We start from the raw sequence: 144,179 nt of genomic DNA, 5'->3' as shown, positions 1-144,179 counted from the left end.
AGCTGAGGAGGATTAGCTGCTATGTATCTGCACGTGTTAGTCTTCCATCACTCCAAAGGGAGAGTTGCATGCCAGCAGTTAACTGAATTCTTCTGCCGGGCAGTTGTGACAGTGTTAAAAGTAGGTCATTTGAATGCATTGCTGATAACAGTAATGGATTCACACATCAGCCGGCTGCTCCATACACATGTAACCCCTGCCCAATGTCACCTCCACAGTGGTTCACTCCCAGGCACTGCAATGTGCCATTTTGCTAATGCACATACGCAGAGTTTGCATTACAAACTAAGGAAAGCTGAGAGCTTAGAAAATGCCAACAATAACTGTTCTCCGAAAAAAGTGTTTCCGGTCTGGGCTCTACATGCTGGGTTATATGAAGTGGCAGCAGGATGAAAACTTGCTTTAAAAATTTCAAGTTGCTGGGAGGATATTTTATTGAAAAACAAACAAAATAACCCTCTAGCCCTCTAACCCCTTTCTGGAGTGCACCAGAGGATGCACGTTCAGTAATGTCTGTGAGCTGCTCGGTCTGTGCAGCGCCTTTCTGCCTCCCCGCTGCTGCAGCGTGCGCTGCTGAGCCGGGCAGGGCGGCTCACACGGCGCCAGCCCCGCGCTCCGTGCCCAGCGGCTGCGGGCTCTGGAATCAACAGCTCTGCATCGCTTTGCATGAAGAGTTGCTTCTTCCTACTTTCAGGATAGCTTGAAACCAAATTCTGAAGATTGAAATCTTAAATACTATACGTACTTCATTTTGCTGTCCCCCAAACAGCTTAAAGCGATGGCAACAAGCAAAAGCAGGCAGGAGCTGTGGGTTACATTTGCATGTCTTGCTGTAGCTCTTGGTAAGCCCCTGGAAGCTGCAGTGGAGCCTCTGCTGTCCCCAGACCAGCTCCTCAACAAGGCAGCACCGAGCCAGGGAGCAGCTGCAGTCAGGCTTACAGATCAGAAAGGCAGTGGCAGGGTCTGGGCAAGAGAATAAGCATCACCGTTTGAACAGAGCAAGAGCTGTGAGCAGAGAGAACTAGAGACGTTTCTAGCCACTGTAACCAGCCTCTGGTGAAGCAGTTTTAGTTCCCATGGAGAAGGTAGCTCACTTGTGAAGCAAAATCCATAACCTCTACTTGATGCCACCTAAGACAGCCGCAAGAATTTTGTACTTGCTGTCCAAAATGACATTAACTGTGGAGACATTGAGGAAATAGTTTGCTTTTAAACTGGAAGATGCAAAAGCAAGTCTAATCTCAGAACCCACTCTTTCATATAAACCAGGGCTGGGGTATGTGTACATACAAGTGCAATTTAGGAAAATTAAAGAGATAAACTAAAAACCTACCAAAGTATAACAGAGGCACAAGTTAACTATTTGATAATTGACTGTGCCAAGAAAGGAAGAGAGGATTACTCAGACTGTAGGGTATCTCTTTCAGTAGTAGTACTGGACAGTACAAAATCTTACTTGATAGGTAAAAGTAGCTTGGTTAAGATCACACACAGCCTTTCCCTCCTCCGCTAGATCTGCTATGATCAAGAATCATATGTGTCTTTTTGCTACTTAAAAATCCTGTATTGTGGGATTTGCTTTTCCTGTCTAAAGATCCAGGAATTGCTGATGAGACCAAAACCTGCAGCTTTAGAGAGAATGTATCTGAAGAGTCAGCAGTGATGTGCTACCGCAGGCTGTTTCTGTGCATGCCTGTGGTAGGAGGTTCGCTTTTCCAGCGCAGCATAATGCAGCAAGTTGATGGAAAGCTGAGTGTGATGCAGGCTTGGCTAATTGGAGCACTCCTGGGAGGATGTGAATTGCAGTTTCCATAATGAGTAGACAGAAAAGATAGTTTACATCCCCTAATGTAACAGCATCAGGACAAGATTAATAGCAGAACCAGAGCAGCGGTGTCTATCAGACACTTCATTATTAAAGGAACTGGGTTTCACTAATGGTATTGTGCTGGTGATGGCTGCTGTGAGTCAGTGGGCAAAATCCCTTCCCTGTGTCTCCCTTAACTTTCTTATCACCAAAGCCTAAGATTATAATGGACACAGGAACACAGAGATTTTGTGTTAGGCGATGCAATTAAATTGTGGTTCACCTTCCAAACTACACAGGAAATGGAGTAATCTGAATGCACAATTGTCCATGGATCTTTTAATTCTGCTGCTGCTTTATAAAAGGTCATATCAGGAATGTTAATGAAGAGTCATTAATTTGAGGTTGAGGAGGTGGACTAGATTTATGTAAACATGCAATTTTTCTTTCATATTTTAAGCACACTATATACTGGCAAGGTTCTTGGTGATATTAAACTGCACCTCAGCCTAGAAACTTGGGCAGCACAAATTTGGAAAACAGTCCCCTTTGCTGGTAATTATTGACCTGGAATGGGATGGAAGAGAGTGTTACATGTACACACCAGACTTGATTGGGAGGGGGAGGCTTTTGCTCTGAGAGGCACTATAGGGTTAGAAACCAAAAGAGGTCACTTTGCTGTCATTTCAGATATTTATTAGAATACAAGCTATGGTGTTGTTTACAACCAGAGAGGGAAAAGACCTTTAAGTCCCCACTGCTCTAGGTGAAATATATGCCTTTTGCTGCTGGTTTTGAGGAAAATCAAAATCAGCAACTTTTTATGATCTGTGCTGGCAAAAAGGCTGTGCATTTTTCAGATGCCCTGTTTGGGGGAGGTGCCTTTTTCAGACAAATACTGTTTGGGTTAACACTAGATAAATCTCTAACCCCAGAGCATGTTTGATAAAACCTAATCCCAGACTGGTGAAGTGAAGGTTTTAGTGCAACATCAGATCAGTTTTGTATGTTAATCTGAATCTCCTTCCCCTTCATATGTTAATCCTTTCCCTTTGCTGGACAGATTTGTGTGTCTGTTAGCACAGCTCCCTCAGCTCTCACAGGACATGTTGCTGACTGCCCAGACTCAAGACCCTCAATGATGCCAGAAAAAAGTCTACCAATTCCAGTGTTTGGTATGGTGATACCTCTGACAAACTTGGAGGCCCCAGTTTGCTCTCTCCTATCCTGGTGTAGAGGCTTGGCATGCTCCAGCCTTGGCTTGGAATGATGCAGAAGGTGAATTTGAAGTGCAGTTATTATTTCAGAACAAATCCCTGTAGTCAATATCCTGTGTTTACCCAGAGAATGCAATGGCAGTTCCATGTTCTGTCTGGTAACTGAGAGGGGAAACTTTTAATGTCAAAATTACAAAAAGCCCTGAGTCTGCCATAAACAGATGTAAGTGCAGTCATCTGAAGAACTTTTCTCTGCAGTTACCATGATTTCACACCTGAGGAGCAAAGAAGCTGAGAGTCTGGGGGTACTCCAGGCATGCACACCTCCTTTGTTGTGACATGTGTGCATCCAAAGGTGGTCACTTAACCACTTGCTTGGCCAGCTCTTCTGAACTCATTTGCTTCTTACTGTGATTGCCCCGGTCATCCTGGAGTGCTTGTAAACAGAGCGTGTTTCCCTCTCTCTCTCTCACTCTCTCTCTCTTTTTTTTTTTTTTTTTTTTTTTAATGGAGTTAACCACAGCTCAATATTTGTATCATTCAAGCTCAATTAAAAGCACACACAAAAAGTTCATGAATAGTCTGCTTCTAATGGAGAGGCTTACTTTCATACCAGCCGCTTTTCAAAGATACTTTTAACAACGAGACAGAAGGATTTACGATGTAAGTGTTTTAGTCATTAGAAAATTGGAATTGTTTCTTTGGAGAAAACAAACAGACTCTGGGCTCTTCCTAAGAGCAGAACGAGCTCAGTGGCTGGCAGCGAGTTAGCCCCCCTGCAGAATGAATTAATGATAAAACTGCTTTCGTTCAGAAGGGAATTTTATTGGGCAGGATGCCGGGTACCAACACAATGAGGTCTCCAGGCACCCCTCCCTCTAGGGGTCTTCAATTACACTTCGTAATGAGCACTGTTTCATTAGTGAGGAAAGCAAAAGTCTGCACTAATTAAAATTAAATTAGGACACACTCAAGTTGTGTCACACAGTGTGCTGAGATATTAATAAAAAGGAAGCTGCCTTGAACAAGCATGGACCAAAGGGTCAAGTGATAACAATTAAAATATTGGATATGATGTCAATGCTGAATTTTAGCACTCTAGTTTTGGCTTTGTGTATGGAAAGATGATGTCTGGATTGGTTTCTGTAAACTGGAAGATGCATTGCATCTACATCTGTCAACATAATGTCTGACAGAACATTTTCCTACAGCTTGCATACTTGCCAGAGTATTTCACAAGAACACATGCATACGCACATGTGCCTGCAATCTGGTGTTCATGCATGCTGTTGAGCTGACGTGTGAAAATAAGATGTACATTCCACGTGAAAAGCTGCATAGGCTCCTGCTGACATGCAAAAGGTGTCTGCCTGAGCACTCGTGTAGCAAAGCAGAGCATCTGCACTGTTACATATGTATGCCATGAGATGAGCATACATTTTCTAGGTATCTATCTCACATGAAGGTGGTTTCTTCTAAGTGGAACAACTGAGCTCCAGTCCCAGTCCTTGGCTCCCTTCCTGGAAGCTCTGATAGTTCATTTACCTTCATGTGTGATGCTCTTGACAGGGATCCTCAGAGATTTTGTAGATGAGCTTCCCTTAGGTTTAAAGCATAGCTGAGCTTCCTTGCTTGTACACTTTTTAAAATCTGCAGTTTTTACTTCTTGTGCTGTGCCCTGCCTTGGTGCCTTGTGCTGCTGTCCTTGTCCCCAGTGTGTGGTGTGCTGCCAGGAGTGCAGTGCAGGCACCCACACGGATCTCGCTCAGAGCCAGCGCAGGTCTGGCACAGCACAGCCAGCCCAGATCCACATCTCCAGCTGCATCCATCTCAGCCTGCAGCTAATTGTTCAGACTAGTTGTTGTAAGCATTTTTGAGGAAAACTTACTGCCCAATTTAACTGTGCTTAATTAAGTTGGTTCCAAAGGCATTTGCCAAAATATTAAAATATATTTGACCTTCAAAATTGATTAAATAGGCATGATGTTCAGCAAGGCAAATTACAGTGAATATCTGTACATTCTGTGTTTAAATCTACACACGTGGAGCTTGCTGAGCTGATGAATGGATATGGATTATTCAGCACATACAGATTCTAATCTAGAAAAGAATCATTCTTCTTAGTGAATATATTCTTGTACATGAGTAAAATTGTGGCCAAAGCACCTCACACAGTGTGAATCTATTTGCTTTGTCATAATTATTTATGCTTGCAATGGTACAGCAATAGATTTGCATGAGGCTTCTTGAGTTGAAAACTGAAGCAATAGCATCCTGGTGTTACCTAAGGTAATACCTATCCTTGGAGATTCAGGCACCTGAGCACCAGCCCACCCAAATGTCCATGTCTGTATAGCTGTATATCAGTGGAGTAGGCCTCATCACTGGAACATCTCTCTTTTTGTGCTTTAAGTCCTCTTTCCTAAGTGTTAAGAGAGTTGGTTCCTTGAAACTTGCTGCTTGCCTATATACTTGCTGGGTGTTTTCCTTTCTGAGTGTTTCCCATTGTGACAGCTACAAAGAAAGCTCTCCATCCTCTGAGACTGTCTCTGTGCATTCAAGGTAAAACTCACAAAATATTCAAGCCCAGCTCTGAAAGCTCACTATGTACATCTCCTTAATATGAATTTACAAGAGAGATCGTGAAGCCTGTAAATATGTGTTAGAATAAAAACACCCCTAATGTGTTACTGAATGCTCTGCCATAACAATTCCACATGGGCTGTTAGTCACTGAGAGGGCAGCAACCTGTGTTGTAATAATTTCTTAATGTCTGCCTTAATAAGGGCCCTGACTTCTCTAGGTCATTTATTTATAATTCTATAGATGCTCTACCTTTTTAGTACAGTCAAAACATGCACTGGTTTATGTTATTGGGGTTTTGTCTCTTTTCTTGTTGTATTTGATTATAATGACACACATTTATACTGCATTTTCCGTCCAGGAGACAGAGATACGGCTCAGATAAAAATGTACATGACTTCACCATCAACACAGAAGTGGAGCATCTGATGAATACTGCACACATACCTGTTCAAAGAATTTTAAGAGATGTTTTAATCCCATGCCCTGCACAGAAAATCTGAGCAAACAATCAAGGGCTGTTGAAAGCTGTGAAATATTAAGTCCACTAAGCAGAGGCTTGGTCATCTAGGGAAAGATGCAAAGAGGAAAAGAAATCAAATCACCAAAACCCATCCCTTAGCACTTCCAGCTTTCCTAGATGCCTTCCACCCTATGAGACATCATTCTGCTTAGCTTTGAGGCAGGACAGCCTGTGCCTAGTGGATTTGCTCAGTACTTCAAAGTATTAAAATCTGTACATGCTCAGACTCAGGTACCAGCTTCAGTGCTTCTCTGCTGAGTCCTGGGATGCAGACAACATCCTGGGGGGAGAGTGCACTCTTCTGGAACACATTTCCAGTCAGTGCAATTCCTTGTCCTTCCAATCTGCTCAGAAAGGTACAAGAGGCAGCTGGGGATGAGTGAGCGGGCAGCACACCAACGTGCACACACAGCACTATTATGCTGCCATGCCTTGTGCAGGCATTTTCTTGCTAGTTCCTCTTGCTTTTCACTTCAGTTGCTGGAGATTGCAAAGGAACACGCTTCTGTGTTTGCTTATATTGAATCACTGGATGATACAGATCTTTGTTACCTAAGCCTGCCTGGTCCCATTCAGGAGCAGAGATGTTTCTTTTTGTTGCACAGAGGTACTTGCTTTTGCCTGCTGCAGTCCTTTCTTAATGGTGAATGGAGAGCGAGTGAGTGTGGGTGTGCATGTGTGTGAGCAAGCTTTACAAATCCCCTCATAGACACCCCTTTGGCAACCTCTTTTATGAAATTTTTATTAGTATGTTCAGCAATGTGCATGTCCTCAGGAATAACAAACAGCACAAAGAGAATATATAGCCGCTCAGATGGTCCAGGGGCTTCAGAAGGGAGGTGAACAATGCTACTTTAAATATTGCAGGATGGTTTACAACCCTGAGGGAGGAGGTGTGGGGGAGGAGGGGGAAGAGCAGATGGGCACAGTGTCCATTTAAGGTGGTCTGGCACAGTTGGTCAGCAACAATGATTTATATTTGGAGGCTCATTCCAGCCCCTGTTTTTGAGTTTGCATATGTGTCTGTCTCTGAAAACATTACCATGGATTTCAGGGGGTTCAGCAGCTAAGCTGTGCCAGTCAGTATGTTTAAAAGATTGACAGAACGTTTCAGTGACCATTTCTGGAGACCAGATGGGTGCCTGACATGGCTGATGTGCCCTGTGTTAGGGGCTGACACGGCAGATACTGCTGCCTGCCTCAGCTGCAGTAAGCCAGTCTCAAGTCACAAGAAGATGTCATGAGGATCTGCTGAGCTCAAAACCTCTGTCAGGACCTGAAAAACATTAAAAAACATTACTGGCCATTATCCCAGACACCAGACTGGCTCCAGGCTGTGCAACATGGGGAATGAAAAAACTGTGTTATTTTGGGCTTTTGGCTCCAGTAACTTTGAAACTGCACGAGATCCTTGAATTGACAGAAGGTCCTGGTGTCAGAGTAATCCTTAACATACCCATACTCATATGCCTTGTACTGCAGGGCTCTTAGTATGTGCAGTTTTCCCTCTGGGCAGTGGGAGCTGAGGGTGCTCTTTCATCAGGATTTAAGCTGGGAAGGTTATGTGGATTCTGGCAGACTTGGCTATAAAAGAAATCACCAGACTGTGCTGCTTTTATATTCCCAAATATAATATTTGTGTGTTTCTTGCTCCTTTTTGAGTGCAGGAGCTCTGAGGCTTGTGAGCCCTGAGCTGTTTCCTTGGGAGAAAAGGCACCTGGCATCTGCAGCAGTGTAGCTGTCTGTCTGCAATTAGGGCCTAGTTCATCTGCTAAATTTCTTTGAATTGGATTGTTTTTATGTTTGCCAATTCTCTTCCCCAAGTGACCCATTAAATCATGTTCATCCCTCCACTCCAGTCTGTTCTTCTACTAAAATCCATGTCTTCTTGTAACTTACTTCTCATAATCAGCCCATACACCTGTGAGGTGGAAAACATTTAGGCTGGTGGTCAGTAAATGGAGTTTATAGACTAGAAACAGGTAGGTGTTCATGCCTTCCTTTTCACTCACTATGTGATGCCCTGAGAGACATATGGCTTTTGTCTCAGTTTCCCATCTGAGTAATTGTTTATTGCATTGCAAGGTTTAATGCAGTAAGGCCATCAAGACAGCTGATATAGAAAGGCTAAGGAAGAGCATTTATACTCACATGAACTTTGATAGTGCCAACAAAATTAGCCTTACTCCCTTGGTTTGCTACCAACAGTAGTATCAGACTCCATCATAAACTAAAGCTGTCTGCAAGAGTTCTGGTTTATCTGTTTGCACTGGGATTATTCTGTTAATCATCATGCCAGCATGGTGCAATATCATCTAAGAGCATTACAGGTGAAATGGGTTTTTCTCTTTGAGGTTTCAGGCATGTGTTTTGTGTATGGAGAGAGAGGCAGTGATCTTTTAGTGGCATATGGAAGGAACAGGATTTGTGTTTCCTTGAGTGAAAGATGATAATACATGATCGTGTATTCAGCTTGTCGTGATGCCACAGGAACAATATGAAAGAAACAGGGCATCATGCTGAACAGAGATTGAAGTCTTTGGGGCAGGAACCATCACTCTTTAAATGCAGACACTGTCTCCAGCATGGTAAGTGATGTGTCCCTGAGATTATTAAGCCATCCATTAGAAATATGTAATTATCATCACCAAGGCCTTGTGATGAGATTTGCAAAGAAAAGTCTGATTTTTTAGGATTATACATGCAAAATATCCAACAGTTGGCTGTCTGCTGCTTGGAAACCCATTTTGGTCCTTATGCATTGACTTGCTTCAGTTTTTCAGGGTCCTGAGGCCCATGATAATAAGGGCTTCATGAAAACTTTACTTGTTTTTCTGATGTGTGGAGCACACAGACACAATGAATCCAATGGAGTTCAGGGATGCAGCCAGGCATGTACAGTATCCATCCACTAGAGTAGTCAAAATGGGTGTGACCCAGCAGGAGGCTGGAAAACCGCCTGACACACTTGGCAAGTGATGTAATTCTCCATTCTCAGGAGGAAATTCTTTATTGAACCCCTCTAGCAATGAACTTTTGGCCTGAAGCTGGAGTTAAGATTGCACAAGCTCAATAAATGTGTAATTATAAATACCAGAGACACATCAAGCCCCACACCACCCCCCTACAAGTAGGACCTGTTTTAGAAGTTGGGAAGGAGCAAACCAGTCAGTAAACCCATAGCAGGAGCCAGCTGCTGGGATGGAGAGCAGCCTCTGCTCAGGGTGTGGGCCCTGCAGGAGATGGCTCCTGCCCAAGAAAGTGTCATCGGTCATCTTGGGCATTGTGGCAGCCAATCAAGCCAGCAAATCCATCAAACATTCAGCCTCCTCCTCAGGTCTTGCTGCTTTGAATTGGCTGCTTGACAAGCGTGTGGTAATTCTGCTTTTACCTGAAGTCATTGCCTAATTTAGAGTTTGTTTGCAGCTTTGCCATTTAGGAGCCAGAGATGGATGGGAAGCCCACGGCTATTGGGCTTCCTCTGATGTGGGAGATGGTATCATGCAGAAGGGGAGAATCTCAGCTTTCATAAAACTTCAGTCTCCAATCATGGTTTTTTTCTTCCTCTCTTCTTAATTTAGAATGACTGCAATGTAATGCAGAGATAGAGGATCCACTTTGATGGTAGAAATATACCTGCAGCAGCTTGAAGCTCAGCACTGGTAGACCCTAGCTTGCTCCTCTCACTCCAAAGGAAGGATGCAGAGCCCATGGTCCACCTGTAATGCAGTGCTTTGAGTGGAAAGCAATGGCAAGGTCACTTACAAGGTGATTTCAGGGCAAACTGTGCTTATGATATTCCAGGCTAAGTGTGTATTGTGCCCACCAGGTCGAGAATGAACATCCCAATTTCAGTCCTATGGCTCCATTGAACCATTGGTGTTTCTCATACATCTGTGCTGAATGGGGTGAGGCTGGGATGGATGAAAATTGTTCATGTCTTCATTTCAGCTATGACAGTGTGGAGTGGTACAGGAAGAGTCATTGCTCTTGGTTTTGTGGGGTTACCCCAAACCATGTTAACTGTAGCTCTGCCTGCATATAAGGTTTTTTTTGAAAACCTCTGCTGGTTTGCATGATGGCTTACTAAGCTTTTTATGTATAGGGTGGATCCAGCACTGAAATAAGCAAATGAAAAGGCTGCTGAAGGAAGGGTTAGGAGTGGAACTCAGAGATGGCATATTTAGTTCTTTCTGAAGTCCAGGAAGACCTGTCCAGCCTGCTCACTGCAATTATTGGATAACTAGAAGAACTCAGCACCATTTTAAAAAGTCTGATTTACATCTAACTGCAAATATTAGAATTGACTGTCATTGAACAAAATCAGGTAGGAGCAAAATATTGTTAATCTTAAACTGGAGAGTGGAAAAACCAATCCTTGTCCTAAAGCATTCAGAGTAGTTACCCCTAAGCTGTGATGCACTGTGCAGCAAGTTTGTGTTTGGAAAGCATTATGATAAAGGGGGAAGGGGGTGTATGAGTGTGTTTGTACACACACGTGTGCTTTAGGGTGAGCAAATGGAAATGTTTTCATTTCTACCCGAATACAAATTTATCCTCCTGCTTTAACACACCTACCACCTGTTTAAAAACTACACAACTCGTGAGGGTTATGAAGCACTGCTAGCAATGACTGTTAACCAGAGCACCTGAGTGATGATCCAGGTGTGAACAGCTTTGTCATGGTTCTGTCAGTTTTCTCACTGTTCCTAAAAGCTCCAAAGGGCATTAGAGGAGGTGTAGAATAGCCAGAATGTTTCTCTGCAGGACACAGCAGATCACAGCATGGCTCCAATAGTTCTTGCTCTTACAGCAGGGACAGCAGTGAGGTTCCCTCTCAGAGGTTTATTTAGTTAGAGTGTTCTTCAGGTGTGTGTATTAAACAAGAGTGACCAAAGACCTTGTCACTGCACATGTGCAGTTTGCTGATCCTATACAGGAAAGGCAATTCAAACATTCTTGTGACCATTTCAACCACATTGTTTTATAACACTTGTAACATTATTTTCCTTCAGATTCTGCTAGGTCATTCCCTTTGCTCATCTTTTTTTTTTTTTTTTTTCCTCTTTCAAGACTGCTGGTTGCATAACCTGCTGGTTCCTTTTGTTTTGCCTATGGATTTCAAATTGGTTTGGCACCTTCTGCGATTGTGAAACCTGAAATTAGGCTAAGATTTTTATATGTGTTAAATTAGTTACATTAGCTCAGCAAAATATTTTATTTAGCTGTAATCATAGTAGAGTATTCTAATATAAAGGTAGGTTATCATTTATTATGGTGCATTATTGCAGTTAGTAAACAACACTGTCTGGTGTAATTACTACATCAATACAGCCGTTTCAAGGATCTACCATGTTTGTACTAGAAAACTGGATTTCAAGGGTTTATAATTCATCCATTATATATTTCCTGAAGGTGGAATATGTACCAGTATTGGGGAAATCCCTGTTCCCTTTGTACTATCCACTGGATTGAGGCTTATCATGCTTGGAGAAAGATCTAACCTCCTAGAACTACAGCTGTGGAGCCTTATCTTTATGGGCAGGAATCCATGCCAATCCCCACAACTGAAGGTAGATAGCTACTCTCTCCAGCTTCTAATGAATGTTTCATCTTTTTCTTTCTTGATTTGCTATGCAATTGACTCATTTTACACTTTCAGAGGAAGGGAGTGATAGAGAAAGCAAGCAAGAAATGCTTTAGAGAGAAATTTGTTTCTTTGTCAGCAAAGAGATGAGAGAAGAAACATCCTGGAGATGAAGTCTCAGTCCCAGGCTGCTAGCTGCTCCCTGACAGTCAGTGTTTATTCTTTATTTTCCAGAGGTAGGGAGGTGTGATGGACTGGAATTAGTCATACTTCAACTTCTCTAATCTATGGGGGTGTTCTAGGCTGCCTTCTCTCTCCATAACCCAAGGAATCCTAAATGGGATGTCTGGAGGGGAATTTTGAGATTTCTTTATAAATACTGCCCCCCAGGATCTATGTAGGGGCTCTTTCTCCTCCTTCTTGCCTGTTCCCGTTTCAGTTCAGGATGACACATTGTCTATATCAACATCAATCTTCAGCTCTTCATAAGGGCCTCCAAACCCACTGTTCTTTCCTTAATCCTTGTTGGCATGATAGTATCAGATACAGGTTTGGGTATTTGCCTATGGATGCAGATATAGATTTATTTATTCCTGATGAAATGCTTGCAAAGAACCAGATGTGAATGCAAGAAGAGATGGTGAGTCACAAAGGACAGGAGTGAGCAATGAGATGCAAGGTGCTGATGCTGGACCAAAGGCAGAGTGCTGCACACACCGAGGAGCTCCTGCTGGAAGGTCCTGCTGCTCCAGGGAGGTGCTAAAGGGAGCGACTGTCCATTTGTGCAGAGGCACCAGAGCTGAGGGCTGGGATCCACTGGATCCATGAGTCAGCAGTGGTGTGTCCTGCAAACCTGCTAAGATAGTTGTGGTAATAATAATAAAGATGATGGTGATACCTGGCAGAGTTCAAAGTGGGAGAATTTCAGGGAGATGAGCTATGAATCTCTTACTCTTGCTATATGTTGTGTCTGTGTGTTGACATGAAGGTGTGGATTAGCCTAGAGAGCAAATCCAGGCACAAACAATAGAGTCATACTTTCCCCCCCCTCCAAAGTGGAACACAACAAGGATGAGGTTCCAGAATGGAAGCAAAATGAAGGAGCTTTCTGGCCTGCAAGTGGACCGTGATCGACTTCAACTCTTTGATGCAGGAGTAGTGATGGGCAGAGTGAGCAGGGTGAGCTGGAACCAGCTCTTCCCAGGTTGATTCAAAGGAATCTTCTCGCGACTCTCCTTTCACGCATCCTCCCCTCCCACAGATTCCACGTTCTCCGCAATCAGCCCGTGTCCCGTCAGTGGCAATCGGCAATCCCAGGAACGCTCTGCAATAACGGGAACGGGTGGCAGGGGGCGCGGGAGAGCCGCTGGTAGCGCTCCCATCCCCAGCCCGGAGCTACCTGGAACGGTCCTGCAGTTCATACAATGTACAACCAAATGCACTTTAAACTGACATTAATATGTTTTACAGCTTCCTGGGTGATTGACCATATCTCCTGGAATCCCACCTAATGAGCTGCACTTACCTTCAATTATTTGAGGCAACGTTCTTGTGCAGCGCTGCTCTCTCTGTAGGAAGCCACGCAGTGTAATGGGTTAACTCAGTTATTCACTCCCTAGACTAATTCAGCTGCCTCGGGGATGAAATACAAAAGTTAGTTAACCACTAAGGTACTTCACAGCAGAGTTTGAGAGGGACAAAAAATGCTGAGATTTTATATCGGTTGTTCTAGTGAAATCTGAAATAATTCTGTCAGCTGTCAATGGAATGGTTTATACCCCTGTACAAAATCTGTTCTCTAAAATGTCTCTAGCAGAAACTACATCAAAATATTAGCAACAGTTTGGCCAGAAAATGGAAACTAAGGCGATTTCTGCTGGGAATGCAGGTCACAGATGTATTTAAACCAGCTGCATACTGGCTTAAATGCATCACATATCACATATACATCTCCGTGTTGCACTCACAGGATAGAGGATAGTATGCATGTAAGCTATATTACTACACTGGAAAGCATTATGGAACACAAAACCAGAAGGACAAAGCCTTCCTATCTCATCCCAACATCATGTGAGACTGGCATGTACTCACCCAAGAGGCATTTGCCTTTGCTGGTCTGTCTGGTTTTACCACAAAAGGTTATGGTACCAGCAATTTGATTATGGTGCAAGTGGGGGATTATTAAGGGTTTATGTTTCCTGTGGTAAAATTCTATGACTCCAATTGCGTTATTATTCTGCTATTACTAGAACCATCTACAGAAAATACACTGAAATATTAAAAATTTGGCAACACTTATTTTTTCCTCTTCTGTAGGAGAAGTTCATCAATTTGTTGCCTAGGGGCTTGCTGAAGAGCAGTACTCAATGTCTCAATTTCTTTGGAAGTTAATTCTTCATTCTGCCAAGTGCCTTCTCTTTCAAACAACGGTAGCTGAGACAGTACCATCCACCTTATTCTTCTCTTGCCTTCAGTGTGCTAATATCTACCCCTTGCTTCAACAATTACCATGTTGATAGCACTTTGTAGATTTGTCTTCATGTGGATATTTATTCTGTTGCAAAGCACTCTGCACAGCAATAGAGGATTCATTGCTTTCATGAAGCTGTAAGGTACCTCTTCAGCAATGTGCTAAAAGGACAATGCTGATCTGAAAACAAAGCTGCCTCATTCAAATATTGAAGCTGGACAAATACAGACCAATGTATGGCAAAAGCGAATGTAAAACCCATTGCATTAATCTGCCCTCAATAAAACTTTAATCTGGTGCAGTGAAGGCTGAGAGAAATTCTATAAATACACAGAAAAGGAGAAAAAGGAGAGGTAAATGCCAGGGAGGAGGACAACTGCTTAGACTAAAGGCAATATTGGCACATGACCAGATGGGCATCATCAAGCCAGTAGTAACTTTAGCTGGTAATTAGAAGGTTCCTAACCTCAGAAGGGAGAGATTTGGAGCAAATTTGCTATTGGGGCTTTTTTCCCCTACTTCTTGCTGTGAGGTAGAAGTCAGTAAGCTGGCATGAGGGGTTATATTTTCTGATGTACTGGCTCTGCTTGCATATGTTCTTCCTCCTGTACCCCTACAGCTCTCAGTGAGCAGAAGAGGCAAGGGAGAGAACAGCCTGGAAGTAAACATCAGCATCTAAATAGTAGGAATTAATCTGGAATATTTTCATCCTTCCCATCCTTGGACTGTGGGAGAAGAAATTGCCAAGAGCTCTCTTTTTTGTCACTGTGACACAACCAGTCAGTCTCAGAACAGGGATTCCTGTTGTAAAGGCCTGAAGATCTGAGGTGGCAGCAAAATTCACCCTGGAGAGTCTGTGCCTCTACAAAGGATTGTGGAGAGGTCCTCCCTCATGCTGGATGAGAGAGGCATGGGCCAGAAAGTCAGACTGAAACAGCTCCAGGTCCTCTGAACCTGTATGAGCCTATCTCCAGTGACATCTCATTCAATCTGAATCATTTCTCTAGCTGCTAATGTATAACAGGCAGATGTGTATTCTCACACCTACTGCTCACCTGTGATTCTGTTTTTCTCTTCAGTAATTGTGCAAGTCACCTGATAATTCAGCTAAAAGCCCTTACGAGACATTACATAATGTCCTTGGAGAAACACTGTCTGCTGTAACATTGGAGAGATTATTATGTAAAACTTTCTCTTTTTTTCTCACTTGTTTGGTTTTGGGTGGGGAGTCAGGCTGGATTTCCACTTGGCTGAATCTAAAAGATTTCAGGTTTACACTGGGTTGTTCCCCTGTTTTATTCATCTCTGGAGACTGTGCTGGAGCTGGCCTGAGCATCACAAGTGAAATGAGATTGGCAGGGCTCTCTGGATCCAGGGAGCACACCTGGCTGTGATCTGAGCTCCAATTCAGCTCAAGTGCTAACACTTACTCAAGAAAGCCCCCAGCTCTAATGTGATGATTTAATTAGCATCACTGGACCAGATCCATTGGATAAAACCTTCCCCCAGTACTCCTTCTGGACTGCAGAGCTTTCTGTTTGCACAAGTATTGCTGAAGGGATCAGGCATTGCTTGCACACGTGGCCAGGAGAGCTGTGGGCAGGCCTCTCTTGAGGAGGATGAGCACAAAGAGATCCCAGCTCCCACTGAAGCCTCTCCCCTGTGTGGCTGTTGAAGGCTTAAGCAGAACGAATGGCTCATTCACTCTCTCCTTTTTGCTGAAGCCCCTGTGGCCCTGCCTGCTCTAATGAACGGTCTGTGGGTGACACTGAGCTCCCACAAAGGTCTGAAGAAAGGTTAGAAGTGAACACCCAGAGCACTGTGATTCACCCAGATGTCCCTCAGCATCTTGGAAAGTCTCCATCCCCAGCTGGAGGGTGGAGGGGAGCAAGCAGAGCTCTGCTGGCAGTGTCCCCCAGCTGAAGGGTAACCAGCCATTCCCAGCAGCAGCCTCCCATCCTGTCTGTGTCCTGCCTGGCATCCAGCACAGCTCATCATCTGCCCAAGCACAGAGCCCAGGAGCTCCTCAGGGCTGTGCTTTAGGCAGCACTTTGTAAAAGGAGTGGGTGGGAGAGCAGGATGAGAGCCTTGAGGTGATGTCCTGGGCAGAGGACCTGTGCAGGGGCTCTGTTCCCTGAGCACCCCCTGCCCCAGAAGCAGAAGGGGAAACTGCACCAAAGCTCAGGTCTGTTGATCTTATCAAGAACTGTTTTCCTTCCTGTCCAGAGTTGATCTTATCAAGAACTATTTTCCTTCCTGTCCAGAAGTTCTGAATGGAAATGCATTTTCTGAAATACTGCTTTTGGCTGCATATTTCAAAGCAGCATCAAAAATTTCATTTCAGCTAAAAGTGTTCTCTTCAAATTGAGGTTTTGAGAGAAGTTTTTCTTCTTGAAAACTGAGATTAAAGAAAGTCATCGGCTGCAGAATTTCAGTTAGGAAATCTATCCAAAAGTGCAAAATACTAGGTTTTTTTAAACTGCCCTATTGAGGGAGAGAAAAAACCCAATGATTTGTAACAGCTATGTTTTTCAAAAGGAATTTTTTTCAATTCAGAAAAATATCAAACAGCTCCATCAAAATTGCATTTCCTTCTGTTTGTTCACATCCCCCTTTCTTTTTTTGATTTTATTTTTCCCTCTAACTTGGGACACCAACAACTGAGAATCCAGAAAGCCTTTTTTTCCCCATTGGTTTGCAAACCTTCTTGATGAACAAGCTTCAGGCTTGTCATGAAACCTGAACCCAAGGAAGGTTTCCTGGCTTCAGCTTTCAGTCTGGTCTTGCACATGGCCCTGGCTCAGAGGATTGCTTTAGTATTGCAGCAGGGATGGGAAATCCACTTGTGCAGAGGAAAAGAAGATGGAAAGTGGATGGGCTGCAATGTGGAAAATCCAGCTGCAGGGCAGGCTCTCTGCCCCTGCTCCTAAAGCCCAGGCTGGTGCTGTGCTGCAGTTCTCACCAGCTTTGGCAACTGAACTGGATTGCTGTGGACCACCTTAAATGTTTTCCATGCCAGCTGAGCACAGAAAGCTGCTGAAATGGGTCTCTGCTGTGTAGTGCGCACTCTCTCTTAGCAATGCCCTCATGGTGACTCAGTCCCATTCCCTGCTTCTTTTAACCCACAGCAGGTCAAGAGTTTAACAAAGTGACTGGGGCTGGGAGCCAAGTCCCCAGAGTTGCAATCTGCAGCCAGCATGCCAGCATCTGGAAAGCGTTTGTGACCAATAAAAAATGAATGTGCAGACTCCGCCAAAGCAGCAATCATTTGGCATCTCAAGCCCAGATCTTTACAAGATGATTCTTCTGAGGCTTGGAAAGGCTTTCCTTAGTGTTTTCTAATAAAAACAGTTCTGGGCTGGGCCAATGGTCGGGTGAATAGTGCTGTGCGTCGCCACATGGGAGACAGCCAGCCGGGAACGGGAAGGCATTGCTGGAGTGAACCTCTGAGGCTGGGCCTGGCTGCCTCATGGCAGTGATGCTGGCACTGAGGCTGGGGCCAGGGCACTGCCAGTGCTCCAGCAGCTGCACTGAGAGCACACCCTGACCCGGGCTGTTGAACCTGCTGTGGGTACAGAATACCCTGCTGTTGGGGCACAAAGCTCCTGGTCAGTTTGGCAAGAGCTGCCTTAGACCAACCCCGTGGATAAAGCACTTTCCAGTATTCAGCAGTCACTTTTCCAGCTGGTGTAGGTTAAACGTGCCAGCCTGTCTCTGCAGGGTACATTTGCCACGTCTTTGTCAGTTCCTGACTGCAGAGATCAGGGGCTGTCAGCAGCTGCTCCCAGGCCTTCCCAAATACAGGTAACAGCACAGGTCCATGGCCAGCCTTGAGGAGGCTGAAGAGAAGAGGTTCAGTGTACATGGGGTCTTGGTATTTTGGAGTGGTACAAGCCTGATAGGGGGCATTCAAAATGGGAAAAAGCAGCATCATGTGAACGCTGCCATCGACAGCCCTTGCCAGCAGCCAGCTCATACTGCTGTTGTTGACTGCATCCAAGAGACCTTCTCATTGCTTCCAAGCTCTGTCCCTCAGGATGTGTTGAACTCAGCATGCTGCTCCTCCTTGCAATCCTCAGTGGGATGGGTTTGTCTGCATGCATGTTCCTTCCCTCAGCTGGATTCCTTCCTTTCTGTTGCCTTCTCCCTCCTCTCTGGAGTGACCATGACTGGCAGTCCCTCCCATACAAGCCTCTAGGGCTGTTTGGACTCCAACCACCACATACCCTGAATTCCACTGTGAGGAAAAAACCAAAAATGAGTGGAAGTTTAGTAATTATCTTGCAAGTTGCCAGAATACTTTTGCTGGAGCTAGATGGATGTTGTTCCTCTGGTGTCATCCTTTCTACCATAGAATCAGGACAGTGCTATGGCTAAAGCAGTGCAGCTGGCATGCAAGAAACCCCACAGCTAATCCCCTCTCTTAATTCTGAAGATGGTGAAAACAAACACGCATTTGGTTGTTCCCTGATTCTGAGCATGATTTGCAGAGGCACTGGCACCACAGAAGAGGAAGCTGACATCTAAACTGCAGGATTCAAGCACAGATACATTACAGATGCTCCATCATCTTGAATTTGATCTTGTCCTTGAGGGCATCAAATCTGATGATCCTGAGGAAGCCAGGAGGACGAGGAATCCTGTCAGTGAAGGAATTTTCTTTTATTCATTTACACTTCAAACTGCAGATATTTGAAGTGGGTCCTCTGGGACTATCAAGGCTGTGCATAATTCTACCATTTTACAAAGTCTGGGTTTGACTCAGCACTGTTTGATCTCACCTTAGTCCTGCTTACAGTAGAAAAATGAGCCAGAGTTAGCCAGTGTCAGCTGCTGTATGTGCTTTTCCATATATTCACAATGGATGGGTTAGGGTGGCTGACCCAGGGTAGGTAACAACAGAATAACTTGAAGAGATGTTCCTGGTCTGGGTCAACCCAAAGTTTTGCTACAATCCCCCTTTGTTTTGCCAGTCTTGTTGGGATTAACAAAACAAAACCCACCCTCCCCCCACACAACACCTTTTGCTTTGAATTTGTGTCATGCATGCAAAATTCCTCCAAAGCATCTACTTTATTTCCCTTGGTTTAGAAACTTTAAATTGGTCAAAGGTTGCTTTAAAAGCTGAGTGACTCTTGATTTAAATTTTAGAACAAAGAGAAATCCAGAAACATATTTAGTTTTGCTTTGGGACATTTCTTGGAATCCTAAAGTTATTGTCACTTACTCCTGTAGTCAGTTTAAAATTACTACTTGTAAGATGGCTGATTCATATTAGCCATGTTCTTTAGAAGTGCCAGTTCTTTTTCCTTTTGTTACTTTTAATGATTTTTTTGGTTGTTGTTGGTTTTTGTTTGTTTGTTTGTTTGTGGGTTTGTTTTGTTTTGTTTTGTTTTTGTGAGAGATGCCCTATTAGCCCTAGTAAGAGATTATTTAAAGATTGAAAAATACTATGTAGCAGTTTTTGTGCATCCCGGAATGCTGCTCCTGTTTCCTCTGGATGGAGATGGCCTGGTCTGTTTGCTGTTCCCGTCCTACAGATGCTTAGATATGCTGGACAGGGGTTGTGTTAACCCCAGCAGTGCTGCTCCATCGATGGGGCCTGTTGAGCCTCTCAGGGATAAAAAGCTGCTTTGTTACTGCCCTGGGCACCCCTGGGAGGTAGTGGGGTGCCAGGCAGGCAGATCCATAATAAAGGGTAAGGAGTTATAGGGCCATGGCATGTCCTGGGCAGTGCAGCTGGCACAGGCTTGGCTGCTGCACCTGTGGGGTGGCAGCTGAAGGCTGGAGCAGATGACAGTGCAGCCAGCAGTGGGATACAGGAGAGCTGCTTGGGAATGCTGAACATGCATCCAGGAGGTGGGTACTGGGAATGCTGGTGAGCAACAAGCAGGAACTGTGCACATCACAAGGTGACAATGACATGTGAATGAGGTGGCTCTTCTTGTGATGATTCTGCAGCTAGAACTGTTTCACCATTTTGATTTCTGTTGGCTTGTGATCATTAACCCTTTTGCACACAGCTGTCCAAGTGATCACAAAATACTTCATTAAACATGTTCCAGTAAAGGCTGCTGCATTGTATCTAAGCATTCTCCATGGTTATTGCACTGTTTTTCTGTTTTTCTCTGTCCTCTCTCTCTGACAGGGAAGGGTTAAATCCCCCTTCTTTCCACGTGCCTGCTGATGAACTCTAAATATGCAGCCAGGACCTGTTTTCACGCATATGTCCCTTTCCATAATCCAATCTTCTCCACTGGAGGCTCTTCTGCAGGCAGCTCTGCTGCCATGGGATAAGAAGCAGTAGGTTGATTTACATAATCACATATGCAAATAAGCTAAATCATGGTCCTTTCATTCAGCTTTGGTTTTAAGGGGACTCTTTCCATGGGTTGAGAGCAAAAAGGTTTGAAATGATGGTTTTCTTCTCTGGAGCTCCTGTGATACAGAGCAACCCCTCAGAACAGTTGTGCTGTTGCCAGCCCTGTGCAGCCCAATGGGTGCAAGTGATTAATTGTGCAAACCCACCTGATAGCCCACCCCATGCAAATGCACCCCTGCCCTCCAGGCTACATCATCTGTTCCCTCTACTGGAGGTGTGCACTGCATCCTTATGCAGGAAATGAAAGAAACTCCATCTCCAAGGAACAAAGGGAATTCATCTTTTCATCTGGTGGAACACTTAAAAGATGTTAAGAGCAGCAACAGCCTCACACCTGTGGCATACCAGATGAGACACGTGGGGAGGTCATTTCAATGTGTGCCCTTAGAAAGGCTCCAGAGAATAAATCGGAGCACGGCACTGTCTGTCAGCACTTGGAGCCAGGACTCCAAACATTGCTGCTTCTACTTGGTTCAGTTTTCCTTGGTCCTGCCATGCTGGCTAGCCTGGTGTGGGCTTCTGGAAAGCTCCAGGAATTGGTGTGAGCCATCCATGACAAACTCATTGATCAGTTCAGTGATTCTGTTTCCAGCAGTGTCTCTTGTAGGGGTCCAAAGAGAATGAGGCAAATGAGGCACCTGGTAGGGGAGCACCTGTTCTGGACTTGTGAGGCTCAGACAGGAACCAGCAGCATCACAGATCTGAGCCTGGCTGATGGAGTGCTCTAAAGATCTAACAGTCAAGAGATGAAATGTTTAATCAAATTTCTTTAATCCTTAAAAAAACACCTAAAATTAGTAAGCTATTAATCTCTCTCACAACAGTGGGAGTAGAGGTAAATTGAATGTGTTAATTAAACATTGAATGAAAAATGATGACGTTTTGTCAATTTTAAGTGCTTTGCCTCTGGAATTCCACTGACTTTAAGAGAATGTGTTTCTTGCTGTCCTGTTCTGCTTGAGTGATCAGCTTCTACTTGAACATACCTGGAACTTTCCAATTTGTTTTAAAGCTTTAGATGAGAGAAAATATGGTCAGGTGCTCTAGTTAAATGCCACAGATTAAGGGAAAAGGTCAAACCCAAGAGATACAGTAGCTGGGTGCTGTTGACTCTTGTCCATTACAAATTCTGATGGTGGGAAGCTTAACAGTGGACATTCAGAGGTAGGTAAAGTTGTGTCTTTAGCTTTAGGCAATCTCCTCAGTGCGGAAAATTATTTTTGATCAAAGTCTGTGAAGCAGGTTCATCATCCTGGAGTTCAGAGCTGCAGACTCCAGGCTGTTCTAGGGGTGCAGTGAGCCATGTCATACCCTGCTACCCAGAAGTTGGCTGAGCTCTGTAAACCACTACTGGAACATCCACTATGCCAAGGGCAGGCAGAGGGAATGAAAAAATATGGACTTGGATTGCTTAGGTGGCATTAGGAGATTCCCTCTGACATCTAGGTAAGTCACCTCTGCAGTCTCTTTACCCCTGGAGCAACACAAAGCTGCCACAGATAGGATCAGAGTTGGCTCATTCGGGGTGTGGAAGCTGTCCCTGCCCGGCTCTGCCTGCTGTGCACACTCTTGCACCCAGCATCCCTCTCAGCTCTCCTCATCCAGTGTCCACTGCCACCTACCAACAGCATCACCTACACTAGCAGGACATCTCAGAAGAGCAAAGATATTGTGGTTCTTCTAAGAATTAGCTAGCAGTGAAGAGAAATACAGCTTCTCTGCAATTTTGAGAACTGTTGAAACAGTGTCCATCTCTTGCAAATCTAATGCTCATAGAGTAGTTGTGCAGAAGCTGAACACAGTGCTTCTGCTAGGAAACAGTGCTACTGTTAGAACCTGATCTGAGTTCATCCTCTGATGCCCAAGAGGTTGGTCCTTACTGCTGAGATGAGTTGTATTTGTAGAGCATTTTGCAGCACCAGTGCACTCTGGGTAGAACTAATTAAGTCAGGCAGTGCTTTGCTTGAATTTGTGCATCACAGACAAGAAACTATTACAGTTTCTTGTTGACTCCCTGTGGATAAACTCAGGTGGTAGCTGGCACCTGAGGCAGGAAGAGTAGGGGATTAAGGGAGGACCCAGTGGCTTTTTTTTCTTGAAAGGTGAGCTTTTGAAAGTTAAGCTGAGTTTGCATATCAGACAGAAACTGGGTGTGCCTGACACTGTGGTCTCACAGAGAGTATGGGTCTGGAAGGCAGGGGCTGCAGCAGCTTTTGAAAGTGCTCATCCATGTAATTTGATTCTGTGTTTTGCTTCTACAGCCAGCAAGGAAGGATGTCTTTGCCATCTCTTGATCCTGATACTGACAATAGGCCTGACCTGGACTGCAGGTGTCACCCAGCATCCAGTTTCTTAGTTCTGACCAAATTTCCTTTGGGTGGATGGGAGGAACACTGACCAGCTCTGCTTTTACATGCACAAGTATTTGCCATAGCAGAGAATCTTGCAAGTGTGTGTGTATTTATAGGGAGGCAGATGTAAACCACATTTGTCCTGTGTTTCTGGCAAAGAGAGAGCGTGAAATATTTGTGACCCGAGTCATTGGCTTTCCTGCCATTTGTATAAAAATTTCCAGATGTGATTGTTGATGCCTCACCTGGGACCAATTAAAGAAAGAAGGGATATCCAGAACCAACTGTGTTCATGTGGATACTTGACTTGTTTGTGTGTGTGTATGTGCATCTCTGTTGCAACGTGTGTGTTTTAAAGTAAAGCAGAATTTCAGTTCAAAGAACTTGTGTTCTCTCCTAGGACCTTCCTTTTGTCTGGTATCATTTCCTCTTCAGATTTTCCCTGTCCCACAAACCAGCATCAATTTGTATTTCTTAGATACTTTCTCTCCTCATCCTCACCCTCACACCTTTTCTGTTCTACCTCCCACTAACTGCCTGTGGCTCACCTTGGTCACTGTGCTCTTCCATTCAGCAAGTTCCCTGGGGGAGATTCCTGAATACTATAGACTTCCAGGAAGCCAATGTGAAATCTCCAGTTACACAACAGCAACTAACCAAAACAGGGTCCAGCACAGCATTTGGACCACTCACCTCCATGTGAGCTTTATTCTCTGGTCTGTCTCTCTGCCCTTGCTTTTCTCACCTATTACTTCAGTCTGTCAGTCTGCTGGCTCCATATTAATAGGCTGTGCCTGGAGATGCCTGGAGATTAAACTCCTGGCTCTCCTCCCTTCTAGGCTGTGTCCACAAAAACTGCCTCCCAATCACCTGTTTGGTCTCCATTTTCTTCACTCTACTAATGACTGGAAACTTCTATCTATCTTGTTTATTTTCTATTGAGTTTCTCTGTATGTTTTTGTCCCACCCCAAAGTCCTGAGTCTATTTACCAGGCTGCCTCCCTGCCTTAGTCATACTCTGCTGGAAAGTAAATCTCAAGCCATCCAATGTTTTTCCCTTCTTTTATTGTTGTTTTTGCAAGGTGAGGTCAAACAAACAAATACACCCTACCTACCCCCAATATCTGGTGCCTTTCAGGAGCCTTAAACTCATGGCCTGAATGAGTGGAAAGAAATGCACGATGGTAATCCAGCTAACTTGCAAAAACTAGGCAGGGACCAAACTTTTTGTAATTTGAAGTATCCAAGAACAAAGTTTGTACTTCTATGCTTAGCAGTCATCCTCTTTAGCTATGATTAAAAATCCATTCCTGTGCTTCCCTCCATACCTGCTGCCGTCACCTACTTTGCTATGTGGGCACAAGGCCTTCCCTGTGCAAGCATTTATTCTAAAAGGGAAAGAATGCAGGTCCTGTCTGCAGCAGGATTCATTGGACACAAGGTCTGGAACCAGTTCTGTGTGACTTCAAACCCAGTGTGGTAAGTATCAGGTCCAAAGTGAATTTTCTTCTGTCTCAGTTTTTAGCACTGACCAAGTGGATTTGGATATGTTTATGTTTCTTGTCAACACAGAGGATAATTAAAATACAATTGTACAAAATACAATTGTCAATGCAATGTTTTACACAGTCATTTGTTCATTAACAAATGTTTCCAGGATAGTTATTGCTTTAGCTCAAGACTTTCAGCTAGGATTTTATTTCCCCAACAACAGATTTTCATAGCTAGAAATTGACAGTCTTAGTAGATGACATGTTAAAACAGGACTACAACTCAAGTGTAGATTTATGTTTCTGTGTTTGTTGGGAAGAGAGATATGCACATTCTAACCAGCTGATTATAGCCTTTCTAAAAGGGTCATTTTTGTTTCTATGGATTATAGCAAAGGGAAATTATTTGGTGTATGGCTATGCCCTGAAAAGTCTCTAACAGTTAAAACTGTTCTGCTTCATTTTTTTAAAGTAGAAAAGGGGCAAACATGCTCAGAAACCAAGGACATGACTATCAGTTGCTAGTGAAGCTTTTAGATGTCTGTATGTATTTGAAGTGGCACTGCTGTTTCAAAGTTCTGGCTGGCATGGGTGTAAACCTCTCAGACTTTGCCCATCAGTGTAAGCTGGCAGCACCAACCCTTGCAGACAACTTTCTGCACTGTGGAAAGGTGCATTTTTAATTGTGATACTGTGTCAGGTGCTACAGCTGCCTAATATTGAGCCTCTCACTCTCTTTTTGTGGTGCAAGCAAGAAAATAAATGCAGTGACAGAATATTCCTCTGTCTGCTCTGTCTCCTGCAGACATTCTGGCTACCCAGGGCTTTATGCCACACTGCACCATGCAGTGAGCTACATGCAGCTAGTTCAGAGAGGTAGGGTAAAGATAAACTGAAGCAGTGAGTTTAGCAATGCATCAGCCAGGTTATCTCAGCTTCCTGCAGGTGCCAAAAGTTCCCTGAGTTGGCTCTTTGATACTTGGCCTCTTTGTCTTTAACCCTAGGGAGGCCAGAGTGGTGCTTTGCACCCTTCCATGTGCTATGAGACTCTCAAAGGAGAGGGTGGGACAACAGTGCCCAAAGGGCAAGTGAGGAAGGAATGAGGCTGGGTAGCTGGGAGCCAGGGGGATGGGACACCCATGGCTCTGGGAGAATGCTGTGATGGCCCCAGGGCGGTGAAGGAAGAAGGGCTGGAGAGAAGCTGTGTAAAACTGATCAAATGGAAGATAGAAGTGCATGAAGAAGATTCATGACTATATTAGAGCAGGGGAGTGGAGTGCTAATATACTGGTGGCACGATCAGGTATCTGGCAGCTTTTCTTTGCAGTGAGGCCAAGCTGAATATTCTGCTGCATAAATGATTCCTGGCTCTGCGGGGGAATTTCTGCCAAGTCCCTTCCTCCTCTGGCTCCCAGGTCTGGGTCTCTTGCTCAAGTCATGGGGCTTCCAACCATTTTCCTGGCCACTGCAGACAAAGGTGGTGCCAGTACTTCTAAAAACAGCCTCTGCTCTCTCCTCCTCCTCTTCACTTTGGTGAATTCCTGCCTCCTCCCTTTCAAGCAATGCTTATTCAGCTTTCCTTGCTAGACTCTCGCCCACTCTGGAGCATACTGAGTCCTGACCTGAGGAATGGTGTAGATAATGCAGGAGGGACAATTTTAGGAAATATTCAGCCTTCTCTGCTATTAGGAGACTGGTCTGGCTGCTTTGAGCTGATTTCTACCTTCAGCAGTTACTTGATTGTCCCAGCAATGCTTAAATGCATTATTATGAAGCTTTGGGGGTTTTTTCACCTATCTGAAGGACCACTTGTATTATTGAGGATCTGGCCCAGTTCCTGTGTACTTTAATCAACACTCAGCTGTGCTTTAAGCTGTAAGGGCTGGGGGGCACAGACTCCTCCAGGTACGTGGGGGCAGTTAAGGAGGTTCTAAGGCAAAGGGAGCCTCAGCAGTGGCTGCAAGCAGGCGATGCTCGTGCCCCACTACAGCAGGGTCGGGGCTGCCTTTCCCCACACATGGGCAGAGCCGCTCCATCAGGCGCTCCCCTCACCCTCCGGGGGCGCGGGGCTGTGGGGTGGTGCCTGCCCGAGCGGAGGGGGCGATGGCGGCAGGGATGGGGCCTGGGCTGGCCTCAGCTCTTCAAGCAAGGAAGCGCCCTGTGCGTCGGGGGGAGATGTGTGGGTGAGGAGCAGATGAGGGGGCTGCCTAAGGCAAGTGTCCGTCCGTGTTGTCTTGTGTGTCAGACTTGATTAGATTTGGCTGGGGCAAGGCCTGCACGCCGCGAGGGGTGGGGTCTGGCCGGAGGGGCAGAGCCAGATCCTCCTTTCATGTGCTGCTGAAAAGTGTCCTTTGTTGTGGGGTTGGCTGGCTTTGTCCCTTTCTGGAAGCAGTGCCCCTTTCTCCGGGCTTCAGCCCCTGAGAGAGGTGAGCAACCCAGTCCTTTGTGTCAAATCTGAGCTCTGCCTTGTGCCAGTGCTTGGGTGTTGCACTGACCCCCCAGGGGTCGAGAGAAGCATTTTTCCTGCTGGAGTTGCTAATTTGAAACTGCATTCAGCGAGGATCCAGCAAGGCGTTAAGCTACTTTAAATCGGGACTTTCCCCCCAGGACCCTCCCCTGTTTCTTCAGCCCTTTGTGAAAGGTTTAGAACACCTGGAAACAGAAACTCAAATAAAATCTGTTCTTCCAGGCCTTTCTGCAGACATGTCCCCCACAGACTGAACAATCTGCACTCAGTGATTTCCCATAGGGAAATTCAGCCTTTGTTATTATGGTATTAATTCTGAGGAACATAACAGACTGGGAGTAAACACCCCTTGGTTGACTTTATGAACCCCTGATGTCAGGGTCTGGTAATCGTCCACCCCCTACAAACTGCATACTCAAATCTTCCTGTATGGGAGAGCTGCAAGCTGTATACCCCACAAACCAGAGAGCTCAATGGGTGTGAAGGCAAAAGTGGGTGTTCCAGAGAGCAATTTTCAGACCATAGATCCCAGGGCTCCTGTCTCTCTACCATGGGACAGACCTGGCCTGAGCGTGCAGCTGTGTCCCAGGACTGCGCTGGCAGTGCTGCATCACTTCCCTGTCCTGAAGGCTTGGCTTGTCCACTGTCTGTTTGCCACCTTCTTGCCCATTGCATCTGCAGCATATTTATCCCTATACTGTGCTGTTCAAAGGGTTATCATGCATCATTTTAGCTTGTCCAAAGCCAGGTGACAGGACAATGAAACAATTTTCAGATAACAGCTGAGTTTATATTTACTGTGTATATTTATTGCTTTGATTAAAATAATTTTAAGAGTACAGTAGCTGGAGGGCTGGCTATCTTTCTCTCAATATGACCTATCCCTCCTGCATTGCCTTTGGCAATATGAGAATGATGACTGATCTACAAATGCCTCCTCTGCAGACTAATGCTGTTATTGTCCTGGGCGTGCATAAAGGTTTGGCACTGCAGGGGTTAAATAGCTCGAGAAGGGTGGAGGATTCTTCAGCCAAACCCAAACTGATTGCACCTGGTTTGCTCAACCTGTGTGTAAATGACACCGTGGTCTTCCCACCCCCACCCCAGCAAATGCCACAGGGGCTGCCAAGGTCTACGTGCAGGCAGGGCTGTGCGAGCAGGTGTGGGGCCTGCAGCGCTGGGAGGCTCCTGGCCCTGCCGCGGGAGCAGCCCGGCCGTGCCAGTCACACGCACACGGCAGCCTCGGAGCTGCAATCACCCGCAGCCACCTGAAGTTTGTAACCTCCTGTCAAACACACACACCAGCTACTGACAGACCTCAGCACCCTCTGGCCTTTTGAGCAGGGAAAGTGCAGGTTTCGGTCAGCGTGCGTCAGGCAGCCCGCTCAGTCCGTGGGAGCTCTGAGTGCTCTGTCTGTGCAGCGATGTGGCTCTGAGTTCCCAAGGCTGGGCAAGGCCCGCTCCTGTCTTTGCTCAGCTGTGCCTCTGGGACAGCGCTGGCTGAATGTACGGAGAACTGAAAGCAAGGAGGTTGCTCACACATGTGAATATTGCTTAGCTGCCCTCAGGGAAGTAATGAAGGGTTTAGGTCCATAGACTTGGGACTTGGAATTTAGTCTTTGGGAATTTAAAGGAATTCAGAGTCTTAGGGAATTGCTAATGAGGCAATTAATTTCTTATAGGAAACTAGTCTGGAAATGTGTTCAGGGAAATTATGCTTCTTTAAGTATGGGTGCCTTGTGCAGCAGTGAAAATGATCACTATCATGGAGTAGAGGGGCTGAAATTATTCACATTTATTCTCTCTTCCCCCACCCTGACTCCAGGTGGAGCCAGTCCTTCCTTTTCCCGTTCATGTTTACAAAAACAATTGGCACTGGGTCATCCTGCTCTGCAGATCCCATGCTTTTTTACGTGTCAACCAAGATATCATTCATTTCTTACTCTGTGTCCACGATTTAGACCAAGCATATATCTGTGGGTGTAAACAAGTCTGTTCTGCTGAATGTAAAGTTCTGCTCACCTTTAGAGGAGGGAGTTTGGCCCAGAGCTCCCAAAGGCTGACCTGCATATGGGTTTTCTTTGGCATTGTATAAAGACTCTGAGGTGAGTGGTAAGGGCTGGGGAGATTCCATGTTGTGGCCCAGCTGGCGTGTGCAGCCACAAATAATAATTAATTGGCTCTTTAAGAAGTCTTGCAAACTCTTTTTTTTGTCTGTCTGTCTTAAGCTCCTTTTAATTAACTTCAGTCATGTCCCAACACATCATCTTGGCTGAATCATAGACCTCACTGTGCCAGTTTTTTGCATTCCTGAAATACACAGGCCGCCAGTGTTGCGAATGCAGCTTGGAGGCAGCGGCTCAGAGGAAGTCGGGCAGCTCTCCTGGAACTCTGAAATTTTCAGGAACTGTTGTGACATCGAGAGACAAAGCAGACCGGCCTCTGCTTCAAACTCCTGAGCTGCCCAATTCCCAACAGTGTTGCTGGCTTGCACTTTACCCGCTGACTGAAGGAGCAGGCACCTGTGTACAAGCAGCTTTGTTCCTTCAGAAAGGCCCTTATTCGGGTTACAGTGCTTGGGGCATAGAGCCTTTTTTCCCCATTCAAGAGCTTGTTTCTTTGTCACACTTCTTATTGCAAAGGGTCAGCTTTCAAGATTGTAGGGCATGTTAACAAGATACTCAGGCATACTTAGTCACCAAACAAAGTCTGTGTGGCAGCAGGACAAACTTTTATGTCTCTTCCCTGGAAAGCTTCAGGCCTGGTCCAAGGACCATTTCCTTCTTTTAGGTAATTTGGGGTTCAGGAATGTCTATTGTATTGTAACCTGTCTGTGCTCTCACCGATGCTGGTAGAAATAATGCCAATGTTTCCATTGACTCAAAGCTCTACCAATAGCTTTTGTCCCTTGATCTATGTGTTTGAAGCTGGGAGCTTCTGCATTTGATAACTCAGACTCAGTCTTAGCACTCTGTTTAACACTATGTTTAATTTACTGAAAATAAGGGGGTCTTTTTGTGGTCACTTGGTACATGTTTAATGAGTGTAGTTTTGATCATGGAGTTGTCCAGCTAGGGCAAAAAAAGAATGTTAACATTCAGTGGTTAACAGCAACTTTTAAAGAACGGGTGTGCAGCATTACAGTGGTGAGGATCTTTATCCATTTGAATAATGTATACTACTGTATTCTTCATTCCAAAGCATTTCTTGAACAGAGATTGGAAGCAGTCTCCAAATAAAATTATCATATAAAAAGAGAAAAGGGGAATTTATTCAGGATGCTTCTCTGATCTGTGCTGAGGAATAAAGAATCACAATTTACCTTCTGCCCTAATGAGATAGGAGACAAGGCATTATGATAGCAGCTTCAGGTGGTGTGCCCCAGGCTGCAGGTGGGGAGCCTGAGTTGCCAGAAAACTCTTTTCCAGCAATTCTTCTGTTTCCATAGCAGCTCCAGGAATGACTGCTCAAAGATTGTTGTTATGTTGCACACTGGACTGTTTTGGTGGCAAATTTTTAAAAGGTGTGAGGAAAAACAGATATGATAGCTGAGAAAAAGCAAAGAGCAAAAAGTGCCCCAGTCTTTGGGAAAAGCATAGGAGAATTTCCAGCAAGCATCAGGTTGGAGCAGGGGAACAACATGTGGGTTGCTGAGGGCTATACAGAAGCACTAAAGACACAGGCACATTGCAAATGGATAAGAAGCAGGAGCAGCATTCAATAATGAGCAAGAAAGTAAAACAAAACTGAAAATGCTGAAAAATGCCTCATCAGTCCCATGGAACTCAAGCTAATTCCCTCTGCAGTTGATGCATGACGTGTCAGTGTGTGTACAGCCTCTGATCCACCTGCACGAGCTCTAAGGTGATGTAGAAGTTGCTTCTGTTGAAAAGAAAACTTGTTAGAAGTCAAATAGCAAAATACACTGACAGCAAAATACAGAGAGAGAACTTCATCAGCTCTTAGGGGGGACACTCAATTTTGTTGCCTGTTCAGGAATTGAGAGTCTGCTGAGACACAAAGGATTTGGGTCTTTTCAGTTGCAGCCTTAAGGAAAGACCAGCTGTGCTGCAGTGGGCAGGTTCAGGAATATATTTCCTCTGACATACTTCAGAACTAACAACTTGTTTTTAAGGAGCATGTTAGTCACTGCTTCCCAGGGAGAACATTGCCATGGATCTGGATCCTACCAGACCTGAGGGAATGTTCACTCCAGGCACACAGAAAATTGCAGCTCTAGAATGGGTTGAACCCCAAAAGAGATGCATTTCAGAAGGCTGCCATACCAAAAGCATGACTTTAACAAGAGGGTTATAAAAAACTCCTGTCATGGATGTTAGGATAGTATTTTTCCTGAAATTCTTCCTCTTGTGAATAGTAAACACTGGTTTCTAAAGCACTTACTGGGCACCTGTCCCACAAGAAGTGCTGGAACAGCAAAATTGAAGTGTGCTGTCAGAGAGAGAGGGCTGGACTTGGCCTTGAGCCACTGACAGCCTGTTTAATTCACTCAGTGAGGTGCAGGAAGAGAAAAGGAAAACTGAGTCACTGGTTGTTAGAAATGATGAACACAACTACCAGGACCTGCTCACAAAGATCCTTTGGTAGGTAATGAGCCTTTTCTCTGTGGAGGGGCAAGGCTACAGATCATCACCAAGTGTCATTAAACAAATCATACTGTGATTTGTTGGTTTTTTTGGTTTTTTAAAAATATTTTCACATATTTTCAGCTATGATTTTCTTCCAACAGACCACTTAAGCCTAGGAAAACTATCACTCAAATGTTGTTTATCCTGAGGATCTGGTGTCATACATGTGTTTAGAACCAAAAATATGTGCATTTTTGGAAGTGAAGGAGTTAAAATAGCTCTCTTTCATACCAGGTGAAGAAGTGAAGAACCTGTGCCACTCACTGATCCAGGAAGATAAGAAGATCCTTGTACTAAAGTTTGGGATTGCATAATGCAAAAAGTAACCAGTCGTAGGGGAGAAAAGAAAGCAGATAGCTCTCAGAACAGCGTGTGCTGCCTTCAGAGAGCTGACCAGGCAGCTCCAGGCTTGCTGACTTCTTCCAGCATGGCTCTTCCATAAAATAGTTACTGGCTCTGCTTCCTTGTGCTCCCATGGATCCCCTGTGTGTACATGATGTGATTCACAGTACAGAAAAGGCTGCTTCCCTATGTTTTTCTGTCTGCTTCCACCTGGGAAGGGTTCTCAGATGTTCTGCCTGGTTGTGTACCAGGCAGTTTCAGCCTATGTTTCCATTTCTAAGGGACTTCAAAAGAGGAAGATACTCCCATTAATGTTTTGCATGATAACAAGTTAGGCAAGCATCATTTTTGGATGCAGTTGATGGAAGACTGGTTACTGCCACTGCCAGCTGGGAGTCTGAGCTGAGACTATCAAATGATGTCTGTTGTATTAAATGCTTTGTTATATTTCCGGCTTGGAAAATTATGCATGTGTCAGACAGAGCTTTCTGTTCTGGCATTAAAGCAATCTTGGCACCCAGTGGAAAGTGTTTACTTTAAAAGCTTAATTTTAAATGTAGTTTTGGAACACACTTGGAAATGTCTGCAAATCAACAGTACCAGACAGGAGACTAAAGCACTGTTTCCTTAATTCCTGTGTCCTTTGAAATACCTTAATCTGCTTTGCTTTGTGTGAGCCGCTTCTGGTTTGTGCGTGATTTATTCACACATTGTTTCCTTCTGAATTGGACAGTGGCTGAAAGACAGGTAGGAGCCAACAGCACTGAAGAACATAATGCACAGAACCATTTAAAGTCTTTTCAGTATTATTTAACCCTTTTTTGTGATATATGACTGGTGCAAGGAGAACTTGTTCCACCTTGCTGAGCAGTCAACAGAGACAGCCTGTGTTGGGATCCTGCAGGGCACTCTCCAGTCTGCTGCAGGCCAGTGGACATGCCAACATGCAGTGCCATTAATTTCCAGCGAGCAGAAAAGTTCTTTAGAGTGCCAAGCATGACGCCAGAATACAAAACACTTCATTCATCAAAGCCATAAGTAAGGAATTCTGTGTTTTTGGTTTTAGAAGTAACTTTTGTACATTTATGACTTTTTCCACATTAAACATCATTTATGGTTTGGAAATTGTTCAGGCAAGAGGCATGTGGTTTCTGCTCCTGAATATCAGCAGCAGTTTTGCTAGGTTCAGTCTCTATTTTTTGTTGACATTTTTTTGGCTTTTCATTTATCTTTTGGGTGGACCTTTTTGGAGCAAACTGCCTCAAGGAGAACCCATAACCTTATTTCTAAATGAAGACTAAGTGATCTGTGTAAGGTGAAGAAGATTACTTTGGTTTAGGGAATTTGGATTCAGAGCCATACTTTTGCAAAGTACCTGGTGAAGAAATACTTTTTCTGGGATGTTCCCTCATCAGAGCAGTTGCTGGAACACATTGAGAAGTAGGAATTTTACACCTGCACTTTGAGACATAAGTTGATAGGTTTTTCCATAGGCAATGTGAGAAGTTATGGAGTAGCTGTTAAATTTTCAGTTAATTCTATTTGTGCTGAATGAATGGTAAAGGGCTAACTCAAGATCTTGGTTTGTGATTTAGGAAATTTATAAATTACAAACTGTACAGAGATTTCAAGACTCTCCTTTTTCAGGCCTTTCTATGCATAATTGCCACATTTCAAGGGGGAGTGAATGAAAGTACATAAATATGTTCTCTGTGTGCATCATAAAGAGGTGACTGCGTAGATTAGATGTGCTTTTATTCCTGCAACAATTTGGATTCTGGTGCTAATTCTTTCTTTAGCTGGCCAGGAAGGACAAAATTTAGATACCAATGCTGGTTTTTGTCTTTCTGTATTCAAAGCTCTGTCCAAAAGGACGATGTGTAAATGCTCTGTGGGGGTCCAGTTCTGCTCCTTGCTGAGTCCAGTTACTCCAGTGAGTCATGACAAACAAATGCTGTGGGGTGTCTGGATGCAGTGACAGGTACTACAGTGCACAGACTGCCAGAGCTGCTGCAAGCTCTAAATCAATGCCTTTGTGATTCTGGGGTTTATAAGAATCTAAAAATTGCCCTGCTGGGCCACACCACTGGGCTGCTTCCATTTAAAGGGTAGCAGGAGATGCTATTTAGAGGCAGCTTTCAAACCTGGCCCCTGAGTGGGCTGCACTCACACTCCTCAGGTGCTGATTTGTGTCTGTCCAGAGAAGCTCCTGTTGTCCTCTTCCCAGAATCTCTGCTCTGGAGCTTTGTGTTCCAATTGCCCCTGAGGATTAGAGACTCCTTTTATGCCATCATGTGGGATAGCAGTCAGAGGGAGTCCCTGCTGTCTTTCCTGAGGTGTACTACAAAAAAAAGGGCCCTGAATAGAGGTCTTATTTTCTTTCCCTGCTCCTGCCTGAATGAGGAATGAATAAAGACATACCCTATGATATATTAGGGGAACTTTCTTCACTCTTCAGCCCTTTGCATCATGGCCCAGTGACTTCTAGTGCTGAGTGCCTCTATCTCTGTTCTGTGCAGTGATCTTTGAGACTGAGGTTTGTGGAAGCTCCCTCTAGCAATAACCCATGTGAAGTTGTCTGGAGCATACAGTAAATGATGCTTAGAACTTCTGGCATCTCGGATAGAAACCTGCTTGGAGGGAAAGAATGTTGCAGCTATGTTTTTAAAATTGCTTCCTGTTTAGTGTTTGCCTGTATTCTTCCATTACCTGACCATGGGTATTCATCTGTCAGTGCTAAACTTCAAGGAGAGAAAACAATTTTTTTAGCAAATTTTTCAATTTGTTTTCCTCACTTGCCCAAAATTTTTGCATGTGCCTACTTTGTATCCCAGCTATTTCTGCAAGTCTAATATGACTCTGTTTGTAAACCCAGCTCCTCCTTCCTGGTGCCCTGGGCTCGGGGCTCGGAGCATTTCTGTCTCCTCCCCTGGCAGAGCAGCCTGGGACAGCGGGGTTCCATTCCTGTCCTCCCAGGTCAGCACCACAAGCCTACGCAAGGTGGTGGTGCAAGCTCCCCTGGCTCAGTCTCCAGCTTGATTTGTGATGGTTTCCCAATAATGGGAAGAGATTATGAAATCAAAGAGAGGTGCACAGATGGAGAAAGATATCTCAAGGCTGCCAGGGCAGCTGTTTGAGATCTCTGAATCAGATGGAGACAGAACTCCACCACCCTCAGCTTCCCCACCCTCAACCAGGACATCTCCCTTGTGCAAAGCAAAACCAGCCCCACCCCAGCCATGCCATTTTAGCTAATGGCCTAGTTAATAAATGGCAAATTCCAAGGGTGATCCTGTCAAAGCCTTCCTGACATCCTCAATTGATAATATTAACCACGAAGTGCTCCCTTGCTCATCTGATTAATACCAGAAGAATTCTAGTTGATTAGATTATTACTGAGGGGAAATGTAGGAAAGATAAATATTCCAAGGAAAAATGAGGCTTTAGACAAGGGGAAAGTCCTGAGTGTCCATGGTTTGTAAAGCTTTTCACCTTGTGGGGAGAGAGAGGTTTGTGATTATTTTCTGCTCCCCAAGAACCCTTGCAAAGGATGCCTGTCCCAGCCCTGCTTTGCCTGTAGCTCATTTGTATCATGTTGATGTGAGCAGTGTAAGCCAGGCAAGTGCCTGCATCTTTGAAGGGCTGCAGACTGTAAATGTAAAGGCATAATGGCAGAGACCCACATAATTGTTCCCTTGAAAGGTCTGGCAAGGTCAAATTAGTGCAATTTTTGGGCTCTTAGCACAGAACTGAGCATGGAGGGAGGGGCAGAGGAGGTTTTTTTCCATCCTGTCCCTACCATAGTCCTTCCCTGGAAAAGCTGGCAGTAGTATGGAGGCTGGGTAAGAAATACAGTATTTTGGGAAAGATCCTGGGCTGCTGCCCTCTTACCCTTTCCCACCCTGTCCAGAACTGTGGTTCTTAGTTATCTTCTGTTGAGATGTCAGCTAGTGACACTTCTCAAACCACCTGCAGATTCAGACAGGCATCACAAGATTCCTTACACATGGGCTTTTAAGTATTTATCATCCTGCAGGCTTCTAGAAATGGTGGGAGGAGGGTGTGTCTTTGTAAATGGATGTCAAAATTGGGATACAGAAAATGAGTAGAGCAGTTCTTCATCCCTCTTTTCTGATGCTGCCTTTGATTGCTCTGCTGCCTGCATCCTTGCTTTTTGTTACTGGGAAGTACAACAAGGTTTGGTCATGTAGATATGATCAGAACAGGAGCAAATACTTGGACACACCTGAGTGGTTGTTTGCTGTGTGTTTCCCTGGCAGCTCTCTAAAACTGGAATCTGCTTTGCTGATCAGAGCAGGCATTAATGGGAAAAAGACATGGAGAGGAGATAAAAGACAAAAAGGTTTGGTTTTTGGAGTTGGATATGATTAGCTGATGTGTATAAATAGTTGATAGGAGGAATAAAGAGGACAGACTCTTAGTGATTTCTACTGTAAGGTGTTTGAACATAGGAACTGGTTGCCAGAGAGGCTGTGGAGTCTCCCTCCTCAGGGATAATCCAAAGTCCAACTGGACTGTTCTCAACACGCTGTAGCTGAGCCTGTCATGAGCAAAGGGGGTGGACAAGATGATCCCAGAGCTGCCCCCAGTCTCAGCAATTCTGTGATCCTGTAAGCACACTTGCAAAATACATGTCAGAGGGTAGCTGGGACAAGCTGACTTGGAAGGTGAAGTTAGCTTTGGAAGTTCTCACAGATCCCTGGAAATAGCACAGTTGAAAGCAGCTTTCCATATTTTGGGTTTTTCTCCAGGCCATGTGAAACATAGCCTGCAGACTAATTGATAATCTCATCTGGGGAGAGGAGTGAACTGTAGTACTGCAGCAAAGTGTTTGGAGAGAAGAAATTTTTAAGCTACCTCAGTTATTTCAGACAATTTTGCATGTAGCTACACTTCAGCCCCTGCCCCAAAGTATGGGGCTGTGCCATTCTCCCTCACATAGCAAGCTTGGCATTTGCCTGAAGATATGAGAAGAGAATCTAGGAGGTTTAGAAGGGGAGAACTGAGAGAGCCTGAGGCTCTCAAACAAGAAGAACAGAAGGAGAAATGTGATAACATCATGGAGCAGTAAAGGGCTGGAGAGACAATACAGATAATTCAAGGGGAATTTGTATCATTTGTTCTCCATGTCCAGGGCATATAGGACAAAATTTTGGTATTTTTAACTACAGCAAGGCTTTCAGGAAAAAAACCCCACCTTTATAGCAGTAAATCTACTGAAGCCCAGGAATACAGTGCAAAGATGGCTGTGGGGGTCTATGAAGGAAATATTTAAAACACAGTATAAAAATTTCAGTCAAGGATGGCAGACTGAGCTGACCTGCCCTGGGGTAAGCAGATGGATAGACCATAAAGTCCCTCTGTCCTCAGCTTCTGTCACTCCCTAAACAGTGGGAGTTCATATGCAGCAGAGAGCTTGCCTGCAGGAAGAGGTTTCTCTTAATGCTCCCCACTCTAGTTTCTGACTCTTAGAAAGCAAGAGAAATTCATTTTACCTTGTGGTTTTCTGACCCTTGGACTGTCTCAGAAGCTAAGATGCATCTGATGATGTCAGCAAGTTCAGAGTTAGTCCTGGGTCCAGCCCTGCCCTTTGCAGTGAAGCTCAGTACCAGAATTGGCCTTTTTGTTGTTATTTTATTTGTGGTTGTTCTTTTCCCTTGTCAATAGCCTGTCTAGAAGACCTGTGCCCTGCAATCATATAACTTGCTGCCAACATCAACATCTGTAAAAATGTCATTGCATTCTACAGTGGCTCCTAACATGGAGCAATTCCTTAGGAGAGGGGGTGTGGTGGAAAGGCAAGCAACCTCCCTGGAGTGAGAGAGGCAACCACTGCTTGTTAACTGATCTTGTGGCAGGAAGGGAAATAAGCTGATAAAAATAATAAAAGGTCATAATGCAGAATAATTTGGGAATCAATTCCTGTACAAGAAATCTTTGTAATCCATGAAAGACTTTAAATCCTGATCCGACACATCCATAGGGAATTCCCCACCAAATATGTCTTGTTCCCTTCCTACTTGCACCCTCCCACACCCTGTCCCAGACCACAGATAACATTTTTAGGCATGCTCTGAGTAAGCAAGAGGGAATAGATCCTACTGGTAAATCAGGCAGCTGGGCAGATGAAGTTTCTTGTTTTAAAACATCTTCTCCAGAACCTTTCTGGCTTCAAAATCAGCTTTGGGAACTGACTAGCAGCTGAGCGGGGATTTTTAGGCTTTCACTGAGTCCTTAGTTGTGAAACCAAAATCCCTGAGGAGAAGAAGGAGTTTGCAAGTCTCCCTCAGCCTCCAGGTCATGGCACCTTTTCAGCCCATCTCTCACTGCTCCTTCAGAGGAAGGCACTGGCCTCAGCAGTCTCTGCTTTCTGCAGCCTGTGCTTTAGAGGCACCTTCTCAAGTGTGGGTGAGCCTCACACTGCCCTGGAGAGCCAAACCCTGTAACGTGCTGAGGGAGCAGACTCTCTGCTCCTGGCATTTCTTTATATTCCAGCCCACAGCCATTCCCTTTCTGAGAAACCTAACCACTCTGTGTCCTTTGTTCCCTCCCTCTCAGCTCCCTGGACACATCTACTGCCATGAGATGTCTCAGCCAAGCATTTGGAGCCAAGATACGAAGGAAATGCTTTAACCAGATGTGTGCCCATGCCTGTGACACTGAACTTTCAGATGCTGGTATTTAAAAAGATTTCCATCTCCCCTGCCTCCCAGAGCAAGGTGAGTAATGGGTGGGACAGCAGCATATCCAGAAAAACACCTCTTTTTCAAATGGAAGCAGAGGAGGTTATAATTCGACTGCAAAAATTTGCTCCAGGCTGAAAACTTGGCAAACAAAAGCTTAGCTTAGGAGTGATTTAAAAGGAAACAACAAAAAAGCATAAAATAAATCAGGGCAGTCATTTTGGGTGGAGATGAGGGTCCAGAGCTTAAAGATCATTCTTTACTGGGGGAGGAGAAGGAACAGCTCAAGACAGTTGCATTTGGCTCTCAGCCCTACTATAACTAAGCCTTTCAAAGCCAGGAGAATAAACTTAATACAAGTCCAGTCCCTTTTGTCAGAGGAAAGCAAGGCCCCCTGTACTCTTTAAGGCAGAGTGGAAGCAGATATGATGGCATTAGCTGAATTCTTCCTATTGCCACTTTCTAAATATGTATTTCCCTGTACCTGAAATTATAAAAGCACATGAAGTTATTAAGATTCATTTTGCCCACCAGGCAAAGAGGGGCAACCCTTGCCTTCAGCGTTATGACTCTCCTCAGGCCCTCTCTCACTCTGTGCCACTCCATGCCTGCTGCTCAGCACCCATGCCCTGCTTTTGCCTTCAGCATTGCACAAAGCCAGTCCATAGCTCCACAAAGCTGGAGACCTGAACAAGAGCATGATTGCTCCTTGCAGCTCTTATAGGGGGCTTGTTCACAGTCCCAGGCTGACAAAGCTAAGGAAGAGGAGACTATCTGCATAGCAGCAGTGAGCAGGATACTCTAGAGGGAAGGCTTTTTCAGACCATTATCTAATGTCTGAAAGGAGGGGAAAGAAGCTTATAAAAACATGCATGGCAAACATTGTTGGCAGCACACTGGGCACAGGCTTTGAGAGACAAAGCCAAGGCCCAGGCAGTTCCCCTGCCTTTTGTCATCTCCAGACCCCTGGGCCCCTGCAGCCTGCATGCCCATGCATAATTGCACTGCAGACTCCCTTTGTAGTGCTGTGACTGGGAGATTTTCCTGATTGTCTGGAGCCTCCACACATCATGTTAGGGAGAAAAATGTAATGGTGGCATTCTAGACAAACTCCTCAACCTACAGATAAGGACTTCACAGTAGAGTGGGTTAAACAGGTAGGGTAGCAAGTGTATGAAAGCTCCATCTTTGCAGATTTTCAGAACTCAATTGGATGAGGACTAGAGCTACCTGAAATAGCTTTGCTACCTCTCCTTAGTGCTGTGCACACTTCTGAAACAGCCATCCCTTTGGCTGCCTGATGGAGTGCTTTGGCTCTAACAGGTACCAAAGAACAATGGGCTAAATGAACAATCAGAGGCTCCCTCCCACTGCATGGTTTCTCTCCTGTATTTGATTCCACCAGCTTAAAGTGACACAGGCAGTCATGGTTTAGATGGGATGCTACTTAATTTTGCTCAGAAGAGGCTTTCTTTGAAGGGCAGTGCAACTTAAACCTCTCTAGTTTTGTAACAGGCTTCATAGTTTGATCACAAATATTTTATATGTGTTCACAGAAGCTCCCTTCAAGCATCTCAAGGCTGTCTGAAGAACTCAGTGCTTTCCAGTGCTTTCCAAAACAGTGCCTTGTTTTGCTTCATATAAAAGAAATACACTTTAATGCTGTCCTTTCTCCAGGTTTAATGGGGCTGGGAGAACCAGCCACTACAGAAACTTTTAGAAATAGGTCTGTTTGTTCAGAAGGCCTGGAGAAACTTTGTGCTTTGCTTTGTACTTCTTGCAGTATTAAGGGATCTCTTACCTTTACTGCTATACTGTATGATTTGAGATCAGCTTTCCAAAGCATCACCTTTCTGAATATCTCAGTAAACTCTCTTGAGATGTCAAGGAATGCTGTGCAAGATGCTGATGCTTTCATGTATTGCCATTTCTAGGGAAGACTGAAGCCACAGAGCATGGAATCCAGCCCTTCTTCTAACCACCCAAGGGCAGTAGAAACACCTCCAGCTGCTCTGGAGCACTGGAACTTCCAGTTGTGTATGCTTTCAGGGCACAAGCCACCTCAGAAAAGCTGCTTTTCAAAAGGTATGTCATCTCTTGTTTAGACTAGAAAACTGAAAAGGGAAAAAAAGAAAAACATTTAGCTTTGGCATCAAAACGAAGGAAATCTTTCTTTTCCCTAAGCTTCTTTAATTGTGCTTCATGCAAAAGAAAATGACACTGTAAAAATGAATGGGGATGAAGGTAAAGACAAGGTACTGGCATTGGAGATAAGGCTAAATCAGAGCCCAGCAGAAAGAATATGGCAGTGGAAGAAGTTTAACAAGTTCATTTTATGTGCCACTGTGTCATGCTTCCCTTTGTTGCTCAAGAATGTTGCTTCACTGGTTCCTAGGGGTGTGAAAGGGCCATGCTGCTGGGATGATGTGACCCACAGACTGCATGAGCTACTATTGGGCTACCTTTTTATCTGGAAATTGTTGTTTTACTTGTATGACCGTTTTGCTATGGACCAGGAACCGATCTGGGCTTTGTAGGCAGATGTCTCCTGTAGTATGCCAGCTGGTGGCACAGGGCTGTGCAGGGCAAAAGTGCAGTGAGAGCAGGTGGGCACTCCAGCTGAGTCCAGGGAAGTCAGTATGCCTCTGTAGAAAGCATTCACGGTGGTCAGGAGGTTTGAAAGGTATACATGTTGTAAGGAGCTCAGAAGTATAAGCTGAATTCTCTTTAAAATTGTGGAGATCCCTCTGACCTTTGCTTTCAAAGGGAGGAAGAGGACAAGATGCTCACAGACTGTATTGTGTGTACACATCCACAGCAAAGGACAGGAGGAACCTCACAGCCCTTGTCAGGAGGGGGAGTTGTGACAAGCCCTGGCAGATACACACCCCCCATTGTGAGCAGAGCTGTGCAGCCAGGCTAGGGCAGAGCCTACACCAAGGGCTGGCATCTCTCCCTCCTGACAGTGTTTGTGCACATCCTATACTGCATCCTATAGTCTGGTGTGAGTCCTGAGACTGGAAGAGCCAGCTGGTAGGTCTGCAATGCACTGCTAGAGAGCTTTAAGCCTGCTTGCTTTCCTTCCCCTCCTCCAGTTCCCACTGCACCCCCAGTCCTGGGACAAGGACTCCCACTGAAAAGCAAAGAAGTAGCTATGGTGAAAGATTCCTGAGTTGTTGTCCACATCAGCTGCTGCTGCTCCTGCAGGCTGTGGCAGCAAGGATTGATGTGTGATGGCAGCAAGGATTCAATCCCATGATTTTTGAATCCTTCCTCTTATGACACTAAGTCCTTTGTGTGGACACTCTTAAACCAGTTAGAGTGGCCAGGAACTGATCAATGAAAATTTATAAAAGAAATGGAGGTGGAACTCTGCTTCCCTTCTGTTTTTCTGTGTTTCCTCTACCTGGAGGCACAGACCCAGCTGGTTGTTAGCTCAACCCTACACGGAAAAAAAAAAATTTAAAAAGGAAAAAGTGGTCAGCCTCCTCTATAATTTGTTCTGCCCTTCGTGATCACAAAGGCTGTCCTGAAGCACCTCTGTGTGAGCTCCAGGTAAGTCCATTGTAACTTCTCCTTCTACCCCTTCCAGCATAAAAGACACTTTATAGGCCTTTGCTCTACAGGACCACACTTCACACGTGAAGGACTCAGAAAAGGCAAGGTAGGACTCTTGTAACAGCTGTAACTCAGATGTTTTTGCACATATATTATTTTTAGTTAATATAGGTGGTGTTAACATTAATGCCTTAACCCTTGAGGAAGCTAGCTAATTTCCAGGTCGATATGGCCAGGGAGCTGGCTAATTTCCAGTGTTTTGGGGAGAGAGCCAAGAAGTGCAATGCCAGGGTGTTCCTGGCTGCTGGTGTTCCTGAGTGGACCACATCCGGGTCTGCACTTCATCCTGGCTCTGCAGCCACTGTCTGCCACCCCACCACCCTCTGTGTGCACAGGGCTGAAGTGTCTCTGACAGCAGGGCTGCCTTTACCCAGCTGCAGCTGTGTGTTCTGATACTGTCACCCAAAATGCCTAGGAGGGAACAAACAGGCAGCTCATTAACAGAGCTGTACAAGGCTGGCAGCTTAGGAACAACAGCCACCATGGTCCAGGAGTTTAGTGTGAGTAAGATGTAGCAAAATAGTGACACCATCACCCATACATGTTGTTACTGAAACATGGCTCTAACCAGGAAAAGGCTATGGCAAGCAGGCAGGAGAGGAAAAGGGAGGGGGGATTTCAAACACTACAGCCCAGAGAAAGAAAAACTTGCGTTTGTGCTGACGTCAGGAGCCTGTCTGTGTGCTGACCCCAGGCTCACCTGAGCCTTGGCAAAGCTCCCCTTTGTTCTGTGTTGGCGTTCAGAATCCAGAGTTATCCACCACTTCGTGACCCATTCCACCCAGACAGCCTGCCCATGATTGCTTCATAAAGCAAGACCAGGAATCAAAAACAGGGCATGTTTCCTGAGCAGAGATGGAAAACAGCTGTGCTGGAAAAAAGGAGGGGTTTTCTGGCTGAGCAGTGGAAAATACAGATCAAGGCCTGGTTGTGCAATCTTCTCTGGCTGGCCTTTGGCTGCTATTGTGGCAAGGGGACCAGCTGGACTTGGCAGGAGGCTGCTGCCTGGTGATGGGGGTAGCAAGGGCCTCTGGTAACAAGGATAGAAACCCAGAGCTTAGTTCTGCACGTTTTACAGATCCTTGGGAGGCTGAGAACTGACATCTGGTGATGCTGCTCTCGCCACTGTCCTGCAGTCAGATCTGTCTGGCCAGTCCCAGATGGTGTTTGAATGGCCAAGCCTGTTACTGCAAAGGCACAGATCTCTGTAGGGCTACAGAGCAGCAGCATCTACCCAGGTGTGAAGCTCAGTTCTGCCTAATGCTCATAAAGTGCTCCCTGTGCAGCCAGAGCCAGGGCATGTGGTTATGTCGTCTGGCCAGGTTCCTGTGTCTGAATCCCCAGTGCCTGACTGGGGACTGTGAAGGGAGATTGACCAAAAGATCTTAGAGCTGGAATTTGCTGTGCCACTGCTGTCCTCTGAAATCAAGGGAAAGCTATGTCCTAATTTTACTAGCCTAAAATGCTGCTTGCTTCAAGCATGGCTTCTGCAAGAGTTCTTGATTTTTATCAAATTCAAAACCTCTAATGAAAAGTAAAGGAACCAGCTGGATTCAGAGACAAGGGGTGCAGGATTCTATCTGGTTTCTTAAAATCTAATTATTGTGTGCAAGAAGGAGAGAATGGACAAGAACAGAGAGGGAGAATTAGGCCTTTGCTTCAGAGCCAAATTATCCCCAAAATTACCCTCTTCTGCTGAGAGAGCCCTGCAACAACATCTCTCCTTACTAAAAAGAAAGGGACAAAATGATGAGAAGGCAGAAGCACAGGAAGTAGGCAGGGCCATGAATCACCTCCTGGGCTGATACATGCCAGCTCCATTGGTCTCCCTTCTTAGCACCTGGAACAGCAGAAGCCAGTGTGATGGATGTTCTGTGCTCTGCAGTGTTGGAGCTCTGGATGTGCTGTAACTGCAGGGAGATTGTGCTTTCTTACAACTGGCTCAGCTACTGAGCTGAAACATATGGATCCAAACTCACTCTGCAGCACCTTCCAACAGTGCTCATCACTAAGACAGCACAACTGTAGGGCAAAAAAGCAAACCCAAAACTGATCATTGCCATGAAGGGAAGGAAAGAAGGTGTGGTATGGTGACCTGTAGCAGGGAGGAAACTGCAGAATTTAGGCAAGAACAGTGCCCAGAGGAGATGCAGAGGGAAGCAATTGTGGTCCAAACAGCAAACCTTGGAGTATTTATGGTTCTGAATTGGGAGCTGAATATGAACATAAAAACAGCCCATGGAAGGGGTGAGTGACTTAAAGCTCTGCTGAGAGCAGCCAACCTCTCCTGTGGGACATGCAGTTTGATTCTTGAGGTGCAGCTTACAGGGGGCTGCAGGAGCTGCCTCCCACAGCACAGGGAAATAACAAGACAAAGAACAATGCATTTTGCTATGGCAGTGCACCTGCTTTAGCTATTACTGCCTTAAGCCAGGTCACACTAAACTTGGTACACAGCAGGCTTTGCACAAGTGCACACAAAATCAATTTGCTGAAACCTGGACAACTTTGTAAGACATCCAGACAAACAAAACTCAGACACACAAAATTAATAGTTAGAAACTGCTTCAGCAGTCTTAGGCCTTTTGAAAATGTAGCATTACATGCAGATGAAATCTCTAGTGCTTCAGTTTATCTTCAGCACAAAACAGGATTAAGGCATATTTTAGAAATAATTTGCAAAGTGAGATGCTAGTCTTTCAGCCTTCACTGACCTGAAATTATTCTTTACTAAAAAATTGTCCTTCCTTTTTAACTTCTCATTGTGGTACCAGTCATGATAATTCTTATGAAACAAACAAATATTCTCCATCTGTATCCACTCAGCAGAGTCCAAATGGGATCTCAACAGTGGCTGAAACAAAATCTCATTTAAAATAAAATTTGTTCCCATGGAAAAGTTCCAATTTTGATGAAATATTTCCTGCAAGAAAGCAAAAACCAAACCTGTCATTCAAAGGTTTGACCCAATGTCTGCTCTTCAAGAGGGAGAAGGGTGGTGGAGAGGAAGCAAGTGAGTGTGGGTTTGGGAGAAAAGAAATCCTACCAATAAATGGGGCTAATGAAAGCAGAGGGAAGAAAGTACAAATTCCCAGGCATTCCAGACATATCTGGTATCCTTTACATCCTGCACTCTGCACTTCAGTTGTACATATTTCAGTGTTCCACTGCAGAGGCAGCTGCATTTCAGTTGGGAGTTACTGTATGAAGAGTTTTGTATCGTTGTTACAGGATCTTATGAGATGAAAAGGAGCTGACCACGGCAAAGAAAGTAAAATAGAACATGCAATCTTTTAACTATGCTAGAAACCACTTATGCCACAGAGAAATGGGTGCCAGGAAGCAAAAACTTCCAGAAGAAATTAGAAATAAAAGGGAAAAACCAGAAAAAATCACTGGTAGCTAGGAAAAGACTGCAGGCTCATTACCACATCCGAGATGTTGAAAAACAGCCTCTGGTTTTCTGTAGCTCTTCATCTGTTTTTCTGTTCATTTTTGTCCTTCTCTTTAACCTTGCTGGGTAAAACACATCTCCAAGGACAAATAAAAATTATTTTCTTGGCAGTGCTGCTGACTTTGCAACCTGTCAGAAAACTGACTAAACTTGAAGCTCCTTCAGTCAGTCACTTTAAAATATAGTCAGCATTGTGTTTAAAGGAAAAAATGAACTATATGAATTCAACAGCAGGGTTACTCTGCTGTATATTACAGCATTCTCCTATGCTCTGGGAGAAACAGCACAACTGAGCTGATGAATAGTGTTACAAAGGAAGGGCTGCAAAATATCAGGCTTGGCTCTTGCAGTGTAGTGAAGATGCTTTATTTGTTTCATTCAGAGATTTTATTAAAGAATTCTTAAATCCAAAATCTTGGTTTGGGAGCCTGGAAAAATACCATTTGGAACCCAGGCTCTGGAAATGTGAATGAATTTTGCTGGGGTCACATTTAACCTTGCCAAGGAAAAATGACTGAATTGTAACATTGGAGGGGTTGTAATCTGCAGTGGGTGCTTCTGTCATCAGTTACATTAATCTTCCCTGGAAGCATTTACTCCTTTTACCTGCACCATAGGTTGGTGGAGGACTAAAATTTCTTATAGGAAACTTTTCTGCCTCAGCTTCCTTGCTGCTCCTCATAGATACACTTAGAGCCCAAATAGTCTGGAGGGATTTATGGATTGGCTGGTCCATCTACCATCTCCTGTCTCTGGCAAACACTGCTTTCAGACTGTGGTTAGGACAAAACAGGAGTAACTTTTCAAAATCAGCCTCATCTTGCTCAGAGTCACAACAAGAAAAGGGAAATTATGATTGGTCCATTATCCATTGCCTGCACCATTTCTGTGTGCCCACCTGGCCCCTCCAATCATCCTTTCTTATATTCTAACAAGTGTCAGATTTTGGCTTATGACCCAAGTGCAGAGGTGCATAAAATGTGAGGTTGAGTGTCTTTTTTAGACTGTGTGTGGGGAGAGGGGGTCTCTTTGTGAAGTAGCTGGTTCAGATCCCTGGGCAAGAATAAATGAAGAGAAAACATGGAGAGAGTCAGCTATAGGAACAAGGTGAACTCTAGAGCAAGATATGTAATTTTTCAATCAAGCTTTTAATGAAAAGATCATAAAATAACAGTTTCTCATCACTGTACATTAAGACTGCAAATTTCTGAATGCTGAGATCATATTATAATTTCTGTATCTTTTTATATGACACTTGAGTTGAAGCCACAACTATTGTGGCTCTGACCTGAATTCAAGCTCTTGAAGGAAATGAACAGAACATTGCAGCAGGAATGTTGGCCTTTCCCTTGACCTTCCCTCCTTCCCCCCTCCCCAGGAAACATCCAGGGCTTCCAGACTGACTGATAGTTAAGGCTTAAAATGAAAAAAACCCAAACAAACAAAAAACAAAAACCAAAAGGGGTGATGCAACATCCCTTTTTCAGTTGTATCGAAAATATGAAAATAAAATGGGGAAAAATATGCAGCCAGCCAGAACAAGATCCTCTCCTCATAGAAAAATTATCCCCAGCCAGTCAAAAGTCCTGTGGAAGGTCAGAGGAACAGCTGTGCTGAGAGTGCTTCGACTGGTAACTTGTGACAGAGGAAGTGTAAACCAGCCCCACTCCTCGGGGGAAGCAGCACTATGAAGTGGGTCCCTAAGTGCAGCAAATGCCACATCAGGTGTGGGGGTTCAGACCTGCCCCACCACGAGCCACAGGGGCTGCTCTGCTCCAAAAACACTGATCCCCTCATCCCTGTGCCCAACACTGGCCTTCAAAATGCTCAGGAAAATTAGGGAAGGAAGGAAAGGAGATGGTGGCAATAGGAGACAGTGGAACAAAAATGCATTTCTCTCTCTGAACTTCTGTTTCAGGATCTTTGAGTTGTTAGTTAAAACAAGGAAAGCAGAATAAACAGCAGTTTTGATGTGGCAGAAAGATGAACCAGGGCTGAAACAAAGGAGTCTTCCTGACTTGGAGGACCAGCTAGGAATCTTACAGCAGAGCTGGAACTGCCTCACAAGGGTTCCCAAATATTTCCTTTTGCAAGGAAAGCAGCAAATTTAGTGAGTCTAACAGGAAATAATCAAAGCTGAAATTTCTTACTCTATTCTGAAAAAATGCAAAATACGAGGAGTGGAAAGGGGCTGAGAAACAGCTTTTCCTTTTGCCTGCTTGTTTCCTGCACTAAAATCAGGATCATAAAGTACCATGGGACTTAAAACATTGCAAAAGGCTGCTTTCAGCTATTGAAAGCAACCTCTAAATTTTCTTTTTCAAGAATATGGCCAGTTCTGGAGTGCAAGAATAAGCTTATAAAAAGAAAGGATTTTACAGTAAATGGAGACTTTACTGATGTTGAGCAAGTAATTACTTAAACAAAAACTAAAAAAATGCCCTAAGTCTCTTTATTTTTTCCAGAATTACAGCTCTGGGTTCATTTAGATTTTAAATTCTTGCTTAAACAAATGTTTATCCAAACGTGCCATCTCAATGATGAGCATCTCTGCTGTCTGGGGACAGCTCAATGTTTGCTACCCAGAGCCTCTTACACCCAGTTAAAACGCAGGGAGGTTTTGTTTCTTTGTTTTTTTATTTGCTTTTCCCTTAACTCCAGAACTGTTAATTGCAAAGGTTTCAGAATATGGCAAATATCCAGAAATCAGCAAACATCCTTTCTTCATGCTGATTTGTAAGGCTGTAGTAGGTGCTGACTCCACCAATACTGGAACAAGAGGCTTTGGAAAGCACAGCTTCTCCCAGGGGCTCCAGGCCCTGTGCTGTGCTGAAGCTAATGTTTCAGTATGGTCTGCAAGGCCCACCATGAGATGGGCAGAGGCTGTGGGGTTTGGCACGGAGCTCCCTCTGCCCATCCCAGGTCTCCACTCCCCACTTCTGACATCCTTATTGCTACCACAGTGAACAGTACGTGAGGGACGAGGGACACTAAAAAGGAGCTACATCCTGTCCTTCAGGCAGGACAACAGACTTGTCTCAGCCACAAGCTGCCATCAGAAGCACACAGCTATTCCTCAAGTGACTTTGACCTTCTCTGGATTTTGCCAGCAGTCACCTCAAATTTCATTTTGTTTCATTAAGTGTACTGGATGTTTCTCTGGTCAAGACCCATATTCCTGCTTTTCAGAACTGAAGCAACATGGTAAAATACTGCTAACCCAGACTTTGAACCTGCACTGCTTGAAAACAATGCTTTCCACACACAAGAGAAAGAGGAAAACAAAAACAAAAACCAAAACAGGAATCTTAAAAGAGTGACACTGTAAATTGAAACATTTAAATACAGCAAAACATAAATTCCTCTTCTATGCAAAGCTACAAAAGTCCAGTCTTTGTATTGTCTTCACAGGTTATGGTTTATGGCTATGCTGAGTCTCTGAGATTCCTTTTTTCTTTTTTTTTTCTTTTTTTTTTAATATATTTTTTTCATTTTTTTGAAATCCTGTAGAGAAGACCCTGCGGACACATCTTTGTGTTTGCAACTTTCTGAATTACATTGCAAAACTGTGCATACAGAATCTGAGAAATAAATACATTCATTACTGCACATACATATTGATACAAAAACAACACTGTCAAATAGTGTTTGCACCATCTTTGTTAGATATTAAGACCAGGCAAAATTAATATTTCATTTTCCATCAGCCCCCCCTCAAATGTTTGAGGTGGCTTTGGTGTAGAAGATAAAAGCTACAAAGGGTCAAGACTAATGATGGGGAGCCTTTTTATTTTTGGCTTCAGCGTTATTTTAGCAAACCATCCTCATTGGTCTTCTTTAAACTGTTCTACCATGCAGATGGACTTAGGTTTCCACCTAGGCAGCTTTAGGAGTTTTGGCTGGGCTCTTTGAGCAGGACTGTAGGGTCTGGAGTGAATCAATCCAGGGTCCCTTAAGGGGTCCCAGCCCAGGCTGGAGCTGCTCGGTGCCCCGAGGGCAGGGCCGGCAGCTCTGCCCCGCAAAGCCTCACAGAAGCTGCGTGCCAATAGCTCTTTGGTGTCTTCTGTCAGCTTTGTGGCTCCTGCTAACAGCCCCAAGTGCACAGAGCTGGGCCTTTGGGGATTTTCTGTCAGGAATTTGTTTTTGGAAGTTTTGTAGTAATGGACTGGAAAACAGCCCAGCTCCCTGTGGCTAAAGTTCAGGAGATGTGCTCCCAACATCTTCTAACATCCTTTCTTATCTCCAGAGCTTCCTGCATCTCTCTTTGCCCTCTTGGTTCCCTCAGACTCCTCTGAGAAAGAGGGAGGCTGAAATGCCCCTACAATAGTGCCTGGGTCTCACTCCCAGCAACATCTCTCATGGATTGAAGACAAAAAAAAATTCTACATGCCATATTTCTAATTGCCCACCCTCTCCCCACCCTCCCGGAGCAGGGCTGGAATGCAGGCTGGGACACAGATTCCCCCTCCCAAGCTGGGGAACACTGCGTAGCCTTCAGAGACAAACCAATGGAAAAAGCAAAGATTAATTTTGACTGGCCCCTAGATCTGTTGAGGTCTGAAACTGTAAAAGTTTATGTAAACAATGAGATAAATATATTAGTACTTTTCTGAGCCAAGTGAGGTTCCATACTCATTCAAATGTGCTTTGGTTTAAAAAATAGTTTTGTGAATTTGGGTATGAGCTTCTTATTCTTTTATACAACTTTTGCTATTTTATCTTTTTTTTCCTGTTATTCCGAAAACATTCTGGAACTAAGTGACTAAAGCATATACTTAAGCTGCCTGGCCTCTTTTTTTTTTTTTCTTTTTTTTTTTTTTTTTTTTCTTTTTTTTTTTTTGTTTCCTTTTAAATTGTTTTTTTCCTCTTGAGGCTCTTTGTGTATTTAAAAAAAAAATTCAAAATAAAATTTAAAAAAAATCAAAAACGCAGCTCCCTCCCCCCACCCTAAAATTCTTAAAATCTTAAATATGAAACTAGTGTTTTGCTTTCTCATTAAAATACAGAAAAATGTTGATACAATACTATGTCATACAAATGCAGTTGAGTGTTTAGGCCCCAAGCAGGCCTGAAACAGTCCCTGAAGTTTTGAGTATTATTAGTTATTAATTATTACTGTCACAATTTGGAAAACGTTGTTTATACTCAATCTATGGAACACAACTTTACACAGCTATTTGAAAAAAGAACATACTTTCCTTTTGTACAATACTCTTGCTGTACACAGACTTTATGTCGTACTGTTTAAGTGCTGGGGAAGGGATTAAAAAAAAAAAAAAAAAAAAAGATGCTCCAAAAAATAGTTTTAAAAAAATAGCATTGGGTCCTGAAAGTTCAACATAATTCTGAAGGCTTAAGAAACAAATGAAAGGGGCCTGGGGCAGGGGAGAAGCTACATCACCCACACACATGTAGAAATGGAATTAAGAGAGGGGAGCAGGGGTTTGCCGGCTGAGGAGCTCCGTGCCTGGGCTGCTCCTGGGCTCGGCTGCCTCGGTCCCCGTGAATGCCGCTGTCCCAAGGTGACTCCTGGCAGCTCCAGCTGCTGTCCCCAGCGCCACCGCAGGGACAGGGAGCTAAACCCGGCTTTGGAATGGGCTCCAGGGGAGCCGGAGCGGGGGCAGCTCCGCCCTGGGCGGCTGCAGGGGAGGCAAAGGCGGGTGACAGTGCCCAGAACTCATCTTGCACAGCTGTCCCCGGGCTCTGCTCACACTCCCCCTCAGAGCAAGGTAGATGGCACGGCCTTCCCTGTCCTTCCCAAAGACTATTTTGGGGACATACTCGGGCGGCGGGGTTGACAAAGAATCAAGGAGAAAATAAGTCAATATATATTCAAAAATATGGAAGTGCTAAAGACGCTAGAAGCCCACTTAACCTCCGAAAAATAAACAGCGCGTCTGAGCACAAATGGACAAAAGCAAAAGTCCATGCACCCCTCCCGCGCTCCGGGGCTCGCAGGCGTCCGGGAGCGAGCGGACAATGGCACCGGGAGAAGCACACGGGAGCGGCCGAGAGGGGCGAGTGTTCCCTGTAACGTGACACCAGGCCAAGGCTCAGCGCCTTTGGGTTGTCTATTGCTTGGAGCCTGGATTCCAGTTTCCTCAGTTCAGTCAATTGACCCAGAAACTTCTCATGGACTAGTCTACCTTAAAAAAAAGCCCAAATAACAAAAAATGAAACAAAACAAAACAAAAAAACCAAGCCAAAAAAACCCCAATAGAAAATGAAGCTTATATTTCTTTGTTTTAGTCAAACATGCTCGCTTTTTTCTTTTTTTTTCTTTTTTGGTCAAAACTTTAAAAAATTGTTCGTTTTGTTTCTTTTTTTTTAAAAAAAAAAGACAAAACGTGAGGTTTGGTAAAACTTACGCATAGAGACTATACTGGTTTGAGTGGAAAAAAAACAAAACAAACCACCAAAAACCAACAAATGAAAAAATGCAAGTGTAAACCTTAGTCATTTCAGAAGGGATGATTCTACTGGCTGTGAATTTTTACCACCACAGTCACGGGAGGCTTGAAATAAGCCATAGCTTTCCACAAGGTCACGCCAACAAAGTCAAGGGGGCCAAGAATCAGTGGGCAAAGTTCTCTGTCTTCTCTCCTAAACCAATAGCAGCTGTTGGCTGTGATGTCTTCGGCAGATGTTGCAAGAACATTTTGTTTCTTTTTCTTTTCATTTTTTCTTTTTTTTTTTTTTTTTGTGTGCGTGTGTTAAATTGTCTAAAAGGGAGGATATGAAACACTTTGGTTTGCTTTCTCCTCCTCTCCCCCACCTTATTGCACTCTGGATTCTAGTAAATTATAGGCTGCTATGCCCTCACCCTCTGTCCTGCCAGGTGTTTACAGACTGACCCAGATGTGCTGGGGGAGTGGAAGATGAGGGGGACATTTTCCCCTCCCCATAGTATCCAGACTCAATAAACAAAGCTGGAAAGGGCCCAAAAAGCTCAGAGAAGTTTTCTGCTTTTATCTAAAAGTGACTACAGACAGCCAAGAGACTGCGAATTGAGCCAGTCCAAGCAGCCAGCACAGCCTCTAGCTCAGTGTATTTTTTGCTTTGTCTTTGGCCAAGCTTTGCTTTAACATTTCTCTAGTTGACTTTTGATGGAAGGACGGGGTGGTAAAAATCCCTTAACTTTAATTTAGCTTCTACTTTTATACATTTAATTACTTACAATTAAAAAAAAATGCCTAATCTTTCACTAACCATCTTATTGTTCTCATGAATTCAAGAGGTAGCAAAGGTAACAAGTCTGTCCACACAGACTTGCTCTTTAGTGAGGGAGGAAAGCTAAAAACATACACACACACAAAAAATAAAATAAAAAAATAATAAAAAAGTACCTATGGAACTTGTAGCAAGTCCAGCCTACATCAAACCCCCTCCCCACCCACCCACCCTAGAATTAACCTCAGACCTTCCAGTTCAAACATTCACATAAACGTTACAATGGTTTTTCCTTTAATAAAACAAGTACCTCTAAGCAAAGAATATTCATACGAAACTACTAGAAAAGTAAAGACGACCCCCTGCTCACTGAAAGAAATTCCCAGGGCATCCAGTCCCTGTTCAGTCATGGGTAAGGCAAAAGAGGTTTGCATGTTTTATGGGAGAAGGTGGCACGTGGTTATGTGTGCCAAGGACAAAGATCAAAACCAAAATGGGGAGGGATGGTAAGGGAGGCTTCGCCATTTGTTAAATGAAGTACTGGGACTGGTGCAGCCCTGAGAGCTGCTCCTCACCATCGCCAGCCCAGGGGGATAGGGGTGGGCTCCACCGCTGCTGTGGCTTTCCCACAGTCTCTGGAGGGACTGCCAACCCCGTGAGATGGTCCACAGACTCAGCTTCTGCACTTGAGAATGCTGTTATTTCACAGCTACTTAGGCCACTGAAAAGGTGTATTTTGTTTTTTGTTTTTTGTTTTTTTTTTTTATGGCAAGAAATACCCCTACTGAGTTTGGTTTTAGGAGAGGAGATGAGTACAGTGACAGGAACATAGAAAGAGGCAGGGAGGGGGAGCCAGCAGAGACTGAAAGTTCCCCAAGGTCCCCCTACCTGCTCCAGATAAACAATATGGCAATGAAGTCGATGTGTGCAAAAAGAAGAGGCATTTCTTGCCAGGTCATCAAAATTTGAAGGGAGACTGGGACTAAATGCATCAGCTTGGCTGTGGACCTTTCTTTTCTTAAAAAAAAGGAAAAAAAAAGAACTTTTTTTTAAATGTTAAAGCTACATTTGTTTAGGCCTCTCATGACTGAACAGAGTATGGGGAGTTGCCCCTTTTTTTTTTTTTTTTTTCTTTTTTTTTTAAGCAGCAAGTCTACAGAAAGGTAAATCACTGCGGATGGGCTTGAAGCTCATTCTGGAGTCTTTGGCTTATGTGGGAGAGGTATGCATTCGCAGGTGGCTGATCAGATTGCGCTGCTGGGTGAATTTCCCACCACACAGTTGACATTCGTAAGGTTTTTCTCCTGAGTGGACACGCATATGCTCTGTTAGTCGGTACTGCCGGGTAAAGCGCATCCCACATTCCTCGCAAGCAAAGGGCTTGAGCCCCAGGTGGCTGCGCATGTGCCGTGTCATGGTGCCACGCTGTGTGAACATCTTGCCGCAGATGTTGCAAGGGAAGGGCCGCGTCAGCCAGTGAGTCTTCTCGTGCTGCCGCAGCGTGGCCGGATCCTTGTAGCTCTTCTCACACACTGAACACTTGAAGGGCCGGGACTCTGCAGCGTAGGGCTGATTGGGGTTGGACAAATCCTCAGCTTCATCCTTGCTGCCGTATGTGCCTTCCTCCTTGATGTAAAGGTCTTCCTCGGTGTGCGTTTCCACGTGGGCATTGAGCTGCTCAGAGCTCGGGAAGCCTTTGCCACAGGGAATGCAGACATACAGGTTGTCACCATAGGCCACCGGCTCAAACCCCTCCTGCCGGTAGACGTAGTTGGCACTGGTATGGCCACCGCTCTCGCTCTCGCTCTGGCCACTGTCATCACTGTTCTCCTTACCGTTTTCTACCTCCTCCTTACACGGGTAGGGCAGGTCTGCCCCGTAGGCCCCAGCCAGACTCCTCTCCACAGACTTGGACAAGGGCCCCAGCAGGATACCATTGGGCAGCCCTTCACCCTCGTCCCTGTCTTTGCCCCCTTCTTTTCGGTCAAAGGCGTTGTCTTTCTTGATCCACTCCTTCTTGCGGGATGAGTGCCGGAGGCCCTTGCGCTGGCTGCTCTCTGTCAGTGAGTGGTGGCACTCCTCACTCAGATCCATCTCCATGGGGTCGCTGCTGTCCGCCATGCTGTGGGGGGCTCCGACGCCAGGCTCGTCGAACGATGAGGCACTGTTGGCTGCAGGGGCTGAGGCAGATTGGGGAGAGCCGTGCTGGCTTTCGCTGTGCTGCGTGTCATCATGGGAGGCTGCGGCAGGGAGCGAGGGGCTTTTTTTGGACAGGTCAAGGCCTAGTTCCTGGTCACCGGTGCTCCCGTTCGCACTGCTGCTCCCACCGCCGTTCTTGCTGGTTCCCCTGCTTAAGGAGTGACAGTTCTCTTGGTTGGAGCTGCTGATGAAGACCTCGTCATCAGAGAGCTTTCCCTTTGACAGCTCCTTTGAGTGCGAGCCCTTCAACCCCTCATTTGACCCTGAATAGCGAGCTTGGATGACTGAAGCAGTGGAAAGTCTCTGACTCCTGGCAGATCTCCCAACACCAAGGCCACCGGCCTTGCCAGCAAAGGACTTGCCGTTCCGCTTCAGCTTCTTTCTGCAGAGAGCTGCCAGGTCGTGCAGTTGGAGGTAGCTTGCTGCGGTGAGGAGAGCATTAAAGTTCTGTTCACCAGGCTGGTCAGTCGTTAAGAGCTTGCCAGTATAAATAAAGTCCAAGATCTGTCGGAACACGGTGGGGTTCACCATGTCCGTGTCTAAGTTTATCAGGTTGTCATGCAGGACAAGGGATTTGAAATACATGCTGCTGGCTGCCAGGATGTTCTTATGGGCACGAAACAGGGCATTTTCTACCACAATGATCACATCACAGAGGAAACCTTTGGCTCGTTGCTGGTTCAGCTGCAGTAGCAGTTGTTTGGCATGATTTGGCAGTTCCATCTCCACCTTCTCGTCCTCTCACCTTCACCCTACCACCTGAAAAACACGAGGATGAGAGGTGTGAGCGTGCTGTCTCCACTAGAGCAGGTTACATTTAATAGACTTGTTTAACACAGTGCAGACTATGTTAGGCTTGACACTGATTTGGGAGATCTAAGAACATTGAGCCCTGCAAGCTGTGATCCTGCTGGGAATACAGAGAGAAATATTTCTCATGCTAAGACTTGATTCAAATCTTTCAAAAATCAGATTTGTAATTATCTTTTTACAAAAGTAATTGTCGTTGGCTGGAATCACTATTCAAAAGATATCAGCATGAAAACAATAGGAAAACAATTAGGTACAGAGGAAAGCTCTTCTCTCCTGACACAGACTTGAAGGGAGTATGAGAAGTGAGAAAAAGAGGAAGAAAAGAGAAGCATCTATTTCACTGTCATTTGCATATCTGAGCATGTAAAATAATTTGCATAAACTGCAGCTTCCCTGCTTTAATGTGGAGTTTGTTTCTTGGCCGTTACATGTTGAAATCTTGTAACACCCAGCTGCTCTGGGGTTGAGAAAATGACATGTAGCAACTAAATCCATTGAAGATGGAATTACCCACACTGAGGTGTGAATGGGAAGCCTCCTTAAGAAAATAAAAAGCTGCTTTAAAAACCACTTCCCTGGCTATGTCCATATCCCAATCCATTAACACGTAGGGTTAGAAACAACCCTCAACTGGCTGAAATTCAGGATGCTGAGCTAGCTAAATGTCACCAAATGTCTTCACAAATCTGAAACATTTTTCTCAAGTTAATTTTGTTCTGTCTTTAATTTTTGAATAATTTTGTTTAAAATAATAGAGTTAAGTAGCATATCTCAAGTCACAGTTTCTCTATCCTGAAATACTGTTAAGAGAGGAAAATTGTGGTTACCTGCATATAGTTAATGCATTTCACAAACAGTAGTCATGATGTATTTTAGTTTAGATGTTTATATTGGCATTCCCAGTGGTATGGACTGTAGGAAACAGCCACATTGAGATATGTCAGAACTAACTGCAGTTGCACGTTAGGTAGATATTACAATCAAACCCAGAATTCAATCTGGGTCTGCATTTGAGAATCCAAGACCAATTTTTTTTTTCCTTGTTTTTTGGAAGGCTTTTTGGTGCGTGTGCGTTTGTTTGAAAGTGCCAACTACTACTTGCATTTATCCATTAAAGTTAATTTAAAATAGTTTCTGAGGTTCAAAAGAAGGAATTAAATATCAAATTAACAACAACCACCATTTAGCCTTCTACTTTCTTTCTTCCTTTCCCAGTTCATCATATTATTGAAACATTTCTCTTATTGAAGGAGAAGCAAGCCATAAATAGAGAAATTAAGAGCTTAAGTTCTCTCTTAAAAACATCATCAGTTAATTTTTTTATTGTTTGTGTGTTCCATTACCACACTCTGTCCCATCAGAGTTCAAATGATGAAGCATCAGACTGCATTATGTTCCCTCTGTGCCAAGTATAGGTACACAACAAAAAGAAATAAGGAGTGATGCAGTTAGTATAAAAAATTGCTTCCCTCAAACCTGATTCTTACTATGTGATGATAAACAGAAAGACTGCATTTGGCAGAAAGGTGGTAAATTTACATCATCCATTTCTGCACAACAGAGAGGTTTTGCTTTATAAAAAAAGCTACCAAAAAGATAAAAAATTAAATATTTCCTCCAGCATTGTTGCTTGACTACCCTGGTACTTTTCCTAACAGATCTGCCAAGCAGATGCCTCCCTTTTTCCACAGGACACAGCTCTTTGCTTGTTTGCTGGTCAGCCTGGTGCTTGCTTATGCTTTTGGTGGAATTTCTTGGTGGCTCTTCAGTGCAGCAGCACCTAATTTAGCATCCACACAGATCCCTCTGGCTCATCACCCTGACCCACATCTAAAAAGGCTGCTCTGCTTCCCCATTTGATTTTGTTTCAGCAGTGGATGGCGACCCAAGAACACGGTGGATTCACCGCGGTGCCTCTGTGCACATGGACATTGTCCCCAGAGCTCGATGCCTTTAGAAAGGGTGGCAGCCAAAAGGAGGAAGTAAAGGCTTGCCATGGTGCTAGTTCCACCCATAGTGTTTCTGTAATAGAAACTCACCCTGCAGAATCAGAAAAATGTGATAGAACAGGGGCTCCTGTCCTCCCCTGAGCAGTGCTGAGCATTTAAAAACCAAGTTTTGATGTAATTAGTCTGATCAGAGTTGCAGGATAGAGGATGCAGCATGTCTGGTTCTTGTGGATTGCTTCCAGAATTGTTGATTAAGGGGAAGAAGCAGCAGCACAGAGGCACAAAATACCCACTTTTATCTAGCCAGGCCAGTAAGAGCCCTTACTTCTGGGTCACTGAGATACATCGATAGGGGAGGACAAAAACATGGCTTGCAACTTAACAGCATCTTGCTATATAAATGCATCCTGCATTTACAGCAAGATACAGCCTAGTACTACAGATAGCAGGAAACAGCCTAGCACTACAATCTCACTGCAAACATCATGGTGCTGTTCCATGCATGTAACACACAAAATCCCTGGGTGTGATTTTTAAGTGTTCCATAAAGGAACAAATATGGGAAAGGAAGGGAAACAGTATAGCAAATATTTTCTGCCTAAACAAAGTAGTAGTAGTCGTAATAATAATAATATTACTGAAGTTTAAGTAGGCTTATTTCCCATTGATGTAGCACTAAGAGCAGAGGCCTAGAAATCACTGGATTCAAGTTGTCTAAGCTTTAAGACTTAAAACAGCTATTAATGCAGAATATTTTTAGCTTTTTACCTTTTTTTTTCTTTTTACTTTTTTTTTTTTACTTTCTGCCTTAAATGATATTGAAACCAAGTAATGAGCCAACAGAGAAAGCCCTGGAAAGAGAGTTAGAATTCTAATTCTGCTACTGACCTTCATGAGAAAGATAATATTATTACTGAGTATGTTCTGCTGCATAAAAACTAGCATAGTACAAGTTGTTTAAATTACCTCTATTTATCTCACATGTCAAATTTTACAGGACTGTTCATGTTCAGTAGGACATATGTATAAGGTAGGCTATTACCTTCTGCAGATTTCAAATGCAGTGGTCTGGTGTAAGCAGTATAACCATGCCTATCAAATTTGAATTTGTTAGCTGAAGTCTAACGTGGATTTAACAACCCCAAAAAAATGAATGTAATGAATCAAGGCAGCAAAACCTTCAACCAAGCTTAGAGCATTGTGTTTAAAACATTGTCAGAATTGCCCACCAAGGGCTTTGCCCAGGACAGGAGTATGGCTCAGAGAACACTCCTTTGGCTGATGTCCCTTTGTTGACAAAAGCCTTATTGCAACCTGCCTTGTGTATCTTGTGCAGTGCTCAACAAAAATAAATCCAGTCCAGATATTTCAGAGACGTATCTAGTTACAAACCCTTCTTTGACCATGATGCAATTTCAGAGGTGGAGGAAGAAAAGTGTGTTGGAAAAGTTGTTAGCAGAAGAGAAGCAGGCATTATTCCTTAACTTATGGCATTCCTAGAATCTCACTTCTAGCTGAAAGCATGGGACTAGGACAACTGTGAGTTTAAATCCTGTTTAAAAGTTATTTACCCAAACAAATGGCAGGTGCAGCTTAGAAAGGCCTTGCTATCCATTAGTTTGCAGGGAGTGTCTCTTAACAAACCATAACATTTGACTAACATCACCACAACACTCCAAAGCCCTTTAAAATCACAGTGGTTTATACTTCTTGTATTTCAGTATCATTTTTAATAACCCTTCCTTTTCTGTTTTCTGGAAAGAAAAAAAAACAAAACACCAGAAAAAAATACACTCCCAGTTCAGAGGAGCCCTGGTTCAGAAAAGGCTCAGGTGCATTTCTAGTAAAAAACCCAACTCCCCAGACCTCAAGAATACATAAATGTCTCACTGGGGCCACAGTCTTTAAGCATTGAATGTGGCGTGCAAAATTTCACCCATTTGTAGTTAAAAGGGGATTACAGAAGGCTCTGGACAAATGGCAGCAGTGATGGTCTTTTCCCAGATTCAGCTTGGGTTTCTCACATTCAAGACACTTTTTTCAGAGCAGTGAACCTGCTCAAATACTCCCATGCTAGAAGGGAATGAAACAAGGCTAAGGCTCTCCACTACCTCCACCATATCCATGACACTGAGACACAGCACATGCAAAGACATGAGAAGTACAGGGCACAAATCACAGAATACAGTAATGCTGCAAGCAGATGCCACACATCAAACAAAGCTTTGCAAGCTAAGAGCCGACAGCACCTTCATACCCAATACTGCCCCAGGAGCTGGGACCTGCGAGCTGCTGTGCCCAGCCTGGGGCACACCCTGACCCCAGGGGCTCTGCACAACACACAGGCTGCTCCTGGAGCTGTGCTGCTCTCACTACACGGCAGGAAAAAAACTTCATTTGCTCTCAATTTGCACAAAGACTCTGGACACCACAGAAAATGAAATTGCTAAACAGAGGAGAAGAGAAATCCCTTCACCTCTTTCAACAGTATAAAATCTACATATTCACTACAGGTTTGATTCTCTTTAATATCACTAAATCTCTACCCAAAAGTAATTGCTGAATGAATGCTAAATGTGTTATCTTAGCAACCTCTGGCAGGAGATGCTCTTTGATTTCATCTCTGAGTTATAGATTGCAGCACATGAATATTGTTTACCTTTTAAGAAGCAACACCAGTGAAGCAAAGAATCAATCATAAACAGATCTAAGGAATCACTCATTTCACGTAGAGGATTTGTGGCTGGATGAGAAGGCTAGACACCAAGCACCTGAACAGTGAGTTAACAGTACTGCAGATAAAAACCAACAAACAGATTAGATGTGATGTATCAAATTAGATGCTGTTAAAACATCAGCCTACTGTGCATGTTATAATAGACCCAGAAAAAGACAGTGGCCTGCTTACTTATTTCTCCACCTTCCCAAGCAGTTGGGCTGCACTGAGCAGACACTGCAGCAGTGAGCATGGGGAAGAACAAGACAAAATGAAATCCAGTCTCCTACATACCTCTCTCCCACCAATTTATGACATTAAAAATGCTGTGTCCAGCTGCTACTGGAACTGAGTGAAACTGAAACAGATGACTTCTGCACTCTTCAGTCTCAGATGAACCAACTTTTTTTTGAGCACTTGATGACCCCACTGGGAAGAGAGCTTTCCTGTTCCCCACTGGCTTATCTGATCTTCCTTTCCCCACATCCCAACAGAGCCAGGACCCTCAGAGGTGTCAGTGTAGTGGGTGCTTCACAGCCACTAACCTGCCCCCAGGAGTTGCATTTGGCAGGTCATTAGCCCATGACTTTTAAAGATATTCACATTCTAGAACAGCAGAAGCATGGGGAGAAGTGCTGGAACTGTGTTAGTCCAAATGGTTCCCTATCCCCAGCCCCTTGGAGCAGTCAGATAGCAGAATTCAGAAGCTGAGGCACAAACATGCATTTTCATCACTGGCAGTGGAGCAGCAAAAGCTCTGTGAAGAAGGCTCAAGCAGAAAACAGGATGCAGCACCCTTGTTTTTCTCACACAAATATTTAGCACTCTAAAATAGCTAAGACCAACATGTGAAGTTACTCAGGCAGAGGTCTGCAGAGCTGGGGGAGGTAGAGAAAACATGCAGGACAGATCAGGATGTGCAGCTGATTTTGCAGGTGTGGGCATGGAAAGGAGAAGGGAAATGGAGGATGGAGGATCATTTTGCAGAGGATACCACATCAGCAAACTGAAAGTGGCCCTTGTTTAATTTGTTACATTCCAATTAGTGCCAGGCAGAACTGCCCTCCTGGCTCCCCAAGGCAGCTCTTGCAGGACTCCTGCAGAAATGGCACAGCTTTGCTCAGGGACACGAGCACCTGTCTGGTACCTCTGTGCGGCAACGTTTGGATATTTGGGACGTGGGCAATACCTGCTCAACTGCTACCAGCTCCTGGCCCAAAAAGGAGAGGAAAAAAAGGAGATGATTTCCCAGTCCTTTCTCTCATGTTCTAGAACAACAAGGAGAGCCTGACATGGCTAGGCCCTTCTCTACTGCATGGCAAACTTCCCAGGGAAGGGGAATCTCCATGGGTGAAAAGGGAAGGGGCTCTGTGTGCATGAAAGCACTAAAATCAGAAGAGCAAAGTGATTTCCAGTCAATGCAAGGCTGCAGCAAAGCAGGAACACCTTGCTATACAAGCTGAAACTGTGAGCAGTAGAATGCAGATTTAACCACTTGGTTGCCGCTTACCATGCCAGGTACATTGGGCTAAAGGCACCTCCATCCAGTGCTGCCCGACGTGCCAGGTACATCCCATGATGTTCCATTGAAATCACAACAGGCCATCAATAGAACGTGGCTGCACGGATGCAGAATGGAGAACCAGCAGGGACGCTGTTAAATGCAATTAAAATACTGCAATCAAAATTGAAACATTTTAATACAGCCACCTGCCTTAAATGTGTAACTGCTAGAACAACCTCCCCTCCACCCATCTCCCACAGCTGGTGAACTGTGACAGAAGCAGAACGGGACTCTGTAAGTTTCTTACTGCTGCTCCCTGGCCACTTGTGTTCATGACTCCCAAGAGCACTGAGCTTCAGGGGGACCAGGTCACATGTATCCAAAACCAGCAGATCCCAGGATGTCTGCACCAGCTTCCTTCTGCCCAGAAATTCAGGCAATGAAATATCATCACCATGTAGAAATGCGTCTCTGACAAGAACAGCCTGGTGCCAGAGCTTTTGGTCTCATTCCCAACACAGTACAGCAGAAGAAACACTTCAAACCTCATCCACTGTGTTGTCCCCATTTCCCTGGCCCACTTCCCAAGCCTTTGAAAAGATCTTCTAGAGATGTTATGGCATTGGACCAGGCTGGATACTTTGGTGCAAGGTGGGAGAAGACGACACTGTGTACCCTCTCCTATTTATAATGATGCTTCAGTGATCATTTAATCTCCATTCTTGGAGACTGGAGATCATGTTGATTCATGGTGAACTGCAGCTTGTATGCGCATCACAAAACTTACGGTCTGTAATTCCACCCTCCCCTGCCCAAAGGAAAAAGCAACATCATTTTTTCCATGTCAGGGAAAGGCACATAGCACAGCTACCCTAGGTTTGACAGGCTGGTTGTATCCTCTGCAGTGCATCTCCTTCCCATGGAGTTCCTCTAATCAGCTCCAGTGGGATTATCGTGGAGCAGTCTCAGGGTAGATGCTAAGAACAGGTTCCTTTCTACAAGTGGTGATGCTGCCCCAGTGAAAACAAACAAACAAAGCCCAAATCCACCAAAAACCAGTACAGAAATAACCCTGCAGCCTGGTAGAGATTTAACATGGGTTTTTGGACCCTGATGGTAAAGTGAAACATGTGCACAGCTTTTATCACATTGATGGCTGCATATCTCCAGCTGTGTTTCTGGAGATAGAAATCTTACATTTTAAAAGTGAGAATACTATTGATTATCAGCCTTAAAAGATAAAAGGCCAAATGAAAAAGACCTATAATATTTAATGTTGAATGAAAGAGAGCATGAAGGAGGACACAGGCCTGAGAAATGGAATGGGTTGTTATACAAGGACAGAGTATAAGAAGATAGTTCATTCTTCCTGAACATCTGCTGGGCTTCGGCCCAGGACAGTGTTCCCATCATTCCCACCTGCATACTTATCCCCACAACCCTGTAACCAAACCCCTTTCTCACTGAAATAATAGATCTTTTGTATTCAGATCACCCTGTTTTGACTGCTGTAGGCTGAAGATTTTTAAATCTTGTCAATTCAATGAAGAAGTGAAATGTAAGCAACTGTTTGCCTACTGACCTGGGCTGTGCTCAGCCAAGAGCATTTGCTGAACTAGTCTGAACAGACCACTGCTAGCATGAACAGGCCAACCCACAGTTAACTACCACACTTGAAGAACCCTGGGCCAGAGCTCCAGGAATTTGGAGCTCCCCCCTCTCCAGAAGATCACGCTCTGCACAGCATTAGAGCAAGCTGAACTCTAGCTGAATCTCCCAGCATCTCAACCATAAGCAATACCAGCAATTCTCAGTTTAACAGAGGCTGAATGCTGCATAAAGGTATTTCTTGAACAGCAGCTCAAACATGAGGTTTTTCCCACCCGGATTACATCAATTTACTTCTCGCCACTGTGAAGCAAGGGCTCTTCTCCATAGTTGTATTCCCCTCTAGGGCAGAGTTTAGCAGAGAACTGCTCCAACCAAAGGTGTTTCCTCCTGTTAGAACATCTCACTGCAGTCAGAAATGAAGCTTCCTGCCAACTCCTAAACAGAGTGCTTGTATATTATACATTTTTTGTCACTGCTGACACATAGGAGACTAGGGCTACCCAAACCTCTACTGGGAGGAGAAGGGGAGAGGCATGGACATTGCAGGTCTTGTCAGCCAGAGTCCAGCATTAAAAACTCCTGCACATCCACAGAGCACAGTTGATCTCAGGAGCAGAGCAGTGACACAAAACAAAGCTTCAGAAGCTCGTGACCACTTAGTAACCAGCAGTAGACTCTGGGCTCTTCTTCTCATCCTACAACTGAGCAAACTCAGTTTTAGTCGTACCTACATTGCAAGTAGTAAAGGCAACTCCAATGTCCAATACTAATCTCATTTAATTCATTTATTTACTCCCTATTGCATGAAAATAACAACAACAATATACTGAATGAAGTATCTCAAATGCCCCTTTGGTATGCAAAATTTCTGTTTCCCAGCCACCTCTGAGCCTGTACAGAATTCTCCCTTTACAATGCAAGAATTTAGGACATGAATAAAGGATTGTTGCTACCTCCCAGTTAATCCTAGAGAGTGCCAGTCTTGGGCCCTGTCCTTCAGTAAGGTGGCCATTGGCAGGGGGTGCCTGGGGTGGCAGCATCATGCTGAACATTGCTCTGAGGGCAGCAGCACGCCCAGCACTGTGGAGGAGGAGAAATGTCATGACCCTCTTCCAACCAAGACTGTCCTACAGCATAGTCTCAGCTGCAGCACTGCTTCAGGGCTCTGAGTCACCACAGGTACAAGCTGATAGCAGGTTGTGAAATGCAGTAATACTGGAGCAAATGCATGACCCTTTCAACTGTCCCTGCAGCTGGGGAGGGATCTCCAGGACAGGGATGAGGCAGGCAGCTGGAACTAGTGACTGTGACTCAGACTCCTTAGTTACATGATTTGTTAGAGCAAACAAAGCCTCAGAGCACAGGAAAAATGGGAACAGGTTTGATAAAGATCCTCCCAATCGGCCTGTTTATTCTCATTTCTTGTGTGGACTCTGCAAATGTTTCTGCAGAGAGAAGCAGTCTGCACAGGAGCATCTGCACTCACAATACTGCTAATATCAGGAGTTGCAATAGTTAACAGCAAGTGTCTATGCTTAGGGGTGTAGTTACTGTCTTGGACCAAAATGTCATCTCTCTCACCATAAGCCAGAGCAGTGGTGAGCACAGTGTGCACAAAACAAGCATTGCTGTCTTGTTTTTTTCCAGTAAGAAAAAAATCTCATTCCCTTTACCCATATCAATAGATCCAGCAACAGTTCTTAATATGAATGATACCTTAAAAATAGCACTTTTAGCACTTAGCCACATTGCTTTTTCTTTGCTTTTACCCCAAAACTGACCATACACAGGCCTGTACTTAGCAAAGAAATCTTTCTAAGTTTTACTTTGCTGAAGTCTTTCAAGCAAGCCACTCTAAGAATTGGTCCCAGCAGTATTAGGGCTGTACTGCCTACCAAACATCCCTCCAAGTCAGATACTTAACCCATCACCCTGAATCCTTTGATTCTCTGCAGCCACCAAGAAGTCTCAGCACATCTGAGCCTGGCAATTGAGAGAAGGCCAGAAAGCCACTATTGCTTGTGAAAGCAGAAGGCCTAACAGACTCAAAGTTCTACAAAATGCCTGTATTGCATCCAAATGACCTAATGGGAAAGCAGAGTTTACTCACTTTCAAGATTCTTAATTTTTTGGCTGCTTTTCCTCAACCTCTACTTCTTATTTTGACTGTTTTATTCCTGTCTTCTTCATTTGGGATTTCAAGCATTATTTAAACTCAGCTCACAGACTGCAGGGAGGTCACTCTATGTATGTTTCCAAAATCCACCTTTTCCCAGCAAGGCTCCCATCCTGCTGGTTTGTCCTGCACAGTGGTCCAGGGCTGCAGATACCTGGGGCACATTTGGCCAGCCCTCCCTGACAGACAGCTTCTCAGCCTGGGGGATTACAGCCCAGGCGTGTTATGAAAGGCAGCCCAGCAAGGTCATGGGGTGTTGAAAACTTTGCTACAGTCCAAAGCACAGGATCTGCCTCCTTTCCTTCCCTGCACTCTATTCTTGTCAAGGCCAAGGATTTCCTGGCAGTCCTCAAAGTACACAAATTATAGCCTTTTGTCATGAATTAAGACTTAAAACTTCTCTTCATTTTAAGAAAGTGGAAGGGGTGGAGCAAAGCAGGGGGAAAGGTACTTTTGCCTAAGATTTGGTTTTGAAAAGGGATTGACAGCCTATGTATGTGCTTTATCCTGTAATCTGAAAGCTCCTCAGGACAGGACCCTTAAAAGTATTTTATGCTGGACCATATACAGAGCAAGGAAACTGGCAGCTCCCTGCATCCGTTCCAGTCTGCTCAGCTTCTCCTAAATCAACACTGCCAGAAGGCAAGACAGCCCTATAACAAATTAGTACTGCTCACAGTTTGTTGAAGTTGCTGTTGCATTGTTTGTTTATTTAAAACACGCGCAAGCACACACACACACAAACCTCCCGAGCCTGCTCTCTGCTGCCACCCCCCAAACTCCAGATCTGCAGTCTCAGAGAGCCGAGCAAAGGCTGTGGATTAAAGCCATGCAGAGCTACAGCCACTGTGCTGGGACTCTGCTTGGGTTTTGCTCTTTCACTACAAGCAAAACCAAAGAATGCCCACATTATTCCAGCCTGGAACATCGTGCTGTAGAAATCCTTATTTCAGCACCTGAATAGGGAAGTGTTGTTAAGAAAAAGAAAGAGCCACAGGCTTGAAAGGACCCAGTGCTAATAAAACTCTTAGTGCTAATGCTATTTATGAACATCCAAGGGATAATCTGCACCCCTTATCAGCCCACAAGATTATAAGATCTTTAAAATAGGAAACATGTCTTACTTCATAAAGCACTATATAAGTTTACAAAGCACAATATTAGTGGTAATAAATAATTGTCAAAGTCGAGCACAGAGGTGGCTGTAAAACCTGAAGCACCATCCCTGTTCCCATTTCATTCTGAGCTCTGTGTAGCAGCACACTCTTGCCTAAGAATGTACAGTGCTACTTGTATAGCACAGTGCATGCTTGTGCTGACTTGGTCTCTTATGCACCAATCTGGTTTCATTTTAAGGGATGATCTGTGAAATGTGCTATGCCTTTACTCACAGTGGAGAAAGTAATGTTTGAACATGAGGTGATCACAATGAGGGTGATTTTAAAGAGCTGTAGTAGATTCTTATCCTTCCACCAAACAGTTCAGTTTGCCAGCCTGTGTCAGTGTGCCAGCAATGACTCCTTTACACAGCATTTCTATCTGTAGGCAATTAGCACACACAGAGCACCCTACTATCACAGCAATTGCTCACCAGCTCCATCATGTAGCCTATAGAGACAGCTTCCCTTTTACTTCTCTTGGTTTATATGACAATAAGCTCTGGGCTGCTGCAGGCATAGTTTAGAGGACAGTAAAGTCAGCATCATCCACTCAAACACTAATATGCTTTCATTCAGGTTTGTTGTTTTTTTCATTTTAGAGAAGTGTTTTTCTGTCTTATGAATGTTTTAATTTCTGGCTGCTGACAGATAACTGCATCATCCAAAGCATCCCTGCTCACTTGGGTTGAGCATGGCTTTGGTTTCTGGACAGCTGAATGCCACAGATACCACAGCTATCTCTACCAGTTTAACAATTAAGGAAATTAAGAGATTTTCTATTCAGATTGAGACCTTTGCATTGAATTCTGCTGGTGCCAAAACATCCTAATTTTATTCTTCAGTTAACCCATGATTTATCAAATGTTTAAATACTCAAGCTTTAGTATTTCAAAAGCTACTCACTTTATATTTGTCACCTAAGGAAATTACTAAGCAATTTGTGCAATTTTTTTCTCTGACAGAAAAAAAAAAAAGCCTCAAAGAGCAGAGCCAAATGCATCACCCTCCTTCTTTCAGCATAATTAAAACCATCTCATTGGTAATTACTGTCCTCAAGGTGGGTGTGGGGGAGTGAAAATCTGTAACACATTCTATTTTTAGAAGATAACCTTGGGAAAAACAGGAGGTACCAGAGAAACAGGCATGAGGGGTGAAGTTATGACAGTACTGAAACTAGCAGGAGACACAGGTGTACCAGGTGTCTGTGCCAGAGAGCTCTGAGAACACAAATGTGGCCACACCTCCTGCAAGATTTAGGCTTGGCTGGCAGGTTTCAGAGGCACTCACAATTCACAGAGACAATTCACATATTTAAAAGTTTGAGCAAGAGTTTAAAAAAAAAAAACAAAACCAAACCCACACTAAAAGGTTATTTTAAAACTTTGCTGGATCACTTCCCATGGAGTTCTCCCCTCTCAGAAAGGAAAGTGGTTAAAGGAAGGAGAAAACAAACCAAAAAGCCAAGCAGAACCAAATCCTAAAAACAACCAGAGAGGCTGGAACTTCCCTGACACAGATGGAACAACACAGCAGTTTTACAGCTACATAAATAGGATCAGAATCTGGCCCAAGGAGTAATACACATACAAACTTCTGCTAACAGCTACAACAAACATCGATACCACACCTTACAGTGGAAGGAAAAAGTGAAAATTTTCCATCCTTACCACTTCCAGCAGAGCCCAGTGATTTAACAGCATCAAGAGACACCCAGAGGATGCAGCAAGTTCTCTTAGTGAGGATACATAATGTATCCTCTCTTGGCAATGTGCATTCCCAAACACCTGTACCTAGGATCCAGCTGCTCTCAGCCCCTGGCTGCACATTATTCAGCCACATGCAGCTCTGTCACAGAGAAGGGCTGAATAAATTGTGGCATTGTTCCCCCACAGTGCAGGTGCTTGGAAACACACACATCCTGAGGCTGCCCAGCCACAGGGATGTTCTGATGCCATCCAGCTTTCCCTGACCCACCAAGTCAGTCCACCTTGGCCTAATCTATTCCCTTCTCCAGGCATTTTCTTGGGATTACTTCACTCAAAGAACATGTTTTAACAGCAGGAAAACCACCTCAAAAATCTCAAACCAAACAAGCCAACACCTCTGAAGAACCTGAATAAATCACATCCTTCTTATCACAAGGTATCCTCCATCACAGATGCTAACATGGCTGTCACACACCTGCTTCCTCTGGAACCTCATGTAAGAAGCCTGACAGTGATGCCCAATCCCCAGCCCCTTCCAGGAGCAGTCACTGCACACCCAGACCTACTCCAGACAATCTAAGTCTTATAACAGGGTATGTAATGTGAAAGTTTAATCTTGTGCAGGCAAGAAATGGCAGGGACTTGCCTATTGAAAAATTAGGAGGTATATAGTAATTAATCAAATTGATTTAAAAGAGTCAGCTGCCTGTGTGAATGCTGGTCCTGGCAGAGACAATCCCAACCCTTGGCATTTGCTTACAAATAGGCAAGGTGCTTTGGCACAGCTACTGAATCCTTTGAAAAAGTTGGTTTTGACATGTTGGAAAAGGACTTGGATTTTTCAGCTGCTCTCTCTAAGTAGGAGGCAATTGAGACAACATACCCAAGAACTGCAGCAGACACCACTTTAAAATTTGTCTTCATTATGTTCTAATTTTTACACAACTCTCTAACATTAGCAATAGCCAGATGAAATTTTTCATCTTACTAAAAGCAGAGGAGAGGTCAGGAAAACACCATTACACATCATTTGTTCTTTCTCTAGTGATAGAGTCTAGAGTCCTGGCCCAGGGTTTCTACTTCCATTTTCCCTGTGATTCTTAAGCCAACAAACCAAATACAGTTAGTTGTCAGGTTTAGTGGGTTTCAAAATGAAATGTGTATTAGAAGGGGGATTTTTTATTATCACATTATTTAAAGGATTTAGTGAGGAATCTAAAAATCTGTGGAAGGGTTTGTTGGAGGGGGATTAGAAAGAGAAGAGCCTTATAAAAACAACCCAACCACAGGGCTTGTTCCTCTTCTCCACACAAAATCATAGAATCACTTAGGCTGGAGAAGACCCCTAAAATCAAGTCCAGCCATTAACCCATCACTGCCAAGTCCACCTCTCAACTGCATCCCCAAGTGCCCCATCTACACATCCTTTGGATAATCTCCAGAGATGGCAATTCCACCATTTCCCTGAGCAGCCTGTTCCAATGCTTGATGACCCTTTCTTTGAAATTTTCCCTCATATCCAGCCTAAATCTCCCCTGGTGCAACTTGAGGCTATTTGCTCTTGCCCTATTGCTTGTTGGGAGAACAGACCAGCCCCCATCTGGCTACAACATCCTTTCAACTTTGTTGAACCTCACCCAAGTGGCCTCAGCCCATGGATCCAGCCTGTCCAGATCCCTCTGCAGAGCCTTCCTGCCCTCCAGCAGAGCAGCACTCCCACCCAGCCTAGTGTCACCTGTGAGCTCACTGAAAGTGCCCTCAGCTCCCTTGCCCAGATTTCTGATAAGAACATGCACACTAAAACCTGCCTTCCATTAGGGAAACAAATCCAGAAGACCTGGAAAACACTGCACTGAGACACATGGTGGGGAGGTTCTGGGAAGCAAAGCAGCAGCTGAAGTTATATGGAAATAACAACAACATTCACAGAAGTTCGCCTTGGATACATGTCAGCATGTGGGAATGAAGGATTAAGATTGAGTATTTGCATTTCCCAGTCAGATGCCAAGATAGCAAAGCTGGCAGGCTGAGGTGTTGGGGCATTCCTTGAAGGGAGTCTCCAGCCATGAACACTGTGTGTACAGAGCTCTTCTGCTTGCAAGTCTCTCTCTCTCTCTCTCTCTAACAGTGAGTATTTTGAATTTTTTAAAATGTGCTCTAGGTTAATGCTTATAAAAGTAAAGCATTAACAGCTCCAGCATGGCACAGGCAGCTAGGCAAGCTCTGCTGACAGACCCTTGCCAACACAGCCCCAAATTAATCCTGTGCTCTGCTCCCAACCCACACGCAGCAAGCAGGTACTACCATGGTGCCAACTGCTTCAGTCAGCAGGTAAGAGCAAAGTGCCACGTTATTAACTCTTCCCAAGGCCACAGCAGAGCATTCTGATCCCTGCATACAACAGACACCTAAATAATTAGAGTGCAGGGCTGAATCCTCTGGCAGACATGGCTTTTAAAATAAGACATAGCACTTCTGCATCATGGCCCTCTACAACAGATCTCAGTGCTTTTATGTTGCTTTTTTAAAGGCCAGCATTAACATTGCCAATAATATGTTACTTACCAGGTGAAAAAAAATTCCAAACCAAACCACACAAAAATAGAGCCATCATTACAGAGGATGAGGCATCATGATCTGTTTTAGGGCATCCAAGTCAGAGCCACCACCTAAAAGGTCAGATCTTGCCCTCTTTCTGCATCAGCCCTGGTCTGGCTCAGCCTCACAAACCCCATGGTCTTCAGGGCAGCACAACAGAGCAGGCAGCAAAGCACAGCCAAGGATCAGGAACACTCTTGAACACATCTGGCTGTAAAGCCAAATCCTACATGTCAGAGGTCACAGCAGTAACTGAGGATTGTGCTTCAACCCCCAAAGCATCCTCTGGTATCCAGGAAGACTGCTGGAAAATAGGTGAAAGATGGTTGTGAGACAGAGGAACAATAAAGAAAAGGTTCTTGGAATTGTTGTGTGACACTGTGGTGCATGCACAGTGAGAAAGCACAGCAGAGCAGCACTGGGACCAGGAAGAGCTTCAAGGGAATATTCTTGTGGGTCTTTGGGCCTGAAATTCTCCTCTCCAATACCCCTGCCTCCATAGTCAGAAGTGAGATCAATGCCTAACTACACAAGACACTTCCACTTTGTAACGACCTTCATTTCTAGGTGATTAATTGTTGCTGACATCCTCCTTTGAACTTTGTACAGCCCAGCAAGAATGAAAGTCTGGACATTCTCCCCAAAGTCCCCCAAATGCACCAGAAACTGGAATCTGCTGCAGGGCTGCAGTACCTTGTCTCAGCAGATTCAGTAACGAGGTCTTCTGAAACAAAGTGCAATCAGAGTTTCTGCCTGGACTTGCCAAAAGACCTTAATGCAAATAGAACTGCAGGAAAATTAGGGTGGACTCTAGTGGCTGCCTCCCCCTCAGGGTTTTGGGTTTTCTGTTGGTTTTTTTTTTTCCCCCTTCATTCCTGATGAAATTCATTACAGTTGCATTTAAACTGAGGTTGTGATTTAAATTTTCCAAAGCAGGCAGGACAGGTTTGAAAGCCTGATATATCAGAGTGTGTGTGCTTCCTGAGAACCCAGGCAGTTGCATAGCCTTCCCCAAGGTGTGCCTGGTTGGTCCCCTCACCCCCTTGGCATGTTTGCTGTCACACAGGCCAGTGGATTCCTGGCAAGTTGAGCAGGCTTGCTCCTTGCAGCCAAGCAGCCCCACATTCAAACATGCCACTACGTTCCTTGAAGGTATTTACAGTTTACTTTTTAGTGCTACTTTAAGTTCAAAGGGGCTAGTAAAGCCCCATTAAGCCATTTACATCAAACTGGTTAGTTAATTATCCTGTTGCAGGCTTTAAATTAGCAATTTATAACCCCTTCCCTGGAGATGCCAGTATTTAGAAACAACTCAGCCAGGACATTTTGCAGGGTGCAGTTAAGGAACAAAAAACACCACTAAACCAAACCATTCCCCCCTACCCTCCCACAAAAAAAAAAAAAAAAAAAATCCCAGAACAACCCAGAATAAATATCTTCAGTTTTTGATTGCACAGATCATAACTTTGGGAGAATCCAGTAGGAACAGAGGTGAGGAAGAGCCCATTTTTACCAGCTAGCAGGGATAGTGAGGCTGTGTCTACCTCAGGCTATGCAGCAAAATGTGATTTACAGAGGCCCAAAGCCAGCCTGGGAGGCACCACAGCTAAAGAGGGATGATTCTTTCCTTACAACAAGATATTCTGCTTCTCTGTAGCACAATAAAAGGTATTTTTACATTCATATGTACAAAAATTTGTCTGCCCACAAGGAAGGAAAACTATTTGAGGGTTTGGATTTGGTCTGTTGACCGGCATAAAGCTGCAGTCCTCTTTCAGGTTAGGATTAAAAAGATATATATTTACACCCCCTTGTAATGAGGATCAATAACCCCATGGGCCAGGTGAGGCTGGAGCTGAGGGGTTTCCATTCCCAGGATCCCCTCCCCTGCCAACAACCTCTAGTTTCTGAGAAGGAGAGTCTGTCATCCACTCAGGGACTGGTTATTGCAGACCACCACACTCAGAGTGCAAAGCTGTTACAGAAGAGAATTAACACCTTCCCCCCAAAATACCTGACTGCCCAAACCAGCCAGGGCCTGGAGCACAACCCTCCTCCTTATTTCCACCAGCCATGACTTCAGCTCTGCAAACAACTGACATACTGGATGTTTACCTGAAAATCTTATTTAAAACAAAGATGGGAGAGAAAGACTGTCCGGTTGCTACTATTTCCACACAACAATCTATCAGATGTAGGAGAAGCCTTGGCCCCAATCCTGGGAGCTGTCCCAAACCAACAAACACTTAACACCTCACCAAGAGCAGGAATCCCTGGAAAGAAGGGCCATGTGGAATGAGACTAAGGCAAACTAGGAGATTTCACATTAACATCAAAAAAAGGCATATCAAATTTGAGAGAAGAATTCCATTCTAGTTGAAAGACATGACAGACAGATGGAATCAAGTCATATGACAGACCTGCAATTTCTTTTTCCCTCATCTTAATACATCCCCTTTTCAACAGAGAAAAAATTATCCTCTGCCAAACAAGTGCCAGATAAACTTCAAAAAGAGAGATAAAAATCTAAGCATTTTAATTCTTTATGCTATGCAATCATGAGATTTAGTTTGTATTTACTTGCTGCTTCTTATGGAGAGTAACTGTTTCACAGTAATTTTTGAGATGGGGGCAGAGGGAAAGAAGAGAGAGAAATACACTCAGATTTCAAAGTGACAAAATATTTTTGTACAAAATTTGTAAGATGATATGAATTTCATCTGATTTACTGCTCTAAATTGCAAGACAGAGACCTTACAATAAAAATACTGGTAAACACAACACAAAATCTAAATTATCTAAAGGACCGAAAAACCCAACCCCACACATAGATGACATTCTCCGAATTCTCTGCCCTTTCTTGGGAGCTGTTACACCCAAACCATCACTCAGACCAGAGGCTGTTCCCTCCTGCAAACACTAGCCTGGCCTTTGAAACAGCCCGGTGCTAACAGGCCACAGGGCTGCCTCATACCAGCGAACTATAAAATAATGTGCAACTGAGGAGAAAGAAGAAAGCAAAGCCCTCCTGAGGATAAAATGAGTCTTCTCTGCTCCACCAAAGCCTTCCATTTCCAAGGCATGCAATAGCCAGCCTGTGCCTAGAACAGGTGTGTCTCCTTAAATACCTCCCATGTCACACTTGTGTCCCATGGCCACGGTGCTGGGGATTATATTCGTACCAGTGCATTCCAGCTGGAGCTACCCCCGCCGGTGTCCTGTGACTCCTCGCACGGGGGGAGCCGCTCTGGCCGCAGGCACGGCCCCTTTGCCACATGATCCCGGAGACAGACAGACGGACAGACAGCGACCCTGCCACTGCTGCTTCCGAGCACTTGTGCTCCAGGGGCCGGCCCAAGCAAGAGCCCTCCTCCAGAGCAGGAAGGGGGCACTGCCGGGAGACAGAGAGCCAGGCTCCGAGTATCCTTTTCTTTCCCTCCCCTGCCCTTTTTACCAGCAAATTCTCAACCAATTAATGCCAAATAGACACGCTGAAGACCTCCTTTAAATAAAACAAGATGCACGGCTAACAGAGCAAAGTCCACTCAGCCATTCCCAAGCAGAAAACGCTGACGGGGCACAATGCAGGTATGGCTAAAGCAGGATGGAGGAGGAACAAAGGAGAGCGAACCTCATACATCTTCAAGTCAGTGCAGAAAGACACCCCTTGGCAATTCCAAGCTAATTCATCACTAACCTTGGAGCATGCTGGCTGCTGGCCTAAGCAGCTGGAAGAGATACTAAGAAAATTTTTATGGCAGCAAACACATTAGTGACATTTTTTGTGTCATGAGTGGCACAGATAATACAACAGGAAGCGACTTGGTTTTAGCTGTAGCTCTGCATCACAATTCAAAGGAATTCTTCAGCATGAAGATCTGCCCCAATGCCATCCATCATGAAGGGATCTTGCAGTACTGATCAGGGAGCCAGAGCACCAGCAGATGTGAGAAGCTGCTGAGCAGCACACGAGGGCCTAAGAGGTGGAGCCCTAAGAGGAGGGCCCTTCCCAGTCCTCCTTAGAGCACAAGTGCTTTCATTTTCCAGAGAAAATTCTTGCGACAGCTTTTAGGTGAGAGAGTATGTGAGTAGAAATGAATGGACCAATCTTGGTGAAAAGCCTAACTTACAAGGAATCTCATCACATCCATTAAATATTACACTGTTTAATTAATTCCAATTTCCAGGTTCTAGTACACATCAGGTTTATCTGCTCATCCCTACAGTAACTGGCTCCAGGCATCACAGTCAGCTGTTGGGGATGAAGGCATTGCCAAGCTAAACGTTCTTCTCAAGTGCTTTTTCTTTCCACCTCTGCTTTATAACCCTTCAAGGACTGGGTGAAACTGAGGGTTCAATGGACCCAGCTCATCAGTCCAGTGCAAGCTGGAAGCAAAGGGAAACTCTCACATACTTTACATCGCATTCATCTCTTCATCTCACTGGCCATTTCTGTTCAAATAAATCTAGAATAAGGGCACTCCATTATAATTCATTCTCAAACATGTGAGCAGGACCTCTAAGCCCCCACAAATCCATCTACCCCTACGAACACCTTCTTATTACTGCCATTACTCAGTTTCAAGAGGCCTCAAGTCCACAGCCATAAAATTCAGCATTAACTGCCAGGTGAACTCTTACTACTTAGCCAACTATTTATTATGCTGGCTCCTTCACTACCAGGCAAACATCAGCTGCAAATGCCACCCCATGCTCTCAGACACCAGGACTTTAAATTCTGAACAGTCTCCCATAACCAAAATTTTGCATCTTTATGTTTTATTTATTCTTTGCCAGCCACAGTGTTAGGGACTTCCTGGCCAGATAGCAGCCAGCCTGGTAAGAGCTCTGAACTTCACACATTTGTCAGGAAATCTTAGAATACAAACTGTCCTGTACTTCTCAAGCAACTTGAAACCAAGTTAACAGAGCAGATCTGGGTCTCTAAACAGACAAATGGAGGCCCAGCTGTATTTCATAACTGTGCCACATAGAAAATGTGCACTTCCAGGAACCTTGACACACCTAATGCAGAAATGATTACTTAAGAACCCATATTTAAAAATCCCTAGATTTAGTACAGAAGTGCAATTATTCACTTCATTTTTCCACAAACAAAAATTTTTCAGACTTTGGGAAAACCAGGCCTTCTTATGAGCAACCCTCTGCATAGCCAGGGCTGTGTGTTCCCTTAGAGAAAATCTGAATTTCTAGGTGAGACCAAAACAAAACAACTCCTTTAGTGGGAGTAGCTGAGAACAGAGCTGCCCACGTGCCTCTGTACAGGCCTCCATCCAAATTACCAATTCCCACTCCTGTCAGTACTTGCAAGCCTTTAATCCAAGTGAGGTTCTTCACCAACCTCCAGCTATTTCATGACGTGCCTGTCTTGGGGCATAAAATCCTAGAGAGTGTCCCCATAAATCAAGCCCATTTGTTATATAATTGAAAAGGTTTTAAAGGAGAAAATGGAAAAAATCCTACTGTTATTAAGAAGAAAATTAATGATCTAGAGCACGGCAGTGATTAGCCAGATAGCTATTCTGTTTTATTGAACAACCAGACTCATAATTAAGGTGTTTTTTTCTTAAAATAATATATAAATAAACTACTGGAAAGTTTTACACAACTTTAACTGGTGGAATTTCAGAGTTCAAATAAATTGCAAGCTATTTCACTGTTGGACTCTCTGTCTCTAAGGCCATAATTAATTTTAATGTTCAAATTTGTAGTGAAAGGACACGTGACCAGTAATAAAAAGGGAAAACACATCTTTAGGGCTCTCTTGCAGTTTGTATTAACAATACAGAATACAGGAAAATAGGAGGCCAGGTGCACTAATGTTCAAAGATATCTTCAGCCTTACATACTTTGAGAAGTATTTAAAATACAAAAAATTCAAAATTCCCTTGCCTCCATTTGGGGGGAGGGTAATGGAGATGAGAGAGAGGAAGGGGAGGGGGAAAAAAGAGATCAGCTGTTCCATTAGAGACTTCATATATGAGCACACAGAGGGAGCTTCCTTTATCTGTGTATCAAACCACTGCAAATACAGGAACAGCCAGGGCAATGCCAGCAACTAAATGTGCTTTTACTTATTTATTCAGAGAGCATTCAGTGGTAGAGGAGACTGGATTTAAATACAAGTAATTGAAAGCTACCAATTTTAGTCTTGTTTTACATTTACACTCTAGGTCATGAAGGATGATCAGTGGCTGGTAACTACTAAGCCATATTGATTTAAAACCAAATATAATCTGCTCTCAATTTGTTCTTATTTTCTGCTAACCAGAGCTGCACTGTCTCCAGCTGAAACATTTATTCCATTTCACAGGTATTTATGCAGCTGGTATTTTTCTTCTTCTTATGATTTTAATAAACAGCCAATGACTTTCATTAGACATTTTCTCATTTGAATCATAATGCTTGAGAATTCAAAAAGTCATGATCCATTGAGAATTTTTTACTTCATTCTTATATCTACCATACTAAGCACTTAAGTCCAAACATGTTGAACATTTAAAACAAACTCTTTCAAAAAGAAAAGTAAGCTGTAGCTAATGATTTAAAACTGAATTCACATTGCCTTGTCCTTCAAAAACTAGAGCTACCAGATGTTGGCCTCCCATTAGATCTAGTTCTTATTCACCAGCTCAGAAAAGGAGAACAAGCATCCTGAATTTCTTAAGCTTTCCCTGTTTTCTCCACTGAAATATTTTACTGATTTTGTTTTTTAATCTGCAAAAACAGCCTAAAGGTTGCCTTGCAAAGGCAGCTTCATCAGCCAGAATAATCTCTTGCTCCTCATGTACAGGGACAGACTTTCAGTAGCTCTTAGTTGTTACATCTACAATGGATTTGACTTTTGTGCAATACCCCACAAACTGCCATCAAAGACCACTAAAACCAACAAAAGCAAGAGATGATGCATCCACTTCCTACCATACACGTTCTGCTTCACTTTTCTTGGCTTGTGTACTGAGACGCTGTGATTGCTTCTGTCCACATTTTGTTTAGCAATTTATATTAGAGAAAAATCTAAATACACATGCCAAAAGAACAAGACAAACCTTAATTTGCTACCAGAAAGATGGCAGAGAAACACAAGAGAGACCTTCACCTGATCATACACAATGTTATGTGCAAAGTCCAGAAGAAACAGGTTTTCATGAAACCTTCCCATGCTACTTTCAAATTCATTTTTGCCTTCATAATCCATTATATTTCTCAAACCACTTCTGCACTAAGTTCCTTATTTGTTTATTCCTTCCCACAATAGCACTTCCATTTATAAAATTCACACTTTAACTGTTTGCACAGACCTGTTGAGCTAAGGAAACCTGAAATGAAATCTTTCCTTTTGCCAGCTCTGTGGTGGAGGATGCTGTTCAAGCTCACCCATGGCCACATGCTCATCATCCACTAATCTGGCTGAGTGATAAAGCAGGAAAGATAGCACTGTACTGGACACAGTGCCCTGGTCCTACATCATGCTGGACCACTGCCACGTGTGCAGCTTGGACACTGAGACAATCTCCCTGCATAATTCACCAGCATTGCTGCTTTCAAGTTGTGCCTAGAGAGAGCAGATGCACAGAATGCATCCTTCTGTTCATCCTTCTTGATTTTTGACAAAAGAAAGTCTGGATGAATTGAAGGAATAAAACAAAAAAGCCTTCTTTGCTCCTTACTATAAACAGAGATTTTGCTGGTGTGGAGGGGGAATAAAACTGCACATCCCTTCTTTAAAAGAAAGATGACTTGAACCTTTGAAAGAGTCTAATAAGAACAGTATTTCCCTTCCCTAATGAAGTTCCTTGTCCAGTATTAAAGGAAAGTAGTCTTTCAGTAGCATTTCAGCCACCTCAAAGGGTTATTTAAAAAATAACATAAGGTTGTGATGTTTAAACAAGCTTTTCCACCAATTACTTAATAGCATCCAGAGGCTTCAAGTAAGAAACAGGACCCTTCATACCAAGCAATTTATAGTAGCAACACAGAGAGTGAGGCAGAGGACTTGAAGGGAAGGAAAATGCTGGGGGCAAGGAGAGAGGGGAGGTAAAAACCACAAGTAAGATTACCAAGTATATCCAAAATCTAAAAACTAGAATAAAAGCCAATGCCCTTCACCAAAGCCCTTTGGAAACACAAATATTAAAAAAAAGGTAATTTCTTCCTTGTTCACCCCATCAGATCAGACCCAGAGACCCATCAGCCCACTCTGGAGAGCTCCTGCCCTTTGCTACCCCTCTGGTAGCCTTGTGCCCTGGAGCACTCCAGTGTGGCAGGCAATGCCAGCTGACAGGTACAAACTCATCTGCCCCAGGACTGCCTGGCACATGAACCCACAAGGCTCTGTGAGCTGGAAGAGAAATCTCCCAAGAGAAGAAAGGAACCCTTGCTATTTTGCCTGGAAAAGGCTCCTCCAGAGAGCAGAGCCGTGCTGGGAGGGGGCAGTGACGCCCGCGCTGCAGCCGCTCTCCCTCCTCTCCTCCTGGGGCAGGGCAGTGCCACGCTGCAGTGAGCTCAGCCCAGCTCCCCGTGGAAGCTTTCCAAGCTACTCAGCCTCTGACAGCTCTCCAACTGCTCTTCCACGCGGTGTTGCTTTACATTACATTGCTTTCCCTGCCAGGAGGCACTGCTGTATTACAGTACAGTCATCTAGCAAAATGTAAAACTGATTCTTGCACCTCCCAAATATCAAACGACTGCTGCTGCTGCACTCACAGCTACAAGCCCTCCTCTGTGTTACACCTTCCTGCTTTGGTGCACATACAAGGGATTTTAGTACCTTCTCTTCAGCCTCCTTCCCAACTTTCTGCTTCCTCCCAGTCCTTTCTGTGGAGGGCAGCCATCCTCAGCTTCCAACCCAAGGTGCTAGGCCCAAGTCATTAGGTGCATTTTCAGTGACTGTAGCACTGAAAGGAGAAAGTGTGAAAAGTAACTGGAAACATTGTAGTTACTTACACTTCATTAACAAGCTCAGCTTCCTGTCAACTCAAAATTTTTAAAAAGATGCCGGCTACAGAGGCATTTTATAACACATATACATTTTTAGGCATTTGACTCCTAATGCTCTTCATTTCAGTGTGCTTTACATTACCTGTGGGCTGCATGGCAAAACTAGCTCCCTGCACTGCAGGCTAGCTGGTTTCCTTTCCAGTTTTCACCTACAAAAATAGCCAAGTTATAAGAGCAAAGGTCTATCTCTCTCTATTCTTCAGCAGTAGCCAGAATAGGGCCAAAAAGAAAAAAAAAAAAAAAAGCTGAGGGATGGCAGAGAGGGAGGAAAAGTAATGGCATAGAATACAGGCAGTCTTTTTCCTTCTTACACCCTGTGCAATTGTTAAAGATCTCCTGATCCAGAGGTTGCATCCAGGCCATCACTTTTAATAAGAACTTATCTGTCCTTCATCGATTTTTCAATCTGTTTAGACTTCTGCTATCCATAACACCCTGTGGCAATGAGTTTCACGTGGTAACTGCTGCCTGACAGAGTGCCTCCTCTTTGCCTGCTTTGAATCAATTTAGCAAACACAGGAACTGTGAAGGATCACTCCCTACTCCCCTTGCCATTCATGACAATACAATGCATCTGCAGTTTCTGTAATAAGTCATCTCTTCTCTATGGCAAAGATAAATCAGAGGGGCTGACTTTCTTCTCTGGACCTTCCCTAGCCCTCCACCACCTTTGAAGGTGGTGATTAGAACTGCACAGTGCCTAAGACACGGGCACACCACAGATTTACCCAGCAGCACACTGATGGTTTCTGTTTGGTTTACCAGCTTGGGTAAACATCCAGAGTTTGTTGTTTCTTCAGGGAGTACAGCATTTCCTCCCAGCTGCAAGCCTTTTCTGGGGACTCACTTCAGAGTGCTCTTAAGTAATCTCCTGAGGTAACAGGAGACATTTTTCTTCTCCCAACAACTGCTGCTAAAATTCTGTCAAATTTTTTATCCAATTCAAGTCAGTCAAAATCTCAGCTTTCAAATCCCTGCCATTTTTCAAAGTCTTCCCAAAAACACAGCAGTTTGCAGTCACTCAAAGCTCATGGCTACTTTCTATCACTTGCACACCCAGCAAGAAGGTCCCCAAAGCAGAGAAGCAGAAAGGACGTGGTTCTCTCCAGCAAGCAGGGGGAGCAATGTTGCATTTAAGTCTATACTGACAAACCAAGGAAACTTTCTCAGTCTTGTCCCAGCCAATATCCCAGTCCTAAGAAGTTTCCCAGGAGGCCCCACATAACAGTGACTGTCCTGAGGGATCAGTCAGACTTGGCAGTGCAATGCACAAATCACTACCCTGCCTCATGAGCCCCTGCTAATCCCAAAAGATGTGCTTCACCAAACAGAGCTGCTCCATATAATTGCTTGGCTTATCTCCCCTCTCTTAGCTGAGCTACCATGGTTCCTAAAGGCCTTAAAATTAATGACAGCTATGCTTGCAGATTTAACCTCCTTTACCTGTGCAGTGCTGTGTGCATCACACAGCATTGCCATACACAGGCCTCAGCTGCGGTTTCTCTGTGCTTCTTATAAACAGCTCAAGTGCTGCTGAATTAGCAAACACTGGGAGGAAACATCAGAGCAGTTTGTTTGACCACAGTTTCAGAATTTCTGGCAGGCAGTTGTAACACATCAGGAGAAAAATAACAAAAACCAAAGTTATAAACTGAAATACTGAATCTCAGCATACCCGACCAGAAAACAGAGCGGGTAATTTGAGCAAACAGACTCTTATGAACACACAGTTAACAAAAGTAGCTCAAGATACATTAACAAAATAATAGCAACAGACATATTTTACTTTCACAGTTACAAACCTCTGCATTTGAATGAGGTAACTATACAAATAACAACCTTTGTACATTGAAATATCTACAACTACCCACAAGTATAAGACAAAGACAAGTGTGCAAAAGCTGGGGAAATAACCAAAAGGAATGTTTCAAAATGTTGAACTGGACTAGTTTATCTCATTTACTGAATATTTTGTACATAGTGCCTGCAAAAATACACTGGGTGTGTTAAGATCTGTGAAGAAGAATCTCTTTCCTTCAGTTTCCTAAGGAAACTATGAGGGATAGAGCATCCTTTTACTCAATAGGATGAGAAATTGCACCAAATCCCTTGCTGGAGTTCTGACATAAAGGCAATTCAGAAAGTCAGCCAGAGACCTGCCCACACCCATCACCATGACTTTCCAAGACTGGAATGAGAAAAAGTTGTGTTTAAGTTTCACACTCAGCTTCAAATGTCAGTCATCTTTATTTTCTCCTTGGAAATATATGCACAATGTACACACACATTCATACACACATGTACAGCTCTCTTCTAATATTTCTTCTGAATTCCCTATTCTGACCCTTCTTGTGGCTGAATCTGAGAGATAGTTCCCCAGTTAATGAACCCACTGTATTATAAAATGCTGCCATCCCATGAGGGATCAGAAACAGCCTGAGAACACAACAGTCTGCTCACAGTAAGCAGAAAAGATCACTGTAAAGCAGTTTGCAAAGAGTGCCTTAAACACTATGACAAGAAAGTGGCAGTCTGTTCAGAGCTGCAACAAGCAGGGAAAAAAGATTGAGTCACTTGAGTCACAGAGCTAGTTCTTTGCTGTTCTCCAGAAAGGAGTGCACAAACAGGTGAGGAAGGAGATCATATCTCCTGCCTTATACCTGGACACCTGTCGAGGCTTTGAGCTACAAAAAGTCAGCATGCATGTTTGTTCACATCTCCTTTCTTTAGTAACCAACTGAGAAGCTGCATTCTTCTCAGCATGAAAGTATCCAGCTCCAGTTGAACTTGTTTCATAGAATATCTGACTGAGAAGAATGAAGGAATGAGGATGCCCTCCTTGAGATAAATGTTCTGGCCTCTTCTGGGCATAACTCTCCCAGCAGGAATTGACAACTGATAATGTTATCACAGAAACTGCATTTAAGCTCAGTTCTGTTAATAAGTTCCTCTCCTAGTTGAAACTAAAGGCTCTCTGTTCACCCGGTATCTTCTACATTTATCCTGCCATTGCTCCAGAAGCAGAACTTCTACTAGTGAGGAAAAGTCAGCCGTAGTAAGGGAATGGGCTCTACTTCTCAGCCTCAGAAAAGGGACAATGGATGAATTGACTTTGCAATTTGAGAAGGGTACTTCTTATCATCTAGGACATTTGCATGAAACAGCTTCTCCAGCTCTTGGTTTAATGAATAAAGGAATCAAATATCTCAAAACATGTTGTAAATAACCACACAGATTTGCCATCTGAAACAGATATGCATGGCTCTCTTTCCATATCCACCATTTACAAATAAAGATTTTTCAAGTGATCAGCTGGGAAAGCTGAAGTGGGCAGAGCTCAATGTGCAGCCAAACTGAATCATCAAGGAAAAATTTGGACAACAATGTTGAAAGTCTTGGCGACAGTTTGCAGTGGCTTCACTATATTCAGTTTTTCCTTAAACAAATGCTTTTCTAGCAAGCTGGTAATTTTCCTATTGTATCAAATTCCTTGATACGTACTTGGGAGAAAATTTAGTTGATCCATGAACATTTGCATGGCTTATTTTAGCTGTGAAAAATTCAAGTGAAGAGATGAAGAAACTTGCCCAAAGTGAAACTGGCAACTGCAGAGCTCAGGAGGGACCCCCATCCTCACTCCCCTATCTCCTTGCCATTCTGCAGCTACAGGAAAGCACAGGCAAGAGTCCCTCAGCTGAAGGACAGTGGTGGAGTGATCTGGCTTCAACCACCTGAGCTCAAGCTGCTGCTCCCAGTGCAGCAGAATCATCACATCCATCCTCTTCAGGGAGCCCAGAGCTGCCCAGCAGGCCCTGGGAGAGCTACACCCCGGGATCTATCCACGGGCTTAGGCAGAAAGTAGTATCCAAGGTACCTATCATGGTAACATCTAAATGCAAGTATCAGAACACTTTACAGACAAAAAGGGCTTTCCCCCAGGCTGTTTTAAATTTGCATGTTCCTGTGTAGCACTGAAGACAGCAGCAATGGTGATTCATTAAGATAATGATTTAAGTAGGAGGCTTAAGAAAGTCAGGGTGGATTAACAACCAGAGGGCTGCACTGGAGCTTCTCCACTCCAGGCTGCCACCTTCCCTTTTAAGGGAATGGAGGAATTCCAAAAGTCAAGAGAACTATGAATTAACAGCAGCTATATCACAACTACAATGTAGTGAAGCACAAGAGCAACACCTCTGCTCCAGCCCATCCTCCTTGCGAAGGACAAGCACAACATTTTATGCTGCAGGAAAATTTTCATGGCATTTTAAATTATTGGCAATTATAAATTACTGGATTTCCCTTACCTTGATTAATTTGTTAGTGTAGGTTCTCCTCAAAAGAAAGGGATTGTGGGAATTTCTTTTAATCCAATTTTCTATCCACCTTAAAAACAATACACATTTTCTTCCAACCAGTTGTCTTTCCCCACTATTGAATAATCAGATGGATTTGATAAATTGATTGCTCCCACATAATGATGTAAATATACACATTGGGAAAAAGCACACAAGTCCTTTCCACACCCCAGCTTTTAATCAAATGGTGATCAGTTACGGGTTGAGACACGCGTTCTGTCCGTAACACCAGGCTAACGCTCAGACAGCAACAGGCACCTCAGACTTCATCCCTGCTAAGACAGAGGCCTTCGTACCATGATTTTCATATTTACTTTCAGTTGCCTTTTAGAGAGATGTACAGACAACCAGCCAGGCTATTCTGCTGCTCACTCAGAATGGCTGCATAGGGCAGCTGGTGTGCATTGCCCACTCACCGCTAGCTGAGCTTGGTCTGAACGTCTTCTAGGCACTCTATCCCATGCTGATTCAGAACAGAATAGCTCCCTGGAATGCAATTACAGAAACAGTGAGGGTTTGTCTTAAAAAGGGATTATTCCAGAACAGCTATTCCTCATTAACTATTCCAAATGGCCTCTTCATTAGGATGATGAAGTTCACTGAGAATAGCTCCTCCATTCAATTTGTAACTTACCTTAAGTCTCAATCAATGATCCTATTTAGATGAGCCCTTGGTGCAGCACCACACACCCCTAACACTGGCTTCACCAACAGAAACAGATTCACAGTTGCAATCAAAGTAGAGCTGCTGCTGCATCTCAGCTGAGTTTAAGTTGGGCAGATAACAGGATCAGGAAATATGTTTAAAAAAATAGTTGTTTCAATTACAGATCTCATCAGTACTGCCTGTGACATTTTGTACTTTACTAGTCTTAGCATCTGCTTTGTTCAAACTTGGTTTATTCCTTAGATATAGGGAGACCTTAACAGCAGGGAAATTTTGAGTTCTGGAACTTCTTTGTTTATTAAGTTCTTAGCTTGCAAGATTTCTCATCCAAAAGAGCTGAGAAAGTACCTGGCACATCTTCGATGCTTATTGAATACATTAAATAAATCAAACGTTTTATGATAAAATTCCACTCCCCCACACCAAACAGATGTAAGTGCAAGTCAAGGAGTCTTGAAAAATTGCACTAAAATTGATTTTGCTCCAGTTTTCCCCAAAGGAAAGAATTTGAGTATGGGTTGAGACAAAAATACGGAAAATTTAAGCTATCATGAACAACTGAAAAGAGAAATGGAGAAAAGACAGAAGCCAAAACTAAACTTCATATTCAGCATGCATAATTTATATTCTCTTCAGTGTTCTACATGAGAGGCATTCCTGGACTCACATGTAAAGTGGGAGTCTTTTTTCTTGGGCACACCATACTTCTCGAGAAAAATGCAAGATACCTTAATACTGGTGTGTCCTGCCTACTCAGGGGAAATCACAAACCACAGAGATCCTGAGAGGATCAGGATCAGGAAAAGACAGGACCCAGCACAGCTGAGGATGTCAGTACCAAAGGGATCCTGTGTCAAAAAATAGGTGATCCAGTCTGCCATAAGTTGATCACAGTATCAATATTTCAGCCTTCTTGTGCATACAGGCAATCTTAGTCCATGTACATGTGGTGCATGTGTGCAAAACCAGCACAGTACATAATATTTTATAAGCAGCTTTTATGGGTTCTTTTCCCCATAGGAGAGAAAGTTAAGAGAGACATGATAGAAAGGGGTAAGGGCAAATCTAAATATTTGCAAATCAAACCAGGGAAAAAAAAAAAAAGCTGAAAGAAACTGAAACCACTTCCAGTCTCTCCCTCCAATAAATTCCACACTCTCATGGTCTCTGGCACCTGCTCCCACAGCACTAAGAAAGAAACAGTGAGACATGAACAAAGAAGCTCCCACCTAGGATGACCAATGTAATCCCCTGAGAGCACATTTTGAGGGGAAAACCTTACCATGAAAGCAGAAGAAAAACAAACACACATGCGCACACACAGCTCCACTGCTGTGCACCATTAGCATCCTCCCCACTTTCTATACACATCCAGTATCAGGAGATTTATATTCAGGCCAAAAGCTCATGCTGGCAGGAGAGGAAAGTAGTTTGGAGAAGAGAGGGGAAGGGAAAAAAAAAGCCTACAGTTCCTTGGCTTGTGATCAGCAGGCTGGATGCATTCTGTGGAACTAGGCCAAAGCATGGGTTATTATATTCAAGAGAACATCTGAATCGCAGCTCAAGGGAGCCGAGTCTGCGGCTCTCATTTATGCTGTATATCAATTGAATATCAAACCACATTTTCCGCCTTCTGAATAATAAAGCTTAATAGTTTGGGACTCCCATATGGTCTATTGTTAAAATATTTCCAAACACTGGCTGCTGTTTTATTTCTGAAGGAAAGATTCCTCTTTCCTCTTTAAGCTTCACTTGTTTAAAAGATGCTTGTAGCAAAAGCTAAATATATTTAATCTTTTAAATATTTCCAGAGTTTGAACTAGGGCTAAAAAAATGAGGGGACAAGGAAAAGAAAATACATTTTGAAACTAGCTTTTTTCTTTTTAATGTCACATGCAAATGCTTGTTCCAGGCAGAAGCAGCTGGTGCCACCAGGCTCTGCTGTTCAGAACAGGGGGTGCAGAAGCTTTCAGAAGCCATGAGTTGCTCTAACAAAGGAGGGACCACACAGACTCAAGCCATTCACAAAAGGACCCAGGCCGATTATTTGACTATTACTTACAAGGAAGCTTGGCCAGTAACGTAGGCAATAAATACTGGAGAAACCTGTTCTGTGCATAACCCAGGTTTGTCTTTTCACAAGTCCTGCTCTCTAATTAGCTACTCATTCCTCGAGGGCACTGCTGATGGATGGAGTGTATCAATTTGGTTTACTTTTAAAAGTCAAAAAACTTGCTAAATAAATACTCTGCAGTGCTAGGAACAGTCACTAGTGCTCCTTCCTATTCCCACCAGAGAAGGGTATACCTGCTTTCTACTTTGCAGAAGAAGACTCAGGGGCAGAGAGTCTGCAGTGCCCTGCTCAGAGCTGGGATGAGAACTCAGCAGTGCTCAGCTTTTGATCCTGCACTCACCCCTGCTCCATTTGCACAGAGGGACCCAACTGCTCTGCAAGCAGAAGTGAAACCCTGCAGCACTGCCTGGCCGTGCACTGCTGTGACCCCCCCAGCCCCACCTCACCCAGCCCCTGAGCTCTCCAAGGAGCTCCTCCTGTGCTCTGGGACAGGAGCTCTGGGAGTGGCACCTTCCCCACACCTGCTGGACACTCAGCCAAGCACAGGGTGCTGAGCCAGGCACCACCAGCAGTGTTATAGCACAGAACAGAGCTGTCCTACAGCCCAGGGAGCTAAGCAGAAACTTCTGCTCCCTCCTCCTTATCTTTTGTTCTAGCCCTCATTGCTGTTTCTCATTCCTGTCTCCTACTTCCCTCCTTCTGCCGTGTGTTCCCCTCCCCTCCAAGGCCTGCTCTGCTCCACTGTACAGGGCTTCAGTCAGCTGTCCCAACCCTGAAACTGGTTGCTCTTACTCACCAGCTGCCTCCTCCCCAGAAAGGAAGAAATTCCAGTATTTCTGCATTTACTCTCATCCCAATTCAGGCAGAAAAACTGAAATTAGAGACTATGCAGAATGGAAGTTCACAAGTTTAAAAAGAAATTTAAAAAGAAAGAAACAAAAAAAGGAAACCTATTTATGAACACCAGTGCATTTTGTGTCATTTGAAATGGAATATTTTACATTACTGAAACCAAAGTTAGTTCATTTTGGTTTGGTGACCTGACCTGAGAAATTTTGTTCTGAGTCAGTGCAATGTTGAGCTGCTCTTCTTCCCACAGTGCTGCACTGCCCCAGTCACTGCAGCTTGGCAGCCCTGGCCCCACTTCTGGGTGAGACTCCCGTGCTGGAAGGGAATTCCCAAAGCACACACTGAGGTCTCCTGTGGCACAGCATGGCCCCTGGGAGACCTGTGCTGCCATATGGCAAGGCAGGGCCCTTGGAGCCCAGCAGAACAAGTACTTCAGTCAGCTATCTCAGTCAGCAGTCAAGGATGACCTGAAATCCAGTGCAATGTTTTGAACCAATCCCAAGTGAAGCCTTTTAGATCAGTTAGAGAAAAGCAAAACAAAGATGTATGCCCATTCAGGCAGCATAGACAGGTCAATGTAACGCTTCTGGTAAAAGCTAGTTTATTAATTTTACAGGTGATCAGAAATCTAGCACTGTGCTTTTCTAGGAGAAAAACAATGTTTCCATTTTAAAGAAACTACACTGTTCCCTGAAAAAGCCACTCCAAGGAAAATTCAGATCAGTCTCCTACTGACCATAGCAGCATTCTTACAAACTGGCTTAAAAATAATACCACGAACAAATCTCACTCCTGCAGAAACTTCCTTAGCAGGGAACTTAAATTATAGCAATATCAGCACCCTTCTGCCTCCTGCACAGCTCCTGGCATGACCTGAGGACTGTAGGATTCAGTTCATCAGCAGAGTTTAACGACTAGTTTAGAGTCTGACAAGTATTGAACCAGGGGGTTTGCAACAGATGTCTGACCAGTCAATACCTTGCTGCTTCCAGCCAAGGCACAGGCACAGCTTTTATGAGCAGTTGGTAGAAACAACTGCTGGTGGAGCTGCTGAAGGCGCCGAGTTCTGCCCCAAACGTTGGGTGTGCTACCAACTCATGCTCAGCAAACAGTTCTTAAAACAAGTGGAGAGAACTCAGAGGGAAGATTAGTATGAATTAGTATGCACAGAAAGCTATCTTAGTAGTTTTCCTGTAGACTCTATAATGCAGCTCTTGCAGTGTGTGTTCTTCCCCCAGGTCTGTATATCTGAGAGAAGGCAGTGTGTGTGTCTGTGTGGATGGATTTGATTTGCTCTTGAAAAAAAAAAAAAAAGAGAGACACTTAGCCTGTAGTTTCAGAGCTGGAAACTGCAATAAACCTCTCTTTTTAAACCCCATAACCTTGTGACTGTTTTATAGTTATAAGGAATCATAACCAGAGAAGGATTTAGCCTAACAGTGATCTGCCCTCAAAGACATTAATCTGTCACATCTAATAGAAGGGGAATAAGGAGACAAACTTTTCCTCTAAGCAATTCAAACAGATGGTGTATGGCTATGGTGGGAACTTACTGTAAATTGCCCCTGTAACAAGGGTAAATTTGGCAATGCTGCACACCCAAAGATGCTATTTACAAGTCAGTGTGAGAAATATCTCTGCACAATTTCCTTGTGTTTAAAAACCTGAATTCTCTACAACCATATCTCACCACTTTTGTGGTTGACACATTCAACCAGCTTTCCACCCACTTTTTCACCCCCTTTTTGCCAGCAAGATTGAGTCTCTTGTTTGCAATTTTTAACTCTTCTCAAAGTAATTTTTTATTTTTGATGGACCAGCAGAAGATAATTAAGTGCATCATGCCAACATGTTAAAGCCATTTTCTACCAGTATCTCAAATAAAATTGTCTTTGTCTGGGTTTATAGTAGATTCCTTCTTACCCTACAAAACACACCGAAGTTTTCAGTTTAGTTTCTCTTTCTTTCCTTCTTTGTACCCTCTATAGAAAATAAAAGGTTTATTTTCTCTCCTTCTCTCTTCCTCCACCCCCAATTTCTCTTTTCTAGTTTTATCATACAACTTCTCTTCCCTCAGAAGCATGAAGTTTCTCCTCCAGACTCACAATAAGAAGCATTACTTGATCACCTTGCTCTGGGTTCCTGCCTCTGCTCTAGAGGAGCAACAATTGGCTCCTGGGACACTTTGCTCTGTTTCCTCTCTTGGAAGACAGCCAAGGCTTACTCAAGTCTCCCTTCCTCAGGTCTGCCACTCAGCCCACTAACCTATCCCTATTTTCCACCCACACTGAACAAGACACAAGGTTTCCAAACTTGTCTGGAGAGCTTAGTCCCAAATTCAGCTCATTGTCCTATAAGGGACCAGACATGAAACCAATTCTAGTGCTTAAGAGTTCCCATGATATCTCAAAGCAGGTGAAGACCATTATTGTCAGATTCCTAGCATGCAACAAGGCTGATAGGGAGCACTGAAAGATATGGGGTAGCAAGAGACCAAATTCACTTGCAGTGGCAGTCCAGGGGAGTATACTGAATTCAAAGGAGCACTAAACTGAGACACTGGTTTTCCAGACTGGTCAGGGGAGGATTGGTCTTAGAGGACCTGAAGGTAATCCCCAGATTACCCTTCCCCACGCTCACGGGGAGCAAATGTCACTTTGCATGGTGAAGCATGCCAGCTCAAGAGCATGCTCTATGTTTCATGTTAATGAGTATTTGTGTGGAACCCAACTTCCTTCCCCTCCCTAATTTTTATATAATTAAGGATCAGAACAAGCATTTTGTTTCAGTCTACAACAGTGACACACAACAGCACTATAGAATAACAGCAAAGGGAGAGAAGTAAGTAAAAAAATGCAGGTGGTAGACACTGCTTTGGCCACTGCGAGAAATGAAGGCTTGAATGCACATTTTTGCCTGATTGCATAGCTGTTTCTGCTGCCCATCTAATCTGCTTAGAAAACTGGTTTTGAAGGATATGGTTCAGACATACCACTCGCATGGGGAGGGGGGAATGATGAAGGGAGAAAAAAAAAAAAGTGCTGCAGCTGCAAAAGATAAAATAGAGACAACTAATTTTCTCAGAGCTTGCAACACAACCTCTCCCCCTCCTCCACATGCAGTCACTGCACTGGCAGGATAAGCTGGAGATTCTCCAGCGTAAGCAAAGAAGGCACAATGAGGTGTGCAGGCCCTTCTCCAGCCGCTCCCCACAGGCCTGGGGGTACCACAGAGAGCGGAGGCTGACAGCCCCGCTGGCAGGGAGAGGGACATTCCTCTGCCCACTCCTTCCCACTGCAGGCCCATTTTTCAGAGGGACGTGAGAAACGCACAGTGCTGGATGTTATGCTGAGACAATAATGAGCGTAAGAGAGCTGCAGACTCCTGCTGTACCAATTGGTGGCTGGGTTCTGAACTCTCATTGTGTGATCCGATTTCTCCTGTCATTCAAGCCATTTTGCAAACTCCAAGCATACGCTCATTTAAGCCATGTGTCCTGAAAGCTAAACAGCTGAAGGGGACAGGGAGAGAGGGGTAGGGAGAGAGGAGAGCCACTGGATTTCTGGTGACAGTGTCTAAAATACACATTTGCACAAGGAAGTCTCACTTTAGATCGTCACTTAGCAAAACAACTCCAGCTGCTGACAGGCAAGAGGTAGAGTTTCAAGTGACCATCAGACACAAAATAGGCCAAATAATTTACTGCAGTCTAAAGGGAGTGGGTGTGTGTGCTCTCACAAATGTAACAGAGATAACAAATGGATTACCACTGGGTGACCCAATGTCAAGATTAGCAGCCCCAGTTCTCATTTCAGTTACACCGTAGCAATGGCATTACCCAAGATCTAGTAGAAGCGAAACTGAAATCAGAGTCCAACCCAGGATGTCAGGGAGGCAGCTGCTTTAGTTTTTTAATGCCTAGAATTTCAACCCAGTTTGCTTTGTTTCAAGAGCCTACACTGCCTCTGGCAGAAGGGGCAGCAGCCTTTGCCAGCTGCCACGTGATCTGCAAGGATGTTTTCTAAATGGAATTTTTTTTTTTGACACGGGGTTGGGGGAGAGGAAGTGGGGATTGTTAGTGACAGAGGTAGACAGCAAGACAAGTATTTTGGCATGTTTTGTCCCTTCCCTCAAAGGTATTTTGTCCCTTTATTTCCATTCTGTGCCCATACATAGAGTTACCTCTCCTCTGCACTATTCTCCACATACACCCATGTTTCCTTTGAAAGAGCCAAGAAGGCCAGTTCTGGCCTTTGTGAGGTCTTTGAGGAGACATTGTGTGAGTGGTTGCTCCATCACTGAAGTAAAATACAAGGGGTTTTTACATATATAAAAATATTTTAAAGCTTTCCAAATATTAACTGCCTATGGAAATTAAACATCTGCTAACAATAAACTCCCCAAACGAATGAGAAGATAGTTTCAGTCTGACTGAAATGCTTTCCCTTGCTAATTGCTAAGAATACAATTTTCTTGTCTTTTACAATGGCAATTTCATTAGTTCTCCAATTATCCCAATATTTTAGTCCTTTTTCTTTCCCAACAGAATGAAAAAGGTCCGATTCCCATCTCCAACGCAACTTTCAGAGTCCTGCAAAACCAAGAGAGAAACTGGCAATTATGAGGAGCCACAGAACGCCCTGAGGGCAGAGACTGACTACGTGGGTTGCAGAGTCCACCTGCACACCTTTTCTTACCACATCACCCACAGCCCCTCCGAGTCTGCCGAGTTTTCACAAGTATCCTACTACAGACTACACCCCGCTGTGGCAACTGGGTGCTGGAAGTGCAAAGGGGAGCTGATAACCCACGCGAATGCTTAGAATAGCAGATGCCAGGGGGACAGAAGGGGGCCACCAGCTGAATTTGCATCACACAAGGAAATAAGTAAGTTGGGCAAAAGCCCCATATGTCTGCTTGGGAATGCAGGGCTAAAAGGGCTTTCACTGCTTGGAGAATTGCAGATCTCCAGCTTCTCATCTCACCCTCTGCAACTTGGTGCAGGAGCACATAGAAAAGATTTCAAAACCTCACAGTACTTTTTACTATACAAGAAAAGCAACTAGTCCTTTGCATGAATACATTTTCTGCATTTAAGAATCAAAAAGCACTTAGCTACAGTACTTCCCTCTATCCACTTAAGGGATGAAAGACCCAGCCTGGTTTGCTCGAGGTCAAATAGCAAGTTCAGCAGCAAGAGATGACAAGGGCTCAGGTACATCCAAATCCCATTCAACTGTTGTACCCTTAGACTGAAGGGATGTTAAACACCCTCATGGCGTCAAGAATGACTAATGCCCTCCCAGGTCAGCTTGTGATACAGAACTGGGAACTCACACATCTCCTTCCTCTTGCCTCCCACTCCAGTATTGTTGCAAAGCCCACGTGATGAGATCTTCCTAATCAGCAATTAAATAGTTAATGCTTCCATTACAGCAGATAGAACAGGAGTTGCTGCAGGGAAGGTATGCAGAGGGAAGGAGGAGAAAAGACACAGCAAGAAGGAAAAAACAGAGAAAAAATCCTAAAGGAAAAGCAGTTTTCCCACTAAAAGGAGTGATTAGTTGACTAGACAACATAACCCTTAAGACTTTGTCTAGACTAGGATAAAATGCTGTATTGTTGAGGGTGTTTGAGAGGTATAGTGTAGGTAAGGCTCATGGCCTTTGAGGATGTGGTAGCCAAGGAAGAGACTAATTAGGACATGTTCACTAACATGTCTTAATGTTCCATTTTTAAATACTTGCCCAAGAACTCAAGGCTATGCAAAGCAAAGGTCTCATGCTGTTCTAATGACTGTAAAACCAAAGCTATGACACAGTGCAAAAAAATCAGAATGGTGAGGAATTGCTGAAGTCTCACAGTCCCCATTTTTGTTATGCTCATTGAATGCCTAGGAACATTTGCATCTTAAAATATTCACCAGCATTTTACCAGACAACCTACTATTACATTTTTCCTCTAAAAATCTAATCAAAAACCTAAATGCCAACAGTAAAAGAGATCACAGGCTAACAGCCCACACTCCTATAAAACTTATCCTTCTGCTCCAGTGTTTGCACAGGCAGATTTTGGAAGGAGGGTGTGAGAGAAAAAGAAGACAGGAATATGAAGAGTGTGCCCAAGGCTTCAGCAAAACCATCATTTTGATAATCCATTACCAAGTTCGTAATTAAAATCAAATCCCACCTCACTAGGACAGCCAGATGCTTCCACAGAGACCTTGTTCTGAGAGTTGTTACACTAAATACTAGGAGAATCACAAATGCTGTAGCTTCTTCTTAACCCTTCCAGCAGTATTTCAGGAACCACCTGTCAGTCTGAAAACCTGATCACTTTTCTCCCAGCTTCTTGTAGGCTCTAGGTGTGCCCCTAACCAAATAGGCTTACCACTTAAAAGCTTAATTACACCTGTGGCTTAAACCTTATCCCAGACAGCACTTGGGAGCATTTGGATTTGGGTGTTTCAGGTGTGAGACTGGGGTCTGCATTCACAAACAGAGCTAGGCAAGTCAGAGTTGGAACCCCTGGTAAAAGTAGGCAGTGCACTGGGGAGAAGGGAAGAAAGAAGTGCTTTTTCCATTTTGATCACATTTAACTATATTTACATTTCCACAGTTCGGCTTGAGTAATGTCCACCTCCTTGTTTGTGACTGAGGGCAGGTATTAGAGTCAGATTTCTTTTCCACAACAAAAAGATCAAAATTTGAGCCACTTGTGCAACTTAGGTGTTTACAGTGAACTGGTCTAATTGCATGGCAAGCCCTTCCTCCCGTTATCAGTCTCACACTGAGCTGAGCTCCTTCATTCCATAAGCACCAGAGAAGACTGAGAGGAGAGGGCCCACGTCTGCTGTGGATTATAACCCACCATCCCTTCTATCTGCTCTAACTTGGGACCTAAACTACAGTGAGCAAGGGAAAGGTTTAACATATTCAAGAAAATATTCACTTGAGATGTGGTCTGCAGGGCTGACAAAGCATTTGCAGGTTGTGTTTTTAAAGAAACTTTCTAAAAAGCAAGCAAGTACTGTGTGAAGAACCAGAATGAAAGACAAGGCTCCCTTCACTGCTCTTCTCAGTATTGCCTAGGTAGTACAGGCTCATGGTGCATCTTATTGTCAAAGGAAACCTGTGCTGCCTTGTCCAAAGTTACTGACAAAAGAAAAATAAAGAAGTACAGCGCAGTAGAAGTCCATGCAGACAAACTTGCACATTCCTAATCTTGTTTTGTCTCACATAAAGGACACACAAACTTTCTCAGTCTTAGTTTTGTAAGCTATGAAATGGAGCTAAATTTTAGGGTTTTGTGAAATGGTTTTTAATTAATAATTGCAAAGCACACATCTTCAGATGAAAAGTATCATATAAATATTAATGAGCTCAGACTACTGGCAGTGTGTGTGTCTCTTAGGAATCGTAAGCACCATGGATGGATCAAAGAGGACATGTAGCTCTAAGAGACAGAGTGGTGTGAGTAGTCTCTGTCTTTAACTGTATTTTAAAGTAGATCCTCAAGACTGTTGTGGATATGCCCTATCAAGTTACAGCAGCTTTCAATTAAAATGACATTTTATCCTTAGGCAAAATTCCACCGTGCACCTTTTAATATTAGCAGGGCACATTTTCACTCATGTAGATATTTCTTCTACATACATGCATTACTAGATCTTTGTAAATAGGGGTCAAACCAACTGGGAAATATGAATTTTACCTTTATTTTAATCAAAATAAATACCCCTTACCTAATTACATTGCTGAAAAGCTTCCAGCTCCACCGCAGTGCCGTGACAAGAAGCAGGATGAGGATGTGGCAGTTGTTTGTTTCGCGGTGCCCTTAGCTCAGTCTGGCAGTACTTCAGACACGGAGCTGTCCTTTGAATGAACGTGGCAGAAAATGCCGCATGGTGAAGGCGCTGCTCCTGTTCCCATGAGCAGGGGCAGCACCAAACGCGGCTACGGACACGGCGGGGCGAGCAGCGAGCCCCTGCGGGGGCCGTGCGCGGGCATGTCGGAGCAGCGAGGGAGCCGTGAGGGAGCCGCGGCCTGCGGAGCGCGGCCCGGCCGGGCAGGCACGCCGGGGAGGAGGCTCGGGCCGCCTCAGGAATGCGGGATGGCCGCAGGCCTCGGCAGTGTTTTCCAAAAGGTGCTTGGGTTTGTTTCTCTTAGGGTCCAGCAAGCCTGTGTTTTTTTGTTATTGGGGGTGGTGGTGGGGAATGAGGGAGAGTTGCCTTGTTGGGGTTTTTAAAAATACATTAGAAGGCAACAGCGAGCGAAGATATTTCTTTGCCTGAGGAAAATTCAGTTTTATCAGCTGCCTTGCTACCTTTCTCTGGCTGTAAAACACCATGGACACCTTTCTGCCCACTTCTCTGCAGCCAGGCATCATAAATGCTTTGTGAGCCTGACACGTGGCCAGGGGTCTACAGCAGCCTCCAGTCTGGGGCTGCGTTTCATTTCCTCAGCGAGTCACAGCAGTGGCCCTCTGTCCTGCTCACATCAGGCACATTTCCAGTGCTGTAGCTGCCTCTGGTTTTGTCTACACTGGAGCAACTGGGACTGATTGCTTAGAGCTGGTATTAAGAACAAAAATGGGATGGTGCAGGCACACTCAGTGCTTGTAATTGTGTTCCCGATCTGCTCAGAGGGGGCACAGCAAAGAGATGGCATTAAGAGGCCATACCACTTCTCTGGCAAAAGAGATTGAAATTTGGAAGATGCTCAGAATAAATAACACCTTGACAGTTCAGAAAAAAAATTCCTCAGAAATTAATTTCCTCCTGTGTTGCCAATATAAGATGGGTTGTTCACAACCCAGTGAGTGGTGTCCAAAACAATGGTCTAATAATAACTTGGATCTATTTGGTGTGCTCAGTGCTAAAAGATATGATAGAAAATGTAACTGTTTTGATACCAAATAACATAAATCTGGACACCATGCCAACAATTTTTAGACAAGGAACCATGAACCCTAACCAGAAAGATTGGGAGGTTAATTTCTTCCCTGGCCACACAAGGGAATTTTACACCTCTGTATGAATAATGTTTTCATAGCAAACCCAGGCATCAGTCCTAGCAAATACCTCTCTGTAAACTCTAGCCCAAAAGAATCACTTTGGAAAAGGTCATACCACCTCCTGCTCCGAGAATTAAGTTAATTAGCACTTGTTCCTCTCTGTATAAGGTCAGGGATCCTCCCACAAAGAAGGTACACAACCAGATTGTTAAAAGATGTCCATATGCCCTCTTAAGCAAACAGGCTTCTCTGTAGTATCACTAAGATTCCCTCTGGTCATCCCTGTAGAACTCCCAGTTGGAGGGAAGCAGGCTGGGAGATCAGTGTAACCAGTGCTTTGCCAGGTATAAGGAGCACAGTGCATGCCAATAGGAGTGCTGATATTTTAGTACTAGGTAGTGATCTCTCTCCATGTGGATGGTTTTTATTAGGTTCAGCATCAGCCTTCATGTAGAATGAAATATCTGAACTATGGGAATGTTTTCACATTGAAGTTGAAAGATTTGCAATTCATTTTCCTCTAGGACACGCTTTATTCTTATTTCTTCTTATTCCATCCAGGTATTTGTGATACATATATTATGGAAGTATTTCACTTTTCCTCCATGTGACCACCTACATGATTGACAGAAAGCAAATCCAGGTAAGACCTGCTATCAGTTATATCTGGGTGCAACTGAAGTTTGATCAGCAATGAAGGTCAACACACTGTTCTGTGTTTCTGTCCACAAAAATGTTACACAGTGCACTTACTGAAAGAGGTTTAAAAATAGCCAAGCCCACACGGTTCTTGGGCACAGAAATTTTGTCAAAGGTTGCCTGCCACAGAAATCAATTGCTGATTTACCGCAGCAGTTTAGGAACAGAAACCCAGACCCAAGTGTTTAATTACCAACATTCCCATTCTAATCTAACACAGCACAAACTCTGTAGGATGCTAAACCCCCCCTTCTGTCAGCCAGCCATGGCTGCTTGCTCTGAGCACAGCCTCGAACCTGCTAAGCAAGAAAGGATTACACCAAGGACAACAGGCTCCAGTTCCCCAGAGAGAGCACTCCTTTGCAGGCCCATAAAAAAGGGTTCAGAGACTATTTGTGTCAACTCCCTAAACCACAGACCACAACTAGCCCTCCCTCTGAAGCACTTGCATGCTCCTCCTTGCAAAGCTGGAACAAGATATGTTGGCATCCAGATCACCTCCTTTGGGGGCCCACCCATCCCTCTTGGTGTCCTTCCATCCCTTATCACAGCCTTGCAGACCCTCTCCCTGGGCAGCAGCACAAACTGGGCTGTATGTGCCTCCAGGTTTGGCACTCTTCTGTTTCACCATCTCCCTGTTCTTCTGACCCAGGCTGCAGCCTGCCCACCCCGCTGGGTCCTCTGATACCAAGAGGGACATAACAGGTAGAGAGTAAGTAATGTGAAACTGGCAACTCTGGCATTTGAAACAAAAGGGGATTTAGCACTTGGCATTTCTGCTTTAAAGTTTAAGGTAAACGAGGCAAAACTGAACTGTAGAAAAGAAATGGCTTATGGGCAGCTCAGACTTGTCCTAAACTTTCAAGCCAGTCATTTCCCATAAATACTCATAATTTCAAACATAAGAAAGGGGGAGAGGAGACAAAACAAACTGAGTCAACTGCTTACTGCCTTTCTGATTCAGATGCCTCAGCAGGTATAGGACAGAAATTATTCTAGGAAAAAGTTCCTTTTTATGTATCTGGGACAGCCCCCAAAATTTTACCAGAGGGGAAGAAGAGGACAAGAACTAAACTGCGAACCTGTCCGCACCCTAGCAGGAATTCACCCATTTTTCACCTCCCACAGGTATCATTAGCATGCTACTGAGAGCAGAAAAAAAGCAGCTAAGATCAAACACAAGCTAGTAACAAAGCTCTTCCTCCTGTCATCCTGCGATGGGCCAGAATTTCTGGCTGCAGCTTGTCTTTCCCTGAAAGGCTGGGCTAGTTCAGAGTCCCTTTTAAAAGAAGTGCCACACCATGAACGTGCTACAGCTGCGACACAGAAAGTGCAGAAGGCAGGAAGTCTGACGTTCACACCAACCTCAGCCCCTTCACTCACACCTCTTTTCAAATAGCTTTAGCACATGGAGCCCACATTTTCACATTCTCAGAACTAGCTTTATCTATCACACTGCAAGTTTAAGAGAAATTTTTGAAATAAGTATCTTTTTCCACACTCAAAGACTCACTCAGCTGGGAGCAACTTTTAAATTGTTTCTGTAAACTGTTCTCCTCTCTCAATTTTTTGCAACAAGTTGCCACACTCCCTTTTAAAATAGTATATATAATTTTTAAAAAATAAAATACAGATTGAAACACCATACCAACTGTTGTCACAGTCCAAAAATGTCTGGATTTTCAAACTTAAGTCCACCACTGTGTAAAAAGGCCACACACATGTAAGTGTCAATCAGGCTCAGTGGCAAAACAGAGGGACCCAGGCTGAGCCTGCAGAATGGCACAAACTTTCCTGGACAGAAAAAAGAGTGCCAGTTCTCACCCATCTGGAATAATCTCTGCATTTTTAATGCAGACTTTTGGAATTTGACCTCAAGAAGCCAGGTGCTTGATTTCTGCATCTCCTGCTTTGCTGTGTTTTGTGACAGAACAGGAGGAGAGAGAAATAAGAAAAGTGTATTAGTTTCAAGGTTACACCCTTTTTACACCCAATAGTACCATAATGACTGTTTTTTCAGGCAACTCAAGTGGCCTGTTCTGTGCCCAAAAATTCTGTAGCTGATCCTGTGCATTTTTAATAAAAACACTATTCCCCTTCTCTCAGCATCAGGATTAAAATAAAGTAACATTCAAAGTATTTGTGGGAAATGGCAAACAAATGGGTAGTAAAGCCTGGAGGTTGCTTGGCAGCAGAAAACAGCTATGGCAAGTAACTCAGTGAGGGCAACAAAACCCAGAGTTTTCCAGCCTTTGAACACTCAGCAAAAGACTGATGGGTGAGGGGAAAGGGCCAACCCCACATGCTACTGCCAGGTCTCCAGTACTATTTTGAATCAGGTAAACTAATATCTCCTGTACCTGTTCCAAACCACACAGTAATACATGGTCTCTGTCTACAAAGTCTGCTGGCTGCCCCCTTTGGAAGTAGCATCTATCTTGGTGAAGATCTTGTATTTTCTCTTGGTCTCTGGAAAAAGATCCCAAACAAGTGGCAGGGACACAGGAGTTTGGAAGCCTTTGCATGTTTATCTTTACTGATAAGGCTGCAATCCTTGCTGCAAGCACATCAGCCTGTGTCTGCAGCAAAACCTTATTCCAGTGGATGCCTGCCTTGAAACAGGCTTCCTTGGGACTGGCAATGCCTTTAACCCCTTAATGCCCCATCTAAAGAAGCCTTAATGTAGATTTCTTTTTCTTGCTTGACGATGCATCATGTTTTCATACAACTTAAAAAACAAGCAGGTAAGTCAGATGTGCTTTGAGACAGCAGCAGTGCAGATTATATAGATTATATACCTCCACAGATACTATCAGGGCAATTTACCCTCAGAGAGTTTCATCTCCCCAAACCTCCTCTGGTTCTGTGCAAATCAAAAGAATTGTCCATTCAAAATAAAAGGATGCAGCTATCCGAACTGTGGGTGGAACACATAAAAATTCATTAAGAGGAGTTCTTGAAATTACTTTGTCAAATTGATTGGAGACATTCAGCTAGAGCTGTTTGGATTCTTAGAGCTGGAGAATCAACTATGATTCCCAGCCACCTAATCTTTTTCTAACAGGTTAACTAACCTTGTCCATGCAGCTTTGTTAATGAAGTCTCAGATCACTCACAAACACGCATGCCAAGGGCAAATATCCAGAAAGTCAGTAGGGATCTCCCACAGCTCACATGCCAAGAGCTTGGACAGCCTGAAAATGACAAACAAGTGGCTTTTCTCTGACAGCAGGTTTCATTTATGTGCTCCCACTTGCTCTTTCCCCATCTTCTTCCTACACCACTGAGTCAACCTTGACCAGACAGGTTTCAGTTAAACATGTGCTTTGCCAAAGGTGTTTTTAAATTATGTCTTTAAAAGTTTATTTATAGTACACACGCAGAGTGCATGATGCTTTCAGGACTTCTGGAGACTTCAGCGTGTCAGAACTTTGCCAGGTGGAAGGAACTTGAATTCATCAGCTGGGCCATGGAAAACCATCTCCTCCTCACTGTGTCCTTCCATGTACCCCAACTCAAAGATGGAGTGCTATAAAATAATTTTTACTCCATTATTTCTTACCTATTATTCATAACATCTATGATCAAAATACTAGAAATACCAGTTGAAAAAATGTAGAGAAATCCAAGTGATCCCCCTCTAGCTGATTTCTTACCAAAACCAGCAGCTCGTGATACAATGCAACTATGAACAATTTCCCATTAGGGCAAGGGTTGGAAAACAAACTTTATAGAAAGTGAACTGGGTGAAACTTGCAGTGAGAGTTACGTGGTCCAGCACTCCTTGCATATGGCAAACAGTAAGCTTCATTTAGGGGTTTGTCCTAAATGGTTGTTATTTGACCCATGTGACCAGTTTCTCTTTTACTAAGAAAAATGTAACATGACCACAAGATCATTTTGAAGCAGAAAAACAAATATTTTCAGGAGCAAGCCTCTCAGCTAAGTTCTGACCCTAAAAGACAGTTGTTCTCATGGTTTGGCTTCTGAATTATATGCAGCACAAGTCTAGATTTACTGCACCAGAGATCCCCCATCCTCTCCCTGCTCTGTACCTGGCCTGGGCAGGGAACATCCACTGGACAGGCCCTTCAGATCAAAGGGTGTGCTCATGGCTGGTTTCGGGACAAGTTTAACTTTCCCTGCTCCACAATGGTACAAGTTGCTGAAATATTATTTCCTCAGCTGCACAGCAAATACAACCAGAGCAAGTTCCTCAGAGTAATGGCTCAGAAACCACAATTTTAGGAGGTGGCACAGAGGCATTCTGAGAGGAGAAGAAAAGGATGTGGTAGACAATTTGCTAATGGCCAGAAAGTCTCTGTCTCGAACAAGCGAGCTGCACGCCACAATGCCTCGGGCCAGGGCTGAGCCCAGTGCTCCTTCCACAACAGCAGCTTTTTCTAAATAAAGGTGTCTTTACACGCAGCACTTGGGAAACTTCATTCAGATTAACTAAAGTTGTGAATTTAAAGTGAATTAGCTAAACCACATTGTATCTCTGTACTGACACCCTCACTCTGTGTTAAAAGGAACTTTATTTCATTTATCTCATTCTACTAAATTAAGAGCATTTTAATTCTTAGAATGCCCATGCAGGGATTAGTGGGTTGCACAAATGATGAAGTTACATGCTATGCTGGAGCTGAATGTGGCATAGGAAGTCTCCCAACTTCCATGCTAAAAAATGCTCATTTCCCACCACTTAAAAATAAGCTAACTAAAATTATAAATTTTATTTTTCTAATTTCCTATGCCTACAAACCTAAAGCTGCATTTAGAAAAACTTGCCTCTGGTTCTGCATCTGTCTTTTGTTTCAATCTATCAGACCCTATGCATTGTTTAAAAATTAAAGTATCAGAAGAAAAAAGAATATTGATATTATAAAAAATCTGGAAAAGACACATAAGAAATATTCATGGCATTTCCTAAAAAAAAGCCAGACATCAGACCCAAGACACATCAGCTGCAGTCTGCCAACAGACCTGGATCTAGACCATTCCCTGAGCTACTGGTTTGACTACCTAACAGAGAGGATAATTCTCAAGTTTTAAAATTGAGATTGTTGTTTGTTAGCAACTAGGTCTGTTTCCAGCTCACTAAGTGGCATGGACCTCTTACAGCTTCACCGTGGGTCTTAAAACACCACAACCCAGATAGTGGCTAGGACAGAACATTTCTTCATCAAAAGGCTCAGCAAAAATCACTTCACACAGGAGACATGACAGGAAATGGCCAATCCCTAGCTGCCATTTGGGAACAGACTCAACCTCTCTGCTTCAGTTTACCTGGGACTGCTGGAAGAGCTTGCAGCAAATCAGAACCATAGACTGTAGAAGTCCAGGTAGCACTGACCAACTGCTTGAAGTGAGAGCAGTCTGGTAACTGTGGTTACTAAATAGGCTGAACCTGAAAGATCTTCCCTACAGAATACGTGCTGCTTTCCATGACACCCCTTTTCGAGCTGGAGAGGAAGCAAAATAAGGATAAAGAATTTTTATTATAGATCTTAGGTAAACAACACTCTGACTCCAATGCAATCTTCCACAAGAAAGAAAAACAACTTCTCAAGCAAGTTCAGATTGTTAAACAGGAGACAGATGAAAGCGTTGCCTCAGAATGCAAGGAAATCCCAGGCTGGCTGGTTGGGAAAGAATTAGCAATGCATAATTTAAAAAAGCACTCTCCCCTTCCTCATCCCTGAGGTGAGCACAGGTCCTGCACATTACTGACTTCTGCATCAGCACCAGACGATGAAGCCATCACTTGAGGTCTTTCTCCTTTCTCCCAAGGCCTCTCTCCCTCATGCTTTCAGGCACTGGAGGCTGTTTCACAGCAGTTCCTGCAAAGGTCCCTGTGTGGCAGGACAAGCTGTTTGCATGTGCAGCTTGTGATGAAAGATTTGGCCACTGGAGAACAGCAGGAAGGAGGAAGGCAGATAGCAGCGCTTGTGTGACTCGAGATCGAGGTTCAGTGTCCTCCATGGTGGCCCTGATTGAGCACCCATGGAGCCAACCATCCTGCTCTCGTGTTCACAAGACAGGAGCAGGGCAGACCTTACTGAACACAGTAAATCCTGTCCCTTGGCAATACTGCCTGAACACAGTCTCCTGGCATCCTCTGCGGACACTGATATCAGCAACACACTGTGGGAGCTCAGACCCCTTGCTACAAAAGTTGGGGACTGAGGAGCACACCAGCACAGTGCAGTGATGCAGATGAGCTCTGCTGCTCCTTGGCACCCAGCTCCAGAGGCAGGGAGTGGCTTGAGTGCAAGTCTGTCATACATGAAGAGAATACCCAGCTACACACTCATGTAAAGGCTAGGAACTCCCTCACCTCAGGGTATAAACCAACCACCAACTTCCTCTATGCACAAGTTATACCATATTTGTTTGTTTTAGGAGTTCTTGTACCTTTCCCTCAAGCATCTGGTGTTTGCCTGTCTTAGAGAAAGGATGCCAAGCTAGACAGACAGATCATGGCTTCTTTCTGGTATGGCAATTACTGCATTCCAGCTTGGAAGGGGGAGAACACACTGGGGAAAGAGAGGAATGTTAGATGGCAAGTTCCAATAACACATGGCCCCATTAAACAGCCTTCCCTCCCTGTCTGGCCCTGCACAGCCATGCCAGCAGCACACCAGGAGCACACAGCAGCACAGCTTGGCCCTTTGCACTCTCAAAGAGTCCTGTGTTCCACCACAGAATTTGGGAACAAAGCTGAGCAGGGCTCAGCCCTCATCCTGGAAGTCCTCTCATGTGCAAGACGCAGGATGTTCCCATGCAAATAAATGTGTTACAAAACAAGGAGACAGAGCAGAATTGTGGTCTGCAGCACAAGTTAATACAAAATATAATACTTAAAAACAACAGATCTCACCAGACACCATGGTCCCTTAACATCAGGTTGGATCAGTCATTGTCCTATAGGATCTGTGCCTTTAGACCCCCAAAAAAACCACAACCAGGAAACAAAACTCATCAAAGGTTACCTACAAAACCAATCTGTACAAACTTTGAGTAAGTCAACCCACTTCCAGCAGAATATTAAATAACTGTATCAGTCTATGAACTAGGGGCTTGAGAGAGCATTTATACTTGAAATGGGCATTTGGCAAAGACTCTTTCTTCCTGCTCTGAAGCCAGAAGGCTCCCAAGCTCCCCAAGACAACTGTAATTTGGGAAACTCAGACCTGCCTTTCTACCTAAAAATTCTTCTCTCTTTTGACTTTGGCTCTGTGCCATCAATTCCAGGTCTCCTGATCTGTGTGTCAGCAGAAATTGCCAGTAGATATCTGTCCAGATTAGCTGCCTGGACACCATCTCACTTGAGGGCTGCTCATGGATACCCTTCTTGAGAGCAGCTGCTGCTGCTGCATTTATCCACGGGAGCCCTCATTTCCTCAGTGCCCATCTGCTGCAGGGCAGGCAGAGCCACACACACAAGACACAAATAACTGACAGGGAAGACCTTGCCACACCAAACAATAAAGACCAGGAAATCCAAAGCCTGCAACTGCCTCATGAATTTGTGCTGGTTTTTAAAAGCAGAAGAAGAATGTGGATAAGCAAACAGAGATACGGTTGAATGACTTATCTGAGTTTAGACAAGCGGTATCTAAATAATGCTATTTTATCTTATTACTGTAACAAATACAAGAATTGATTTAATAACCTAATGTTGGTTTTGGACAGCAGAGGTCTGCATCAATGGACCAAGACACTAATTATATTATCTTATCAAATCAGTGTATAATAATAGAACTTCTCTATGCATTGATGGAACTAGGTTTAGCTCTGCATGAGAAAATAATCCCTGAAAGACATGGAACGAAACAGTATTTAGTAGAAAATCCTTGTGCATAGTTGTTATTTTCTTTCCCTTTCAAAATATTATTATCTTCAAGGTATCACATGATGAGGATGAGAAATTTCCTTGATAATCTTTATTGCTTGTTATTTAACCTCACTCTATGTTTCTGAGAGGTAGTCAATGTAATTTTCCAAAAGATTTAAGTAAAAGGGAAAGAACTATTGGTGCATATGCAGATCAATTCATTGTAAACTGACAATAAAGCTTTTTTCATCAAGGTACAAGCAAAATGACTTGCTGACATTAACTGGCAAGTACTTTGCATTCATATGATATCTTTCATCTACAGACTTCAAAGCAGCTGACAGGAGGCAGGCAGGCCTTGTTTCGTCATCCATCCAAGAAAGAAGCTGCAGCACAGAGTGGCAAGGCTTCCCCAGAAGGTAAAACCATTAGCAGAAATCTAAATGAAGTGATTCCCAGTCCTTAAAAATGAACTACTCTGCCCCAGTACAAATTACACGTGCCCCAGAGAGCAGAGCCACCATTCACCCACACCCCTCTGAGCACTGCTCAGGATTCTTTAAGAATGTAAATTTAATTCATGAGAAACTAAACAAACACAGAACACAGGAATACTCTTCTACACACAGGGAAATGATGAGGATCTGAAGCCAATCCAGATCTGAATTTCTGTAGTGCTCCAAGGAGGAGCACTCCTTGAGTGAACCTGCAGAAGCACAGGTTTTCATTCATGAGGAGAGGAAGGGAAATCCTGATACATACTCTAGCAAGTGTTTAAATAAACCTGTTCAGATGAAGATCTCTCCAGAGAAAAACTAGGACTGTAAGAAAGGTTATGGAAGTAATTTTTAAATGCCATTTTAGAGAGAGTAAACCTTCTTTCAGCTCTTCAGCTTTTTCATAGAGCTGAAGAATGCTGACTGCCTAGAGCACTCAAATGGCCAGCAGAAACTCTTTTTAACATAAATAGGGAAGAAAAATGCCTGCACAGTGCTATTTTAAAAGAAGCATATGGATTCCTCTAAGTTTGGAAACAGCAAACAAAAAAATATGCCAAGGCAATCTCTGGAGCAAGCAGTCTTTCAGCATTGGTCAAAGAGACTGCAATAGAAATATTTTAAAACCTTCTCTCTAGTTATGGGATCTCTCATGGCCTGTGGGGGCGGACAATATTAGAGGCCACTAAATCCTGAAGTTTATTTTTCTAAAAGTTTTCACTTCAAATAAAGCTTTGTTTTAATATGTATGGGGCCAACTGTTAGAGCATTGAGGTCCTGGTTATTAGCCAGCTAGAGCTCATGAATTATGTTTAGTGAGAAGTTTATTGGCTCAGTAAACACCATTCCAGTTCCCCTCACTCCTGAATCGTGGAAGCCAAACCAAGAGATATTCTATGCCACATTACCACTAGCACCAGAGCAACCATTATCTGATTACAGACATTTTATTTTTTGTAAGGAATTTGCAATTGCATCATTTAATACATGGAAGTTTTTAAATTTACCAAGGCAACACACAAAAAGTGTGTGTTTGGTCAAAAGTAACTGTTTGGTCCTGTTTATCATCTTCTGGAGAATATTTGTTTCCATCTCATAGCATTCCAAATCCAGGCATTACAGAAATGCAGTCCCTTTGTAAGGTAGAAGCTTGGTAAGGAATCTTTAACACTAGCAAGGTGCCCATGAAGATCTGAAGTGGAGCCAGAGCAGCCTGAGGTGGTGTTGGTGGTACCTGGCCTCACCCCATGTGGGCTGGCACCAGGAGTCTGCAGACCAAAATGCAAGGTAGGCATCTCTAGAACAAGCAGGACTGATGAGTAGCTGTGCAAATCCAGAAGCAACTGCTACCTGTGTGGCTGGCTTTGTCCTAGGTTGTGACTGGTTACCTCTCACTGCCATGAGCTAAAGCCTCAAGAACAGAGAGTAAGCAATGATCAGTCAGTGTGCAGTGACTGGTTTATATGCTTGTTGTTCCAGTTCTCTGGAATAGCTAAGATAGCCAGAAGACTGTACAGGGACTGTGTCAGTCCTTGAGGCAAGGAAAGTTAATTTAGTTGGAAGAGTAAGGATGAAAAAGAGAGTGCTATAATAACAGTAGCCTGTTCTGGCAGCAAAGTAAACTGTAACTGGAGTTTAGGTTCTCCTCCTAGTTCTCTACATCTGTCACACCACCTTGGCCAAATAATGCATCTGCTTGTGTCTCTGCTTCCTCTCTCCCCTTTAGCTGTACTATCTACTATCTACTATTATCTACTATTACTATCTACTATTATCTACTATCTACTACCATCTACTATTTAGACTGGAACATTCTTCAGGGAAGAGATTGTGCTGGTACAGCCCAGTGACAGCCTTAGGGTTCTGCAGTTCCTAAGCCAAAGATAGTCCAATTTACATAACACCAACTATGAAATCATGTATTCTCATGTAAATGCTTCTTCTGATGTCCTGAATCAGTCCATATGACAATGAAGAAACTTGGCAGTACAGATCCTTAATGTCCAACCCATCCCACAAGGACATATCATCACACAAAGCACCTCTGGGGAACAGGCAGAGTTAAAATCTTTCCATCCCGGTAGTGGGGAAAGACAAGATATCCTTCTCTTTAAATTTAACCCTCTCCCTTCCAAAGAATGCCTGGAATTTGTACTATTTCCCAGCAGAGAGTAGAAGGCAAAGACTTGGCATGGGGCAAGACAGATAAGAGCAGTTGCCTTCTCTAGGTTTTGTTAACTCTGCATAATTGCTTAGGGCATGTGATGGTTAGGGGGAGACACATCTGCCAGAGACAGACTACAAATCACTAGGATGATTCCAAGCAAACAAAATCTAGTTTACAATGTGGTTGTGGTATATAAAACACCTCGGTAAAACTACAGTATAATTCAACTGCTGCAGTTTCATTTACAAAGCAAGGATGCAGTTTTCTCCCTCAAAGACTGGCATTCAGGATCACTCTGACATTGAATAAAGTCTTGGCAGTCCTCTGGGGCACAGGGTGAAGGTAGATTGTTGTTAGAAGTTTCTCTAAGCAAGCCATATTTAAATGCCATGCTTTGCAAAAGGGCCCATATTGCCTTGCCTGTGAATTCAGCTTCCTTTACCAGTTTAAAATCTGGGTCAAAGCAATTTGCTTACATTTGGAGTCCTTTCCCAAAATTAATGGTGCGTGGTATTTGGAGCTGCAGATACAAGGATACTCTGCTATTATCTGCTCTGCATCATGCATCCACCATCTACAGTTTTCCTGCTAATCTTTGTTCACATGGACAGCCCACTCCTGCAGCAGTTGCACACTCAGCATCCCAATGATATTATTCTTGGCCATCCTGTTAAACTCACAGTATAAGGTAGATGCACAGGAGTGAGCCCTGCTGGATTCTCAGCAGCTTTTAGATGGCTCCAGATTACAGCTGGCCTTGGGTGGAAGTTTTCATAAGCAGTGATGAAGTTCAGAGCTTTTCAATTCAAATAGGATGTTGACTACTACTGTCTCTTATCCCTTTCACTTCTGTGGTGATAATTAGGTTACCCAAATGTACTGGGCTCACATCAGAGCACTTGGAAGATCCAGTTAGTGCTCCATACAGCTGCCAGATTGCTTAGCTAAATTTCACACAGGGATCACACACAACAACGGTGACAGTTAAGGTTTGTTTCACTTTGCCATTCAAGGAGGTACTTTTGGATTACTAATTTATTTTATGATTGGGTGCTGGCTAGTTCAGAGATTATTTTGTTGTATCCTGACAGGCAGTTGTTAGCCGGACCCTAAACCCTCAGCACACACGTTTAAAGTCTCTCTGATCTGGAAATCTGGGTGGCATATCTGCTCAGGAGTCCCACCCACAGTAAGGATCCTGCCCATGTTTATTTCAGTGTTCTGGAAAGAGGAAAGACAGAAAGGAAGGGAATAAAAAAGAATCCCAAAACCACAACACAAATTTGCCACTGAAGCTTACTGACAGAACTGACCTGCAAAGTACAAAGAGTAACAGAGAATTATGATAGTCACACTTTCTCATAGTACTGCTCTGGGTATAACATATAATGTTTCCTCAATACAAACCACTTTGGAGTAACAATCAATGAAATACATTAAAATACAATAAAAATACTGGGTTTAGGATAAAAATGTGGTTCCAACCTATGGGCTTGTAAAGGAAAAGTCAGCAGAGGCTTACTCCTCTTGTAGGTAAATTCTGAAGTTTCATCCCCTTGTTCACAAGCCAGGCAGAATAAAAATATCCACCTACACTAAACCAAAGGGAGCCACTCGTAACCCAGACACAACCACAACAGACATTCTCGACAGTCCTTGGCTTAATAGAACACTGCTTTGTGGTTATACCCACCACTAGGATTTCATCTTGCAAGTGCTAGCATGTTTAATTTATCCCAGGTCATACATCAAACATAATATTAAAATTTAAGATGGCATTTGAGATTCAGACTTTCTTCTGCAGTTTGAGTAGAGAGAACACAGTTGGGACTGTGGGTGCACAAGCATATTAATACATAAACACAAACCTGCAGCCATCACTCAAGAAAAACAATTGGTCTTTAAGAGGGGAAAAAAGTTGTAAAAAGAATCAATTCCATTAAATAGCTCTATAAATCAATTCCACCAAAAATCAATGGGAAACTACATCCACCATGTGCCAAGTAACTCCCACACATCAGGTGCAACTGTCCATGACAGCGGCCACGCAGCAGCTCTGCCTGCCGGGAATCAGGCAGCCAAGGGCTGGAGCAAGAACCCCAGCATTGCCCATGCTGCCTTCCTGAGAGCCCTGGCACTGCCCAGGCTGCTCTTCTGTGAGCCCTGGCATTGCCTAGGCTGCTCTTGTCTGAGCCCTGGCACTGCCCAGGCTGCTCTTGTGCGAGCCCTGGCACTGCCCAGGCTGCTCTTGTGCAAGCCCTGGCATTGCCCATGCTGCCTTCCTAAATGCCCCAGCACTGCCCAGGCTGCTCTTGTCCGAGCCCTGGCACTGCCCAGGCTGCCTTCCTAAGTGCCCCAGCACTGCCCAGGCTGCTCTTGTGCGAGCCCTGGCATTGCCCAGGCTGCCCTCCCACTCCTGCCATGGCGCCTTAGCCCTGCTGGCTCAGGGGGAGCTGCAGCCGAGGTCTCTGGGACAGCAGCTGCTCCCTGCCAAGGCCCATCTGCTCCTGGAGCCCATGCTGGGACCAGCCCACACTCACAGAGCCATGGAACCCCCACCTCCAGACACCGTGGTGGCAGTCCCACCTAAAAATCAGTGGAGGAAAGCTCAGGTTTCTTGTTAGAGCCAGGCATTTTACATGCCCAGGTGTGAAATGAAGCCTGACTTCAGGATTTTCCAGCAGGTTTTGTGGCACATCAAGCATCCCCAAAAGCTGACTTAGGCACAGGGACAGGGAAGGTGGGAGGGGAACATTAAGGATGTGGGGCCCAGCAGCATGCAGTCAGTCACATACTGCTTAAACAAATTACTTGGTTAAGCAGGAGTTCAGGCGTTCCACACTGTGTCACTCCTGCTAGTTCAGTGACTCCCACAGTGACTGTGCCAGGCCACTGTGCCCTCTCACTTTCAAAGTGCAGCTCAGTTGCATTTTCACATTTATAGGTGGTGGGTGCCCCTTCAATGACTGGAGAAACCCTTGGGGCTTTCATTTTGTGCTGGCAGCTCTCAAATGACTTTAGAAACAAAACCCCTGGGGCTTTTGTTCTGTGTGGCAGAGCTCAGAGGGCATGGAAGATTCTGGCTTTGTTAAAACCTGCAGAAAAATTCATGTCCTGTGTCTTCCCCTTCATGTGCTTCACATGTGCTGTCATGTCTCTGGGGCATTAGAGACACACTGTTCAAGAAATTCAGACCTAGCATTTTTGCAACAGAAAAACTTGATGAGTTGGCCTCTGCTATTAAGCACTAAGTACCAAACCCCATTTTTTCCTGTTGTAACTGAATGTCAAGTGTACCTTGACAGCTACTGCACACAGAAACACTCATGTCTGGTATTATGCATGGATATTTTAAACAGAGAAAGAATGCACATATGTGTATAACAAATAATGAACAATTTAATGAGATGGCTCAGGACTGTCCCTGGCAGGGAAAGAAACTACTGCATCTCTCCAAGGCTCTGTGACCCAGCTGCAGGGATATGATCTCTAAATTGCATTTTTGATCTTGGGCCTGATCTTAGCAATCAGCACCCTCAGCTTACTGATTTCAGTGGGATTTGAGAGCATATGATATCAAACCTTCCATCAGTCACAAGTTTTCCCTAGATGTAAGGACATGCAGTTCTAGAAAGCAAGACTTTGACATAGGCTGGAGATTTGATGTCAAGAGTAGGTGGGAATTGTACAATCAGGGGCTTCAATCTAACCACTGGTATTTGGCAAGACAAGGCAGCAATACATTGAAGTCTGTCTCTTTTGAATTATTCTTTAAAACTCTGTCATATGACTCTTCTGCTCCAGAAGAATTAATCAAATATTTAAAAATATACTAAGGGAAGCTGAAGGCCATTGTCAAGAGAACAGCCAGATTTTCCTGCAATTAACAGTGGAAGTTCCTAATTTTCCCTGTTCCTAAATGCCTCTGCAGTGATACTTCATTTACTGGGATTTCAGTTTCATACAAGTCAGAAAAAAAATATTTGTGGCAAGTAACCTTGAAGTATTATAATAAGGAAGAGCATTTGCAGGGAGTTTTGACAGACAGATCCTGTTCTAAAGAGAGTCTCCATGCACAAACAGATGCCACAACAACACGTGCATGGATGCAACTTGCAACTATTTGGTGGCTCTGAAGTTCTGCAGTAGCTTACAGTGAAGAAATTACTGTGGTATTTGTGAAGGACAGCCCAATGCAAGGTGTAAAATTTGTGTGGAAGGAGACAGAGAAAACAGACAGGAATAAACACAGCCCAGGGAACAAGGAGATTACAGTGATACAACAAATATGTAGGAATGGTTGGAAAAAGCAAGTATGTGCACAACTGGGGAAGAAGAAAAGAATCCCACAGGTTGGATAACCAAAGCATAAATTTCAATAAGCAGACACTATTGACTAGGAGTTGAAGTCAGCACAGGGATCTGAAGTGTCAACTTATATTTAAAGACTACCATAGTTAAAATCATAAGCCAAATTGCACAATAGGCAAATGAGATGAATTGAAAGATTAAGCTATGGAAATTCACTCAGAGAGAGGATTGTAAGGATCTTTTATTTTTAAATCCTGCTCCTGAATTCTTTTTTACTCAGAGAAAAAAAAAATTCTTAAATCCCATTTCCTGCCAGTATAGGGCTAAAATGTTAACACCATATTTCATAACAGTTAACGTGAAACAGGATTACTGTGCTGACTTGTTCTTGAAGAGCAAATACACTCTGCAAACTAGATTGGGAAGGAGGTAGATTTCTTTCTGACAAATCCGCTGACAAGAAGCTGACAAGAAAACATATTTTTCTCTGTGACTTCTGGGGATGAACAGAATTTTAAAGTCTGTTGTCCTCAGTAGCATTAATGTACTCTTCAGTTGGACTTTTTTTTGTTCAGTTACTCACTGTAGAGACTGACTTACTATGAATAACCATGCTTTTCTTTCCTACTCAGATGAAGTGCTTATACTCTTCAATGAAAGCAAAAGAAATGCCTTGTTAACCTTAAGTTTAAAATAAGCTAGAAAGATCTTACAAAGAAATCCAATGACCCATCAGAAGGAATAACTTCTTAATAGCAACCAGGCAACTGCCTCCTAAGAAAAATAAAGATTCAAACCTCTAGCCAAGCAGACTTGCCAGCCAGAGCCTTCCCTGACACCGCAGTGTGTCTGGGACTTCCCTGTGTCAGAGCCTTTTACACGGAGAGCACTTAGGCAGCGAGCGTGTGACACATCCAGCGAGGCTCAGAATGTCTTGCCTGTTTTCTCTTGAGCCTCTGAACTGAGACCTCAAAGCAAATGAATCTGAGAAGAAAATACATTAATCAGGCATTCACTGAGCCAGGCTCTGGGTTTTTAAAGCAGGGATCTGAATCAGCTATATGGCCTCCCACTTCTTTCCTGATACAATTAGTCAGCATCTGCCCAGCAGCCAACCCGCTGCCTCTCAGAGGGGGGGACAGGCAGCTGCAACTCCCTTGCCCACTGCTACTTCCAAGCAGGCTGCAAAAGCACGGAGAACAGCTTCTGAATTCTGGCTGGGGAAGGTTAGCATCCCTTCCCTGTGCTCAGGGGAATGAGAGGAGCTGAGAACAGCCATCACTTCCAGCCTCTGATTCCCTGCTCCAGCCCAAGTGCAGGTTCAGACGTGTCCCAGCAACACCTCTCCCACATTGGGCCAAGGCCATGCCAGCTCCACACACCTGTTGGAGGCTTCCCCACATTTTAAGGGAATCCCCAGAAGGGGATTTGCAGGTGCTGCACTCCCTTCAAAGAGTGCAGGCAACAAATCATCCTGGGAAATTGGACCCAAAGCATTCAATGTGGCCCTCTGACCTTTTCCAAAATGTTCTCAGCCCACCAGGCTGGCAGGATTGAACTTTACAGCTAAGGGTTTTGAAAGAAGCATGTGCTTTTAAAATCCAGTTGAATTTTTGCTAGGAGAACTTTACAAAGGCATCATTAGTGTATCCACAGGAGTTTTGCAATTTTAGGTTACAGGTGATTACAGCAAATAAACAGGCATGCAAGTCAGGGTCGGAAGCGGGCTTCTACTTAGAGCTGCCTCACCAGGCAGCTGGAAAATATATAAACCCTCCAAGCAATTCTGTTTTACCCAACAGCTTTAAGGCTCAAGCCCCACTCCTAGGGCTGGGTTGTGCAAGCTCTTACTCCAGCAGTCACACCGAGTTCAAGCCAAGTGCCTGAGTAAGCATTTGCAGAATCTGACCCCCCCCAGCCAGTTATCTATACAGCACCTACCTGGGCCTTGCACTGGAAGCTCTTTAGCTGGGGACATGGTCTGGAAGTATATTGTCAGCTGCAATGGGCTTTATCTCCATTTATAGCATTGAATTTAATTTTTGGCGCCAAGTGCAGCGTTAGCCTCACAATGACATCTATTAAAGACATTTTGCCCTGAAGACTGATCTGACCAACAGCCAGTTTGCACTGTTTGTATTTTTATTTTATTACAAAACCACCATGTTCATATTATCTTTCCACTTCTCTAATTTCAAGCTTTTTCTTAAAATACAGTACAACAGGCACTGAATTACAGAAATCCCATACTCTGGCATTACATGGATTTCACTTGAGATGCTGCCATCCTTCCTTCCCTGAAGTTAAAATTAAAGCAACAGACTTGACTGGTTAGTCTCCAGTAGTGTGTAAGTTTAGCAGAGGCAGACTTGTTTCCTCTGTGCCATCAGGAGCATTCCTGATGGCCACCCAGCCCCTTTCCCTCTGCCAAGACACAGAGGAGGCCTGGCACAGCATGGAGCAGTTCTTATGGGGAAAAAATAATTGCAAGTTCCCCTGAAATGCTGCATCCTGCATGCCTCAAAGGACAGCTGCTACCTTCTCACTTACAAAAATGTGACCCCAGCCAGTCAATCTACAGCACTAATGCTGTCAGATACCCTCCCACTCACCACTTCTGATGGTCAAAGCCATTGCAATGCAGTGACTTCCCCTGTGCCTCAAAAGGGGATGTGCTTTGCTTTTGCTCCAGGAAGTTTTAGGGAGGGTGCTTTGGGTTTTGCAGTTTTTGGTGAGGGTACAACCCAAGCTGTTTTAGGTAAACACAGAGGTAGCAGGAGTCCATGTGTAACCACAGAGGAAGCGAGCACACATAGGCAAATGTTCTCAATAATGGCAGTGCAGATGCACATGGAAACTTGCTTGAACTCACTTGGACTCCTTTCCCCCTTTCTTGTCCAACCAGTTAAAGGATAGGGAACATCCCAAGCCTCTGGCATATGGTATTAGATGCTCTGGGCATTAGGTAGAAAACTGATAAGTCTTTTGAAATGGAACAGTTGGTGTCATGTAGCAGAGGTCCCACTTCATATGAACTCTCAAAATTTAGAAAGGAGAAGGCAGTTTTATTTATTAAAAGTGAAACAGAGAAACTGAGGTGCTTAATCAGTCCTTTGCCTCTAATGGGAGTGGAAGGGTTTGCTGGGTTGTGGCCAAGGCTTCTGTTCCTTTATATGGCTTCTGCAGCTTTCAGAAAGCCATATAAACATCTCAGAAAAGGTTACATGAACATACCAGAGACACAACTGTAAGTCACAGATTAGTAATTATGAAAGCATTGTGAGATCTTTGAGTTGAAAGGATGTCTTTTCTGGATAGGCAGATATTTTAATTCCATACTCCAATGATCAGTGTTTCAGCAGGACCCTTAAAATATATTTTCCTTCCATGACTGTCCTCTATGGTTAGTTACACCTCCATGCATGATTTCAAGTACTACAGCTCCATCAGAAGTACTAGTTTTCTCTGCATTTGGTTCCACTTGCAAGACTCTGAATTATTAGTATAGCATTCAGCTTGAAATGCTCTTGCACAACTAACGGTGAAATATTAGAAAACAGAAGTTACTATTGTTATTTTCTGTTCATTAAATGCTAGTGGAAATTCAACCCATCTTCAAAATACCATGGCTTTACACAGGCAGAGGTGAAAAAAACATGATATGTTTTTTCCAGATTCAAACAACCCATCAGTGGCGAACAAATTCTCGTACTCAGGTCTGTTTTAGCCACCAAAACAGAGATTGTCAGAATGATGCTGATGGTCCTCTCTCTGCACTCAGGTCACTTTTTCCCTCACTCAGGAGCTGAGGAATATCAATACAACAGTTAAACCCATCACCTTACAAGAAGCAACCAGGAACTGGGAGACCCAGCCTGACTGGAATAAACCAGCTGACTACAGCTGCTAAAAAGAGGTCCACACTTGGGCAAATACTCAAGACATTCCTTCTCCAAGGCACCACCCATAATAACAGGCCAACAGTCTCAAACACCTCTGCATTTGGATGGATATGCAGAACCGCATACATTAAACTGCTTTTCTTGGAGTTCATTTCAGAATGCTGCCAGCTTGTAAACAGCAGAGTCAGTTTTGCTGCCAACACAATTTCTACCTAGAGCAAACGGAAGTGCTTTTCCAAGAATTTCCAAGACTGTTGCGTCACGCCGTGCGCTGGCATTGCACCGTGCAGCGCGGAGGGAAGACACAAAAATACAAACTGCTGCTTGGTGCATCCTGAAGGGAATTATTTAGAGGCATTTACTTATTTTCAGGAAGAGACTGACAGTACAGAACAGACCTTCCAAAAACTCCCAGTGCTCCCTGCAGGGGAATATAGTCTCATTAATACTTTCAGTGCTGTAGCAAAAAGAGAGTTATTTTTATAGCTGGCGTGTTTCAATTTTGATTGCAATTTTGAAAGCCTTGTTTGATAAGGTACATTGAAGACTAAGAAATGTAGCATTTCTGAATGACTAGAGAGATTTCTTCTTTAGCCTCCCTCCCCCGTCATGGGTTTTGCAAAATCCTAAAACATCAGTCCTTTGGCAACTTTACCATTTTGAAGCTTTATTAGAATTATGTGTATGATGACAGCATTTACAGAGTGTTGCTAGGGTCAGGGTCCCATTATGCAAACTTTTAAATATGATGAGCATTTATAAGATAAATACACAAAACAAACCAAGGACATCATATTCTTCATACTTTAAAGATGAAGAAAACTGAACTTGCTTAACTTCCTTCATGACCATAGCATGGGAAGTTTAAATCAGGGATGGAAGCAGAGTTCCTTGGAAGACAAGCTCAGCCAGAAGAATTAAATGTGGGCAAATATTCAACCACTGCATCAATTAATAAAAGGAAACGCGTATAACAAAGCTTTCTGGGTAAAACTTTTCAAGTCATACTTTACATTAGTTTTAAAAAACACTCAGCCAAACATCACTCTGCTGACATCTGAAGAATTTCAAGAGAACTGTCACTCTCATGCCAAAATTCCCTTTATTGAGCATTCTGGTAGTATGGTTCTGGCTATGTACACTTCATAGCTGTGCACACAGATTTATGATTTTTAGTGGATTCCTTGCAATCTACAACTTTGGTAGATATATTCCCTGCCTAGAAGGACATCCATGTTTTTCTTTGAAGACTGGGCATAATCATGTCATTAATATCACATTATCAAAGAACATTTGAGCTGCCTAGAAAAGAACAAAGAGCTTTTTCCAAGGACTTGAGGAGTTTGATCCACATGAGGACTGTTCTGGATACTTTAAAACAGAAACTAGGAATAACAAAGCACCTTACCCATGACGGATAGGGGAAACAACATTACATAAAACCAGCACAAGTTTGTCTCACTATACACTGACATAGCTTCAAAACTTCTTTTAAACAGGTCTTGTTTCCAAAAAGCATTCTTCAATTATATGTCTTTCCTGGTGAAGTTTTGAGGACAATTTGTCCCTCCACAGAAAAAGCCACTACTTTACTGCTCTGGGCAGTTAACTAACCCTATGCACCAGGAGCCTCTTGCAAAGGGACAGAGAGGCTGTTTTTTCAGTTTAGTTCAATAACCACTTCTTTCAGACTGCAAAAAGCAACTGAGATTTGAGGAGGGGCAGAAGGGCAGGAAAGCTGACTTCCCTCCAAATGAAAACTAGGTGTTAGAAACTACTATCTGCTAGTTCCAAACTCAGAAGAGAGCAACAAAAGTAGAAAATGATCTGTTCACTTTTGCTCAAAGAACACTTCCTTAGCTTTGCATTTAAATTGGAGCTGAATAAAAATCACAGAGTAAGTCATAAAGGAAGCGACTTCAGGAGGTCATCAGAAAGTATTTTACAAATATTTTTATTTAACACTTCAAAATCTTCAGGTTTAACATTTCATTGAATTTAATGCTATATAAGAAGTTTCTTGCGTCACCTCTCAGAAACAATAACATAGAAAATTAATTTTGTTTCTGATTTGCATGTTGAATCATAGCCTGAATGTGTTAACCCTGTCCTTCTGCTTAACATGAAATTTACTTTAAAGTTATCTTAGTTGCACATCAACATGTTTTAATAGGTACAGAGCAGCAAGATCCAGTCTTACTGCTGGAGAGTAACTACCACATAGACAAACAAGCAAGCTTTAAAATAAGGTTTCTTGTTGGCCGAATTCAATTCTCAGTTAAAACTGGCAATGCAAATTACTCTATTCTGTTCTTTATCAAACAAGAGAAAAGATTTCCAAACTGTCAAACTTGCTGGTGGCATCTTGACAGCAGATGGAAATGCAGTAAGTGCATGGCAGTGTCTACTGCCACTACATGGCAGTGTCTTTATGTGACTCCAAGAAAACTGAATCCCCTCACTGAATGGCTCTTTATCCAGCAGGAAATGAGCACACATTTAGGGGAAGGAATCTGCTGTGCACCCCTGTCATCTTAAACGGGTCCAGGGATGAATGGGACCAGCCCAGCATGAAGAGCAGTCAGGTTGTTTACCATGAGGCCTCTCCCCAGTCACTCCATCGTGTATCTCTTTTCACACCCATGGCAAAGGACTGATTTGAAGGCAATTTTATCTTGCACAGTGTTTGGTTCAGTGGGGGAGGGGAGTGGGTAGGGCAAACTGATGTATTATGGAAAGCCATCCCCTCTTCCTTTACCCAGGGGACTGAAGGGCAGCAAATGCCTCAGGCCAGCACACTGACATGAAATGTTTCCTACCTCCCATCCAGAACCTGGGTGAGGGCAACACTGACACATTTTCCCATCCAGTATCTAAAGCTGGAACAACAAGAGGGGCTGTTCCTAACTCCTGCACAGATCCCTCAGAACACCTAGCAATAGAATCAAGAAGTTTGCCGTTTTCAGGGATGCTTTCTTTGTGAGGGATCCCTGGTGACTGTTTTGAGCAGGAAACCAATCCCTGCACTTCTTTAAACTTTTCTTAGTGCCAGTTGAAGACTCAGACCCTTCTTCTCCCAGCTTAGCAATCAGTGCATGTCTTCTGACAGTTTCTGCAGGACAGCTCAGTTTGTCTTTTCTCCATTAGAGAGAGTAAGTGAAGGAAGCTTCTACAATTGGTCCATTTCCAAATGCCTGCTTGAGGTTTTTAGTTGAAAAGATCACTCTTTAGCCCCTTCAAATCCGCAGGGTGCACATCCGAAAATGTGATATAATACATATGTAATCCTGGATAAACTCCATTCCCCACCCCTTTCCATTAAGTAAAGTCAGTAACTAGAATCCCTGTTTAGGATTTGTGATTACAAGGATCACAGTCTGCCCTACCCTGGTCAAACAATACAGGCTCTAGGAAAGCATGAGAGCCATCATTTCAATAAAGCAAAACCCTATTGCTTCCACTCCAGAACAGCTGACTTGAAGTGCATGCTAGGCTGTGCTTATTAACAAAATGAGAAATCTGATACATAGAAAGAAAACACTATGTGAGGATTAATCCTGGATTGCAGTTTGTGGCCAGCACTGGGCCATCATCCAAACACAGATGAAAAAGAACAGAATTTCTCCCACCTGTCACTCTACAGCAGGTACAGCTACTGCTGTGTTGTAGCCTCATCCTTTACAGCTATTGTAACAACTCATTTTGTATCAGCTTAAAATTCAGGATTGACCTCACTGTTTCTTCCTTGTTTTGTGGGAGCCAGCACTGGAGGGTGAATTTTCTTTCCAGGAATTACAAACAAGCGTGACTAACTTACAAGTTTGGACAGCTAGCACAATACACGTATGCTTCAAGGAAAGAAACCCAGCTTAAAACCAGCTGGAACCTGGAGATTAACTGAACAAGAAAATACAACTCTCAGGAACATCTTTTTAACATTGTCCTGCTGCTTTTGAGAGAAGTAGGCACTGTCACTGCTGATTGCAAGAGATCTGAACAAACCAATGCGGTTTCTTTGCCAATGAGCTCCTGCACAGCAGAGTGAAATCCCTATTGCAATGCATTGTCCTTGCTCCTGATAGTACAGCAAGACAAAAACCAATGTAAGAAGGCCTAATGGCTCAGTCACTGGTGTTCAATAACACCAAACCAAAGAAGTCATCTTTATTTTTTTTTAAATATATTCTCCTGCTTATGGTTGGGTTGACACTCTGTTGTTGCAATGCCACAGCTGAGCCCTGTTAATTTTTCTCCAAGCCCAGCAGGGAAGGCATGTCTGCTGATGCTGAAATGGGCCCTTCCCATTGAGCCTCGCCTGTCACAATGCAGCCAATATAATGGCTATGGCACAAATGTGATTCTGCTTTCTTCCACTCCAACACCACATTTGCTGCAGCACTGAAATGTCACTTTGTGGCAATGTTCTTCCCTGGCTGTTGGCAGAAGCTGCAGTGTTGTTCATGCACTTTATCAGTCAGATTTGGTTAGGGTATGGGAATCCTGGTTTTCTGTAGAGAAAACATGGCAACCTCTTCCTACCAATAGCTCTGGCTGTCGAGCTGTGATATGTTCATCAGACTGGATGACAGGGTTAAATGCTGCAGTCAGCACAAACACTTCTGATAGGAAGGCAAATGCACCTCGGTTTTCAAACATCATCCCATTTCCCTACATCTATCATCAAAAAAGGCAGCAGGGGCTCAAAGAATAGCCACATACTATTTTCTGCAAGGTCAGAGAAATGCACAACATACACTTTATGTTTGGCAGCTCTTAATTACTATGGGCTGTAAAGATGCTAGAAAACGACAACTCTCATTGCAAGATCTGCTGTTCACAACTTCAAATTTCATGCTGTGATCACCAATTTTGGGCTGTGGTGGCTGTTTTAGAGAGTTTAAATCCATTACACAGCCAAACTGCTTAGCATTATGTTGTTTTCTAGTTATTTTAAACAACTAATCAAAATAAATTGAACATGTACCCTTCTGGAAAAAGGCCTCTCACCTTCTCTTTCTCTCCTCTCTCCCCCCCACCCCTTGTCACACATTGGCTTCTGCCAAACAATTCAGCACTGACACTACAGCACATCACGTGATACCAAGTGCTTCAAGCATCTTGCAATACTTATTACTATCTACACATCCATAAGTCATTCCACCCAGAAATGTGAATACTAACATGAGCTATTTCCTTATGCATTAAAGATTTAGAGCTCTCCCAGATCCTTGGAAGAAGCTTGTCCCCTGAAATACTGAAAAATCATCCCTTTTATGTGTGTGTCTCATCTGCATTTCACGTAGATTAGGAAGCATGACAGAAGGAAAACCTGCCATATCCTCATAGTCTCCCATTCCTCCTGCTTACACTCCTGCGGCCACACAAGTCTGTCGTGATTAAGCAATGGATTTTAGATGTCAAAGAACAAGGCACTTACACAGGGTGTCCTTACCCATGTTAGAATGGAAAGTAACAAATGTAAGAGGTTGCTTATTCTTAATGCTGATCTCCTCCAGAGCTAAAATGATATGTCAGTAGCAGGTGTCAAGTTTGAAGACCCCCCCTCCCCTCCTCTCTTTTTTTTTTTTTTTTTTTTAATAAATATAACAAAGGGCACACAGATTTGACCTAATGGGTCAACCATCAAAAGTTAAACTGATTTAAATAATTAGACCTAGAATGTCAGGCACCACTGCAAATAATTGCTCCTAATGCTTTTAGGATTAGATTGCTAATGAAAAGGCGCAAAAAGGAGGCCATTTGCAGTTGTGGAAATAAGTCAATTTTCTTTCCATATGTCATTTTCCTCATGTAGATTTGCTGTGAAATCTTAAGGAGTCATTTACAGCTTTCTCTCCAGAGCCGCTGTAGGATATACAATAGTTCTGAGTAATAAAAAATAGCAATAAGTCATCTTGAAATATTAATTGTTTATAAACAGTATTTATCAAGCATAGCAAACATCTGCTCATAGTTCTGACATTTTCCAATTAAAGCGACTATTGCATATTGTTTTCCCCTTAATTTCTGGAAAAACATGGGAGCCATTCAAATATAAACAGCATTCCGCAACAAATTTAAACCAGTTTTGGTCAAAGGACAGTTCATTAGCAGAATGTAATTCTGATGCTCCTAACTGATTCCTGGCTGCTCTCTCAGATTTATTCTAACAACTGAGTATACCCTGAGTGATTTTGGTAACCGTCTGCTAAAACACCGGGTTCCATATGTAATTCACTAATTCTGTGTAAAGGTGTGTATACCCCCGCCCCACTCGCAGATTCTAACCCCAAGTTACCCGTCTTGGAAGCGCCCAGGCCACCCGAGTTCTCAAAGGTTGCGGATTTCGCAGCAGAAAGATTCGAGCGCGCAGACCCCGTGTGCACATCCGCGTTCCCCGGGCGGCGGCGGGGCGGGCACGGTGTCCGGAGCCCCCGGGAGGAGCGCGGCTGGCGGCCCCGATAACGGGGGGCGCGCCGAGAGCCGCCCGCCGCCGCCGTGCCCACTTCCACCTGGGACCCGGCCAAGCAGAAGTCAATAATTGACTTCCCCGCCGGCTCTCGCCCCGTACCAAAGGGGCCGGGCGCGGGCTGGGCGCTGCGGGCACCGCGGGGCTCCCGGGCCGCGCACCGCGCTGGGGGCCGGCACGCCGCCTCCCCCGCCCCCACTCCCCCCGCCGGCTTCGCTTTGCTTTTAAATGCAACCAGAAAAACACAAAAAGCCCGGCTCCCCCCGCCGCCGAGCTGGCACCGGCACCGGCGCGCCGGGAGATGCAGAGCCCGGTCCGGCTCCGCGGCGCCGTGCTCCCGGGACCGGGCAGCCGCGGGCAGCAACCAGCCCTCTCGGTTCCCTCAATTGCGATGTCGAGCGCCTCGGCAATAATTCTGCCAGCCTGGACGTACAATTTCTTTTTTTTTTTTTCAAACCGAGTGGACAGCTCTACGCTGGCTAGCGCGGCCGGGGAACGTGCATTTCCTGCGGGGCACAAAGCCGGCGGGCAGGGTCCGGGGAGCCCCTGGCCGCGGGAGGGTGCGCGATCCTGCTCCGTCCATTGCGTCCGAGATGGGGCCGTAACAAAAGCCAGAGACCCGCAGCGACGGGCAGAGCGAGCGGGGCCGGCGGGTCCTTCCCTCCGCGATCCCGAGCGGCCGAGGGGGGCGGCGGGGAAGGGGGGAGCCAGGGCAAAAGTTCACCGCGGTCCCCGTAGGGCAGGGGGTGCTCGGTGGGGCTGGGGCCGGCGCTGGGGTTGGGGGATGCCGGCCTGGCTCGTCGCCTCGCAGCCCGGCGGATGGACCGCGGGGGGCGGGAAGGAGGCGATGCAAGTCCCGGGAGCCCCTCTCCTGCCCTCTCCTCCACAATGCGGCCAGATCCCCGGCACAAACACGCCCCCCGGCACCCCGGGGCTCCGCTCCCTCCTTTCGGGGAAAAAATAAAATCAAATAAAATACAATACGGCTCACTTGAAGGGACGAGTGGGGATGGGGAGCAGGCGGCTGCTCCGGGGCCGGTCAGCCCCACGCCGGCCGGCCCTGGCGGGCAGCAGCTGCGGCCCCCCGGCCCGACCCCGCTGCCGCCGGGGAAGGGGCAGCGCACACCCGTGCGCACACACAAATGGCACGGGAGGAGGGGAAAGTTTCCAGCCGCTTCAACCAAATAACCAACATTTGCAAGCTCCAGACAGGCACGGTGGCCGGCACACCGACGCACGCCCCGGCCCCCGAAGCAACGGGGCAGCGCGCCCGGAGAGCGAGGGGAGGGGGCCCGGGGCACGGAGAGAGGGGGGCAAGAGCAGAGAAACCATCTCGGGTTTTTCAATGGAAGTACCGCCGGTGCCGGGCACGGTTGATGTAGGGCAGGGAACAAGGGGACACCCCCGCCACCCCGGCGACTCTCCCGAGCGGACCCGTGCAGATGGGCAGATCACCGGGGCTGCAAATAAAGAGCGGGGGAGCGGGGCTGGGCTGCACCGCGGAGCCCGGCAGCGCCCGACCGCCCCGCGGGACCCGCGCCCCCGCCCGCGCCCCGCGCCGCGTTACCTTCTTATTGCATCTGGAGCAGCAGCTTTTCTTCCCTTTCCCCTCTCCTCCTCTCCCTCTCCTGTCCTCTCGGTTTATACCAGCCTGTTCCTCATCTCACAGCCTTCCTCCCAGCGCCATCTTGCAAGCTTGTGACGTTGGGAGCCGCTCACCCCTGACCCACATTTGAATAGAAGCCAAAATGAAAAAAAGAAGAGAGAGCGAGGGAGAGAGGAGAGAAAGAGGGGAAAGAAGAAGAAGAAGAAAGAGCGGAACAAGGAGAGGCAGGGGAAGCAGCAGCTAAGCAAGTGCTGTGCCAGTGTGGAACAGCATCGGCTCTGCTCCCTTGCCAGCTAGTTTAGTAATAAGCAATTTCCTGCTTTTGCAATAAATGTTGCCGCGGCGGGGCTGGGACAGGGACGGGAATCTGAGCAATTCCCACCGAGGGACCAGGGCTTCCCCCACCCCGAGCCGCCCCCCTTAACCCTGCCACCCACACCCCGAAACCCAGCCCGGAGCCTGACCACTGCCTCCCGGCAACCCAAATACTGCTGCTCCCTCCCAGGTTTTGAGCAATGAAAAAGGCATTTATTAAGATTATTTCTCCCATCACTGATGAGCTCTTAAGTGTGTGTTCAGAGAAATTATATAGATTATAGCTTGTACATGTGTTGGAATCTGAAATGAGTTTTACACACAAATTTAGGAAACATCATGCATAGCACTACTTGCATATTAGTTTTTTTGTCACTCATATCTGTGTGTTAAGGACTGTCACTGCATTTTGCATCATTCAGGGCACAGATACAGACATGGCCTTTGCACCCCCAGAATCTGAAGTTTTGGGTTGTGCATTTCTTTTTTAGTTACTTACCTGAGGAAGTATATTGGAGGGAAAAGTTATTTGTGTTATGCATCCCTGGTCCTGCAACATTTCCTTGCACACTTAACTTAAAGCACATCAGTGATCACACTGAGTGAGAAGGGCTACTCAGATGCTTACACTGAGTGTGCTCAGCCTGCAAACTCAACATATTAGTTTGTAAAATGTTAAGTTCACTTAACATTTTACATCTTAATTTTACTGACCATTGCCACAAAGTACAACTGTGTAGAAATCTGAATTACCCCTTTGTAGCACTCTCACCCTTCCATAGCTAATTAATCTGTAATAACTGGAGAAATGCGCATAAACATTTTTATTGTAATCATGCACAGGAGTACTTCCGCTATCCCATGTAGGAATCACTGTATTAACTCCAAATATGAGATGATATTTCCTTTCCTTCTGTGCCCTCACAGCCATCCATAACCAAAATTCTCTGTAACCTCAGCAAGGCGATTCATTAGTGAAGCTAAGCCTATGTTTAACACATGTCTAATAATTCCCTAATAGCCACAATGCCAGTGACTCTCTCAGCCACTTCCTGTGCAGATCCCTGCAGTCTGCATGCCCTTCAGCTGGATCCCAGCTGCAGCCTAAGCTCTCCATCTCTGATAATAAAGATATTTTCTAGTTGCTCATCCAGAGTTCAAAGTTTTTGCAGGACATGGTTTCTTCAGCTTTACCAAAGTGGCTTGAGGAGCAAATAAAGATAAGGCAAATCACAACAGCCATATCAGGAGGGTCTGGACTGGTGGTTTGTTCACAGTACACCCAATAAAGAGCAGAACACTAACAGTGGTGAGAACAGCAAACCTGACTGTCAGCACAAGACCCAGTGAAGTAGATAAGGATCAATTCAAGACTCTTCCCCCACCAGGAAAGTTAATTTAAGATCGGTGGTGCTGCTCTGAGCTGTATTTTAAAGCTAAGTGGCCTTGCAAATAGCCAGGGAGGTGTTTCACACCATTTGTTTCATGCTGTGCCAGAGGAATTGGTAGGCAAATACACAGAAGTCCTTGCACTATCTAAACAGGGGCTACATGCATCATAGATTTTTTATCAGATAAGTTTAGACATTTGGGTTTAGAAAGACCCACTTTTGTGAATCTTAGTGTGGCATTTCCAGACCTCAACAATGCCACCATCTGCCCTCATCTTCCTTCCTTCCGCTGCAGTTTTCCACCCCAGCACAATCTGTGCCCCTGCCAGTTCACAAACCAACATCTTTGTTCAAACCCGCTTTCATCAGACATTTGAACAAAGGTGCCAGGTTTTTCACAGGAATGGCTTGAGGCACAAGCATTTCAGTCTGTCTGCCAACTTTGCTAGGCAGGTGTTAACTTTTGAGAGTGAAAGGGAGAAAGAAAGTTGGGAAGATGGACAGAAATATCCTAAAATGTGACCACAAGGTTTAGTCTAAAAATCTTTACTTATATTTGGATCCTCTCTAGGTTTGGGAATGATCAGTTTGCAGCATCCCTCTGCAAACTGAGAAATGGACACATTTTCAGTAGAGAGGAGACAAAAAAAAAAAAGGATAGAAATTAGGTGTCTGGCACCTGGAAATGATATGGTATGATACAACACTGCATTCAGCTTCATATATAAGTGATAATTATAAGGTTGGAAAAGAGCTAATGAGAAAGTTAGACCTGGCACTGTCACTAGAACCAGGGACATCTGTGGAGAATCTGATGAGCCAAGTTGAAGTATGGCCACACCTACCTGGAAAACATCTTCAGGCACGCAAGGCAGATACCATGATACCTGTAATGTCTCCAAGCAACCACAGCCAGGGAATTTGCCATCCAAACAGAGGGTACACCCTCAAGTTCTGAGAAATCACACCCACTGTGGGCACATCTGGCACTGGTAAAACGTGCCCCTGTGTGTGAGAAGCAAACGGGTTGCTCAGGTGCAGAGAGCTGCATGCTCAGATGAAAGGCTGGATTAGAAGGGTGATGGTGGCACTCTGCTTGCAGACACTGTGGCACAATGGGCATGTTCTGGAGGATGATGTGGGCTTGTGAATATTTTGAAGAAAGAGGCTCTTCTATTTCCAGCTGGACACTTGTCATTAACTTTGTTTTCTAGTTTTGTTTGACTCTGAGGGTTTTTAGCACTTTACTGAAAAGAGCATGGAGAGGATGGCAGCAGTGAATTGTGCTGGGTGCTCTGCAGACACAGTTGAAAGCTTCAAGTTTCTCCTTGCTGTGTTGATGAATACATTGAATGCAGCACATCCAAGGTAGCTATGACAAACAGATTTTTGCCCTAACAATACACAAGGAATTTAGAACAGAATCCAAAGAACAAGCAGATTGTACACCATTCTTGTATCTTAGTCCTTAGTATCTATTCACAATAGCTCTGTAATGCTGTTTTCAAGCAGACAAGTTTAATTAATTGTATCACCCCCCAATAAGTTATTGTTTGCAAAATACTTAGACTCAAGTCAGTGGCTGAAACCCAGAGGAACTTTAGGGCTTTGGTTTCATTTCAGTTTTCAACAAACTGATGGGTCCAGAAGCAGCTCCAGCCCTTTGTAGCAGTGCTAACAGCAAGTTTATACTCATCCTGGAACAGGAAGAGAGCATGGATAGAATTATTGTGGTGGCAAGCGAGTGCTGTATGTGAGGAGTGAAGTCTTCTGAGCAAAGAAAATGCCATTGCAGAAAGTAAACAGAATAACGACCAAAGGGTGGCCCTGTGCCCTTACGGCTCTTCAGTGCCACCTGCCTTCAGTCCCAGCGCTGGTGGATGGCCAGTGCCATCTAGCAGGCAAACTGTTGTTTACAGTAGCGAACCCATGGGTAGAGCTGGGCAGAAAATCTCACATGAAAAGCAAAAAACTGGAATTCAAGGAACGAAGCAAAATATACAGAACAGAGAATGCCAGTTTAGGGCTTATGTCTGAAAGCAAGGTTAAAGCAATGGGTAACTAGCCTGCTTCTCAAGAATAGATAATGATTTACCTCTAAACATAAATTGAGACAAAGTTTCCTAGCAGAGGTTGGCACTCATTGTCTCTGCAGTGGAGTACTCCTGACAGCTCCACGAAAAATGCTGAGGGCCAGAATGTCAGTGTAGAACTGAGAGAGGCATCGTGTAAGGCATTGCAATGACCCAGGAAACTGTGCTTGAATAGTATCAGAACAGCTGGGGATAGCTCATGAAATGCAAAAGTTATTTCACTGTCCCCTCCATAGAAATATTCCTCTACAGTCAGACATATGTGTCTGGGAAGTTTTGTCCAACAGACTCACAAGTGCCCATGGAGGAGATTCCAATTTTATGCTAAGATAGGTTTGGAAAATCTTTTCTCTCTTATCTGCAAGTGTGTTGCGCTTGAGTGTACATCCTCAGAAAAGTTCCTTCATCATTCACTGGATTAGTTGGGTTCCCTACTCTGCTACTTCTGCAGTCAGTGGATGATGCACAGAGCATTACATTATGACCTTTGTGTAATTATATCTTAATTTATCCTATCTGTTCCTGGTTTTACTAATGCAGAACTTGATAGAACACAAATTTGAGAAGTAATTTTTCTGCATCTGAAAAGGGAAAGAAAATATTTTTGGAAATAAATTTGGAAAAGCAAAATCAACAAACAGTAAATGTAACCTGCATCTTTAGTATAAAAAATTGCCACAAAGGTCCCCATTTCAGAGTGAGTTTATGCTGTGGCTGGTCACAGGTTCCCTCAGCTCTGCACTGTTTTGCCTTGTGAGCGTTCTGCTCAAACTCAGGAGCTTAGAACCCAATAACAAAAACAAACAAACAAACAAAAACCACAGCAGAAGGTAGCAATTTGAAAATCTAGGCTAGTGGTTTAGTGCTTGTACAAGGTACTACTTTGTCCACTTCTGCCTCTGTTCATTCTGACAGAAGTTTTCATTTCCTTGGAAGGGAAGAAACTTGCACTCTTTTTGTTGCTAGAAGCTGAAGCTTTTTGTGAGATGTTCTGGCATAGGCAGGGCTGAAGCAAGGGGTTTTGCAACTCTAATCAGATAAAAACACTCCTTCCATTATAACAAGATCTTTGATTTCTGTTGGCCTGTGAATTTCATTGCAAATATGTTCACTCTGTACCTATCTCCAAAACATCTGCATTAAACTGTGTCTACCCTGCTAGTTAGTATAGTCTGTGCAACAGCATCACTCCACTGGGCTGTGGGAGGGTAATAAGAGTAAGAGAAACAAGTGGTGAACAAACTCAGCACCTGTGAGTGTTCAGAGTAAAGAGAGATTTGCTGAAAATAAGTCTCAAATAGATGTCAAAGATTAAAACAGAAAAGAAACATTTCTTCAGCCATGTATAAACAGGGAACAGGAAAAGATCTGGTGCTACTTTGAAGAGTGGACAAGGAAAAGATTAAAAATACTTTTGTACCCAAGATCTAAATCAAGTTTTGCCATAGCTTTTAAGAGAAACAGTGGATTTGAAACAGGGAGTAAAACCAAAATGATTAGTTGGAAGGAGGGAAAGAAAATGGAAGTCATCACAATAAAGGTGAAAGCAAATCTAAAATACCTTAATATTTTCAAGTGAGGGAAACCATAATTTTCATCCCAGAACTCCAAAGAAACTCGTACAGATTGATAGCAACCATTTGAGATAAATCTTTGAGTTGGAGGTTGTTCTTGCATGATTTGGAAATAGTAGATATAATACTTTTATTTTTAAAAGGATTAGAAAGCTTTCTAAGAAGCCGCTGAGTTCATTGGTTTTGAAACCACCTCAGATTTTCAGAAGTATTGAAGAAAAATATATTTAACATGAATAATATATATATATTTAAAAGATGACAAGAGAAGGTAAATAGGATAAAATGCAACCACAATTCTGATTTTGCTGAGTGTCCTGGACACTTTATCTTTGCAGAAATACTTGATTGTCTAAGCAAGGGGAAATGCAGTTGATCTAATCTATATGGATTTTAGTCAAGCATTTGCTATGATGCCACATGGGAAGTTATTCATTAAGATGGAGAAGATGGGGATTAGTACAAGAGCAGTAAAATGTGTAAGAATTTGTACTGAAGGAGAGATGCCAATAGATTGCTATTGGGACAGAGATTTCTAGTAATTGGAGGTTGAACTTGTTTAATATTCACTCTAATGATCTATTGTCATTTAAGATGGAGAATGGCAAAGAAATGTTCTGATGAAAGAGTCAAGAGGCACCATCATTAACAGCATCAGAGTTTTGTGGCTGGTGAGCTGGAAGATGGTGAAAGTGATGGAAATTGGATGCAGTTCCATACAAAAACAAACATACATTTGGGATGCACTTAATAATTAACAATTGAAAATTAAGCATCTTCTTCAAGCTAATCTAATCCAGGGCTTCTTCTGCAGGCACTGAAAAGAGGAAGATTCCCTGAGGGTGGAGGGCTATCCTGCCTCTTTTGGGTTCTTGATTTAGGATGAGAGGGACTGTTGTGTGCATATGTCAGTCTCTCTGTTAACTATGCAGAAGGATAAAGAAAAGTAGATTCTCTTTAAGGAAGAAAACTGACTGCAGTATTTAAAAAAGGAAACAAATCTCTATATTAGTTTGTCAGTGGATCCCTCTGAGCCATCAGTGCATGAGGCAGTGAGAGAAATAACAAATGTGATCTTAGACAAGATTCTTGCAGCACTGCTGACATTGCACAGGGCACTGCTGGACCATCCTGACTGCTGCAGGATCTTGTCACATGTGTTAACACAGGTATCAGTCTGTCAGGATGCTCCCTGTAATCATAACAGACTTGAGCTTTCCAACAAGTGGAGAGAGCTGAAAACTGTGCCCTACAGATACTGACCCTGGTGTGAGGCATGTCCAGTGCCTTGCTGCTGGTGGCTGGGAACTTCTGATGTGCCAGGATGTCTTCCAGTCTTATCTTTCTAATGTTACAGATAGGAAAGAGTTAACCATCAAGAACATGTGTATTGCTGGTCATGTTTTTGACCAGCTTTTTCATGGTCACGTTTTTGTGGAGGTTTTGTTGTTTGTTTTTGTGGAGGGTTTTGTTTGTTTTGTTTTGTTTGGGTTTTTGTTTACATATAAGTACATATATGTGTGTGTACACACACCCATCCATAAATACATATTTAAGTGAAGTTTTCCTTCTATTCTTTATTGGGAAGCATAGAAACACAGAGGTATATTTTGTATTTTCTGTAATAACCCACAGAGCCAGCCAGTATTTGTCGACATGCTGCATTTCTGAGTATTTCTGGTGATGACTTTCAGGTCACAGAAATCTCTTCTTGTCCTCACATTCAGTAAAAATAGTAGGAAAGCCACCACCAAATTCAGCTGTACATGAAATCTTTTTGCTTTCTTCATGTGTATGTACTCAGAGAGGCAGTGTGTACAGTATGCATAAGTAATTAATGTTGCAAGCTGGAAGAATGAATTATTGTCAGATGGAGGTAAAGCATGCAATATGGTCAAGTAAGCAGTTCCAATAATAGCTGTGCTTATGGAAGCAAAATGAAATAGAGGGCAAACTCTACAGGTTGCCAGAGTGGTGTCAGTGTGGAGCTGTGTTGCCAGTTGGTGGCCAGGGGACAGCAGAAGGATTGGTTTTAGCTGAATGCTTTTAAGCTTACGTGTTACCACACGTAATGAGATTGCTTCTCAAGCAGTGGCACTTAAGCAAAGGGCAGACATAATTTTAGCTTGATTTAGTTGGTGGAGATCTAACTAAAAAGCACCTTTTCCTCTCTCCTAGTTTGGCATTTTCTCAGTGAATGAGAACATGTTCTAGATGAACGTGAGCCATGTCCTGTTATTGCTGGGACAGCTGGATCAGGGTGACATGTGCCTCTCCACCTGGGAATTTAGCTGAAAAAAATGGAACTGTAGTAGAGCAACTGGGCAGTGCAAACTCCCCAAAAGCTGGCACTGCCCAGGGTAAAGTACAAACCCAGGGAGCACTCTGGTTTTGGACAGGTCACAGCAGTGTTTTTAATTAGCATGGCAGAGAAGATAATCACAGGAACTACAAAAAGACTCTTTTCCATCCAAAGTGGACACCAGAATACTGGGCATGTTGTAACCCAGCTGAAGGCTGCTCTTTAAATCCAACAGCCATGCAAACACCACTCCTCATATTGTATGAGAGAAAGAAACTGCAGAGCCCTTGAATAGATGCACACAGACATTGGTGTGCATCAGCTGAGTGTCAGGGGCCTCAGAACCAGTGCCACCCACTCAGGCACACACAGAACATGCAGGCACACACTGACAGGGCAGAGTCCCCAGAGGCTTTGCTCCCTCCCCTGCCCACCTCTTCACAAACAGGCAGAGTTCAATTCCAGAGTGCCCAGCACACAAAGCAGATAAAGACTGGCATGGAAGAGCCCATGGGCAGATTGGCAGCCTCAGTAGTTACTGATATCAAAGGTCACTGAATGCTAAAAAATAAATATGTTACAGTGCCAGCAGGGCACTGGTGACCCAAGATAAAAGGTTCTCTAGCTCCAGAGATACATTTTCATGTTTGTTACCCATATGAACTGTATTTACTGTGATTTTTCAAGTGCTCATAAAAGTATAAAGGGGGGAAGCATTTTGCTTAATGCTGGCAAGGGGATCTTCAGAGGCCAGACCCTCTCACTGTAGTATACACTGTGCTGTTTTCATGGGTACATCTGAGCTGCCAAGCAAAGAAATTCACTGTCTGTAATACCTCTGACTCAGGGTTCTGATACTTCTCATTCTTTTTACTCTTCAAAAGTGTGGTTGGATTTTTCTGTCCTAAAAGCAGTTTTCCATTTGAGTCTGACTTCACTGGTGCTGGGCTAATTCTAAAATTACTGCACTGAAGCCACTGGAATGATATGGGAGAAAGGGAGAGTGACTCCAGCCCACTGCCTGACATTGTTAAAGAAGGTTATAAACACCATTGGTCAGTTCATATTCATCTTCTGTGCTCAGTGCCAGCGGCAATGGAAAGGCTGGCCAGTCATTTCCCACCGTGTAATGCAAGGTGACTATAGTTCAGGGGACAAAGAACACGAGATTGGGGTTCTTTCAGGGACACACAGAGGGCTGGTTATGAATGTTTGGGACACTTTTCGTTTCATTGTTGGCTGTATCAGCACCAAGGGCTGAGTGGTGCTTTTTACAGATGTCCAATATTAGTTCAGAGGTTATGCATGGGAATGGGGAATGGGGAGCTCTCTGCTCACCAGCTCTCTGCTGCTCCCTCTTTTTAGTATTTGCATTGTTTTTTTTCTTTGTGTTTCTCTTGGAGGCAAAAATCTCCAGCAGTATTCTTGTTTTAGTTTAAGGACAATGCAAGTTAAAAGGCAACATATTAGAAACCCAGTTAAAGGTGGAATTCGTGGCGCTCTTCTTTTGCCCTTGGGCCAGTGCATCATTTACAGCAGCTTTTAGCCTTCTCTAACCAGTGATGGGTGACAGGATGGTGCAGGGACAGGCAACTGCAGATATCATTGACTGGGAACACAAAAGACACCGGAGTGGCCACCCACTACCACCCATATGGTGTTCACAGGCTAAGTGAGTTCCTAGCAGGACTCTGGGCTGAATCAGAGGAAAATATTTTCAACTTTTGCTTAAATTCTGGTGACAAATTCAATGTTCTAATCCATAATACTGACCCCACTCCTTGGTGTAACATTTGCTAAGTAACAGTCTACTTATCTAAAATGTGCACTGAAGATCAGCCTTGACACAGAGTAAAACAATAGACATCATCAGCATTATTTGCTGAAAAATATCTTGTCAGTAAAAATGTAGCATTTTTCAGTGGCTTTACAAACACTGGAAAAGGATGCAGAGCAAGAAATGTTGCACTCATAATTGTACAAATAAAGAAACAAAGGAGTAAATATTTGTTCCAAGTGCTCAAACAAACAAGAGCTGAAGGAAGATTCTGGTGTGATGAAGGACCAGAATTGTGTGGTTGTGAAACCAATGAACAACAGCAACCCTGCCCTTTGCATCCTACACAACAGACACACTGCACTCGCTCTCCCAGAGGCTCCTGAAGGAAATCACTGCACCTTCATGCACAGCAGGTACTCACCCAGTCTTAGGGGCTGAATTAGGGGAGAGCTGGATGCACAGGAGAAAAAGGACTGGAACAGATGGGCCCTTCTGCAAGCTCTTTCCCTTCTCCTGGAGCCTTTAACAGCACATCTAAAAAGTCTTGGGCTTTACTTTGAGATTTGGGAACTTCCACAGAGGCTGAGAAACAACCTGGCCTGCCTTGGGCCGCAGGATTCCACATCGGAAACTGGTTGGAGCACCAGCACTTCTGCATCCCACTCCTCTGCTTAGATGAGCAGCCCACGCCTCTATAAATCACCCAGAGGCACTCAAGTTACTGCAGCTTTGTGTGTGTGCAGTAAATCACAGAGCTGGGCTGAGGGAGACCCATCTGCCTGCTGGCTGCCAGGGCACTGAGCAGGGCTGATGCTGCTGTGCTGACTGAGCTGCCACCATGCCCTTGCTGGTTTAGAACAGGGCTGGAGTGTTGTGGTACAACACAGAGTTGCTTTTTCCTTGTCTATTCTTAAACATGCATTCCAGCCATCTTTCCATCTGTTATGAAACACTCAGGATAAGATCACTGAGGAACCTGTAGCAAGACAACTCTGACAATTTCTGGATGCTGCAGATCTTTTGGCACTTATCTCTTCAATTACTGTCTTGAATATGCAATAGAAACTACATTTTCCCACTCCTCTGTAGTTACTACACTCTCCTCGGTGGGTGTTCCCAGCCCCTGAAACTGCTGTCTGCTCCATTATCAAACATTCTGATGTGCTGCTGACTGCTCTGTTCTTTGTCCTCTCAGCCCTTTCTGACCCCCTTGGTTCTCTATGGGGCAGCCAAGGAGGTGGCTTCAGTAAAGAGTGAGCCCCTGTTTCTGACAGTTTGCTGCCTGAGCAAATCAAGTGCAACCTCTCCCAAGAAATTGATCTCACTAAGTGTCTCCACTTGTATTGGAACTGAGAATATTGTTTTATTCTCTGTAACCACAAATGCTTTGAGACTTGCCTAATTGAGATGCTACAGCTCCTTTTCTGCAGGGATTTTAGCAATGGAAATCACCAGAGGCAATCTTGACTTAAGGCAGGCATGTTTTCTCTCTCCTTTGGAAATTACTTTATCCAAAAGGGCCCAGATTTTTTGGCTTTCAGGACGTGAAGGCAAGAGCAGTGAGAGAGATCTCAGTGACACAATGAGGAATTTGCTAGTTTTGTTACTGTGATGGCATGGCTGGATTTTTATTAGTTGCAATGTCTTGCCTGGCTCTGCATAGAACAAAGTATGAGTAGTATGGGACAAAAATGCTTCTGGGGCACTGGAGCATAATTATAAGATGCTTATGGTCATCTTATAACTACAATAAACATAGTTCATCTATTATTTAACTTTATCTTTTGTTTTTCTGCTAAAACAGCAAGAATGAACTAAAATAGAGCAGGAAAACATACTTTTAAAGACAAGCCAATAAACTGTTAAAAATGTGTGTATTTATATTGATGTTGCTGCTCTTTCTGCTTTAAACAACTGGCTACATTTTGTTCTTAATTATGAATTAAAGGATTTGTATGCACATGTCTAGGTTGGAGACCCCCAAGTGATTCTGAGATGAGGGTGAACTGAGGTTTTTCAGCCAGTTGAATTGGAATTACTTACCACTTGAACAGCATCTGCAACAGCGTAAGGCACGGAAGCAATTTTTCTTTTGTAAGAAGATGAAAAAGAAATAAAGAAGGAGTCAAAGAGTAAGCAGGCTGAATGGGCCATTAGCACCAAACTCTAAAGATGTAGAAGTCAAATAGGATAGAAAAGCCCCATAAATTTTTACAACTCCTCAGAGAAAAACACTGTGATTATTAAAACATGAAACCTTGCTTTTCTAAAATGCTTAAAAGATTAATATAGAAATGTCATACTGTGGCTGCTGGAGGGATTATCCTTAATGGGAATGTTAGAAGTTATTTTAATGTAAAGCAAACATAGCCACCAAAGAAAGATCAAAAGTGGAACAAATTCAAGGCTCTTAGTTTCAGGAAAATGAAGTTTGTCAAGAAACTATTTCTACTCTGTTAATTAGAATGAGTAAATTCTCCATAAATACTGCATATATATGACATAGAAAGTGATGACCTCATCTAATTAGTCATTACCTAATCCAATCACTAGCACAAGAGCAAGTCTTAGGTCTCTTTTATGAAAAATTTTGTTCCCTTTTTGGCTTGAGAAAAAGTATATTTTTGCTAGTGCACATTTTTGTGAGGTCATGTGCATGTACCCAAATAGCTTTGATGATAATCCACATCCATGGGCAGGGAAGGTTGGTCACATGGGCACAGTGAGCTCCCAGAGTTTGTGGTCTTTTCCATGCAAGAGCAAATTCAGTGACTTTTTGTTTTCTTTTCAATCTAACATTATTACTTTTTTAAAAAATTAAACTGACCACAGAGCAACACACTGCTTTGGTCTCTATATAAGCCTCTGAAGTCCAAATAAAAACTACAGTGTTGCTAATTTAGAGCAAAAAAAATGTCATGTTTTCTTTGCTGTTCAGCACAGCACTTAATTTGCTGTCTGTCCTAGTTTGGGGAACGCTGCCATCAAACACCTGATTCCTTTAGATCCAGTTAGCAGTGCCAGACTATCAATTCCAGGAGCAGTAATTGCTTTACAAATTGTGCCACCATCGACTTGTTTTTTCCTCCAACACGAGGCACAAAACCACACCAGAGCACGCAGCAGTGCTCACACATTGCTGTCCTTGTTCCCCTGTAAAAGGGTTGGACTTGCAGAACACAGTTTCTTTTAACAGCTATTTCTAAAAAGATCCATCATGCCAGTACTCAGCCCCAGCCTGCTGGCTTTGCTAAAAAACTTTCCCAGAAAGTAAGAAAGTGCTAAATCATTCTGTGCAGTGTGAAAATTCACTTGTTCAAACGTTTAGTGTCATATATGACAGCAAGGTTTTACTGGATGATAACAATTATTTTTTTCAATAATTGCCAATATTAATAGGGAAGTTTTTACAAAAATAACCCTGCTGTCTCTTTCCCTTATCCTGGACATAGAAATAAATATCACAGAAATTAATGTTATTTTTTTTACTTGCTTGCAGCCCTGCAAGCAGCTAGCCTTCATTTTGCTGTTCAGACAAGGTACCACCACCATGTGCAGGTGACCAATTACCAGTTAACAGAAATTTTGCTTCAAGCTGGAATCTGTTTTTTAAGAGCTCTGCAAGCACCAGAGAGCCCTGACAGGAAGGTGCTGCAGTGCCTGAGGTGTGCTGAGGACTCAGAGCATGGGAGGAAGGTCTTAGTTGAAATACAAGAATTTATTTAATTGTCAGGATTTACCAAACTCCTATCAGTTTTTGTTGAAGATTCTAAAATGTGTCCCAGATATCAGTTGTAGACCTGTTGAAACAGGAGTCAGAATTTACAGAACCAAATATTTCATTTATAACATAAGACAAAATTATATTAGTTATACACCAGAATTGTACCTAGCAACTCCTCTTAGAATTATTTTCACTTTCTTGCAATTCTTTTTAAAATATGAGAGTGTAGTTGGTATCTAGCAGCTTTTCTCCAGATAGTCTCAGGAAATGTGCTGTTAAGATAAAATGAAAATGCCAGAACTTCCTAATGTACACTCACTTTAAGCTACCAAATCCATGAGTATTTTCCTCACCAATCTGGTGCCACAATGACAAAAGCAATCCATCTATTTTTTGTTATGAGCCATAGGCTACAAAGCACATCATACAGATGGAGTGGCTGTGACAAAACACTGAAGCTGCATTGAGCAAGTGTGCACCATCCTAAAACACAGGGCTGTAATTCTTGCTTCCCTGGTGTCCCTTTAATTTGCAGTCATGTAGAATAGCAGAAGAAAAACAATTAGCATGTTCTACTCCCTCATTAAAATATGATTACTTGATGATGATGATGATGGTATGAATTGCAGGGTAAGAGCCATTGCACAGGAGCTCAGGATTTGCAGCCTTGCCTTGCAGAGACAGTGCTCAATGTCAAATGCACAGCTACAGTAGCAGGTTGGACAGAGAACTTGGTTTACAGGGTTATGGGGTCCTACCTGTGAACATCTTCCTTCTTCAGTTGCATTCAGTGTTCAGTACTCATTAACTTCCTGCCTTCTCTCGCCCCACACTGTTTCCAAAAGCACCCATTGCACTCCTTTTCTTGACTGACTTGCTAGCTGGGCACTGGGCTGACAGAGCTGAATGAAGACATTTTCTGGTTCCAAGGTGCCAAATGCAGTTGACAATGCAGGGATCCTGTGCTGCCCCACTAATGAGCTGCAGGCCTGATGGAGAGGGTGGGCATGGAGGGGACAGGACAGGGCTGCAGTTTGTTCAGAAAGAATCATAATTCTGTTCAAGTCAGTTCTAGCAGGGGCAGCCACAGAGCCTGTTCCACTCTCTTACCTGCTTAAACCTTGCCCAACCTACTGACACTGCCAGAAAGATGAAGTGCCCTCTGTCCACGGTTTGGTTTTTTTTATGTGAACAGGAACTTGGTGGATTTCATGTCATTTCATGCAGCAACTCCAAATCTGTGGATTGAAAACTTCCAGTCACTTCCAAACGGAACATTTCAATGTTTAATGTGTGCAAACACCCTGTGTGTATGATGGTACCTGTGTATTGTATCTGGCACCCATTTCTGCATTCTGCCTCAACACCCATGGCACTGAATCTTCTTGAAACTGGACCATGATACACTGAGTGTGTTATATTTCTCCATGTCACTTTGCCAAATGAGCTATCACCCTAATAATGTTGTTTGTTTTTTTTTTTTTTCTGGTGTCTTCTGATTTTCTTAGTTCTTAGCTTGACACCCAAGACCTGGGTGTGCAGATGCCACTTAATATCAAAAAGGGGGCTACTGTATCCATTTATTATGCAGAAACTCAGGAACTTGGATACAGAAGTAAAATAAGGTGTTGAACAGGATGGGATTCCTGCTAGTCCAGAACTGACAGCCAAAGCAAGGATATGAAAAGAATAACAAAAAACTGGGCCCTGAAATTTCCAGTTTAATTTGTGAATTGTGCAGACCTCAGCCACATGTATCCTTTGTGTGTGACAACTTTGCACTTGGAAAAATGACTTCTCCATAAAAGAGTTTCATTCTGCAAGTATAGGCAAGTGGCAGTGTATTGGTGTGGGAGGGAGAGGGATGCAGCAGGACACCATTGGGGATTGATCTGACAATGGCAACAAAATGGGAGTCACTTGTACAGTGCTCTATCAATCCATGAGGTAGATAGTCATTAGGAACCAGACTGGACCTGAAGGATTATTTTAAAGAAATTAAATTGGATGAAATTTCCCAGCAATTGTGTACACCCCACATTCCACCTGCTGGAACTGGACCTCATGGATTTGCCATTGCTACTTTAGAAACACACATGGCTGTGCTCTGGCTGCTTGACATGCAAAAACTGGTGCAGGGTGTACTGTAATTGTGGGAAGAGGATTTATTCCACCAGCAGGATTTGTGCACAACACACAGTTAGTGTCTGGTGATCAGAGTATTCACTAGCAGAGTGCATGCAGCGAGAATGAAATGCATCTTACAGCCATCCCTTTATATTAAAGCTGTAGCACACTGTGTTTGGATGCAAGCCCAGGCATCTGTGTAAGATCTTGTTTACCCTTTCATCCTGAGGTTCCTGCAAACTGCTGCTTTCTCACTTTCCTCTCGTTTTCAGTTTTACATGGGGATGGTGAGGCAGGTTTCTGAAAACACAGTGGCAAATCAGTGACCTCACAGTGTGCTGTAAATGCCAGGAACCCTGTGGAGAATACAAACACAATTAACCATGTAAAGTGAAATATAAGAGAGGAACCTGCATGCAGATATACAGCAAGGGAGTTGGCAAGCTGTAAAATAGGGACTTGGGAAAAGTCATGAAAGGGAGAAATTCCTCATTTTCTTGCTCACATCTTTTCATCAAGAAGCAGAGTGGCATGGTTAGGATGCAGAATAGCACAAAGGGCTGAAAAATGATGGCAGCAGCTTCCAGGCTGCTCCCAGGCCCCAGTGCAGAATGCCTTGCCAGGCAGTGCAACAGGGCAGCTCAGCACCCCAAAGCACAGCACAGCTCAGCTCAATATTAGCACAGCACAGCTCAGCTCAGTTCAGTGTTAGCACAGCCCAGCTCAGATCAATATTAGCACAGCACAGCACAGCCCAGCACAGCACAGCCCAGCACAGCACAGCACAGCACAGCACAGCACAGCACAGCACAGCACAGCACAACACACACAGCACAGCACAGCACAGCACAGCACAGCCCAGCACAGCACAGCACAGCACAGCACAGCACAGCCCAGCCCAGCACAGCACAGCACAGCACAGCACAGCTCAGCACAGCACAGCACAACACACACAGCACAGCACAGCACAGCACAGCACAGCACAGCACAGCACGGCTCAGCCCAGCACAGCCCAGCACAGCACAGCACAGCACAGCACAGCACAGCACGGCCCAGCACGGCACAGCACAGCACAGCACAGCCCAGCACAGCACAGCCCAGCACAGCACGGCACAGCACAGCACAGCACAGCACAGCACAGCACAGCCCAGCACAGCACAGCACAGCCCAGCACAGCACAGCACAGCACAGCACGGCCCAGCACAGCACAGCACACACAGCACAGCACAGCACAGCACAGCACGGCCCAGCACGGCACAGCACAGCACAGCACAGCCCAGCACAGCACAGCACAGCACAGCCCAGCACAACACAGCACGGCACAGCACGGCACAGCACAGCCCAGCACGGCTCAGCCCAGCCCAGCACAGCACGGCACAGCCCAGCACAGCACAGCACGGCACAGCACAGCCCAGCACGGCTCAGCCCAGCCCAGCACAGCACGGCGCAGCCCAGCACGGCTCAGCCCAGCCCAGCACAGCACGGCACAGCCCAGCACGGCTCAGCACAGCACAGCAGTCTCCTGACATCTTGTGGCTTGGCCGCAGAGCACAGCCATCCCTTCCCCCACGTCCCCAGGCACGGTGTCAGCTGGGGCTGACCTTGGCATTAGCGGCAGCGCTGGAGAGCCGGATATATCCCTGCATTCCTCGCACAAATACAGGGCCGCTGCTGTTCCCTCCTGGGCCAGAATGAAGGAGGTGCGTGAGACTGTTTTCCCCAGCACTTGTGCATGAGGTTTACTCAGATTTACACCAAAGAGGCACCTAAATTTGCATCTAACACAGATGAAGTCTACCTAAACTGGATCCCAGATTCTTTATCTGTCATTAACTGGTGAAACAAAACCCAGATCTGAACATCCCAGTTTTGGTACAATCTCCCCAGCTCCACCAGCTCACTGATGCAATCAGGTCTGCTGATCAGAATTGTTCATTTCTTTTGGTTGCAGTGACCCAGCTTCAATGCCAGTCATGCATGGTCTCTTGAGGGAAGGATAGGAATTTTAAGTATTTAATAAGGTGCATTTATTTTTAGATACTGATTACATTTTTTAAAAAGCATGGGTATCCAGAATGTTAGATTTATACACATAGAGAAACCCACACAATGCAGTCCCAGTCTCCATTGTCTAAAAATACAGCTGGCTCTGGAAATATTAATGGTAAAGTCTTTTGTCTCCTCTAAGGAACTGAGACTGACTGGTATTTGCCAAAGTTACTCAGTTTTAGAACTGGCAAAATGATGAATACTCTGAACTGTGTAAGCACAGAAATCAAGTAATTTTCCTGGTGTTGGTCCCAATGAATCTCCTCTGGGTTACTCATTACACCAGGCTCTTACTCTGGGCTTGGTTTGCAGTGGGAGGGCAGAGGACAGCCAGAGCTGGGGCTGGAGCTTTTGAACACCATGGCTGGGACTGGTGAAAGCTCAGGCTGGAGTTATAGAGCTGTTAAGTGATGAGGAAGGAGGAGGAAATTAACTTCTCAGCTATTTTTTGCAAGTGTATTTCACACATTTTATTGTACAGATTGGCAAAATATGGTGCTGAGGGAAAGACTCACAGCCAGTACTGACCATTGGTTCCTGGCAGCCCTTCCCCACCCTGCTCCCTTCCCTCCTCTAGGAACCATGGTTCAAAGAGGGAAGGAAATGACATGAAAAAGGGAGAGAGGGCTCACCCTGATGTGGAGCCCTGGGGGAAACCTGTGGCCAGCATTAGGACTTGAGAAAGTTTATCAGCACTTTCCAAGATGCTTTGCAGGAAATCCATGGAGAAGGTAACATGGTCAGTTGGTATGGTTCCCATTCTCCTCCATTCTTTTACAGTTTGGAAGTTAACCTCTGGGGACACCCTCGTGCAGAGGTGGCAGCAGAAGGAGACAGAGCAGTGTGGCTGGGAAGCACTGAGAGAAGCTGAAATTTCCTCTTCCCTCATGTCTGTGGGATTTCCAGCACATCTGCATTGCTGGGAGGTAGGAACAGCTGTTTGGGTTCCACTGCAGCCTCCCCTTCACCATTTGGATACACACAATTCCAGCAAGGGCTCTTATGGGAAAGCCAAGGAGTTAAAAAAGCTTCAGCTTGCCAGTTTGAGTTTGAAAAAGTGTGGAATGGAGGAAGTGGCACTAACACAAGAGGTTTCTCCCAATTCTCTCTATTATTCAATGTACTTAAAGCTTGTAATTTAAGAAAGATCCAAAGGAGTAAACATTCACACACTTCATACAATGCCTTTGAATGTGTCACAGTCTTGGCTGAAAACAGAAACTGAGCTAATGGGCAGATGCTGTGCTCTGTGATGAAAGTTGCACTAAGGTTTTATAGGATAAATTGCCCCTGACTTCATGTTACCCACATGACAATTATGGTTACTGCAGCAGTGACAGCAGGACAGACAGACCATGTCCAGTTCAGCTCTATCAGTCCCTTTGTAAAAGGCTGCTGCAAGTAGACAATTGGCTATTTGTGGCCTCTCTCAAGAGAACTTATAAACTGAAAGTGATACCAAGTGTTATACAAGGGGGACACAATACAGAAAAATTGAAGGAATTAAAATTATTTTTAAAAATACCTACTAAAAAATGTAATTATAGGAAAATGTGTGTGTATTCACACATCCACATGCATAGCCACACATATGTGAAAGCATGTTTCATTGAAATTTCCAAAGAAATTACATTTTTGAAAATATATATTCAATGTTCCATTGCTGCAAACCAAAGTCATCTGTTTATCTTGACAGCTACAGAGGGTGAAGGCAGCTGCAATTTGAGCCTCTCTGCACTGGCCAGCTGGTAGCTTAGAGCCAGCAAACCAGAGGGAGGTGAATTATCCCCACTGGCTGGGCTTAGAAGTGCTCACTGTACAGGACAGCTCTGGAATTCTGAGGGTTATGATTCTCCTAGGAACTGTTGGGCTAATATTGTGTTCTATTTTCTTAAGGCCAAATGGTGCCTGGAAGCTCAGCATCAGGCAACATCCAGCACCATACACTGGCTCAGGGCCACCAGTACAGAAACAAAAGCATCACTTGCTTTTTCCATGCTTGCCATTTGTTTGTCTCAGTTGTTTTTGAATCACTGTAACTGTCAGGTTGCTGCACGTGGGATTCACTTACAAACACCAGGAGTATGGGATCACTGCTAGAAACTA

The 144,179-nt window shown here is 44.1% G+C and overlaps 1 protein-coding gene across 1 annotated transcript; it reads right to left on the bottom strand.

The window, feature by feature from the left end:
* Positions 1–53,982: 53,982 nt before the first annotated feature.
* Positions 53,983–124,770, bottom strand: HIC2 (HIC ZBTB transcriptional repressor 2). The gene is made up of 3 exons (XM_058036983.1): positions 124,680–124,770; positions 62,002–62,145; positions 53,983–55,772 (listed from the first exon to the last, which is right to left on the bottom strand). The coding sequence occupies exon 3, from the start codon at positions 55,734–55,736 to the stop codon at positions 54,024–54,026; it is 1,713 nt and encodes a 570-aa protein (XP_057892966.1). The 5' UTR covers positions 55,737–55,772; positions 62,002–62,145; positions 124,680–124,770; the 3' UTR covers positions 53,983–54,023.
* Positions 124,771–144,179: the final 19,409 nt, after the last annotated feature.

The sequence above is a fragment of the Melospiza georgiana genome, chromosome 18, assembly GCF_028018845.1.
Source record: "Melospiza georgiana isolate bMelGeo1 chromosome 18, bMelGeo1.pri, whole genome shotgun sequence".
NCBI lineage: Eukaryota > Metazoa > Chordata > Aves > Passeriformes > Passerellidae > Melospiza > Melospiza georgiana.
The sequence above is the reverse complement of the archived record's forward strand: the minus strand, read 5'-3'. Positions and strand labels throughout refer to the sequence as shown.

Excerpts from the sequence above, each read along its gene's own strand:
- HIC2 (XM_058036983.1), bottom strand. The coding sequence starts at position 55,736 with ATGGAACTGCCAAATCATGCCAAACAACTGCTACTGCAGCTGAACCAG.